This window comes from Ochlerotatus camptorhynchus, unplaced genomic scaffold, assembly GCF_037179485.1.
Source record: "Ochlerotatus camptorhynchus isolate MF236.1 unplaced genomic scaffold, CSIRO-AGI_Acam_v1.1 ptg000303l, whole genome shotgun sequence".
Classification (NCBI taxonomy): domain Eukaryota; kingdom Metazoa; phylum Arthropoda; class Insecta; order Diptera; family Culicidae; genus Ochlerotatus; species Ochlerotatus camptorhynchus.
The window spans coordinates 452,356-589,327 of NW_027040791.1; the positions used below are offsets into that span (position 1 = coordinate 452,356).

At 38.2% G+C, this 136,972-nt stretch overlaps 3 protein-coding genes and 1 long non-coding RNA gene across 13 annotated transcripts; 2 read left to right on the top strand and 2 right to left on the bottom strand.

The window, feature by feature from the left end:
• Positions 1–23,606: 23,606 nt before the first annotated feature.
• Positions 23,607–108,763, bottom strand: LOC135707064 (uncharacterized). 10 transcript variants are annotated; one of them, XM_065228791.1, is made up of 11 exons: positions 108,564–108,763; positions 107,767–108,025; positions 48,632–48,756; positions 43,234–43,779; positions 42,755–43,176; positions 42,494–42,696; positions 39,333–39,564; positions 39,083–39,261; positions 38,799–39,021; positions 38,501–38,732; positions 23,607–25,159 (listed from the first exon to the last, which is right to left on the bottom strand). In XM_065228791.1, the coding sequence occupies exons 2-11, from the start codon at positions 107,851–107,853 to the stop codon at positions 24,907–24,909; spliced, it is 2,502 nt and encodes an 833-aa protein (XP_065084863.1). In that variant the 5' UTR covers positions 107,854–108,025; positions 108,564–108,763; the 3' UTR covers positions 23,607–24,906. The 10 variants fall into 10 exon arrangements, with proteins under 10 accessions (XP_065084863.1, XP_065084862.1, XP_065084872.1 ...); XM_065228790.1 differs by having other exon boundaries at positions 107,767–108,101; XM_065228800.1 differs by having other exon boundaries at positions 42,569–42,696; positions 107,767–108,101; positions 108,564–108,762.
• Positions 108,764–119,958: 11,195 nt separating this feature from the next.
• NdufA3 (NADH:ubiquinone oxidoreductase subunit A3) lies at positions 119,959–120,311 on the top strand. Its single transcript, XM_065228825.1, has one exon. It carries the CDS (start codon positions 120,014–120,016, stop codon positions 120,242–120,244), a length of 231 nt encoding a protein of 76 aa, XP_065084897.1. The 5' UTR covers positions 119,959–120,013; the 3' UTR covers positions 120,245–120,311.
• Positions 120,312–120,329: 18 nt separating this feature from the next.
• Positions 120,330–120,747, bottom strand: LOC135707087 (uncharacterized). Its single transcript, XR_010518208.1, has 2 exons — positions 120,515–120,747; positions 120,330–120,460 (listed from the first exon to the last, which is right to left on the bottom strand). It is a non-coding gene; the product is annotated as an uncharacterized LOC135707087 (long non-coding RNA).
• Positions 120,748–125,176: 4,429 nt separating this feature from the next.
• On the top strand, positions 125,177–126,494 carry MED28 (mediator complex subunit 28). The gene is made up of 4 exons (XM_065228817.1): positions 125,177–125,342; positions 125,406–125,795; positions 125,853–126,078; positions 126,187–126,494. Exons 1-4 carry the CDS (start codon positions 125,283–125,285, stop codon positions 126,216–126,218), a joined length of 708 nt encoding a protein of 235 aa, XP_065084889.1. The 5' UTR covers positions 125,177–125,282; the 3' UTR covers positions 126,219–126,494.
• Positions 126,495–136,972: the final 10,478 nt, after the last annotated feature.

Here is a 136,972-nt window from a genome sequence, read left to right on the forward strand (position 1 = left end):
CCTATCAGGCCTGTTTAGGGACTTACCACCTTAGTGGAATTGGTTTGGTTTGAATTTGAAAACATACAAAAAAAAACAAAAAAAACCACTATTTACAGCTTACAATTAATCTACAACTACTATTTCTAGATAGAGCTGGAATTAGGGCCTAACAGCTTTTATAAACAATTATTTCTAGAAAATCAAGGCTTGCCCACGCAAACCAACATCCTCATCGGGTAGGAAAAGACTTCCACTATCCGATGGTAATGTTGGTCTGCGTGGGCGTGCCTTGAGTACCCAAAAATCATCGATAGAAGTCATTGTTTACAAAAGCTGTTTCGCCCTAATTCCAGCTCTATCTAGATTTTTACTTAACATACTATATACAAATGTTTACCAGTTCTTTCCCTTTCTCTATATTTATCTGAAACGCGCTCTGTCGGAGTCGGTGAACCATTGTAAGCAATCGGTATCTGATGCACTCTCTCAACAAAGCCGAATCAATTTTCTCCCGCTCAATGGCATCGTTCGTTGCCTCTGGCTGTGTAGAGGCAAGTGGCATCCTCCATCGATAGTACACCTCGCTCTCGTATTTGCTTTCGCTGAGTTTACCGTATCGCTACAACGATGAGTCCCGCTTGTAATTCGTTTCCAATCATACACCCGATCTTTCTTTACCTTTACGCTCTTTTTCGATGGACTTCCTCTTTTTCGCAGAACCGAAAAGCAACCATTCAGTTTTCACTTCGTTCTCTTAATCGATTCTTTGCATTGCTACAGCTTAGGAAAACAATTTTCTAGAATTTGTTCAATGCATAGTTGTAACAGGTTGTACTGGCTATCAAAAGCAACAGCAAACGCACCGAGAAACGTTACATCTAGCGAGTTATTAACAAAAGAGAAAATCGACAAAGAGAATCGATTATCGCGTTTACGCCCTTATGCATCCTCACTGTCGAACTATTCCTTTCTCTGTTCATCAGGACAAATCCCATTTCTTGTATCCATGTGGTTACCTTTTTCATGGTCTCACGTTACAGATGGTATTGTGAATAATTATAACCGTGTAGTGCTAGCGAAAATTTACTCTAGGTTTAAAATATAATCTATCAATGGCTTTTGCAATGACATGTGAACTAGACTGTGTTAACAGGCACACTGATAATATAAGACGTCATCTATGCAGAACAACAGCCTAAGCGTTAAATTACTCAACATGCTTTGGAAGAAAGGAGATAAGACTTGCCGGTCAACTGGTAACAATAGTTATCAGAATGGTCATTCTTCTTTTGTTTCATATAACAGACGGATGATTGAGAATTTTAGAAATCGTTAATCTGCATTGATTTGAGATACATTGAAAAAATACCGCTCTTTAGACTGTTACTACGTAAATTGAGTTGTTTTGCACGTTAGCAAACAAAAAATAAGGTTTGTTGCAGTGCTCTCAATCTGAGACAAGCACAAATAAGAAGACTCCTTGGTTCAGTAGACAGATTTATTTATTGAATCAGACTGGGGCTGATTGTGCTTTCGCCGTACTTTATTTATTTTGTCGAGATAACCGCTTATTTGGTAGGATTTGAAGACATACATCGTACGTAAAATAATGTCTATAGTGACCGAAAATCAAATGAGTGATAATACAAGTTCATATTTACGGAAGTGGTACATAAGTGCATTGGAAGTTTTACTCGTTCTATTTGGAATGATCCCTCAACAATAGTTTTACGAAGCACTTATTTTTGTGCATTAAGAATACGGATTCGTAGAGGAGAAGATTGGTGTTTACTAGGGTGCTTCATTTCGAAAAAAAAGTGATAGTGATCCTATCGTATACGCCACTCTTCAGTTTGATTAATAGCCCCAAAATATGAGTCTGTGCAAAAATGGTACATATTGATGAGGGTTTAGAGGTCGCGTAAATATTTTAAGATTTTATGGGGATTACTATGGAATATATTTATATTTCACAAATTAATTGTTATACTCTTTGTTCCCGTACGGAAACCAATTTTTTTTGTAGTAGTCGACTGTTTTTCGGCAACGCTCAAGCTTTTAATATTTTTATTAATAGATAGAATTTATGCTTAACATTAATCACCTACTTACAATAAAGTGGGGTCTCATAGCCTAATCAGTAAAGGTACCGTATCACCAACCGGTGGAAACTAACGATTGTAAATTGGCTCACTACTTGACTAGCCTATTGGTCCCAAGCAAATCGATAAACGTATCCCATTCTAGTCGAAATGCTAGTACTACACTATGTTTAGGGGTAGGGGTTCGTGGATTTTCCTATGTTTCGAGGGGTGCATCGATTAGCTTCGGACCGAAGAGAGTACCAGAGCTGAGCCAAAAAGTTGAGCACGTTTCTTCGGGACCTACTAGTCTTAGAGTTACCTCTATGGTATTACCAAGTCGGAGGCGGCGGGTTCGATTCCCGGTCCGGTCGAGAGAATCTATCGGGTTGGAAATTTTCTCAATATACAAATTCATGTATTGGTATTGGCATCGAAAGCTCTCACTGACGAAGTGCATTTAAAACACTAAGTTTGAGAATATGCAATATGCATATTAGCGCACAAAGCAATAAGCTTGAAATGCGAATAATAAGAAGAAGACAATAAAGTGGCTGGACGCATCTTAGAAATCTGAAACCCCTGCCTCATTCCGTTGAACGTCGTCTCCGAATTTGCGTGTCCGAACTCTTCGTGATAGGGCAGGATCTGTATCTGCATGATTTCGTGGGATCGGGTCAAGATGATCGGGTGCTTCTTGTCGAAGGAACTTTTCCTAGATTTCGCCAGTCTACCACTTTCACCTTAAATGTGAATGACAAACAATTATGCAAAGTTTCATGTAAATTGGAGAAGGTCGCGTCAGATCGATTTGTTATTCGGTGTGGAATTGCACCATTAGTAGTTTGCCAAAATCTCTATACAAACTTCATACCACATGCGCGAAGATGCTCATCAAACTTTACCATTTTTTGCATAGACTCATATTTTTTAATCATGAATCAGATTGGACTGCAAGGCTTGTTAGGGTTCCTTCCACTTACATCGCAATTAAATTCGTATTAAATACGTTTATGATAGTGGTTAACCCCGTGTTACAACCTCTTCTTGTAATTTACGATTACAGAATAGCATCATATCGTCTTATGATTTCATAATTTAAAAAACAAACATTTTTTATAGAGAGGTGTATGGAAGCAACCCTGATGCTTGTAATATATATATACACTGGAGTCGCTTTTTACGCGGTTTTTTTACACGGTTTTTTTTACGCGGATTTCGGAATTTACGCGGTTTTTTTACGTGGATTCCGGAATTTACGCGGTTTTTTTTTACGCGGATTTTGGTTTTTTTTACGCGGATTTCAGAATTTACGCGGTATATCGCTTTTTACGCGGTTTTTTTTTACGCGGATTTCGGAATTTACGCGGTTTTTTTTACGCGGATTCCGGAATTTACGCGGTTTTTTTTTACGCGGGACGTATCACCCGCGTAAAAAGCGACTCCAGTGTATATTTTTTAATTAAGCACCCTAATACCCCGGACAGACTACAGCTTATATCATGTAATATAGGCTGTCTTGCAATGAGCACTCATACATGGGATTTCCAATGAAAACTAGATGTATGAGTGCTCATTGCAAGACAGCCTATATTACGTGATATAGGCTGTAATGTGAACGGGGTATAAGGTTTACTCAAGACTACGTACGATTTCGAATGTCTGGTGTAAGGGCTAGCGGTTTATTTATCAAAAATTCAAATGCAGTTTATTCGTTAGTACCATTTTTTGGCTTAAGGAAGAAAAAAACGTTCATTGTGTTCCACTAGGTAGGTAAGTAGAACACAGTGAATACAGTGAATCATAGCGGAAAGATTGCAATTTAAGTATACAAATACAATGATTTATATGGTATTAATCACAAAATTGTTCTCAAAAATATGAATTTATGAATTATCATAAATATACTTAATGATACGTTCAAACCTTATTTAAAAAAAATGTTTGGAAAAACGGTTCGAACAAAATCGAGAGTATGGGTGAATATCATCATCATCATTCAAACAAACGATTATAGGACTGCAACGACTGATGTGATGAGCTTGTGAGTGAATAAAGGATTAAACGTAGTCCACTGAAGTCAAAGTATTTAAAATATTATTAAAAAAAAGTTACCAATGCCATGAAATAAGAGGATATTCTTCAAATTTCTAACAATTGCTTTTTTCCAAATTTGAGGTTTCTAAAATTTCCTAAAATAAGCGCAAACATCCAATACGATAAGTAATCGTGAAGGGCAATATAGTCCTTACTCTTCATAGCTACTGATGTAAATACAGTTAGTTGGTCAATGTCATTTTTTTTTTGTAGAAATAAATAAAACCATACATTTTGTGTATTTATATTTTTTATTTTCCATAAGTTTTATGGTGTTAACAATTCGTTGTTTTATATTAAAGTATCTTCTGTTAAACACATTCATATAAGAAGGTTGAATTGAAATAAAGAGATGACACATCAAAATTGGAACAGAGCAATCGATTAGGTACCGTAAATTGATCACTGGGATGAAATTGTTCGAACAAACTGTTGAAAATAAGTTCGTTTTTTTGAAGATTTATTATTAAGGCACGTTTTACCAGTATTTCTCACTAAGTTTTATTTAAAATCATTGATAATTCTACTTTAATCTGAGCTTCTTTTTGTTTCATATATGAATTCTATTTATGAGCTGTACTCACATCAGGTCACATTCTGTAGTAATAAAATAGTTGCAATAACTATTGGAACAAGGCATACAAATCAATGAAAAAACTCTTGATCAATTTCACCCCAAAGCAGAATTTAAAAAATTTCGATTAATAATTATTAAATCTAATACTTACGTGAATAATTTAACAAAGCAATCTACCAGGTTCCGTTAGTACTAGTTTAAAAATAAATGAATTATAAATAAACTACAAGCAAAGAAAATATTCACATCTTACTAAAAATCGTGATCAATTTGTCCCCGGATTACGGTACTTATGAAAGTCTTGGAAAAATTATTCCAAACAAGCATACAGCATACAAGCATCTTATAGCTAATTAATGTCCAAATGCTGCTTTTACTCAGTGTATTATAAGCTATACACTGTAACCGCAAAATACCCAATAATGACTACAAAGTGAGCATTTTCGAGAGAGACTGGGACTACCCATTAAATGAGTAAAAATATTACCCATTTATGAGTATTTTTTATACAAAAATTAATACTTACTACTTGTTTTTGTAGTTGTAATTACTCATTTAATGGGTAGTCCCAGTTTCCCTCGAAAAAGGTTACTTTGTAGTCATTATTGGGTATTTTGCGGTTACCGTGTATAGAAATACCAATTTGCCTCATCGACCAAACACCAACCAGAACTTTGTTGTCTACCTTTAGGCAAGTAAACCAGTATGGTAGGAAATTCGACATAGAAGCACTGTTCCCGAACATCAAATTCTTTACCTGGCCGGAACAAAACATAATATTTACCTATATTTATTTTATGTCGTTTTCATTTTTGCTTACACCGGTGTAGTGTGAGCAACAATAAGCGCGAGTTATTGACAGCTCATCATCAATTGTTTGTAGGCGAAGGTGCAACCGATAGCTACACCCTGAATTTATCCGGTGTACGGCTTTGAAACACCGATGTACACTCATAAAATTCGACACATTTTTATTGACGAATTTCCATGTAAAATTTCACATGATTATCATGTTTCACACATAAACTTAATCCGCTCAGAAGTACATATGAAATTTATGAGTCTAATGAATAGTATGTGCCTAACACATATATAATTTGTTTATCACATTGCAAAAAATCATGTGTGGGACACATAAAAATAATCATTGATTTTTTATTATTTTTTACGGTACGCAAAATGTATAATTTTATTTCTACAAAAAAGGACATTAACCAACTGTATCAGCACCAGTAGCTATGAGCAGTAAGGTTCTATTGTCCTACACGGTTACTTATCATATTGTATGTTTTGTTTATTTTTAGGAAATTTTAGAAACCTCAAATTTGGAAAAGTCAATTGTTAGAGATTTGAAGAATATCCTTTAATTTCTTGGCATTGGTATAATATTTTTTTAAATACTTTAACTTCAGTGGCATTACGTTTAATCCTTTATCCTCTCACAAGCTAATTACAACAGTCCTTGCAGTCCTATAATCACTTATTTGAATGATGATGATGATATTCACCCATATTCTCGTTTTCGTTCGAACCGTTATTCTCGTGAGGGGGGTAAACAAAGTCGTGGAGCACTCAAATTTGGCCAATAGTTGCTCTGAAACACAATTTATCCACATGCCAAAATTGAGCTCTCAAGGACGTTGTTTACCCCCTGACGATAATAGGTTAAAGTTTTGCCGAAGCCAACTTTTCCCCTATTCGAACAAAACCTAGAATATGGGTGATTGCAAGCTATCGAAGACCAGTGATTATGATTGTGTAGTATAGAAGGGGGTCAAAGGCCAGGTTTCCGATACTTTTATGCACCGTACATGCTATACCAGTAGACAGGGGGTGCACACAGCATCTTTACCAGCAGGTTAAATAAGTTCTGTGAAATCCACGAATGTGAAACAGGGCGAGTCATAGTAACATCACCGGTAGGGTAACGTATCGGCAATACCCCATCTCAACATTAATGTATTAGCTGCCATAAGATAAGAGACAAGGGAGGGGTGGGGGGAGTTTGTGTCAATTCATAGATAACTGTAACTTAAGGTGGTTAATTTGAGTATACATAAAATATAGGTAAAATTAGTAAAAAATTACCTAATTGTTTATGATGCCTGACTTTACCGTTTTTTTTACTCTCTATTTGTTCCAAATTCATAATAAATTACATTTCATTCTAACCTAGGTGCCCCAGTTACTACAGTAACTTACCAGCTTTAATTGTTATGATATATATCTAAGTGTTTTACATTGTTCATGCATTGGCAATTCAGTATTTTAAACAGGTTTTTTAAACCTGCATGTCTGTATAACAATTTAAATTTTAAAACTAAAAACTAAAACTAAATCTTATCTAAGTATAAAGGGAATTAATCGTTGCAATTGAGGATTGCAACGATTTTTGCCTGAAATTATTAATTATTTTGTTGGACATTAGTTCTAAAGTCACAACATTCGAAATTCTATGTACTTCGGTAGTACCAACAATCAATACGAAACTAACGATTTTAAATTGGCTCACCACTTTAGTAGCCTATTGGTCCCAAGCAAACGATTAACGTACCCTATTCTAGTCGAAATTCTAGTACTACGCAATGTTTGTTTTGATTCGCTATGAAAGTTTGACAGATAAAATGAGGGGTTATTGGTTTTTCCTATGTTTCGAGGGGTGAATCGTTTAGCTTGGGACCGAAGAGAGTACCAGAGCTGAGCCAAAAAGTTGAGCACGTTATTTCGGGACCTTCTAGTCTTAGAGTTACCTCTATGGTAGTACTGTACCAGGGAGGCAACTTTAAAATCATCTTCAGAACAAAGTTCTGAATCCTTTGAAGTGCTTTTTTCCTGGTAGTGCAACAACTAGACCATATTGGCACAGCGTAGGAATGGCCGGTCTAAACACAGTTTGGACACAAACGAAGTGACAGACGGAGCGGCTCGAAAACTTTGATGACTAACCTGCTATTTCAATTTTTCAGTGTACCACATGGCAACACCACTACTACTAGACTGTACCACATGGCAACACTACTACTGGATTGTACTAGCATTTTCACCAAATGTATTAGAATGTTTTGGTTCTATTTCTTTCACTCTACTCAAAACTGAAATGCATAAAAAAATGACAAAATGATACACTCTTTGCACACTGTCAAAGAATCATTTTACATAAAATCAACTTTGTTCTAATCAAAACAAAAAAACTAACCCATCTGGTGGATGATGGCACAAGCTTCCAAGAAAATTCTATTACAGTGAACCACATTATTTTAATGGATTTCTTCGCCAGTTAGTCGTCTGTCCCTTCGTTTGTGGTTTGGATTTCCTGTTTATAAGAGGATACAAACATTTTATATATTTGTTACATTTGGCTTGAATGCCCTCAATGTGATCTTTAAAAGTTAATTTTTGGTCAAGTACTAATCCAAGATATTTCACTTGGTTTGACCAGGAAATTGGAACTCCGTTCATAGCGACTATGTGACTACTACTAGGTTTCAAAAAGGAAGCTCTACCCAAGTAACAATTTCCAGTTGAAGAAACGCTTTCGTTTTGATTTTGTTCAGCTGCAAGCTGAATAATAATTGCACAATGTGTTAACCACAACTTTTATAAAACCCTTGTTTACACTGGTTTGGAGAACCTATACAACTGCAACACAAAGGTGTTGTCTAACGTATTCAGTAAAACGTTTATCCAAAATCAATTTCTTGTTGAAGAAACGCTTCCATTGTGATTTTATTCAACTGCATGCTGAATAATAACTGTACAATTTGTTTATTACAACTTCTGTAAAACTCTTGTTTATACTGGTTTGGAGAACCTGTTCAACTACAGCATTATATGTATACGCGGTATAGGAGTAGAAGCAACTTTTATACAACGTTTATAGATACATATTAAACTCAAGCTTTATTATTTTGGTGAAAGCTCTTATACAACGTTTGTAGACACTTCTTGACAGCTGCTTTGAAATTTAGTAGAGAGTAAACCTGAGAGGCGTTTGTTACACTCTTTTATGACTCCTAAATAATCATTGTACAGCAAGCGGTGAAAAGCGTTTATAGCACTTTTCAATGACTCCTTAACAACCGGATAGAAGCAACTTTTATACAACGTTTATAGACACATATTTAAACTCAAGCTCTATTGTTTTGGTGAAAGCTCTAATATAACGTTTGTAGACACCTCCTAACAGCTGCTTCGAAATGTATTAGAGATTGAACCTGAGAGGAGTTTGTTACACTATTTTATGACTCCTAAATAATCACTATACAGCAAGCGGTGAAAAGCGTTTATAGCACTTTTCAATGACTGCTTAATAACCGGATAGAAGCAACTTTTATACAACGTTTATAGATGCATATTTTAACTCAAGCTTTAATATTTTGTTGAAAGCTCTTATACAACGTTTGTAGACACTTCTTGAGAGCTGCTTTGAAATTTAGTAGAGAGTAAACCTGAGAGGCGTTTGTTGCACTCTTTTATGACTCCTAAATAATCATTGTACAGCAAACGGTGAAAAGCGTTAATAGCACTTTTTAATGACTCCTTAATAACCGTTGTGTAAGAACTCACAATATTCACAGATTAAAATTAGTTTAAAAATTGTCGGGGTACGCCAAAAAAAATTGCTTGTACAGTTTTTATTAATTTAATTTATTTGTGCACATTGAAAAAATATGTAATTATGCCATAATTCACATTCTGTGATCATGGAGGAAGTAGTAACAAGCATCTGTTTAATCTTTGATTGATATTCTTTCAATTAATCTCTCTAATCATTAATTGAGAGAATTTATCTAGAAATGTTATCGTTAATTATATTATATATGTCTTAAATTAATGTTTGCATTTATTAATAACACCTATATATAATTTACCTCTACTCCACCGAGGGTTTCTCGAAGCAAGATTCGAACTCATGATCCCCGGATTGCCAGCCGCTTCTGTTTCCATCTGCTCTATTCTTGAATACATATTTTGATCATATGAGAGAAGTATATGAAGCTCATCTTGAGTGACTTCTCTTGCAGTCGAATAATCATTGCCTTATGGTCATATAAACGTGCCTATCACTTGTGCTATTTTTAGCAACAAAATTGTGGTTGGTGGTTGGTCGAACGTAAACAATCATTTAAGAGTGCTCCAAGCAGCTTTTGAAGCTTTTAACCAAATGGCAATACAACTACATTCTTGTTCAACTCTGGAAGCTGTTATTCAACGTTTGATCAACTCAGGTGTTGTATAAGAGCTCCCAATGGTTTGTTTTGATGCGTTTATTTCACGTTCTATATAGCTCTTGTCAATCAGTTTAACTAAGGTGCTATAAAAGTTATCGTAGGTCTTATAAAGCATATAGTTAAACCGAACGTACACAATCATTTAAGAGTGCTCCAACAGCTTTTAAAACTTTTAATCAAATGGCAATACAACTACATTCTTATTCAACTCTGGAAGCTATTATTCAACGTTTGATCAACTCAGGTGTTTTATAAGAGCTCTCAATTGTTTGTTGGGTAGGCTTACGTTGGAATATTATAAGTTGAGTTTTGGAAGCGTTGGGAGAAATCTTCCATTTTTGTAAGTAAGAAGAGAAAATATCTAAACTTTTCTGCAGTCTGCTGCAAATAACACGAAGACTTCTTCCTTTAGGGGAAATGCCTGTGTCATCAGCGAACAAAGATTTGTGACAACCCTGAGGCAAATCAGGGAGGTCCGAAGTGAAAATGTTATACAATATAGGCCCAAGAATGCTGCCCTGAGGAACTCCTGCTCTAACAGGTAGTCGATTAGATTTGGAATTTTGATAATTTACCTGCAGAGTTCTGTCAGTTAAATAATTTTGAACTAATTTCATAATATAGAGTGGGAAATTAAACTTTTCAATTTAGCAATCAAACCTCCATATCAAACACTGTCGAATGCGTATTCTATGTCTAGAAGAGCAACTCCAGTTGAGTGGCCTTCAGATTTGTTTGAAAGAATTAAATTGGTAACTCTTAAGAGTTGATGAGTAGTGGAATGCCCATGGCGAAATCCAAACTGCTCATCTGCAAAAATTGAGTTCGTATTGATGTGAAGCATCATTCTATTTAAAATTATCTTTTCAAAAAGTTTACTTATTGATGAAAGCAAACTTATTGGACGGTAGCTAGAAGCTTCAGCTGGATTTTTATCCGGCTTCAAAATTTGAACAACTTTTGCATTTTTCCATTTATCAGGAAAGTATGTCAAATGGAAACATATGTTAAATAATTTTACCAAGAAAGACAAGGTACTCTCTGGGAGTTTTTTGATGAGGATTGTTGGAGCCGACTAGGCCCTTTGTGAAACAACAGAGATAGATAGGAAAACCTAGCAACACTGGACGAGCAGAAATAGTTAGTTAAGAACGAGAGTCGGTCGTGACGACACCATGTGCGCGTGTGCAGAGCGAGGTTCGGAAATAAAGCGTGGTTGTGTGGAGAGCAATTCTGTGCGTACTTATTTCGTGGATCCGACATATTTGGCGACGAGGATGGGATAAACCGTAAAGACCGCTTGAAGTGAATTTCTGCTTTTTTTGGTGGAAATAGACGTTGTAAAGTGAATCAGTTTGTATATTACGGCACTGATGCTAAATGCTAGACTGAACAAAAGGTGGTCGCCATTTTGAACGGGCGGAAAAAAATCGCGAATAGCAACAGGCTGAGCTGAAATTTGGGGCTCGGGCTGCGAGCGTAAGTGAAAAAAAAGAGAAACAGGTTGGTTCAAAAAAATGAAAGGTTTTTGGTGTGCATTCCCAGTGTCGATAATAATATTGAAAAAAAATAAGTGCGGGCCATTTTTTTTATCTAAAAGCCAATGAAAAAGGGAAGAAACGGGGAAAACAAAAATGAAATGCGGACGCCGGAAAAAAAAAATCGTCCTTTGAGAGGTTATGATGCTGATAGATTGTGGCTGAATTGTGAAAAGCAGAAGGGTGATTTTGTAGCATGGAAAAAAACAAAATGGCAGTATACCTGAGAAAATTCTGATTACTGAGAGTGTATAGGTGAATTTTCGAGTAACAAAAAGGAAAGAGAGAGAGAGAGGAAAAAAACATGGTTTTGTACCGTATGAAAACAAAATGGATGTGTTCCTGGGAAGTTTTCGATTACTATGAGTGTGGTGGTGTTGATGGAGGTCGAAAAGGATGTGTATCTAGAATAGAATAGAAGTAAAGAGAGTGAGAAACAGGATCGTGGTTTTCGTGCCTTTTGAAAACAAATTGGATGTGTTTCAACATAAAAAGAAGATTTTCTGTGGAGGAAATGATAAGTAGCAAAACGGCTGACGCATCAGCCGAGCAAATGAGAAGAGAGATGCACGCCTTATTACGAGGTAATTGGAATGGTTGGTTGTGTACCAAGGAGATTTAAATAAAATAATAAGGAGATGGTTGTGTACCACAGTGAAATGGAAGATGGTTATGTACCACTACTATGTGAATGGAGATGGTTTTGTACCACAGTGAAAAGGAAGACGGTTATGTACCGAATATTATGTGAATAAAGAGAAGGTTGTGTACCACTACCTATAGTAGAAGGGCTGTGTGCCAAAGAGAAAAAAAAATAATAGCATTGGTTGAGTACCAAAATGAGGAATAGTTATGTACTAAGGCAAATGAAATGGTTTCGTGACAATATGGAATTATGATCAGTAAGTATACTTTTGAGTGTAAAAGGCATATTCTTGAATGGATTTTGGATCTGGTGCCACAGAGTACATCATTATTATGGTACCGATCCATGAAAGATGACAGGAACTACCGGGGTAAGTCAAGCGAAAAAAAACTATTATATGACATGTTGTGTGGGTTCTAAAAGTATAATCAATTGTTCTGCTTATTTAAAATGGTATTGAAATTTACTATATGGCACTTGGAAATGCACCCCAAAAAGTTTTATTCAAAAAAAAAATCACACTGTGTGATGATTAACATGCAATAATTTCACAGGATGGCTTTACCAAGCAGAATCAAACCATTCGAGGTTACCATAGAAACCAGCCGTTTACCGGGCGAGTGGGAAACTTGGAAACTTGACTTGGAGTCGTTTTTCTTAGCACAAGGTGTAGAAAGACAATCTGACAAACGGGCCCAGTTGGCCTACCTTGGAGGACCAGGTCTCCAGGGGTTACTTCGCCATCTTCCGGGTGTTGACAAGGTACCCCACGTAACAAATGATCCCCCATACTATGACGTGGCGGTAAAATGTCTGGATGAATACTTCGAGCCTTTTCGCCGCAAGACATATGAACGGCATCTGTTTCACCAGATCGTTCAACAACCAGGAGAGCGATTCACGGATTTTGTCATCCGGATGCGAAAACAGATTGCAAGATGCAATTATGAGTCAAGTGTGGTGGATGAACTGATCGCGGATCGGATTGCCCAGGGTTGTATTTCTGAGGAGCTACGGACAAAACTGCTGCAGAAGGATCGCACCCTGGAAGAAATGATTACGTTGGGTACAAGTATGGCGGAGTCACAGCAACAGTCTAAGAAGCTTAACAGGCCTGTTGGTCGCCAAGAACAGGATGTTTATGCGGTAACAAATAAACCGTACAGAAGTGATCGACAGACAATCAGACGACCATCTGTATACCCACCCAGAAACCAGCCAAACAACCGGTTCATCTGCTATGGATGTGGACGTCAAGGGCATACACACGGTAGCAACGAATGCCCAGCCAAGCATACGAAATGCGCTGCTTGTGGAAGGATCGGACACTGGGCAAAGCGTTGTTACAGCACCGGTGGACGGAAGCGCCTTTTGGACAATCCAACCCCGTATCCTAAGGCTAAGCGAATCCGCGCTGTGTCTGAAGAAATCGACCAGACGAAGGACTATGTATTCTATGCGATGGGGGGAAACATTTTTACATTCAAAATTGGAGGAGTTCAGGTACCCATGATCATCGATTCCGGATCAGACGCAAACATTATTACTGAGAACGTATGGCAACAAATGAAAGAAGCTAATGTAAATGTACTGGAGATGACAGCAAAAGCAGACCGGTCGCTTATTGGATATGCTAGCAAGGAACCTATGAAAATTACCGGGACATTCAGTGCTGAGATAGAGGCAGGAGAGAATAAGACAATTGCAAAGTTCTACGTGGTTGTGGAGGGCCAACGCTGTTTGCTGGGCGACCACACTGCAAAAAACTTGAGTGTACTCAAGGTTGGATTTGATGTTGGTGCAGTGGAATCGAACCCAAAGCCACCATTTCCAAAAATTCGGGGAGTGGTAATCGAGATACCAATCGACCCAGATGTCCAGCCAGTGCAGCAGGCGTACAGAAGACCTCCCATCGCATGGGAATCAAAGATAGAAGAAAAACTGCAGTCTCTTTTGGAAATGGATATTATTGAACCGGCACCAGGCCCCTCCTCTTGGGTGTCACCAGTGGTTCCAGTAATGAAAGATTCTGGTGAGATTCGTTTGTGCATTGATATGCGTAGAGCCAACCAAGCGGTGCTACGCGAATCACATCCTCTGCCTCTGGTCGATGAGCTGCTTGGGTCTGTTTGCGGAGCCGTACGATTTTCCAAAATTGATATCAAAGACGCCTACCATCAGGTCGAGATCTCGGAACGGTCAAGACCAATAACAACGTTCATTACCAAACAGGGTCTCTTCAGGTAGACATATTGATTGAATAAAGTGGTGTTCGCAGTTGCGAACAATTAATTATGTGCTTTCTTATTTATTTATATTTTTAAATATTTTATCATTTAGGTACAAACGGCTCATGTTCGGAGTAAGTTGTGCACCCGAACTTTTTCAAAAGGTAATGGAGTCAATTGTTGCGGGTTTGGACGGCGTCATCGTGTATTTGGATGATGTCTTCATTCACGGCACATCCGTTGAAGAACATGATCGAAGGCTGGCTGCAGTTCTTAAGAGATTTTCTGATTATGACATCCTGCTTAATGAAAAGAAGTGCGTATACGGTGCTGATAGTTTAGAATTTCTGGGTCACCATCTGTTAGTCCAAGGTGTTAGGCCGACCGAAAGTAGAATTACGGCTATACAAAGTTTCAGGGAACCACGCAATTTATCTGAGTTGAGGAGTTTTCTGGGATTGGTTTGTTATGTGGGTAGGTTTGTTCCAAACCTGGCTTCGCTAACTGATCCTCTGCGACTGCTCCTTCGATCAAAAGGACAGTTTGAGTGGACATCAAAGCAAACTTCGGCTTTTCAGCGGATTAAAGATGAAATCTGTAAAATTCATCATCTGGGTTTTTTCAATCCAAAGGATCAGACAAAATTAATAACCGATGCTAGCCCAACCGGGCTTGGTGCAGTACTTCTGCAGGAAGATTCCCAAGGTAGATGCAGAGTAATCGCCTATGCCAGCAAGGCACTAACAGAATTGGAAAGAAAATATTTTCAGACAGAACGAGAAGCTTTATCGCTAGTATGGGGAGTGGAAAAATTCCGCCTGTATCTTTTGGGAATCAAATTCACTCTGCTAACCGACTGTAAAGCCCTGAAGTTTCTGTTCAATCCAAGGTCTAGACCATGTGCTCGGATTGAACGATGGGTTCTCAGGCTTCAAGGGTACACATTCAAAGTAGAACACATTCCTGGACCTGACAACATAGCTGATGCACTATCGAGGTTGAGTATACCAGATTCTGAAATGTTTGATGAATCATCCGAAGGCTACATTCGGAGCATCGTTGCAGAAGCAGTACCAGTAGCAATAACGATAGAAAAGGTTATTGAAGAGTCCAAGAATGACGAAGAAATTCAAGAAGCTCTTGTGGCATTACAAGCGGGAACTTTGGAGAAAATTCCGAAAGCATTCAAACCCTATGTGAATGAGTTATGCTCAATGGACGGAGTACTCTTGAGAGGCAATAGGCTGATCATCCCGGCGCAGCTTCAAGAACGAGTAATAACGGTGGCACATGAAGCGCATCCAGGCATGGCAGCGATGAAACGACGTTTGCGACAGAAAGTTTGGTGGCCACTAATGGACAAACAGGTGGAAGCTTGTGTAAAGCGATGCAAAGAGTGTACCCTGGTTTCCCGTCTAGGAGCTCCTGAACCCCTGAAGCGTATTAAAATGCCCGAAAAACCATGGGCGAGTATAGCTGTTGATTTTATGGGTCCTCTACCTTCGGGTCATTCACTGTTGGTGATAGTCGACTACTTTAGTAGATTCACTGAAGCAATAGTAATGAGAACAACACAGCCAGGCGCACAATTCAGGCACTGCATGAAACATTCAGTAGATTTGGTGTTCCTGAAAGCATTAGAGCGGACAACGGGCCACAGTTTATCAGCGAAGAGTTCAAAACATACTGTGAAGAATATGGAATTACATTGGTGAGGACAACCCCGTATTGGCCGCAAGCAAACGGGGAGGTGGAACGTGCAAATAAAACAATATTGAAGCACCTCAAGATAAGCCAAGAAGCGGATAGCACTGACTGGGTTTGGGATCTAAGATCATTCTTATTAATGTATAATTCAACTCCTCATGCATCAACCGGAGTAGCCCCGTCGGCACTCATGTTTGGGCGCATATTTCGTGACAAGCTTCCTGCTTTCGGCGAGACAACTAACCGTTTGGAGCAAGAAGAGGTACGTGATCGAGATTGGGAAAAAAAGCATAAGGACGCGGAATATACGGATACACGCCGCCAGGCAAAGCCATCTGAACTGAGGGAGGGAGATATAGTTGTTTGTAAGCGAATGATGAAGGAAAACAAACTTTCAACAACGTTTGCTCCAGAAGAATATGAACTCATGAAACTAAAAGGTTCAGAAGCTACATTGAGGTCAGTCAACACGAATCGCGAAGTACATCGAAATGTGGCACATCTAAAGCGATTGCCTAGAACCGAACCAACCGAAAATAAGACAACGGACTCGACAACAGTACAAGAGGACCGAAGCTCATCTATCCATGACGATACCGTCGGCGTTTCATCGGGCAGTAATGTCACACGACCGTTGCGAACACAGCGTAGGCCAGCATATCTTAATGAATATCATACGGATGCAGTTTGGGACTTTTAAGTGAAGGGGGGATGTTGGAGCCGACTAGGCCCTTTGTGAAACAACAGAGATAGATAGGAAAACCTAGCAACACTGGACGAGCAGAAATAGTTAGTTAAGAACGAGAGTCGGTCGTGACGACACCATGTGCGCGTGTGCAGAGCGAGGTTCGGAAATAAAGCGTGGTTGTGTGGAGAGCAATTCTGTGCGTACTTATTTCGTGGATCCGACAAGGATATAGAAAATTCCATCATCACTTGGAGCTTTCATATTATGAAAATATTTAGTTATAGGCCTTACTTCGTCCAAATCAGTCCCCCAGGAATCATCAAAAATATTTTCCCGGGAGAAAATATTCAGATAATCCCGAGCAACCTGATTCTCAATAGGACTAGTAAAACCCAAACTGAAATTATGGGAACCCTCGAATTGCTAAGTAAGTTTCTGAGCTTTATCCAAATTTGTGATCAAAATTTTACCACCTTCTTTAAGCGCTGGAATAGGCTTTTGAGGTTTTTTTAAAAAAATTTGTGAGTTTCCAAAAGGGTTTGGAACTTGGGTCTAATTAAGAAACATTATTTTCAAAAGTTTTGTTCCTCAAGGCAGAGAATCGCTTTTTAATTTGTTTTTGCAAATCCCTCCAGATAACTTTCATGGCAGGATCGCGTGTTCTTTGATATTGTCGCCTACGGACTTTTTTAAGACGGATCAAGAGCTGAAGATCGTCGTCTATTATAATTGAATCGAATTTAACCTCGCCTTTTTTTACTGAGGCAGCTCATGCTTCAACTATAGAAGTAGTCAGAGATTCAAGAGCATAATTAATTTCATCTTTGGTTTGCAAAGGAATGTTTGGATCGAAGTTATATTCCATAAATGTTCGATATTTCTCCCAATCAGCTCTATGGTAATTGAAAGTAGAGCTGTTGGGATTACAAATTATTTCTTGGGATATTTCAAAAGTTACTGGAAGGTGATCAGAACCGAAGTCAGCATGGGTAACCAATTGGCTACAAAGTTGACATGAATCAGTTAAGACCAAATCAATAGTTGAGGGATTTCTTGCTGAAGAAAAGCATGTTAGGCTGTTTGGATATTGAATAGTGTAATAACCTGCAGAACAATCATCAAACAGAATATTACCATAGAGGTAACTCTAAGACTAGAAGGTCCCGAAATAACGTGCTCAACTTTTTGGCTCAGCTCTGGTACTCTCTTCGGTCCCAAGCTAATCGATTCACCCCTCGAAACATAGGAAAAACCAATCACCCCTCATTTTATCAGTCAAACTTTCATAGCGAATCAAAACAAACATTGCGTAGTACTAGACTTTCGACTAGAATGGGATACGTTAATCGTTTACTTGGGACCAATAGGCTAGCCAATTTAAAATCGATAGTTTCGTATTGATTGTTGATATTACCATTGGAATTGCTTTGAGCAATATTCCATGAGCGGTGTTTTGGATTAAAATCATCAATAATAAAGATTTTAGACCTATGACGGGTAAGTTTCTGAAGGTCACCCTTGAGAAAATTCTTTTGTTGGCCTACGCATTGAAATGGCAAATAGGCAGCTATAAGCGTAAGTTGTCCAAATTTTGTTTCAACAGAAACTCCCAAAGTTTCAAAAACTTTGGTTTCGAATTAAGAAAGAATTTTATATTTGATTCGTCTATGAACAATGATGGCAACGCCAGCACAGGGTCCATCAAGACGATCATTTCTATAAATGAAATAATTTGCGTCCTTCTTAACCTTATGGTCAGGTTTAAGGAACATTTCAGTTATAACGGCAATATGCACGTTATGAACTCTCAAAAAGTTAAATAGCTCGTCTTCATTATCTTTAAGGGATCGAGCATTCAAATTTAAAATATTTAGTGCTTTAAATTGGCAATAAAAATGCTTTAAATTGGCAACACGAATCCATTGCTGAATTTTAAAGTCATGACAATATTGCGAAGAGCATGGAAATCGGAAGTTGTTATCACAATAGGGGGAATCTTTTCCTTCTTGGCATTAAGCCGGGAAAGTTTACTAGAATTTTTCTTGGATGATGGATCATTCTCATCATCCGTGAGCAAATCAAATTGATTACTCAAATCAATTTCATCAGAAGGGGGATCAAGAGTTTGCCCCTTTCTTTTGCGTTTAGGCGCCATGACGGCAGTAAATTTTTATCCAAATCGACTTCCAAGCAGATTACTATAAGAATCTGAAGGATCCAAATCCAAGAAGGAGTACCTCGGGTAGGGTCCAAACAAGGATCGAAGAGGAATAAGAGTAGAACAAGGTAGAAATTTTACAGGTTGAGCTCTGAAAAGTGCTGTTTAAATTTGTTGTAGCTTTAGGTAGTACTTCCTTCAGCAAAAAGCAAATAGATCCGCACGGTAAGAGAACACGATGCGGACTTGCCTGACTTTACCGTGATGTTGTTGTTGGCCTAATGACGCTGGCCTCTATAGGTCTGACGATGAGTCCGATGAAAATCCCAGCATGGCGTTTATTTCCTCATCAGGGAATCCCTCGAATTTCGTTGGATAAAGGTCATTGCTGCTGCTATCGTCTGATACAGTTCCATCGCTCGCTTCGTACACAGATTTAACCATTGTAGTAGGGTTGTAGGTGGCGTTTTGAAATTGTTTATGTTTTTGACCAGCTATTTCCAGAAATTCAAGGAATGGCCCGATCTCTTGATATCCTGTTTCACACTAGTTTTCCAGGTGTAATACGGCGACCAACTTTTTTCTTCCCTGTGATTTATGATCGTTGTCTTCTTCAATACTTCATCGTCTTGATCTAAAGAAAAGAAAATCGCCACTCGCCAAATTCAAATGTATTACCTGTGTGATGTCGGATTCCAAAAGTGTTAAACCAAATGATTCTAAGATTCAATTATTTAGAAAAAAAAAAACAATTCATTGTTAAAATCATAATTCTAAACCACACAATTATTTAATTTTAATTTGTAATTAAATTCCAACAAACTTTTGGTCCGCTACATCACAACTGGCATCGCTAGTGTGCATCTTTCAAAATGTAAAGATACAGACAAGCCCTGGGACCTGGTTGCAGTTAAGCAATACTCAAGGTTATGCCAATGCCCAGGGTGATTGCAAGCTATAGAACACCAGTTTGTGTTGAGAAAAACTCATCGATTAGAGTCTTTACTGTCGGAAAACGCAAGGTATTTTGATCAATTTAACCCCGGTGATCAATTTGCCCCCGGATTACGGTAAGAAAGGGTTTTAAATTATATGTATCATTAGGTATATTTATGATAATTCAATCATATTTTTGAGAACAATTTTGTAAACTAAAATTTAATTCTTTGCCACTATGATTCAATACAATCACTGTGTTCCACTTTCATACCTAGTGGAACACAATGAACTTTTTTTTTCATATGCCAAAAATGGCTTCTAACGAATAAACTGCATTTGAATTTTTTTTAAATGATCAACTAGTCCTTACATCTTTTTTTTTCTCCTTGATTTATTTTCCGTCGATCTTGTTTTCCCTGCTGAGCACTAATACTACCGACGCCAGGGAGGCAGCTCCCACACCTGGACCCATCAACTCATGAACCGGGGACCAACGGCTTTACTTCCCTGATCTGAGATGTTATGCCTCAGAACATCCCGGCGGCGCCGACTGGGATTAAATCCAGGCCTGCTGGGGTGAGAGATAATCACGCTTACCACTACACCCCCGGCGCCGCTAGTCCTTACACCTTCAAGACAATCGGAATTGTAGGTAGGCTTGAGTAAACCTTAGGGTGCTTAATTTAAACAAAAATAGTTTACAAGCATCAAGATTGCTTCCACACACCTCTCAATAAAAAGGTTTTTTTTTTTTTAATTATGAAATCAAAAGACGATATGATGCTATTTTGTAATCGTAAATTACAAGAAGACGTTATAACTGATGGCAGATTGGGTGGAAAGAGGACACAGCGTGAGGACTTTTGTGATCAGGTTGAATTAATCACACGCGTAGAAAATACTCTACAGCAAGAAAAGGTTTTTATTCGCACAAAGTTACATTTGTTACCGCGACGACTACTCGGTCGATAATATTTCAGTTCGGTTGGGTTTCACTTTCACAACGTTTTCTTCACTTACGTATCTTGAGCTCACGGAGGTATGGTAATCGATGAGGGGTGTGCCAATGTTCATTTATATATCAATTGTGCTAATTGTCACTCCACACACCTCCTCAATTAGATACAACTTCACTCACTGTTCATCAGTCCGAACATTTGACAAAAACGCTCATGCTTCTGCGGACTAAGGGGTTTAGTAAATAAAGGGTGATACGGTCAAAATTTGGTCAAGGGAAAACGCGTGTAAATCGGTGAAATCGTTTATTTAAAAAATCAAATTAAATTTCTTTTTCAAGTTCAATTAGTATAAAATTCAGGAAAAATATTCAGTTAGGCTTCCGCTTTTCCAAATCCGAATTGCCGGGCCTTACGCTTGACCCCTGCCATCAAATTTGTACAGCCACCTTGTCCACCTTCTTCGCCGCAGAAAGCCAGTTTGCCTTGAACTGCTGCTCGCCCTTAGCAGTTTTTTTGGTCTTCTTTAGGTTCCGCTTGACAATAGCCCAGTATTTCTCAATTGGGCGGAGCTCTGGCGTGTTGGGAGGGTTCTTGTCCTTGGGAACCACCTGCACGTTGTTGGCGGCGTACCACTCCATGGCCTTTTTACCGTAATGGCAAGATGCCAAATCCGGCCAAAACAGTACGGAACAACCGTGTTTCTTCAGGAAAGGCAACAGACGTTTATTCAAACACTCTTTCACGTAAATTTCTTGGTTGACAGTCCCGGAAGCTATGAAAATGCTGCTTTTCAAGCCACAGGTACAGATGGCTTGCCAAACCAGATATTTCTTTGCGAACTTTGACAGTTTCATGTGCTTGAAAACATCTGCTACCTTTCCCCTTCCTTTTGCCGTATAAAACTCCTGTCCCGGAAGCTGCTTGTAGTCGGCTTTGACGTAGGTTTCGTCGTCCATTACCACGCAGTCAAACTTCGTCAGCATCGTCGTGTACAGCCTCCGGGATCGCGCTTTGGCCGTCGTATTTTGTTTATCATCGCGATTTGGAGTCACTACCTTCTTGTAAGTCGATAGCCCGGCTCGTTTTTTGGCTCGATGCACGGTTGTAGACGATACACCCAGCTTATTTGCGGCATCTCGGAGAGAGAGGTTAGGGTTTCGCTTGAAACTACCGGCAACTCTCTTTGTCGTCTCAGCGGCTTCCGGTTTTCGATTTCCCCCCGATCCAGACTTCCTGGCTGTCGACAAACGTTCCCCAAACACTTTAATTACATTTGTAACGGTTGATTTGGCAACTTTTAGCGATTTTGCCAACTTTGCGTGCGAGTAGCTCGGATTTTCGCGATGCGCGAGCAAAATTTTGATACGCTGCTCTTCTTGCTTGGACGGCATTTTGACAACTGAAGAGTGAATTCCAACATCAAAATAGGAGCAACATTCTACACACACACACCTTCAAAATGAGGGGTGTTCAGGTTTTTTAAATGCAAAATTGAAAGAAATACGTCAAGTTGATATTGACCAAATTTTGACCGTATCACCCTTTATGTCCGCTAACATCAGCTCCGTCGGACAGTACTTCAGCTCAACCTGCTCGCTTTCACACAATTCATGCACGAACCGCTCACGAGTATCGATATGCTTCGATCTACGGTTGCACCACTCTGTTCGTACGAAGGATAGACAGCCTTGGTTGTCCTCGTTCAATAACGTAGGTTGCACCTGTTCCTCTCCGAAGTCGCTGAGCAACTGCCTCAGCCAGATGGCCTCTTGGAAGACTTCCTTCAGAGCAACGAACTCAGCCTCCATACATTACACAGGACTGACGAAGACTCGCCCATGAGATGACTCCTCCTCCAAATACGAACATGAATCCATGGCTTGACCTTTGTTTTTTTTTCCTTGATGTTTTCTGTCGCTCTTGTTTTCCATGCTGAGCACCAATACAACCGACGCCAGGGAGGCAGCTCCCACATCTGGACCCTACCTATCGACCCATCAACTCATGGACCGGGACCGAGGACACTTTGTTAATTGAAAAAAATATATGATCATGCAGGAAGATTGTTTGATTGGTAGCTTTCAAAATCTCCTTTCGTTTGAAACAATTGAAGCACTCCTCATCAAAAACAATTTCAAACACAACACAACATAACACAACACTGTCACAGCAAGGTATAAAAAAATTAAGAGCATTTCATGTAAGTTCATGCTAAGAATATTCATGGACTTCAGTCCTGCACATGTCACCAATATCTTGATATATTAATTTAAGAACCATGTTCAGGGAAATTAAATCAAATTAAGACAGTTTCTATACAGAGCTTGCCAGCTCTTCATCATTTTAAACCTTGCCAAAAATTATATGGAGAGTTGGTATATTCATAAAATATGATCAGAAGCATTTTTGCAGAGGACGATACCTATGTATTTGCAAAGGTATAGTCAGCTTTCTAAATAGAGAGCAAATGTTTGGACCCTATTAATTCTCTTCCAATTTTTCGTATTACTCGTACAATTCTCTTTGAATTCTCTATTATTCTGATAGGAAGTCGCTTAAATTTTTCTCCATAATTCTGGTCCATCTAAATTTATCATTTTTATGAAAATGAAACACAAGAAGTGAAGAATAAATAAACACGAACGATACGAAGAATAAATACCTACATAAAACAATAACAAATTTACCATTTGTTTTCGATGATGTTCAGCCAGGCAGCCGGGATCAGATCAGTTGATTTCAAGGGGTTTCTTTCGGGAAGTTAGGTGTATTAAATAGCTTTGTGTTTCGTTTACTCATTCGCTTTTTCAACAAACGTTTTACATTCGATATTCTCAGCATTTTTTCATCCGATTGATGTTATAAGCGTTTGTTCAAGAAGTATTGGCTTCTACGAAGCCTTGTTCATCAGATCGTTCGCCGTGCATAGTTTTGGAAAATCTCAGGGAGGAAACTACGTTTACGATATATTTTTCTCCAATTTTGGATTGATAGCATCATTTATTGGGTAGAATAATAGTTTTAAACGGGCTTAAATCACAAAATAATATTCAATTATATTTTGATATGTATCAACAAGCGTTACGTTGGTAAATTTTAAAAATTGAAGGAGTTTTTATTTTATTCTTTCAATTAAATAAAGTGAGTAGAAATAGAGTTTCGATTGTAAAATATGTCTTTCACAATTTATATTAATTTAATCTTATGCACGACGAACAAAGCTGGCTACAGTTTTCATTGGCGCTTTATACTGGTAGCAATACTATAGCTATGTGTTTGTTTTTTCAGAATTCGTTACAGCGGCTACTGGTAAAGTGAATTGGCTTTGTTCTCCAATAAACTTGTTAATCTAATATCAAAACAATTTTGCAATAGTTCATATATCCTACAGGAAAAAAAGAAGAATGCTCGCTCATTTTGCATTAGCTTTCTAGTACATCTTGCCATTTAAATGACACTGTTCTTTGTCGACTCTTTTGTGTAGAATCCTAAAACAGCTATATAACTTTAGTTTTTGATACACCCTATCATTTAGTAAACTTAATTCGCATCCACCGCATCCACGTTTCATTTATACACACACTCTTTCTATATACACCTAGAACCAATTAATACTCTTGTTTTACATTTTTATCAGTTTTTCTCTATCAAATTGTTTTTAGTGTAAACATTGGCTTCAGATTTGGATGTTTCGCGTTAACTAGCTTTGCATAACTACGTCCTTAATAATTCGGTCATTATTTAGCAGCTGTGTCAAAACTGAACAATCATAAAAATATATAACGCATACAAAAGTTACACACAGTAGAATCACACCTCGCTCTTAGTTTAGCTAGCAATTTGTTTTACTTGATCCTAATATACTCTGATTGGTATCCTCACAGACAACTTTTTTCCACTGTATGACACTGTTTTATTTTGTTTGCTCTGTTTCAATTAAATATAACATAATCAAAACACGTTCGTCCTAAACCTTAAATGTACAATTCTAAGCACAAGCGCGCATAAACTCGTGTTTCGTTTGTGTTGTGTGAGATGATCACGTGTACAGTACACCTACAAGGGGACGCAACGGTTACAGCACAGATTCCATCTGACTGATTTCCTTGCTGTTACCATTGGTGGCTGCCTGTTTCTGCTTCCGCTGATCATTGTTGATTGTATTGGAAGTTATTGGTGGTTGTTCCGTGGATGGACTCGGTGCAGTTTGGACAATCTTTGGTACCATTGTGATGGGCTGGTCGTCGTCGGCTAGGTCTTCTGATGGCTCCTCATCGATCGGTGTGAGCACCTCAACGTGGACGGGTGCTTCCTCTTGCTTGCGGAATCTACGGAGAGATAGATATGGTATGAAAGGGTGAAGCCCATTTAGAATAAAGTCGTTGGGCCTAAGGTCACACAAATAATTTTTTTTTTTTAATTTGACATAATCTCCGAAAACATCAAAATGGAAAAGTGGATCGTTTGGCATAATTGCCATTTTGACATAATCGTCAAAAATATCATTGCAAATAGATTTTAAACATATGGATGGCTCGAGTAACATTGCCTTTGACAAAAAAAATTCCTCTAAGGACTCATATTTCTAAAAAATATCATCTATCAATGAAACAGTCATCGGTCATCATTGAAAAGCAATGCAACTATGTTCCGTCAATCTATTTGAAACTTTTATTGGCTCTGTTGTCTTGTGAAATGTAGCTATAACGGCCTCTTTTCTGATTTTTATCTCTCAATCTATGGAATCTACACGAAAACTATGTTTGAACGAAATTGCTAAAACAGTATAAGGAACATTATTCCGTAGACTACACATTTTTATATCATATGGGTGGAAAGTTCGTAGAACAAATACTTTAAAATTCTGCACTTTGTAAGATATCTTCGAGCATGAAACTAAGTCAAACTTCAGTAAAATCACTTTGAATAGTCAACCTCTAGTCACAAAGTTGGTAGAAAACACATTAAGCTTCGCTTTTAAAGTTGTTTTCGTTGTTTCAGTCTTGAGATACAAATATTATAAACCGTAAATTACCTAAAAAACATAAAATGAACTTGAAGCACCTCTAAATCATCACCGATTTTGCTGAAAATTTGCACAGAAGTTCAAATTAACATGACGAACAGTAATCACGGTTGACCCGGTGCATCCCGAACATTTCTGTTAAAATGAACAGGTCTAATATACATACAAAATAAAAATAGTTTGAAATTATTAAATAATATGAAATGTTATTACCACCAAGTATATGTCAATTACAATTGCTAACACTGCTGCCCTAACTCGATGGAAGTCCAGGTTACTTAAATCAATGTTCTCATACAAATTTCCGAAAATCACCTTCGTAACTCGATGGTCCTTTCGATATTAACTTTGGTAGTGTTGACTGAATAAGTTACTACGATTGTAGTAAATCATAATTGAATTTAGTCTATTACTCTTCCACCTAATTGGCATTGCTACTTATAAATAGTTGCCCATCAGTAAATCAACACTCATGGTCATTATTTTCCTATTTTAATCACGTTCCTCAGACCTTCGTTTATAGCAACACTTTGAAATGCTAATTCAAGTGCTATATTTACCAAGTGCTCAAGTGCTGATACCATGATCTTGAAAACCTACAAACTTGACCTTACAAACTGAGTTAAGCGAGGCTTCTGTTAGAATTACTAGAATTATTAGAATTCTTTAGGAATTTAAGGTTCCTCTCAACGTAGTGTATTTTAAACCAGTTCTGCTTTATTGGCTTTATTATGTCCCTACTGGGGCTTTACGCCGGTCTTGAACTTGGTGTTGTTGCTCTTCCAAAATGGTCATTTGAGTGCTTTCTAAACCTGTAGGGGTTGACGGGGCGAGATGGCCACCCTAAGGTTGACATCATTTTTATATGTAACAATTGTAATTAATACATTCAATTGTTGTATACCCAAGATCTTTCACATCTGTTATAACACCTAAGCATTGATACAACATAAATTAAAAATTCCCTTCCTCAAAATTATCCTTTGCTTGCTTTCTACTTTCTTCACACTGCCGTACTATAACGAAACTATCAATTCTATACTTTCATCTCCTCATCTCATTCCGTCTCGCACGCTGAGCCGATCAAGTCGCATCGGTCTCGTTGTACGACACTATCATTTGAGTTTTGAGTTTTTCCCCACGCGAGGGTTTTTTCTCGCCAAAGTTAATTGGCATAGTGTTTAGACGACTAGTGCGCGAGTGAGGAAGCCGTTAATGATATGCCGAGTGCTTTCATTACGGTCCAGCTTTAACCCCGCATCATCCCAACATCATCAGCAAAATCATCACCACTATCGGTACATCACCCCATCGATAGCAACAACGAAAGAGCGTCATATTGCCTACCGAGTCGACCGAGGCACACCAGCATCGAGGTTATTGACTCTGCAGCCGTTGGATCAAACAATTATATCTCTCCAGTCTGCTGCCGCCTCAGTGCGTTAGGTATAAATCGTGTCGTTTGTATTGTTCTCGCCAGTATAGCATCTTCCTTGTTTCCCTGGTCCAATATTAGATTGGTGTTAAATTAGGGTGATCCAAAAATCCAATTTTTTTTTTCGCTTGATTTTTTTTTCTTGATTTTTTTTTTATTATTATTTTTGTATTACTTAGGGTGATCCAAAACTCTGTAAATAGTATATAATCATTTTTTTTTTTTTTTTTTTTGATTTTTTTTTTCTTTGCATGTATTACTCGTTAGTAGAGTGAAACTATATATATATATTTTTTTTTTCTATTTTTGATATTATTTGAAATTACTGCAATTATTTGTAAAAAATTTTACAAAAAACACCATTGCGGCGATATTTAACCGCAATGGATGAAAATGATAAAGGCGGGGGATGGTCGCTTTCCATCTCAGACGACGAAACTCTTAATTCCACCTCACACGAAAGTCTCGAGGAAGTTGTGGAAATGGAAACCCTTGACGTTCCAGTTGACTCGCTCTCCAGCAAAAATACTGGAGCATATCCCAAGAAAAGGTATCGCCCACAACCCTCTCCCCCAGCATCTCCTCCTCGTCCACCTGCACCCCCCACACCATTGCCCCCAAAAACCTCTGCGCTCCCCCGCCTAAAGGCTTACCCAGAAGCCTCGAAAGGCCCATGGGTTGTTTTTTTCCGGCCCAAACAAAAACCTTTGAACATTCCGAGGATCTCTAAGGATCTAACAACACATTTTTCGGCCGTTACCGATATTTTCAAGGTAACACCAATAAAACTGCGCGTTACCGTTGATGACCGGAAGCAGGCTAACCAAATTGTTGCGTGCGAGCTTTTTTCATTGGAATACCGAGTCTACATACCCAGTAGTGAGGTAGAAATTGAAGGAGTGGTCACCGAAGCGAGTTTGACTAGTGATGATTTCTTGGGTCCCGATTCCTTCGGAATCTTTAAAACCGTGCTCTGCCGAAGGTGAAGATATTGGACTGCCTTCAAATGCAGTCAGTATCCGTAGCAGGCTCCAAAAAAACTTATTCCTTGTCAAACTCGTTTCGTGTGACGTTTTCGGGTTCAGCGTTACCTCACTACGTCGCTATTGGCAAGGTTCGGCTGCCTGTACGCCTGTTTGTACCTCGGGTAATGAACTGCTCGAAATGTAAACAACTTGGTCATACATCGGACTACTGCTCGAACAAACCACGCTGCGATCAGTGTGGCGAGCAACATCAAGAGGGCCCTTGCGGTGCTCCACCAAAATGCGTGTACTGCAAGGAGAGCCTGCATACCCTGACTAACTGCCCGAGGTATAAACAGCAGGGAGAAAAACTTAAGCGGTCTCTGCAAGCTCGCTCCAAGAGAACACTAGCAGAACTCTTGAAGAATACCGCTTCATCTTCTCAGACCACACCAAAAACAGTAACACGTTCTCCATTTTGCCAGTTGATGATCTAGACTCTGACTCAGAGGGCGGTGAGGGTAGTCCGTTTGTCTTTAAAGGCAATACGAGAAAACGAGCAAAACAACACACCACCGAAAAGCCTCGTAAGGCCACTCGTACGGACCACCCTTCCACCTTGGAAAATTCAAGAGGTAACGGAAATACACCGAAACCCATTCCACCGGGTTTTAAACCTTGTAATTATGACAAGAACTTTCCGTCACTTCCAGGATCATCTAAAACCCCAGATGTCCCAGTTTTTCGGCCAGAAAAGCAGCTGAATAATCAGCAAGAACATGCCCCCATGTTCACGTTTTCTGGTATTGTGGATAGCTTCTTCAGTATATTCAATGTCTCTGACTCAACGAGGAGCATTATTAATTTAGTGCTGCCAATGGTGAAAACTCTTTTGAAGCAACTAGCTTCTAGGTGGTCCTTCCTTGCATCGATCATATCTTTCGATGGATAATTCTCCGAATGAGGTCGGGGATATGATCTCTGTTCTTCAGTGGAACTGTAGAAGTCTTATGCCAAAACTTGACACATTTAAATTTTTAGTTAACAACTCACTTTCTGATGCATTTGCCCTTTGTGAAACATGGCTCTCTTCAGACAACGATCTTGCTTTCCACGATTTCAACATTATTCGCCTTGACCGCGCAGATTCGTATGGAGGGGTGCTTCTGGGGATCAACAAGCTCCATTCCTTCTACAGAATCGATCTGCCTTCGGTGACAGGCATTGAAGTTGTTGCATGTCAGGTTAATATTCGAGGTAAATGCCTCAGTATTGCCTCAGTATATCTTCCACCGCGAACTGCGATTTCTCGTCAAAGTTTCTCGGATATCTGCACGGCTATGCCGGAGCCACGGTTGATCTTGGGAGATTTTAACTCTCACGGTACAGGCTGGGGGGAACTGTACGACGACAACCGCTCAACCTTGATATACGACATGTGCGACTTCTTCAAAATGACAATTCTGAACACCGGGGAAGCAACACGAGTTGCCAAACCTCCAGCAAAAATAAGCAGATTAGACCTCTCACTTTGTTCGAGTTCACTATCGTTGGATTGCTCGTGGAAAGTAATTCAAGATCCCTACGGTAGTGACCATTTGCCAATCAAAATTTCTATTACCAATGGTTCATCTTCTACTCGCTCGGTCGACATCGCGTACGATCTTACGAAAAACATTGACTGGCGAAAATTCGCGTCCGCGGTTCTTGATGCCAGTCAATCGGTTGACGTACTTCCTCCGCTGGACGAGTACTCCTTTCTCGCGCGTGTCATCATCGATTGTGCGCTGCGAGCACAGACGAAACGTGTTCCGGGTGTTTCCGTCCGCAAGCGACCTCCCACCCCGTGGTGGGATAAGGATTGCACCGACGCGAACAGCGAGAAGTCCGCCGCGTTTAAACGCTTCCGCAAACACGGTAAGGTCGGGGATTTCGAGCGGTACACCGACCTCGAGAAAACCTTTAAGGACTTAATTAAAGCAAAAAAACGCGGATACTGGCGTCGGTTCGTCGATGGTTTGTCGCGAGAGACTTCCATGAGAACACTCTGGAATGTCGGCAGGAGAATGCGAAACGCGTCATCACCGATTAATGAAGACAAGGAGTACTCGGACAGATGGATTTTCAGCTTCGCGCGGAAAGTTTGCCCGGATTCGGTACCGGTTCAAACCAACGTTCGTGATCGTCCGTCGGGTAATAACGAAATAGATTCCCCGTTTTCGATGGTGGAATTCTCACTTGCTCTCCTTTCATGTAACAACTCAGCTCCAGGAATGGATAGAATCAAGTTCAACTTGCTTAAAAATCTCCCAGATGTCGCGAAGAGACGCTTGTTGAACTTATTCAATCAATTTCTGGAGCACAACATTGTTCCGGATGACTGGAGGCAAGTAAGAGTTATCGCCATTCGAAAACCCGGTAAACCCGCGTCGGATTATAACTCGTACCGTCCCATCGCGATGCTGTCCTGTATACGGAAATTGTTGGAGAAAATGATTCTTTTTCGTCTAGACAAATGGGTCGAGTCGAATGGTTTACTTTCAGATACGCAATTTGGATTTCGGAGAGGCAAGGGAACGAGCGACTGTCTTGCGTTGCTTTCAACTGAAATTCAACTGGCCTATGCGCAAAAACAGCAAATGGGTTCAGTTTTCTTGGACATTAAGGGGGCTTTTGATTCTGTTTGTATCGATGTCCTTTCGGATAAACTCCACGATAGTGGGCTTTCACCAATTATGAACAACTATTTGAGCAACTTGTTGTCTGAGAAATATATGAGCTTTTCTCATGGAAACTCGACAACTTCACGAATTAGTTACATGGGTCTCCCCCAGGGTTCATGTTTAAGCCCCCTTCTTTATAATTTTTATGTAAAAGACATTGATGGTTGTCTTGATGAAAATTGCTCGCTAAGGCAGCTTGCAGATGACGGCGTTGTATCCGTTATAGGGCCAAGTGCACCGGACCTGCAAGGACCATTGCAAGATACCTTAGACAATTTGTCTACTTGGGCTATGAAGCTGGGTATCGAATTCTCTCCGGAGAAAACTGAGTTGGTTGTTTTTTCTAGGAAGCATCATCCTGCACAGTTACAGCTTCAACTAAAGGGTAGAACAATCACTCAAAGTATATCTTTCAAGTATTTAGGTGTCTGGTTCGATTCCAAAAGCACATGGGGAAAACATATTGCGTATGTGAAACAAAAATGCCAACAAAGAATCAATTTTCTTCGTACAATCACTGGAACTTGGTGGGGAGCACACCCGGAAGATCTGATCAGGTTGTACCGAACAACCATCTTGTCGGTTCTAGAGTACGGAAGCTTCTGCTTTCAATCCGCGGCGAAAACACATATCCTGAAGCTGCAACGGGTTCAATACCGTTGCCTCCGAATCGCGCTTGGCTGTATGCACTCGACGCATACGATGAGCCTCGAAGTACTCGCGGGTGTTCTCCCACTGACAGATCGTTTCGCGGAACTGTCCTTCCGGTTTCTTATCCGTTGTGAAGTAATGAACCCATTGGTAATAGAAAACTTTGAGAAGCTGCTCGACAGAAATCCTCAAACAAGATTCATGAGTCTCTATTACGAGTACATGACGCTGGAGATTGGCCCTTCTTCATTCAATTCCTCTCGTGTTTGCCTCCAAGACTTTTATAGTTCCTCTGTAAATTTTGATCTGACCATGTTGCAAGAAATCCGTGGAATACCAGATCACCATCGATCGATGGTTGTTCCCTTAATTTTTGCAAACAAGTACCACCATGTTAGTAACAATAAGAGTTTTTTCACAGATGGGTCAACTATAAACGCTTCCACTGGATTTGGAGTATTCAACGAATTTCATAGCGCCTCATATCAACTGCAAAAACCCTGTTCCGTATACGTTGCGGAACTAGCAGCCATATTTTACGCAGTAGAGCAAATTGCCTCACTACCATCTGATCACTATTTTATTTTTACTGATAGCCTTAGCTCGTTGGAGGCTATTCGATCAATGAGGCCGATGAAGCACTCCTCGTATTTCCTGACCGAAATCCGAGCAAAATTGAGTACTTTATCTAACTGCTCCTATACTATCACCTTAGCTTGGGTCCCATCTCATTGCTCAATTCCGGGTAATGAGAAAGCGGACTCGCTAGCTAAGGTGGGCGCTATGGAAGGCGATATTTTTGATCGACAAATCGCCTTTGCGGAATTTTTCTCAATTACCCGTCAGCACGTCCTCACCAACTGGCAACAAAAATGGAATGAGAGTGATCTGGGAAGATGGTTACATTCTATTCTCCCACAGGTGTCGAACAAGCCATGGTTCAAAGGATTGGACATGAGCCGTGACTTTATACGTGTCATATCAAGGCTCATGTCCAATCACTACTCGTTAGACTCGCATTTCTTCCGAATCGGGCTCGCAGGCAGCAATTTGTGCGCTTGTGGTAGTGGCTATCACGATATCGACCACGTGCTTTGGTCATGCACCCTACATTGTGTTGCTAGATCCGAGTTATCCGCATCCCTTAGGGCCCGAGGAAAACAACCTATGCGGCCCGTTAGAGACATCTTGGCGAGCCGAGATCTCGAATATTTTAATTTAATTTATGTGTTTTTAAAACGGATCGATCTGAGGATTTAGTAGTTAGTGTCATCTTGTGTTCCCCCAAGTTGTTAGCTGCCCATCGGTGTACCCCCATGTTTGTCTTTTTCGTCAGTTGGTCGCTTAGTTCGAGATAAAAAGCACATTGCTCTCCAAACCTTGCGTTCTCAATCCCTACCCTGCCATCCATTTGTTACAATTTGTTACCCCTAACCTCGAGATAGCCGCGAGTAATCGGCCCCCGCTTTACTAACGTTAGTTTTAAGAAATTTTGTCATCCAAACAATGAATATCGGCTCCGCAAAGCTACGGCAAATGAGCCTGGAAAAATAAACGCAATTAAAAAAAAAAAAAAATCTCCTCATCTATCGTATAAAATGTTTACTTTAAGTCTGATATTGACGTTAAGCATCTCCATCTATCCAAAATATGTTAAAAACCTAAATATCTCAAAATGTACATGTCGGTTTCTGATACTTTATGATTTTTCCAGAAAGCCTCAAAGTTCAACTTGAATCGAGGTACTGAATTAAAGCACTACAGAAGTAGTATCATCATAGAGGTAACCCTTAGACCAGAAGGTCCCGAAGAAACGAGCTCAAATTTTTTAAATCAGCTCTGGTACTATCTTCGGTCCTAAGTTAATCCATGCACCCCTCGAAACATATGCAAATCCACGACCCCCTTATTTTATCTGTCAAAACAAACATAGTGTAGTACTGGAATTTATACTAGAATGGGGTACGTTAATCGATTTGCTTGGGACCAATAGGCTAGTCAAGTAGTGAGCCAATTTAAAATCGTTAGTTTCGTATTGATTGTTGGTATCATTATGTTTGCCATAGTTGAAGAAAACATGTTGCGGCAGTCTCTTGTTGAATCAATCGACTTATATCTGTCATATTACTGAGAAGTTTACATGGGATGCGTCTTCTACCCCTTCATTTGTTTACATTTAAAAAAATATGAATTCTCTATTTAAAATATCAAGTGTGCATTTGACCTGCTGTGTTTATTTTACCCGCATTCCCCCTAGACAATTTATTAAAACAAAATTTGATTTGCCTCAATACGCGGAAATTTGTGAAGAATTTTACTCAGTCTTCGAATAAAATTCATATATTAACATTTCAAAAGGTCCTATCTGCATTGATCGATTCTCTTTGGTGACTTTTTCTTTCGTTAATAACTCAGCTGCATAACCTTTCCCTGTTGTATTTAACGTTTTGGACACTAGATAAGAACATCTTTTAACAAAATATGAGGTAAAAATAACGCAAAACCTGTTTGCATAGCAGTGGTTATCAAAAGAGAAAGTCGATGAAGAGAATCGTTCAAAGCAGATAGGACCATTTGAAATGTTCATCGAGAATTGTCATCGATTTTTGTCATACTAGAGCAGATTTTTGAGAAAAATCGTGAAAAACTTCCTCAGTCTATGAGTGATCTGCGTTTTTGAGAATGTAACCCAACAAACAATTTGAAACTATAATTTTCAGTGTGATTTTTAAAAGTACAATAAAAATAAACACCATTCCTGTGGTTAACTGTGATGATGATAAACAGAATGGGACTGTTATGCGAGTACCTGCACTATTATGGAACTAATATCTCTCAATTGCAAAACTTTGCTGGTTATGTTTATTATATCCAGCTTGAAACTCCAAGCTTTAATGTCGTTTGTTAACCCATTCTTCTCAGAAAGGTTTTGGTTGTTTCGCGATGCAAAAAAGCGTTTTTGAAAATAGTGCTTGAAAATTCTATACAGCCTAACATTATCGAATCCATAAAAAAGGTTTTTATTTAAAATCAATAGTATGCTAATTGTTTTTCAATAGAAACTCAGTTGAATCTTCAAGAATACAAATGTTCGAGAATAATGAACATACGGAGAAGCTTAAATAAGTACTGACTATTGAATGCATAGCTTGACAAATATGAGATGGGCCGAAAAGTTATGGATCACCTGTGCTGCAAAAGCCTCAAATTCCAATATCAATCTGAATAAGAAATTAACCAGTAATAGACCCCCATACGGTACGAGAAAATACACAACTTATCAGCAGCAGTGACAATGTCACACATTTCCAGGGTCAGTTGTTTATAAACAGTTGCTACCGCGTCGTTAGCGATGCGCGCTGGCTTAACTAGGTGCTTCGCGAAAGGTCAAAGTAAACATTGATGAGTAAGCATCCTACATAGCCGTTCCTACCGCGAGGAGCATTAATTCTTGTTAAAAAAACAGACACCGACTTTCCAAGAGAAAAGCTATCTGTCTCGCTTTATATGTACATACTGGAGAAAAACTATTGTGTAGAGTTTAAGTAACAAATTCATGTATAAAAGGTTTCGAAGAATAAAGAATCGGGGCAGTTGTTCTGATGAGTTTATTATCCGAGGTTTGCTAGGTGCGGACGAGCACAGTTCCAACCTCAGGATAACTGATTCATCAAGCTTTTTCCATACAGTAGAAATGGAATTGCACTATCTTTCATTTTACGGAGAAAGAAAGACCACGCGAGTTGTTGCTCTACGTTGGGCACTTCAACACGGGAGTGAAACATGGATGCGCAACGGAGTATGGGGACTTCATCTGGGAACTTCATCGCAGACTCAACAAGGAATAACCCTGATCCTGCTCCTGATAGGGTGAGTACACAGTTTAAAAAAAATGGTAAGGTTCTATTCTAGATACACATAAATGGAGCGTCTCATATCATACAAGTGAACATTATAAATTGATTAAAGTTCTGATACGTTTCAAGCAATGTTTCAAATATTGTACATTTAATCTTTGTAAGCAATATTTCTTGCAAGATGCTGGATTGCGTGATATGAAATATAAGTTTCCACTCATCAATGTCTACATCATAAGTAAAATTCAGAATTTTTGCGGTGTAATTATTATCCTTTTTTTTCAACCACTTTAAGGGAACGTTAAATTAATTTCAACAAATTTAAAAGGCCAGCAGGCAAATTTAATTAACAAAGCACAAAACATGAAAAAAATAATTTTGTCTTGAATTTACGCTGAAAGCGTTTTTGATCCAAATAAATTCGCAAAAACGGAAGATAATAGCAATACCCATAATTTAATAAGAGACTGAGAAACAGTCGCATTTTTTCTCGTTTGCTTCGAAAAACAAACAAAAAAATGGCAGAGTTCCCAACTGAAAGAGCTATTCAATGCATTCCAGAGTTCAGAGGCGCGGCCTCAGAATTACGATCGTTTTTATACCAATGCGATTTCTTCGCTAAGAAATTGCCAGTAGAAGAATCGCATGAACCTTTAATTCAGGTAATTTTGATGAAATTGAAAGATCCGGCATCAGGGTATTTCAAACGCATTTATGCGGAAACATGGCCCGAAGTGAGAACCAATCTCGAAAGAGAATTTGGGACAAATGTTAAGCTGGAAGAAATTTTTCAGAAAATCGAAACTTTGGAACAAGGACCAAACGAATCCTTTCAAGATTACAAAGATAGGGCATTAACATTAAAAGAACACGTGGATGAATATGAAGAAAATAATGCCAAAGGCAGAGAGTCATATGCACTACGGAATTTGAGGATACATTTTTTGGGAGGTTTGAAAAATAGGAACTTGAAAAATATGGCAAAATCACAGAAAAATAACACCTTCAATGAACTAGTCAAATGTTTACAGGAAGAGTGTATCTACGAAAAACAAATTGAGGATATCGAAAAAAGACTTCAGTGTATTCACATCGCTGAAAAATCAAAATCACAAAGGAACCGAAATAATTGGGATAATCATGTTAATCAACCCAAATATTTTAACCGGTATCAACGAAAACATCAACAAAACAATTCGTTCGATAGAAAATTCAGACCTCATAGAGATTTTCCGAATAATTTCGTTAGGTCTAATCAAAGGCCGTTCAATGGAAATCAAAATGGTTACAGGAGCACGGAAAAGTAAACGTGTTTCAGTTACCGTAAAACGGGTTAACATTGATAGTTTTTTTTTAAGTATATTCTAAATAATTTTTAAAGCAATGAATGCTTTTCAAATTTTATATCTTTAGAAGAAGTACTGAGTATCCAAGAGTCAATTCGTTAGTAATATGTAAAAAACTATAAACGATATCAACGGAAATACCCTAAGCTATACTATGGAACCAATGTTTCTAATTTGGAAAAAGCCCAGCGAGTAAATTTAATCTTTATAATATACTATCAAAGTTACCCGCATTATCAAAGATTCCCCGTTTTACGGTACCTATAATTGGGTGTACCGTAAGACGAAGTAGTCATTGAATTTTAGCTAACCTAATGGCGTTCGTTATAGGGAAATTCACCCCAATGACCCACGTAAGTTCAGGAAACTTTTTAAGTTTTAGAAAATCAACGAGAAACGTAGAAGCGCAATAAACTTTGTAGCGAGAAACGTAGCAAATGCAGGAAACGTAGGAAATTTCATAGAAGCTCAAAAAATATTGTAAAAGTTCAACAAACTTCTAAGATATCAGATATCTTCGTATCAGTTTCAGGAACTTCGTAACAGCTTGTTAATGATATTACATTTAAAAAAAAATAAAGTTTAGGGAACTACGTTCAATTTCAGGGAACTGCCCAAATGTTTAGGAATATTCGTCGAAAATGTGAGGAACTTCCCGGAAGTTCAGAGCAGTTCACAGAAGAACTGACATCTTGGTATAATTAAGAGGGCTTGATAAATAGTAACTTCGTAGAAATTAAGGACATTTTTCTTATTCGTAAAGCATAGTCAAGTGATATCACATATTGAATATAGCGTTCACTGAATTAAAAAAAAAACCAAAATCACGGAAAACTTGTACTTCCTACGAATCTTTATTTATTTTTTATTAAAAAAAAAAGACGTGCACATCATAGTTACTACAATGTTACTACTGATCTGGACCAGTAAATTGCACAGAGAACCAACATTGATGAAGCTTCTGATAAGATTTCCATTTTCAATGTACAAGTTCACAGATTCATTCTATTTATAGATCAGTATCGACGCCGGCCAAGTCCTCACGGTCTTTGGGGAGATGGAAGGATGATTAGTTAAATCGTAGTATACTAGAGACCGAGAGTATACCCCTGCATCTCCACAATTGCCATGGGGATGGATATAATTGTTGTGTTAGTGAGAGTTGGGTTATTTTTAGATCAGGATTCACTATTGTAAAGTGATGTATTGTGAAAATTGCAAGGAAGGGGACGGGCCTGGGATTGAACTTCCGGGCCTTCTCCTCAGTAAGTAGAAACGATACCACTAAGCTACCGAGCATCATCTGGGAATCCTTAAGATGAAGAAAAGGACAGTGTTCATTGCCTCCTAGACTCCGATTGTAAAACACTCCATCGACAAGGTTTATAAAGTGATATTAAAAAAAACCGCTTTTGATTACAATCAACATTATCACGAAGGAACTCAAAATGTGAAGTCAAAATCTTAATTTCTATAGTAAATCTTCAATTGTTTGCCTAAAATTAACAAAAAAAAAAAAAAAACTTTGAAAATCTCAAGTTCAACATTTTTTCAAAAAATTTCACAAATCAAGAAATGTCTTCAACATGTCTTCGATAAACAATGTCTTAAGTTAGAATTGTATGACGGTAAATGATACTGAGATATGATAAATAATTAAACTTACCTTTTCATTGCCGGTGCAGCAAAACTGAATATGGCCGACAGGCCAAATAAGCCACCCGCAACGAAGAACGGAATCGAATACGTCTTTGTCGCATCGTAGAGTGCTCCAGCCAAGGGTGAGCCAACGATTGTGGCAGCCCCTCTGAAAAGGATCAGCAAACCAAAGGCATTTGTAAGCTTATCTAGCCCCAGCAAGTCTACCAGAATAATTGACGTCAACGAGATGTAACCAGCTGTGGGGATGGAAAATAATTGTATGAATTCACACTGTGGAAGGACAAAAAGCAATGTTCATTTACCAACTGCAATTCCAAAGGCAATCGCCATCGCTACGTACGCAGGATAAGTATGACAGAACGGCGTCAAAGACACGGCAAACGTAGAAATTACAAGGCAAACATTGTTCATGAACAAGGCGTCTACACTAGGGAAATCAGCAACGTAACCACAAACAATCCTACCAACGGTATTAGTAATACCGATTATGGAAATAAGGAACGAGGCGGAATTTTGTTCAATTCCCTGCAATCAAACAATATAGGATATTAGATTTTGTGGAAAGATCCATGTGTCAATAACTTACATCGAGCACAGCCGCATCTACTAAGTACACGAAGGGGACGTACAGTCCAGCCATGCCGAAAATGTTCGAAATGGCAATCATCATGAATACCGGATCCTTGAGTAAGCTCATATCCATCATTGCTCCGATGGCATTCTTGAAGGATTCGGGAAGCACAAAACACGGACAGAGGGAGTACTCTACAATGGAAACCAATTATATAGTGAGCCAAAATCACGAGTCTTTAGAAGAAAAAAAAAAAGTAACTCACGTTCAGATCCTTTCTCCAAATCATCACGGGCAACATCACTTCTGTGATCACGCTCGAACTTGGTCAACGAAATCACAGAGTTGCGATAGTTGGTGAGTGACTTTTGCGACTGGAACTCCTTCAGGTTGGTGACGGATCCCGAGTAGAAGATATCCTTACGGGACAGCGGACGAACCATTACCGGGCGATCACCTTTCAGAGAGGCCTTGGACGTATACATTACACTATCATCCTAAAAAGCGTTTTCGAGTAAACAGAGTACGGATAAAAAAAAGGGTATTTCGTCAAAATATTGCCATTTTTCTACGGGAAACACTTACACACAACAAACACTACAAACTACAAACTAGTGCAAAGTTAGCAATAATGGATACAGCAAATGAGATGCGATGCGATGCAAGTAATTTTATGTGATATGTTTGATGAACTTAACATTTAACCTACGTAATATTAACAAGATTGGTTTATTTGATGAACAACAATTTATTCAGTTGTTTTGAACAGGATAATCGTAATTCTAATAAAGGTACCAGTTATAATTGTACACAATATTTTAACAATTTATGGTGCAACTCTCAAAGTTACTTAAAATTATTTCTGCGAAATGTTTATTCTAAAAACAAGTAAAATCATATTAGAAATCTGTTTTTTGTTTAATATTTGGGCGATTTTTGGATTTCAAGACGATTTTTACGTTTTTAAACGTATTCAATACAATCACCCAGTATTATGGGCCACCCACAATTATGGGCCATTTCTATTTGATTAACACGCAGAACTGATTGACCCATAATAGTTACTAGCTGGCCCATAATACTGGGGTGACTGTATATATTGGCTACCAAGATGGTCCGTTTTTTTAAACTATTGAAGTTTTTTTTTACCATGGTGACATTTTGGTGACATGTCAGACTTTTTCAAGCTATTTAGATGTTTTAAGACCATTTTTGTGAGTATCAAAAAAAGTATGTGCTAGAAGGGTTATGGGGATATTTACGGTATTTTTTTTCCTCAATATCAATAGTGGGTCGCTGTCAACAAAAGTTTGACAGCAATTGACTTAACCCAGTCCAAAAGCTTCTTCATGGTCTTAAATTTAAATGTTTTCTTTCAATTTGTATAAAACTTTGTTCTGCTTTCAGTCACTTATTAACCCTTTTCTTCCCATAAGGTTTTTCATTGATTTGAGATGCAAAAATGTGCTTTTGAAATAAGTGCTAGAACAAAAATGTTCCTTAAAGTCTAAAATTATCGAATCTATAAAAAAAGTGTTTGTTCGAAATCAATAGTTATTTAAATGTTTTTCAATAGTTGCTCGGTTGAATTCTCAAGAATACATATGAACCAAAATAATGAGCACACGGAGAAGGTTAAATATGAACTGACTATTTAATGGTAATAATGCATGCAGATTGACAAACATCAGACGGCTGATAAGTCGAATGTGAGGTCCTAATACTAAGAAATCCAAGCCGTTTTTGATAAAAACTAAAAACAATTGGTTTCGAACTTTCTCAATTTTTGTTATCTCAATAATCTTTAAATTAAATTTCTTTTCAAATTCCTTAAAAAGCCTTAAATGTTATGATGTTTCTAGCCATTTAAGAGTTACAATGCCATTTTTGCGAATTATGGGTTATTTTGGTGTTTTTAGGAATGTTTGATTATTTGAGATCCTGGCATCAGCAAAATGGACCTTATGCCAGAATATGAAAGAAATAAATCAAATGCAGCTGGAAACATATCCATCGAACATTGCAGCCAGTGGAAAAAAAAGTTTTGTAAGGTTGGACACGCTTGCCTAGAGTTAGTACAGCATAGCAAAGCATAAACTATTGCACGCTTCGTATTTCATATTAGAATCCATGATATCCTTCTGCAAATATTTTCTTCGCACACGGTCATGCTCTTAAAACTTTGGGACTGTCTATAAAAAACATGGAATGTTTAGAGATTTTAGAGAGGGAGTTCAGAAGTTATTGTTCTGCAAGTCGATGGTCACTTCAATATCGAGTAAAGATGAGATGACTGTATTTAAGTTTTTAACACTTGTTTGGATAGGAGTACCTATTTTAAAATAATGCTGTTTGGCATAACGCCGTTTGGCATAAGGCCCATTTGTCATAACTGACGGTTGTCATAAATGCGGAAAACACTACTCACATTACCCGTTATAAGTATGAAATCGTTTGAAAAAGTATCATATTGAATACTGCATCATCCAAAGAGAATGTGAATAATTGGGGTGATGCTAAAATTTTCAATATGAGTGTTGCAATACTTTTGTAAGCAATCCCATACTTATGAAGGGTAGTAAATACCAATAAACAGACCTTTAGCCTTCTTTTTTAATCATGCAATGTACCCGGAATACGACAGAACAGCTCATGATCATTCATTACCATTCATTCGATCATGAGCTGCTCAAACAATTTCGAAAAGTAAAGAGTAAACTCTAACTAACAAAAACTATAATATAGTATGTATATAATGAATCAGTGTATGATTTGACTAGTCTATGTGAAAAAGCGATGATCACTATTTGATAGATAATAACAGCGCTGAACACCTATTAGATCGCTAAAACTACTTTTTTTTTCACTCGAGCCTAATAAAAACGATACACACGGAATTACCGGAATATACTGAACCAAAAATGATGTACCTACAAAAGATACTTATTTATACTAGCATCTGCAAGACTATGCTTATGCACCATACATTTATGTCGATTTAAACTCTCTTGCATATGCTAATTGGAATTAATTGTGCATCTAATTGTATAAACGATAAGTATAAGACAGGGCCAATTAGGAAGTTTATGCTCAGGTTCCAACGGGTGCCTACGGAAATAGTCAAGTGTTAATTGAAGCGGAAAGCAAGCGGGAGCAGAGCGGTAAATCTGAGGGAAAAACACTAACATAGGACCGGGGAAATATGCGGTATCCAATTTCAACCGAAGAAAGGCAGGGTCATTTAATCCACGGTCCATAGAAGAAAAATAAATCATTGAAGCTCAATCTACCGATATTAAAAATGCAACCGAAAGGGTTATTAATCTATTAATTTTGAACACACTATCAACCAATATCGAAAGAACACATTTACAATATAGCAAATATTTCAAATTCAGTAAATGATAAAAAGTGGCTGCTACTAACAAAATCTTCAGCGTTATTATTTTTGCTGCCGATGACATAGCCGCGTGACAGTTTTAAATGCATAGATTTACGTACATCTCCGTTACTACCAACATCACCTCTAGAGCTTGCTTTAATGGCAGCTAAGGATGGCTTGAATCTTTCACCTGTCGAATGCTTACGGACACGATCAAACGTTGGAACGGATCCGTTCTTTGGAATACCTGTTCAAGAATATCAATTAAGCTTGTAAACTTGTGTAACTATTTGGGACAGACTCACCCGACTGATTACTGGTGAATGCAGGTTGTGATGCGTTGCGCGGCATATTGTTTATACTGTAATCGTTAGCATCCGACTCGGAGTTGGTAGTGCGTTTCCTTTGCAATGGTTTCTTCATTTCTATATGCTCGGACTCGGATGAAGAATTACTGGAGCCATTTTGTTCCTGGACCTTGGCTTCGGTGATAGTAGGCAGAGTGGCTACATTAGTCATTCCCTGTTGTGCGGCTAGCTGATCGAGAGCCAAACTCGAATGTACGCCCGGATCGGCATTTAAAGGAGCTTTCAGTCTTTTTTCCATCGTACCGTCTGGTAACTGCACCATGAAGTAGGAACCACCGATTGAGCCACGCTCCATTTGCATTCGTTTTTCCTCATACATGCGCTGCATTAACGGTTTAACCTTATCTTCCTTTGGATAGCTACGGAAAAGGATGCTTATAAGTACCTGTGGGCACTATGTGGACAGAGGAACTTACGTGAGAGGTTTCATCATAGCACCGAAAATTGCGCAGTTCAATATTAGACCAGCTAATATTAGTGTGGAACTCTTCCAGTCGAAATGCTCTAGTAACATGTTAGCCAGCGGAGCAAAGGCAAAGGTACCGAAACCGGAACCACAAACGGCGATGCCGGTTGCCAAGGAACGTTTCGTTTCAAAGTAATACCCGACGGCTACGACTGCGGGTAGATAGATAAAGCCAAATCCGATACCTCCCATCACACCGTAGGTCAGCATCATCACGGTCACATTCGGGCTTAAGGTACTGAGAGCAAATGCCACGCTGGAGATTATACTACCAGCTATACAGACTGCCCGGCAGCCATATTTGTTCGCCAGTGCCGACACCACGGGACCAGCACTTAAGTACATTCCACTAAGTAAACTACCCACCCACGCTACCGTACCCTTGCCTTCGCCAAAGTACTGCACGAATTCATTCAGGAACACACCAAAGGTATACGCAATACCGTCCACTATCATGTTACACATAAACGACGCAAACACAATCACCCACCCGTAGCTGGAATGAAAAAATAGAACGAGAAAAAAAAATGCGTCAAGGGAAATTGGTAACAGTAGTTGAGGAATACGTTTATGCATTAACATTCAATATCCGCAGTTTTATGTATGGAAAGCTTGCACCTTATGGACCCTCTACCTTTAGTGGCGCCACTTACGGATGAATGAAATTTTATTGAAAATTAGGAGACATTTACCGGTAAATTCCATACCGTTTCCAATTCATCTGCATTGGACTAATGGAATTATTAGACAGCTGAGCCCACTCCAACTTCAATGCAAATCGACGAGGCTTGGAATTTTCTCAAAATGCTGTATTCGAAATTATTCAAAACAAAATACACCATGAAAACGTCACCATGCTTGGCATGCACAGTTGTACACACCAACTGCTCATTTGTTAATAACTTTTCACTCAGATGTTGAAATTTGTTTTTCTTTAAAGTAATTGATAGATTAGGATCATAGCTTACTACAGAAATGCAAAGAACAGGTAAATCTTAACATTTGAATAAACTCCAATGATTTCTTAGACTTTAAGTCCGAGATATGCAGTGAGCATTTCTCACTTGATTTTTACAACGCAAAAACAAGTACTGTAAAACGAGGTATCTTTGATAATGCGGGTAACATTGATAGTATAATGTAAAGATTAAATTTACTCGCTGCGCTTTCTCTAAATTAGAAATATTGGTTCCATATTGTAGCTTAGGGTATTTCCGTTGATATCGTATATAGTTTTTATATAGTGTGTGTACATATTTTACAAACAGATTAAAAAACCATTTTTGTATTTTTCGCCTGTTTGAAAAAGCACTCAAACCATCATTTATGAAATGTATTTCCGATATAGCCATCACAAATTCAATGTTGTATTATTATTGCCTATGATGTTTTCTCAGATATACTCATTCAAAGTTTCATATTTAAAGAACTGAAAAGTTTGAGTTTCACGATTTTTTTCTACATTCATCGATCATTATCAAAGTAACCCCAAATCAAAATACTGATGTTCGGTCAAACAACTTAACAAAAAATGCATATGCTTTAATTTCCGTTGAACTAATAACTAACGAATTAACTCCTGGATCCTCAGTACTTGTTTTAAAAATATTAAATTTAAAAAATATTCATTGCTGTAAAAAATATTTAGAATATACTTTAAAAAATTATCAATGTTACCCCGTTTTACGGTACAGTTTATTGGTAGAATTAAAATATACTTTTTCGTACTTACTTATTCGGGGCTGTTCATTAACTACGTAGACAGTTTTTTGGGATTATTGACCCCCCCCCCCCTCCCCCTGCGTAGACAATTGTACATACAAAAAATAATAAATTTGTATGGGCCGTGAATGATTGCCCCCCCTGTCTACGTTGTTTATGAATAGCCCCTTACAAGCTTAAACTTTATTCTATCTACTGCTTCAAACAGAACTATGTTTTGTCAACTGTGTGCAAAGTTATTAGCAAATGAGCAGTTCGTGACCAAAACTGTGTATGCCAAGCATTAACGTCACTACTAATCAAAATAACGTGTGAGATAATTATGTTCCATTAGGAAAATTTTCACTTAAATTTGACATTACAAAATAAATTAAGATGTTCGAAAATCTGTCAGAAATATGTCTGCTGGAATAGCAGGTTTATTTGAAAAAAAATCATCGAAAATGCACAAAATGGAATGTTATAAATGTTAATGTAAAAAATACATTTCCAGAAAAAAAGATTCCAAGTAAATGCGTTTAAGAAACTTTAGTCAATAAATAAAAAAAGCTTATATCTAAATCTAAATCTAACATGATACCAGTACCTTAAAGAATATCTTTTGGTTTGTTTTATATTATCAAAATTTAAAAAAAGAATGACACGACAGAACTTTCATTTATTTAAAAATAATTATGTATTGATGTGGAAGCAAACATTTGTTTACAACTTATTTTCGATACAGTCCTTAATAGTGGATGCTACTGGTTTCTACTGGATTCCATTAATTACTATAGGATCACTACTGCAAGTATATGTAGGTGCAAATGAGTTAAATCTTTAGGAAAATTAATAGTTTTCCGTGAATTTTAAGCTGATTTGAGGATGCAAATATGTGAATATACCTTAATTAAAGGGAGTTGAAAATAAATTGCAAATTCAGAAACACTATTGTTATTGGAACACTTGCGAAAATATGGCACAATATTCAGACGTTATCAGGGAGATTCAACATTTCACGGAAATACGTTAAAGAATTTCTCATTTCTTCAAAGTGCTGCGTGCTGTCAACAATGTCAATTGACGTAAGATATTGCTCCAGCACTGAATTTCGCTTTCGACACTGATATTCGTAACATGCATGATATCGGGGGTTATGGTTTTGACATAGGAATTCATATGAATATCACTAGTTGACAGATGAAAATCTAACAGTTTTCTCAATTAATAAAGTATTTAGTAAAACTAGTGCATTGTTCTGAGTTTTCTAAAGATCTGTTCTCGATCAGCTAGCGTAAATCAGAAATATCTGCTACAGAACTTTGAATATCAGTAGGTCTCATTACGATGTCAATGTAATTTGCGCACTGAAATTGAGGAGAGTGATATTGATATAGGAACTATGTGAGCTGATACTGACATCAGGTGGCTAGTGGAAATCAGCATTTTGTGAGAATTGATATTGATATTTTGCAGCACTGATTTCTCGCTTGGGCACAGAGACGGCGCCTGCTCCAATTTTTTGTGTAACTAATTAGCAAAATTGATTTAATTAGGTGTTTCGTACTGCTTCTGAAAGTATTCACCACCAGAGAGAACACCGCCTTCGATTGTATGGGCTGGTGGAAAACCAACTTTATAATGTATGAAGAAATACACTTTTAAGCAAATATATCGATAATGGAACACTTTCTTCGATAAATTATTTCTTCATAACATCGCTATTACTACAAGAAAGAAAATGTAGAAAAAATTTCATCAAAAGAATTAACATTTGAAAAGAAATCGCCGAGTTACTAAAAATATCCATACACAAAAACTGGTTTATCTACCACTACTGGTTGGTCACATCTGTTTCAGGTTTTCCCATACTAATTTCCATACAAATTTCAAACGTCATGCAGAAAGCCGGGTTACAACCAATCGTCCCCAAATTTTGCACAGTTGTTTGAGACCCCAAATGGAACCAAAAAAAAGAGTTGTTCTCACTTAATGAGGTCAATTTCTACATATAGTCACCCTACAAACATAGATCAGTCAATTCCACGTGTTAATTGAACGATAGTGGTTCTTAATTTTGACATCGTATAAAAATTTGCTCCGAAACATACCCTAAGAATGATCAATGCGTTCCAATGCACTTATAATATGTAATTTTGTTTAAAAAAAAATTCAATACTAAAGCATGCAACACTGCTAAAGGAAGTCCTGTTTTAATGCTGTATTACACAGTTGCATAATTAGCGATGTAATGATGTTCCAAATGCGAGAGTATTGCTCCAAACATGTAGTAAAGGGCCTAAGAGTCCAGTCAGTAACGTAACTCAAAATTCAAGGAAAGAAGCCAACGTAGAAAACACAGATTGCTTTTGGATCCCTTATACTTCTACCATGCCTGAAGTGGAGGGTTTGTTTCATGATTCGGTCAAATTTCTCGACATCCCTGGGTATAGAATATCATTCTGTTTGCCACACGATGTAAAGGCAAAAATAGTATACGGTTAGAAAGCTCTCAATTATCAACTGCGAAAGTGTGCTCGAAAAAATTTTAGTTGAGGGTAGCCGTAAAACTTCAGGTGATACATAGACGATGAAGAACAGTCCGACCAAGAAACATTCGAAAATAAGGATAACCATTACCATAAAATAAATTTATTTTACAGGGTGACTGGTGATTCGTGTTACACCCGAAAGGAGGTGCAGGAAAAAAATGTTTGGCAAGGAAGGTTGAAAAATCATTTCTTAACGAGTTATTGATCTATTTATTTTACACTCACGAATATTACCAAAGCCCACCAGAGAGTAAGCATTGCTTGGCATCTATGATTAATCTTTGTTTACTAACCAGTCTATTCGATTGGCGCCACAGGCTTACTTTCGGATGGATTTAATCATAGTACCCTAGCAATGCTTACTTCCTGGTGGACTTTGGTAATATTCACAAGTGCCCGAGCAAAAAGTGGTAGTGTTGTTCGGCAATGTAAAATAAATAGATCAATAAATCGGTAAGAAATGATTTTTCGACCTACCTTGCTATACAATTTTTTGCTGCAAATGTGGTCTACACAAATTACCAGTCACCCTGTATATATTTATCTCTCAATTTACGGATACATTTCTTATAATAATGCATTAACATGTTGATACACCAATTCTAAATTACGCATGGCAATCTAAAAATTTCTCGAAAATAGTTGAGCTTATCAATGATGCCATCTATCCTGATTTTTGCACTCGAAAAAAATTAGGGGCCCCTTGTCAAAAAATAGTTAATTATTGAAATTAATTTTTGAGTTAACAAACCTATTAGAGTATCTTACCGTATCAAAATAAACAAGGGGATACCATTTTTTTTCTTCGAGTGCAAAAATCAGGATAATTTTTAACGAACTTTCAACAGCTGTACGTTTGGTAAAACTTTGACCCTTATTTCAAAAGATGTTTCACTTAATTTAAATTTCAGAACACTCGATCGAGTCTTGGCATTCGGAGAAGTTTTCCTTGTTTTGAAGATTTTAAACTAACGAATTTTTACCGAACAGTTCAGCTGTTGACAGTTCGGTAAAAATTACCGACGTCGGTAATCATTTCTAAGTGTGTATCCTTGTAAACACAATTCGTAAACTAGCTGAATGATTGTAACTTACCCGCCATCCGGTGGAGGCGGCATATCATGGTATTCACACATTCCATCGTCATCTTCAGGTGACACCTCATCCTGTAGATCGGCCGTTAACCTGGATGCTTCCTCGCATGCTATATCACTATCAGTCTGCAAAAGAAACATACAATTTAACATAATTAGTTAAAATGGTCAGCAGTTATGATGATTGAATATTCTGTTTACAGCAGCTTCTTAAATGATGAAAAATATGTTCAGGGATTCACTACGAGTCAGCTCGATTGAGTGACAATGACTTGGGGCAATATGTTGACCGAATATATCAAATTACCGAAAACAACAGCCACAAGTCGGGTTCTGTTGCAGCCGACTCATGAATAACAAAACAGCTGAACCACCGGCAAGCAAATTGATATAATCAACATTAATAAATGTGTATGTCAACAAGTCATAGCGCCATAAAAGTGAGACAATTTCATATGATGCCAAACGCTTTATCTGACTAGCAGTGCAGTGTAGTTGCTACGCAGCTCCATAGAATATATTTCAGCATTGGACTTAGCTGCACGGCACTAAAAAATTAACCCATCATCGCGTAGGTGGTTTTCGACTTGATTGTTTACTATGATGTTAGTCATCGTCGTCATCGTGGGTTTTACTCTGAGCTGTAGATCAGGTCAGTTTTTTTCAAACAAAAATATTCAACATGTTAAAAACCAGCGGAACGTAAAAACAGCTTAGTTCGCTACTCGGCAAGGAGATTGCACAACTCAATTAGCTTTAATCAATATTGTAGATTTTTTAATTGATGAACATCATCCTTAATCAAGACCACCACCATCATTGAAAATACACCAACACAGAACAATCATCTCGAACGTTGCTATTTTAAAGTACAAGAGAGTAACTGTTCATATTCGTCACTTTGGCACCCGCGAACGTTCCGCCAAAGTGAACGGCAACGTCACCGATGCTGTTGCCACTGTGTCTATCGTCTGTATCCATACGCCATCTTTCGTGACCACCCTTGGCACGCGATCCCAATACCTGATACTCTGACACAGAGCACAGCTGAGTTATGGTTGTTTATGTAGAACGACTTGTAACACTGACCTATTTTTAGTTTCTCAATCCGGCGGGAACAGAATGAGGAACTCAATCGCTCTAAAGACACCTTCCAAAATATTACATCTATTTGCGATTTGTATTTATTCAACGTTTATTTTTGGAACCTTTGGATAAACAACACGAATGTTCGGTTATTGTAAAAAAATTAAAATTGTACATCTTGATAATGATGGTATACCATTGCCATGGGTAAATACACTGAATCAAAATAAAGACTTTTACTAAGATTATTTCATCTTCTTCTTTGACTATAACGCCCCAACTTACGCCTTTCCTAAGCTTAGTACTTTTTCTCGACTTGATAGTGCAGAGCCTGTACTATGTGTGCATTGGTTGATTGTGTAACAAGAACAACGGTTCATCATGATTTCAACGGGGTGAAACGCTCTTGTAAAACCTGGTTAAAAGTAAATTTGAACGCAGGTTTCAAGGCACCATTGCGTTCCTAGCGATCAGAATTAGAAACCTTTTGGTATCATTATGTTTATTGTACTTTGATGCGTAGCTGGTGAAAAGTTATAGACTATGGAACTTCTTTCCTTGGGGTCTCCCTTAGCTTAGTCGGTAAAGGTGCCGCTATAAAGCATGACCATGCTGGAGGTGGCTGGGTTCGATTTCCGGTACGGTCTAGGAATATTTCGGGTTGGAAAAATTCTTAACTTCCCTGGGCATAGAGTATGATTGTACTTGCCACACAATTATACTAATGCAAAAATTGTAGCATGCATCAAAAGCTCTCAATAAATAACTGTGGCAGTGCATCTTCTAGAACACTAAGTTGAGAGCACGCAATAAGCTAATATGCGATAAGCAATAAGCTTGAAAAGCGAAAAAAGAAGAAGAATGACCTTCTTTCTTTTTTTGCTTTATAATAGAGACTTTCAGCCCTTAGCTGGTTCGTCTCTTACTATGGAACTTGAAATAAGAAAATTTATTCTGCACAAGGAGAATCCCTAGTGGTCTGTTTCAGGATAACCAAAATGTTTTACAGATTCCTCTGTGTCATTTGAAAGCTGAATAAAAACCCTTCAATTTGAGGTGTAATTCATCTGTTAGTAGGCTGTCCCGAAAAAAAATCAATGTTTTGTAAGTCATAGTGCTCAACCCTAGAATGAAAGATATACATATTTTAAGCATGTTTGTAAAACAAAAAGACTTTCTAAAAATAGGCGTTTTTGAACAAAATTGTCTCATAATAGCGTTTTTTGAGAATTTTTTAGAGAACTTATTTTTTTCCAATATTTTATTATTTTTCAATGATTCCCTGAGAATTGTTTATGTGTGCAAGTTTTTGAAAAAAAGCATTTATGTCCATACAATTTCTTAAATATCGCGTTTATTTCGTTCGCGAATGAAAAACGCGTTTTAATAAGTTTGTGGTAAATTCAAGCTAAGTTTCCATGAAGAGATTAACGCATAAGGAAAAACCACTATCGGACAGTTGTAACTTGTAACATGACGGAAGAAGCAAACAAAGATAAGTTTAGTTCTTTTCGAGGGATCTATCATTTGATGTTCTGTTTATTGTCATGAGTGCGTGTGTGTGTGTGTGTGTGTGTGTGTGTGTGTGTGTGTGTGTGTGTGTGTGTGTGTGTGTGTGTGTGTGTGTGTCTCTGTGTGTGTGTGTGTGTGTGTGTGTGTGTGTGTGTGTGTGTGTGTGTGTGTGTGTGTGTGTGTGTGTGTGTGTGTGTGTGTGTGTGTGTGTGTGTCTGCACGTGTGAGATTATGCATTTGTGTACCTATTATAAATCGCTACAATCTGCATTAGTTTACCAAAACGATCCCTGCTGCAAATCATTCCCCACATCCAACATCCCAGTGATTTCTCGTGGAAGCGCAGAGGACTTCTCGGTTTCCTGCACAGCGAGTATCACGTCAACACATTCCTTCCCATTTGAACTGCATTCGGACATGGCCGGCACTGTTATTGCTAAATATTAGCTCTCCAGTTTTTTCACATTGAGGATGAATGTTACTCCCAAACATCATCTGTGGGTTCTCTGTGTACATGCAGCTGATCTGACAATAACAGAGTAGCAACCGCGGGCGGTCAATCATGCTCATGCTCATAAAACCTCTTAATATCGCAAAAAAAATGATTTTTTAAGAAAACTTGTCCAACAAATATATACAAGATTTTTTTGTAACCTAAGAAAACTATTCGAAAGCACTTTTCATGGGAAAAAATTTTCTACGAGGATCTCGATTTTAACTCGTTTTTTTTAACGTGAATTTCGGAATTTACGCGGTTTCTTTTACGTAGATTTCGTAAATAACATGGTTTCTTTTACGCGGATTTCAGATTTTACGTGGTTTTTTTTTCACGCGGATTCTGGAATTTACACGGATTCCGAAATTTCCACGGTTTTTTTACATGTTTTTTACGCGTAAAAGCGACTTCAGTGTATTAGTGAATGGTCAAAAACTGTACATATTTGCTAAATTTTCTTTATAGCTCAAGATCTCAGCAGTGAGTATACCATTTTTGGTTACTTAGCGTCAAATACAAGGCAATATTCTCAAGTTGACAAATCATTTCTTTGATCTTACATTGATCACCTGGTTTTGGTGTAGTGGCCGAAGCAGAAACGCGACACTAAGCTAATAATAAGCACTGAGCTAATTTATGAGTTTCTGTATACCGTGATGATGATGAAGAAGTTTCTGACAGGATTCGCCAGTACCGTCCATAAGGCGGCGTTATGGGCTGAAGTAGTGAGATATAGACCACTCCACGCAAAAACTAACCTCGCATTTGCTTTTCTTCAATTTCCTTGAGAATAAAAGAAATAGCAACGAATAGAAGACAAAGCGAACCCGGTATAAATGTCAAAGTTTGTGGGCAATATAAATATTGTGTGAAAAAAGTTTAAAAATTATAAAATAGTGAATAATTATGCGAAGTTTCATGGAATTCTTACAGGTAAAATCGAAAATTCTTTTATTTTTCGCTATTTTGCGTGGATTTGCTCATTTGAGATCGCATAATTAAAAAAAAAAAACGGACGCAAAAAAATCTCATGCAAACAGAATTTAAACCGTAGAAAAAAAGGTTCTTCTACAAAATTATTAACTGTAAGTTGTTGTTAGCTGGTGTCTCTAAAGAAACAGTTTTTTGCTCTACTTTTTTATTTCAAATTTCTTAGCCGTAATTTTTGCTGTGCATCTTTTGCCGTTCAAGAATTATTGAAGATTTGCTTATAACAACATGCTCTTTTCAAAGGTTAATATCTGGTTAGAAAATTTAAAGATATGATATTTTTTAACTTCTATAGAATCAATTGTACTTTGTTTATTGTTCAAAATAATACTGGGTACAACTTATTTATAAAAAGAGATACAAGCATTATTTTATAACAAAAAGCTTCAAAAGTCTCTCGAAGATAACTGTCATGAGAAATTTGAATTAAAAAAGTTACACACTAAAAATGGTTTTTTATAGAGGGTGACTCCGATTAAGTTTTTGTGCTAAAAAAATATCTTCTTTTGGTACTTGTCAACACTAGGGTGGCCCAAGGGGCAAGATAACTTTAATATATTTGAAAATATCATCAAATATTTGTAAATATTAACGAACATATTTAAGTATTTTCAAACACCAAGACATGTAAAAGATAGAGTTTTTTTGCGCTGAACAATAGTTGTTCTACTGATACTTTTGTTTAATGAATGTCTAATGTCTAAAGTTTAATAAAAATAAAAATATCAAAAACTTGATCTATTCAGCCTGGGGTGGTCCTCAAATTATTTAAAAACAAACTTTCTTATCTTTGAAAAAAAGAGACCTACGTTTCTCAGGAAAATTGAAGTTAACCCTAACAAACAAATACCATAAACAAACGGTAACCCGGATGGTAGCAATATCCCACGTATAGTTCGGATGACACGTCATTACCCAAGTAACATTTTTAGATTTATTGTAGTCGATTACCGGCTTTTGAGATAAATTTTATAAAACTGTTGATATAACTAAGAGATCCACCACAACCTCCTGATAACCACCATAAGATTGTCTTCCAGCTTCCAGCCACTCTTGATAAGGTTTTTAAAGCATGCTTGAGAATAACAATAAAGCTGTTTTAAAACACTACGGAAACATACTCTACAAGAGGTTCTCATAACCTTTTTAAGAGTAATATTAAATTCTTGCAGTTTCATTATGCGTTGCTGAAAATCAGCTATAAATCCAATTTGATTTTTTATTGCTTGACAGCAACTGCCATAAATTAGATTTTTAATGTTCTGGTCTACTATAACAGCAGTGAGCCACATTGTTTTTTTTTTTATTATTTTAAAATCTATAGCCGCGACAAAAAGTTCTAGCGCTAATGATAGATCTAAAATAACTAATTTTTAGTTCTAATGCATATGCGCATTAAATTATATCGTGCATGAACCTAAAATCAAAACGCCACCAAAATAGTGCATATTTTCATAAAAAAAAGTGAAATGAAACAAAATTGGACTCGATTGTCCCTGAAAATCGATCTTACTACATTGAATAATTTGGAAGCACACCAACATTAGTACACGCAAACCAAAAATGTATTACAATGAATGTTAGTTCCATTTCCTATCATCCTCTGTTCATGAACATCGCAGCGAATGGTAGAAGTTGACCTTGCAGGCGATGTAATGGTTTTTTGTCTTTTTTATTTCGTGTTCTATCTACGCTTTCGACTATACCAGTAAGCTTTTTATTTGTAACATTGTAGAACGACGCACACACTTGCCTCGAATCTCTCCAGCAGAAAAAGCATACAAAGTTGAGTATGAGAGGAAATGAGCGCTTCATGTTTGCTTTTAGGCTATCCACATTCAGAAGCATGGAGAGAGCAGTGGAGAAAGCTCATGTCTGTAATCGCAACGTTCGTGGTTCAAGTCCAGTCGTCAATCTGTTTCCTATTTTTTTCGACATAACTAATTTACCTCACTAATACACTCTACATTTTTCGGTCTCCAATTTTCTTGCATTGAACCGCAGCTAGGTATATCGCATCCTCGGTTCATGCGGTCTCCACTAACATCCTCTGATGATGAATCCCACATAATTGTTAGCGAATCTTACATCCCCCGGTTGGGTGTATCAGTGAGTGAGTATTTATCTATTATTTTACAGAAAATCCGAGATTTTTTTTAATGGCTCAAAAATTACATAACGCCTATATGGTTAAAATTGAGTTGTTGGTAGTAGTTACGGAAAGGAATGATGTTTTCAACAATAAATCTAGTTTCTCTTTATCATGCCAGCAATGAATCTACTAGGTCGAGATATTACCGGTTCAAATCCACTATAAAACTAATATTTTTCAATAATGTTCTCAGATGGCATTTTCTGGAATAAATGCTGTTCATTAAACAATGTGGAGTGTGCAACAATTGGATGGAATTGACAAATTACCCTAAAAGGCTATTAATTATGTCATGCGAATTGAGGAAAAATTAAACCGTCTACCCCCTTCGTTTCGATTTTCCTATACATACTTGTCAAAGAATCTTACACTCTCTTTCCTCTTTGAGCGTGAGATAATATATGCATCACCCGGGGCGACCCCGGCGTACTGGTTAACATCCTTACCTCTCACGCCAAAGTCACGAGTTCAAATCTCACCCCCGGACAAGTCACGAATGACCCAAGAGTGTTAAAGTGACTATAATAAAAAAACAAAAACAAAATATGCATCACCCCCAATTAATTAACTGTGGCCTATCTTACCTTTCTCATACATGTTATGTAGAAAAAAGTGTAGGAATTAAATTTAATGTTTAGTCTTATCTCCGAGTCCAAATGTCCGTTTGAGATAAATTCAATATAGGATTCAATGAGAATGTTTTAGTTCACAACTCCTTACAGACTTCATGTGGTGTAGAGGAGAGCTTAATTCTCGCATAGATACTTTAAAAAATATCACACAATTTGAGCAGAAAACGGATATCCGAACAAGTGGTAAAGGCTTCGTGAAACACTAAATTTGAACATTTACCAACTTGTAGAGATACATCGTATACAAACATAAAAAAGAACCATCAGCAAAATTCGAATGGTGCTACCTACAATTTATCTTACTTGAAAAGCTATTGTCATGAACCTTGCCAAAAGCCTACATTATTAGTACTGTGTTATCATCCTATCAACCCAGGCCAAAGCAATAAAGCGGAATATGTATACTATTTTGCTTCCACATTAAAGCTGAACACAAATATCTGGTGTCAACATAATATACAACACCGTCAATGGGCATCGATCAAAGCTACGATAGGTACGTCAAGATGTCGATGAATGATAATTTAATAAGTTAGCAATAAGGCATCCACGCAATCTGTCCTCGAGTACGCAGGGAAGAGGAGAGCTATATTTGTGCCGTGATTGTTGCTTAGTTCGTTCAACGATCAATAATGCTGTTATCATATAATCTGATGACAACAATTGAAGCCCATTGTCTTATCAATGACTTACTCAGACCACATGTATTCACGGAAAGCTATGCCCATCCTTCTCTAAAGCAGATCTTGAAGCAGGTTAACCCGAACGGTTAGGAGTACAAGGGTTTATTTTTCGATTGGATTCCACGCAAAGCTGCAATCGATGATTGTCTGAGTACTTCAAAACTGATAAGATATACCTGATCTACTCGGTCTGGTTGACAACACGGTATGTTCAAATTCACATGTGGTTGTATTGGTATTGATGGGAGAAACAACCCCGAAAATCTCCTCCTATTTTTCAATGAAGATAATGAGGATAAGTGCGATTTTCTTTTCCGGTTGGTTTATTCAAAAGGTAGCTATCAGATATTGCCAATATGAAGTAAAAAACAGAACGGGAATCCCCCAAAGGTGTCGGTTGACACTAATTACATTAAAAAAGCACGATTGATTGGAGGAAGGCCAAAAAATAGCTCTTCGGCGAATTCATGTCGAACGCCGTTTAATATTTTTTTAAATCATATTAGAAAAAAAAGATTATCATAAAGATTATCATAAAATTTACGTTGCATTAAGAGCATATTTGACCTTTAATATTAACTTATATTAATATATATTTTGATATTTTTGTCACTATTGAAAATTTAGTCGTTTGCTGAATTTATGTCTGGGCCCAAATTAGGGGCATTTAGGCCGACATAACATCCATTCCCACTATATTTTTTTTTATTCAAATGACAATGGGAGATTTTTAAATTTCCCTAACATTCATGATTTAAATTAACCAAATGAAACGTAACATTGAACATGTGGTTTCTATGACAATAGCCAACATCAACACATAGGTCACGACCAGGGTTGTTAAGGGGAAGTTTATCACCCCTAAAATAATTTGTTTTCGGCGTGTTTTCATTTTTATAAAAATATTGGGAAAAAAATCAAATATCCAAGAAAATCAGTTTTTTCTTAGATCTCTTTATGGAAAAAAGGACTCAACAAAACAGAAAGGTCGTTGTTCTGTGGTTTTTTTAGTCCAACTTTATTTTCATGATGACTAACAAAAAAAAAATTTGCCCGTGAATTTTCTTTAGAATGCTATTTTTGTTTACATTTTTGATATCTTCCAATATTTTTAGAAAAATGGAAACGTAACGTTTCCGGGGCAGTGAAATTTCCCTTAATGACGTTTAAGTCTTAAAATACCCAACGTTTTCAACTCGTCGGTGCTGTCACAAGCTTGTTTAATATGACCTTAAATAAAGTTGATATTGTTGACTGCAAATTTTTATCCATCAATTTGACATATTTCTACATTTAAACATCTCAATTTAAAGATTCTTGAATTCCCTAATAAACGGTACCATACACGGACGGTATGATAATTAGTAGGAGTGGAATGGTATTCTAACCCAGGTCCCCGAATAGGTGGTTAGATACTTATCACGAATATTTTTAATGCGAGTTGCTAGTAAACTAACCGTAACAGGGATAAGCTTAAGAGCCACGTACAATCTGTCCCGTTGTGGCAAATCTGACAACAATAGATTTAGCTGCCACTTTTCCGGAACGGTTCAGATCAGGATGCATTTTGCTCTGATCTTTATTGACCATTGCCATGTAGCAACAACATATTCAATTTTGACAGCATTTGGGTTACTTAATTAAGGTAAGAGCGATATTAGTGAAAATCCCCCACATTAATGCACCAAAATGTTCATACAATTTGTATATTTCTTTAACGACCCCTAAACCCTCATAAACCTGAACCATGTTTTGCTCAGCCTTATATTTTAGAGTTTTAAAATCTAACTAGGGGCGACTGCCATATCGTCAAGTCAAAACCGGCCATTAATGGAAATTATTACGATAACCAATCTCTGAATGTTTAGTTCTTTTTGACATAACACGAGCTAGCGCTATTGGTTTAATGTTCATATAGGAGATTTGGATGAAATTTTCATATACAAAATGCTCATATACATTCAAAAGCGAATATCTCAATCAAACTAGCTGGATTCATGATTGAACTACAAGTTTTGAAAATCTGAATCAAATCGAGAATAAGGAAACTTTTTTATGATCGATACAATATAGGAGTGTCATTTTTCATGTATTTTATCCAAATTCCCCATACAAAATTCAAACTAAAAGCGCCAGCTTTTTTTATTATTATTGGCAATTCTGTAGAAAGGGTTGTAAAACCATTCCATTGAATCCCTTGTGAGCGCCAACTGCATTCGTTTTGCACTTTGAACGCATGTTAAAATATATTGCTCTTACCGTTCTATTCTTATCTGTCATTTTAACGATCTAGTATTTTCCAAAAACACTTAATTCACACCATAAACCAACTAAACACGATTCATAGTATTGAAAACATTTAACTAGCACATATTCCAGTAGTGTTTCCTCACAGATGTTTTTTTCCACTCACTGCACAAACTAGTGGCAACTGTCCGCACGAGCCACGGCCAATCAACTGATGGGCTCCATCTCGAAAGAATCTTTGAGAAATATTATTCAACTGCCAATTAAATTACTCGGGAGTATTGGGAGAATCAAATGCTCATTCCCGTCTGTATGCTGCGGCCGTCTTTAACATGTGTTAAAGATCCAGAATAAAACACATACTCGCGCCTAGCATCTTGGTATTGTGAGGGAAATAATCAGCAAAATACACTAAATATGTGCGAATGCAATACATTCCAATACGGTATATCAGTTGCCGATGATAACGCAAAGGGTGTTGTTCTGCCCTGAATCAATGAGGCATATGAGTATTGGAGAAGATTACGTTTATCATTATTATTTCACTCTGGTGCAAACAATCTTAAGCACACTCTTAATCATCAATCAAAACAACCCATAGAAAAGTAAACGGAAGGGTTAAGGGTATATCGTCAGTTTAATAGTCAGCTACATTTTCATAGAGACTATCGAAAACCATTATGTTCTAACCTGAATTAGTAAATATGTGTATTTTTTCAAATTTCGGAAATGCCGGAGATTTCTAAAAAAATTAAAAATGTGTTCGAATTTACTTAGTACCCTAAAAAAAGCTGTTTACGTTTCTCATTTATCATGTTTTATTTTCAACGTTTAAAATATTTTGATTCAGCGGCTTTTTAAACAACTTTTAAAAATTATTTTGTTTACTGAAATCTGAACTTCACAGTCATATTTATTGTTTTACTTAGTATAAGTGAGATTCTGGGAGTGCACACTGGTGACAAACACATAAAAATGTCTCAAAATTCAACAACTGCCGTTCTCGCTGTAGAAACTTGTTCAAATTATTCCTGCAAGTTGAGAATCGGGCAGTTTTGTTCAAAAATCCCTTATTTTGAAAAAAAAATAGCTCTCAATTTTCTTAATTGTTATTCTTAGTACGGGTCTTTTCAATGAATTTCTGAGAATTATTCCCAAGAATAACTTTATTTGATAAAATTCTTTCATTGGAAACAAGACTATTCTTTTTTATTTTTCGAAAATACAGAAATTGGGGCAAAATAGGTCAAAATGGCAGCTTGCACATATCTGCGCTAGTTGAAACCATTTTTATTCGATTCTTGAGATGTTTTTCTATTGAAAATCAAATAAGAATTATTTCTATCATCACAATTAAAAGATTTGAGATTTCAACCAAATTTTAGGTTTCAATGCGAACATCGTCTAAAACCCCAACTTGCACTATTCTGCGCAAAATGAAACCAGTTCCGCTCGATTCATAATATTTTTTTTTTCTTCAAGAAGAAACAATTTACTGATATTCCTCCAGTGAGAACTGGAGTTGTTGAATTTAGAGACATATTTTATCCCAAGTGTGCATAATCGAAAATGTCAATGTTCCATTCTGTATGTCTTCATCTGGGTGGAGTTGGGGTTTTTTATTTCCAAATTGACTATGGATGTAACACCGATAGAGATGATTATTGTCATACAATAGATTGTTGCATATTGTCATACAATTGAATAGTTTACACATTGTCCTTACCCTTGTAACTTTCCGTCCTTTCTTGTTCGACATTCTGTACGACTTTATATCCAACTATCTTACACTTAACACTAGTTTGGCACTATGGTGTTACGATGCACTTATAACAAAGAAAAATACTATTTCTTGATCTCACTTTTAATGATAACACTTTTAATGTTTTCTATAGGCACTCATGGTTGCTTCTCGGGATGCAATGTAAAACACAGTTCTCAGCAGACTGATGCTGCTTCCAACGCCTAGTGCTTCAGAACTGTTTCTCGGACAACACTGGAATGAACAGATCGACACAATGTAGAATGAAAAGAAGCAGATTCTTGTTGATGTATTCGACGTTGTCGTTTCAGTAACTATATCACCAGAACATTTCGCATAACATGCACCGTGAGCTAGCACATACATAGGAGCATATCTACCATGTTCTATTTAATCACCGTCTGGCACTTTGAAGATCGGCGGCGCTGGCTATGGAATGAACTTCGTCATTTTATACGGAGTGGGGACCCGTCATATGATTCACATTTCAGACGTAATCATGTGTCTAGCAACAGCCTCTTTGTTGTGATAATAAACTCAATCAATACTGCATACTTATTTCAGCAGATATCGTGCTAATACGATTCGATGGCTAAACCAAGCTATTTTATAATCACTACCAATGACCAACTGCGTTGCGTAACACCTTATCCCTAACGAAGAGAAGAATTGAAATGGAACATGCGCATACTGCAAAAAAACTCTCATTGAAGCGAGCTGGACAACAACTGATGATGGAAAAATCCGCACTTTACTTATCTTATCACGTAGTAGACTCATCTCTCTAGTGCTTCCTCAAGAATTAACACAGTATTCTAGGTAAAGTTGGCAGCACGGTCATAATCAGTATAGTCCAAGATGGTAACATTGCGCTACGTGAACTATGATGCGATGTAAGTACAAGTGAGGGAACGTTAAACTCGCAGTTGAGTTATGAAAGAGCTTTCTTAATTACAGTCTGACTGTTTGATGAATGATTATCGTGTTGGTTATTGTATTCAAGGCTGAAGAGTCTGATGGTGCAGAGGTCGGCCACAAATGTAGATAAGTTCATGATGTAATATGTGCTAGTGTATTATGATACATATTGGTTCTGAATCGGTACTGCTACTGCCACATTTTCTAGAAAACCCACGTGAATTCTTTCAGTTAAAAGGCCGCAGCATACCTAAAAAACATTGACAACTGCATTAAAGCTTAATCAGGCAAAAATATGCTTCTTCACATAATAATTGGCTTCTTCCACTTTAGTTCAGTTCAAATTGTTTGTTGGGTATTGCGCATCCCGAATTCATTGACGTTCATGTAATAAATTTATCACACGTGAGCACAGCCATTTATTATAGCAGACAAACACGGTTATAATTTGGGCAAACACTCACCGCGGCGTTTCCTTAAACGATTCTAGATTTTGATAAATTCAGTCCTCTATATCCGTAGCACGCGCGAGAGGCTTAAACCTTTGTAGACTACACACAATTACAATAAATTGAACATTTTGCCAATCCATCTCAAATAACTAAAAAGTTGATGTTTAGGGCTTCCTAGCCTTAGGGTTCACCATAACTTTACTCGCATCAAAATATTGACTAAAATATATGGAAGAACTTTCGCAAAGACACTATTTACCTCAAACTAATGGTAATGTGTGCCCTTTGCAGAGAGAGAGAGAGAGGCAATCACGCTTACAACTACACCTCCGGCACCGCTAGGATGTTAGATTAACAGCTAACGGATTCTGTTGAAATGACGTGATGAGCACCACTTGTTCAATTTATTTTTGTTTTGTTCTTTACAATTTACAAAAATCTGCATATAATTATCAGTTTCCTAGAACATACATAAGGTTACGTCCGTGTTAGAGCTTACTTTCGGCTCGTTTGTCTATACTCTATAGTCATGGCAAGCTAGTCCGTGATTGGTTGATTTGGGCCATAAAATTTTATCACATTTCAATAGTATACTACTGATTTACAATAAAAATTGCAATACCAAACAAATCTTTCATCAAATCTGAATCAAATGGTGTAATAAGAATTGAAATCCATTTATAAATAACCAAGTTAAAAGTTAGCAAAAATGGCAAGGTTTTAGCACAACTTTCATGATGCGGCTTTTTTACGATCAATCCGAATTATCCGTAGAACAAAGATATCCCCACAATAATAATACCTTTGTTGGTGAATACGCATTGATTCTAGTGATTCTGAACAATATCGGAAAAAGCAAATCAAAAGGTTCTAGGCAGTGCTGAGATTTGTCATTGTTAATGACAGGCTTTTGGGCGATATTGACAAATCCTCAGAAAAACCTTTGTCAAAATCTCATTCATTTTTTGTCAATTACAAAGATTCACCTGGCAACAAAACGTTTAGTTTTGTGCATTCTGTGTCACATTATTGTTATCCAAGCAGGTCAGGCCGTAGATGCTTGTTTACTTTAACAGATCTATGTATGTAATTGTTTCGCTCCAGTAATTTAATTTCGTTACAAATTAAGCTAATATAAAAATCTCCACATGTTCGTCACTGACAATTGACAGGGTTTGCCTTGACGATGACTGTTAGCTGAGTGACCAAAGCAACATTTTGAATATCGCCGTGTATTGTCGAGATTATGCAGCACTGGTTCTAGGACAACTCTTATGATTTGACCACTTTCCTGTCCTTCCGGATACTCCATTAGGCCAATAGAGGTTCCTTGTGGTCATACATGGTGTACTTTTGCTGTATATACTTATGAAGTATTATATATTTTCTGTAATGTACTTGTAGTTGTATGAAAGATAATAATAATTTGGTTGACAAGGGCTTACCCTATTTTACAGGAAACACGGGATGTTTCCGGCCCTATATGGTGGCAGGAAAAAGTCTCCGGACAATCGATTCAACAGACTTTTTCCAGCAAGAAAAGGTATAGCATCCCGAGCAGGAATGAATATCTCGAAACCAAAAATTGGTATGGATTAGCCTGACATAAAATACAAAAAATCGCACAATACCATTCCAATGCTAAATTATACAAGTACAATACCAATACAATACCCTACATGTATTTTTTAGTTTTCAAATATATTTATTAGTTATTAACAATTTGCACGCAATTTGTTGGTATTATTCTTAGGTATTTTACCTCTTATGTTAAGGCTGATCAACACCAAATTTTGGTATCAGATCAGATCTTTGGATATTTTTTTGCAGTGAGGTGGCACCATACCAAAAACGTTTTTTATCTGTTTTCCGTCGATCTTGTTTTCCGTATTGAGTACCAATGCTACCGACGCCAGGAATGCAGCTCCTACATCTGGACTCTACCTCTCGACCCATCAACTCATGGCCTGAAGACCAACGGCTTTTACTTCCCTCGTGATCAGAGATTTTATGCCTCAGAAAATCCCGACGGCACCGACTGGGATAGTACCCATGCCCTTTGAAGTGAACAATTTTCTGTTAACAATTCCAGAAACTCTCTTCGAAATCCTTATTTTATAGCGAATCAAAGTTAAAGAGGCAATTATGTTTCCTTATCTTACAAAAACATATATTTATTTATTTATTTGAATCAAATATTTCCGGATTATTCGATAATAATGAGGTAACAATAGAAATCACCAAAATAATCCAATATTTTGAGCAAAATGCTATTGGTGTAATTTGAACAAAAGGAAAACATCCTATGAAATGAACATATATTCATTACTTTAACTATTTGTCTTATATTACTTCTGCGTGAAGTCAACGATTTACATAGTTGAAGATGCTAATTTCAAATAACAAAAACTTTTTTTGACTTTAAATGATCTTTATTTCTTGTGTTTGTGTGGTTTACATGTATGAAAATTTTCAAGTGACACAGATGCGTCTTTTCAACTATAGTACATTTGAGATTTTAATTATTATTTACATTTCCTAGTCCTATCAGGCCTACCTTGGTGGGATTGGTTTGATAATTTCAAATAACAGACTAAAGTGGTAATTTTATACGATAAATGAGGAGATGAAAAACAGTCCGCATCGTGCTCTCTTGCCGTGCGGAACTATTTGCTTTTTGCTGAAGGAAGTGTTACTACTACCTAAAGCTACAACAAATTTAAATAGCACATTTCAGTGCTCAACCTGTAAAATTTCTACCTTGTTCAACTTTATTCCTCTTCGATCCTTGTTTGGACCCTACCCGAGGTAATCCTTCTTGGATATCGATTTGGAAAATTCCTCTTCGATCCTTCAGATTCTTATAGTAATCTGCTTGGAAGTCGATTTGGATAATGAGAATGATCCATCATCCAAGAAAAATTCTAGTAAACTTTCCCGGCTTAATGCCAAGAAGGAAAAGATTCCCCCTATTGTGATAACCACTTCCGATTTCCATGCTCTTCGCATGGAACTTTTGAACTTCGTGAAAGTTAAGTTTTCTCTACAAATTGGACGTCGGGGTGAATGCCGTGTATTGGCTGAAACCTTGGACGGATTTAAATGTCTTCTCAAGTATCTTACTGAGAAGAAGCACAAATTTTTTACTTACGACACCAAAACTGAACGTGTGTTCAAGGTTGTCATGAAAGGACTGCCCAGTGGTGAATCCCTGGATCAGATCAAAGATGAACTGGCAAAATTACTTGGAGTTGTGCCACTCCAAGTAATCAAAATGAAAACGAAATCCCGTCCTGGCGATTCGCGCAACGGGATTTCTAATGATTTCATTTCAGTGCTCAACCTGTAAAATTTCTACCTTGTTCAACTTTATTCCTCTTCGATCCTTGTTTGGACCCTACCCGAGGTAATCCTTCTTGGATATCGATTTGGAAAATTCCTCTTCGATCCTTCAGATTCTTATAGTAATCTGCTTGGAAGTCGATTTGGATAATGAGAATGATCCATCATCCAAGAAAAATTCTAGTAAACTTTCCCGGCTTAATGCCAAGAAGGAAAAGATTCCCCCTATTGTGATAACCACTTCCGATTTCCATGCTCTTCGCATGGAACTTTTGAACTTCGTGAAAGTTAAGTTTTCTCTACAAATTGGACGTCGGGGTGAATGCCGTGTATTGGCTGAAACCTTGGACGGATTTAAATGTCTTCTCAAGTATCTTACTGAGAAGAAGCACAAATTTTTTACTTACGACACCAAAACTGAACGTGTGTTCAAGGTTGTCATGAAAGGACTGCCCAGTGGTGAATCCCTGGATCAGATCAAAGATGAACTGGCAAAATTACTTGGAGTTGTGCCACTCCAAGTAATCAAAATGAAAACGAAATCCCGTCCTGGCGATTCGCGCAACGGGATTTCTAATGATTTCATTTCAGTGCTCAACCTGTAAAATTTCTACCTTGTTCAACTTTATTCCTCTTCGATCCTTGTTTGGACCCTACCCGAGGTAATCCTTCTTGGATATCGATTTGGAAAATTCCTCTTCGATCCTTCAGATTCTTATAGTAATCTGCTTGGAAGTCGATTTGGATAATGAGAATGATCCATCATCCAAGAAAAATTCTAGTAAACTTTCCCGGCTTAATGCCAAGAAGGAAAAGATTCCCCCTATTGTGATAACCACTTCCGATTTCCATGCTCTTCGCATGGAACTTTTGAACTTCGTGAAAGTTAAGTTTTCTCTACAAATTGGACGTCGGGGTGAATGCCGTGTATTGGCTGAAACCTTGGACGGATTTAAATGTCTTCTCAAGTATCTTACTGAGAAGAAGCACAAATTTTTTACTTACGACACCAAAACTGAACGTGTGTTCAAGGTTGTCATGAAAGGACTGCCCAGTGGTGAATCCCTGGATCAGATCAAAGATGAACTGGCAAAATTACTTGGAGTTGTGCCACTCCAAGTAATCAAAATGAAAATGAAATCCCGTCCTGGCGATTCGCGCAACGGGATTTCTAATGATTTTTATTTAGTTCACTTCAAGTCTAGTGAACTAAACAACCTTAAGGCCTTAGAAAAAGCTAGCCTTATGCTCCATGTCCGAGTGAAGTGGGAACACTTCAGGAAGACTGGAGAAAATTTCCAAAACCTCACTCAGTGCCGTAAGTGCCAGGGATGGGGTCACGGAACTAAAAATTGCTACATGCCAGCTAAATGCATGAATTGTGGTGATTCCTCTCACGCAAAGGACGACTGTCCTGTGAAGGAAGATCCTAAGAAATTTAAATGTTCAAATTGTGGTGAAAACCACAAATCCAATTTTTGGGAATGTAAGACTCGCAAAGCGATCCTACAATCTCGTTCTAACCGACAGGTAAGAAACGCTCCACGTTTCCGACCAGGTACAAATTCCTCTGCTGTTAACAACGGTCAGCGAGGAACAAATTCTACATTCGTACCCGCAGGTACAAATATCACCCCTGCTTCAAATTTTTCATCTGTACCTACTCCCCTCGCTGCTAACAATGTTCAACGAGTTAATGGAGCTACCTATGCTGCTATTGCAGCGGGTAGAAATCAAAATACTAACCAAAGTAATTCTAACGGAAATTTTGACAATTTTGACTTAGGAAGCATTACTGCCCCTAAAATGGAATTTTTACAGAAATCATTAATTGACATGATTTCTGATATGCTTAAATCTAACTCCATGTTTGATGCTATTCAAACTGGAGTAAAATTTGCAAATAATATTGTCATGACTTTAAAATTCAGTAATGGATTTTAAAGCATTAAACATTTTAAATTGGAATGCTCGATCTCTTAAAGATAATGAAGACGAGCTATTCAACTTTTTGAGAGTTCATAACGTGCATATTGCCGTTATAACTGAAACGTTCCTTAAACCTGACCATAAGGTTAAGAAGGACAGAAATTACTTGATTTATAGAAATGATCGTCTTGATGGACCCTGTGGTGGCGTTGCCATCATTATTCAAAGACGAATCAAACATAAAATTCTTTCTTCATTTGAAACCAAAGTTTTTGAAACTTTGGGAGTTTCTGTTGAAACAAAATTTGGACAACTTACGTTTATAGCTGCCTATTTGCCATTCCAATGCGTAGGCCAGAAAAAGAATTTTCTCAAGGGTGACCTCCAGAAACTTACCCGTCATAGGTCTAAATTCTTCATTATTGGTGATTTTAATGCAAAACACCGCTCATGGAATAATGCTCAAAGCAATTCCAATGGTAATATTCTGTTTGATGATTGTTCTGCAGGTTATTACACTATTCAATATCTAAACAGCCCAACATGCTTTTCTTCTGCAAGAAATCCCTCCACTATTGATTTGGTCTTAACTGATTCATGTCAACTTTGTAGCCAACTGGTTACCCATGCTGACTTCGGTTCTGATCACCTTCCAGTAACTTTTGAAATATCCCAAGAAATAATTTGTAATCCCAACAGCTCTACTTTCAATTACCATAGAGCTGATTGGGAGCAGTATCGAACATTTATGGAATATAACTTCGATCCAAACATTCCTTTGCAAACCAAAGATGAAATTAATTATGCTCTTGAATCTCTGACTACTTCTATAGTTGAAGCAAGAGCTGCCTCAGTACCAAAATGCGAGGTTAAATTCGATTCAATTATAATAGACGATGATCTTCAGCTCTTGATCCGTCTTAAAAATGTCCGTAGGAGACAATATCAAAGAACACGCGATCCTGCCATGAAGGTTATCTGGAGGGATTTGCAAAAACAAATTAAAAAGCGATTCTCTGCCCTGAGGAACAAAACTTTTGAAAATAATATTTCTAAATTAGACCCGAGTTCCAAACCCTTTTGGAAACTCACAAAAATTTTGAAAAAACCTCAAAAGCCTATTCCAGCGCTTAAAGAAGGTGGTAAAATTTTGATCACAAATTTGGAAAAAGCTCAGAAACTTGCGAAGCAATTCGAGAGTTCCCATAATTTCAGTTTGGGTCTTACTAGTCCTATTGAGAATCAGGTTGCTCGGGATTTTCTGAATATTTTCTCTCGGGAAAATATTTTTGATGATTCCTGGGGGACTGATTTGGACGAAGTAAGGTCTATAACTAAAAAGTTTCAAAATATGAAAGCTCCAGGTGATGATGGAATTTTCTATATCCTCATCAAAAAACTCCCAGAGAGTACCTTGTCTTTCTTGGTAAAATTATTTAACAGATGTTTCCATTTGGCATACTTTCCTGATAAATGAAAAAATGCAAAAGTTGTTCCAATTTTGAAGCCGGATAAAAATCCAGCTGAAGCTTCTAGCTACCGTCCAATAAGTTTGCTTTCATCAATAAGTAAACTTTTTGAAAAGATAATTTTGAATAGAATGATGCTTCACATCAATACGAACTCAATTTTTGCAGATGAGCAGTTTGGATTTCGCCATGGGCATTCAACTGCTCATCAACTCTTAAGAGTTACCAATTTAATTCGTTCAAACAAATCGGAAGGCCACTCAACTGGAGTTGCTCTTCTAGACATAGAAAAAGCATTCGACAGTGTTTGGCATGAAGGTTTGATTGCTAAATTGAAAAAGTTTAATTTTCCACTTTATATTATGAAATTAGTTCAAAATTATTTAACTGACAGAACTCTGCAGGTAAATTATCAAAATTCCAAATCTAATCGACTACCTGTTAGAGCAGGAGTTCCTCAGGGTAGCATTCTTGGGCCTATATTGTATAACATTTTCACTTCGGACCTCCCTGATTTGCCTCAGGGTTGCCACAAATCTTTGTTCGCTGATGACACAGGCATTTCCGCTAAAGGAAGAAGTCTTCGTGTTATTTGCAGCAGACTGCAGAAAAGTTTAGATATTTTCTCTTCTTATTTACAAAAATGGAAGATTTCTCCCAACGCTTCCAAAACTCAACTTATAATGTTTCCACACAAGCCTAGAGCTTCGTTTTTGAAACCTAGTAGTAGTCACATAGTCACTATGAACGGAGTTCCAATTTCCTGGTCAAACCAAGTGAAATATCTTGGATTAATACTTGACCAAAAATTAACTTTTAAAGATCACATTGAGGGCATTCAAGCTAAATGTAACAAATATATTAAATGTTTGTATCCTCTTATAAACAGGAAGTCCAAACTTTGCCTGACGAATAAACTTCTAATATTTAAACAAGTTTTTAGACCGGCCATGCTTTACGCTGTGCCAATATGGTCTTGTTGTTGCACTACCAGGAAAAAAGCACTTCAAAGGATTCAGAACAAAGTTCTGAAAATGATTTTGAAGTTGCCTCCCTGGTACAGTACTACCGAAGTACATAGAATTTCGAATGTTGAGACTTTAGCACAAATGTCCAACAAAATAATTAATAATTTCCGGCAAAAATCGTTGCAATCCTCAATTGCAACGATTAATTCCCTTTATACTTAGGTCCAACGGGAGAGTTTGGTAAAGAGAGATGATCAAACAGATTTGTACCTTCATAAAAGTTGTCCTTGCTCACTTTCTACTCTATCGCATAAAAATTACCACTCTAGTCTGTTATTTGAAATTAGCATCTTCAACTATATATTCATTGATCAGTGCTGCGTGCTGTCAACAATGTCAGTTGGCGTAAGATATTGGTCTAGCACTGAATTTCACTTCTGACGCTGATATTCGTAGTAAGCATGATATTAGGCGGTAAGGCTTTGATATTACTATCCATATGAATGTCACAAGAGAATAGTTAAAAATCTTACTTTTATCTCAATAATCAATTTTTTTTTGTATAAAAGTTGCATTGTTTTAACATTACTGATGAGTTTTCTAACGATTGGTACTCGATTAGCTGGCATAGAAATATTTACAACAGAACTCTGAATATCAGTGGTACATTTACAATGTCAATGTGATTTGCGCACTGACTTTGAAGCGAATGATATTGATATTCTAACTGTGTGAACTGATACTGACATCAGGTGGTGGTATTGATATTGATATTTTGGAGCACTGTCATTGATACACCATGATATACATTCAAGTTATAGTACGTTTAACTCATGAAATGGTTTTCGTAATATATAAAACTAAACGAAATATGCTGAATTAGGAAAAGTAAAATTAATTAAGAGTCTTCCTTAAGTTACTGATGTTCACTGTAGGTTCTTATCTTTGAAGTAACCACGTCAATATAACATAAAACAACAATGTGTCTGAGTTATAATAAAATGAAGTTGTGTGCATACAACAAAAACTATTTTTTTGAGCTCTAATTTAAATTTACCTCTGAATTATCAGTGCACTTCCATCGATAGTAATGGAACTTTGGAAAACGTTTCCATGGGGAATATACATTCCAAATTTGCAGTATATCATGGAAAAAAAAAGTCACCTAACAACCTTATTTCGATCGAGCTGTACCCCACTTAAGCATAAAACTTATTTTGCTTTGTAATTTAATTAAGAACAAAAAATAGGTGGAACTAACAAACATTCGCCTATGCAGAGAATGCCTGTGCTCTGACATAATTTAGCTTATTTCATTTTTCAATGCAAACTATCAAAGTGTAGGAGGACATCCACTTAATTTATACGGATGACGCTCAACAGTCTTTGAGTTGGCAATACTTATAGATTTATTATTAAAATATCCACAAACAGATATCATTGACAATCGGCAACTCGCTGACCCTGACCTTTTTATTCAGCGATTAACGCATTTGCAGGCGCCAATATGAAAACAGCATTATGCCAGTTTATTGCACTCTCTTTGTGGGGTTTACCCGGTTCACCCTTCCATGATTTGCATGTAGTGAAACGTGTAGCATCATATACCTACTTATTGCACTCGGACTTCTCGCGACTCACTATGTGTTCCATTACTTCTGTCTGAAGTACACCAGTCACTTTTCTGTTTTGTTCATATAGGTGTGTATGTAGATGATTTGCATTTTTAAAACATGTAGCAATTTGTTTTTGTTCTGCACCGAAAACTGTTATCTGTTAGTGGAATCTTGGCTGTCAAATTCCTAGCATTTTTCCTAAATCGATGAAAATTCAAGTTATTTCGACTAAATATACTATTATTTTGAAGTTCAGGTGGTAGTATAATTGATGCAGAATCAAAAAAGTTTGATTTCGTGTTCCAATATTTCCCCAAATTTTCTCTTATTGACATCAGCAGACGATCATATAGGGGAAATTGCTCTAATATTGGCTTATGGATCTAAGATTGGGCCCATCGCTCAAAATCTGCTATTTATCAATTTTATCTAGACGAACGCGTCATTGGGACGGTACTAATGGATATTTTTGGTCGTAATTGAAAATTCCGTCGATTGCTAAATTTATGTATGGGCCCAAATTAGGGGCAGTTAGGCCGACATTACATTCATTTCCCCTACATCTTAAGTTGTCAGTTGTCATGGAATAGTCCATCTAATATAACAAATTGAGCGAGGAGCAGTTCTGTATCGATGACCAACCAGAAACTATTGTTGATAATATTGACTTGAAAAAATTGATGGAAATATTAGCGAAACTTTTATCGTGTGGGGTTCACTTATGGAAAAAAAAATCCAACCATAAACATGTGTTGAAGGTGATTGAATGGATAAATGCTGCTTTGCGTTCGGGGAGCTGCTGCGTAGAATAATTGAATCAAAACAAAATACACAAAAGTGGTCAGACAACAAAATGACGTCACGAGCCCATCGATAGTGTATATGGCAGGCCACCTTGACACTGTTTTCGATTTAAGCGTTCCTGTGCCAAATATGTCGTCCGAAAATGAAATCAGAGAAGTCCTTTGCAATTTTGGATATCGATTACCTTAGTCGCAACGAAATAGTGGTTAAAGCTTAAATTTTTAGCAGGTATATGACTAGAAGTGTATAAGTAACACTTGGAAACGTAGTGCTCTCGTCGGTGCGATTATTTTGAATTTTTATTCTAATAGTTTGTAATAGTTATGCTACCAGAGACGAATGTATTGGTGGAGAGCAAATGTTTGAAGATATGCAAAGCAGATTGCATGGAAAATTCCGATAGGAATTTTTGATATCAAACTTGGTGTAAAGACGTTAAACAAAATATGGAAAAGAAGAATTCTCTAAAAAAAAAAACTTTCGCGTAATAATCTTTATTATATCGTGTGGAAAAGTCAATTGAACATAGATTCATAATCCCACTTCCATTGCCTGTCAAAAATCCCACATTATTCAATATTGCCCATACTTGATGCTAAGGTTACGGAAACTATGGTAAACAATGTTATCAAAAACCGCAGATCGACTTCTGTGCAAAAAGTGATTAACCATTAACTTTTTGCCAAGTGCTCCACGTGCACCTACCTGGCGCATTTGAGATCAGCGAGCTTGCACTTGAAATGCTCAGCATGTATGCAAGCATAGCATTGCAAGCATATCATTGCAAGCATAGCATGAGAATTTCTATACATTTCTTATATAGGGTAAATGGATTTAATGTCGGCCTAAATGCCCATAATTTGGGCCCATACATCAATTTAGCAATCGACTAAATTCAATAGCGACCAAAAATATTCATTAGTGCCGTCCTAATGACGCATTCATCTAGATAAAATTGATAAATAGCAGATTTTTAGCGATGAGCCCAATCTTAGATCCATAGGCCAACATTAGAGCTAATTCCCCTATATTTCCTGCACAAACTTTTAAATTCTTCAGTAAATTCAGATGGCAACTAAATTCATTCAAATTTGACACAGTTGGTGGGGACCTCAATACAAATGGAAAGAGCAGTGGGGAACAGGGTTTTATAATGTAGGGTAAGTGCTCAACAGGCGCTAAAGGGTGATACGGTCAAAATTTGGTCAATATCAACTTGACGTATTTCTTTCAATTTTGCATTTAAAAAACCTGAACACCCCTCATTTTGAAGGTGTGTGTGTCTAGAATGTTGCTCCTATTTTGATTTTGGAATTCACTCTTCAGTTGTCAAAATGCCGTCCAAGCAAGAAGAGCAGCGTATCAAAATTTTGCTCGCGCATCGCGAAAATCCGAGCTACTCGCACGCAAAGTTGGCAAAATCGCTAAAAGTTGCCAAATCAACCGTTACAAATGTAATTAAAGTGTTTGGGGAACGTTTGTCGACAGCCAGGAAGTCTGGATCGGGGAGAAATCGAAAACCGGAAGCCTCTGAGACGACAAAGAGAGTTGCCGGTAGTTTCAAGCGAAACCCTAACCTCTCTCTCCGAGATGCCGCAAATAAGCTGGGTGTATCGTCTACAACCGTGCATCGAGCCAAAAAACGAGCCGGACTATCGACTTACAAGAAGGTAGTGACTCCAAATCGCGATGATAAACAAAATACGACGGCCAAAGCGCGATCCCGGAGGCTGTACACGACGATGCTGACGAAGTTTGACTGCGCGGTAATGGACGACGAAACCTACGTCAAAGCCGACTACAAGCAGCTTCCGGGACAGGAGTTTTATACGGCAAAAGGAAGGGGAAAGGTAGCAGATGTTTTCAAGCACATGAAACTGTCAAAGTTCGCAAAGAAATATCTGGTTTGGCAAGCCATCTGTACCTGTGGCTTGAAAAGCAGCATTTTCATAGCTTCCGGGACTGTCAACCAAGAAATTTACGTGAAAGAGTGTTTGAATAAACGTCTGCTGCCTTTCCTGAAGAAACACGGTTGTTCCGTACTGTTTTGGCCGGATTTGGCATCTTGCCATTACGGTAAAAAGGCCATGGAGTGGTACGCCGCCAACAACGTGCAGGTGGTTCCCAAGGACAAGAACCCTCCCAACACGCCAGAGCTCCGCCCAATTGAGAAATACTGGGCTATTGTCAAGCGGAACCTAAAGAAGACCAAAAAAACTGCTAAGGGCGAGCAGCAGTTCAAGGCAAACTGGCTTTCTGCGGCGAAGAAGGTGGACAAGGTGGCTGTACAAAATCTGATGGCAGGGGTCAAGCGTAAGGCCCGGCAATTCGGATTTGGAAAAGCGGAAGCCTAACTGAATATTTTTCCTGAATTTTATACTAATTGAACTTGAAAAAGAAATTTAATTTGATTTTTTAAATAAACGATTTCACCGATTTACACGCGTTTTCCCTTGACCAAATTTTGACCGTATCACCCTTTATCAAGCTGGAAAAGCTCTGCGAAAGACACCACCGAAAGACACACCCCACCGTTCGAACCGAGAATCGAACGCGCCACCTCCGCCTTAGTAAACAGGTGTCTTTACTGACTAGGTTATGAGGCCACGAATCCGAACTAATGTGTCTATCATTTGTAGGGTCTTGGTCAGCTTAACAACTTTCACAATGACGAAAAATTCTTAGATGGTCAAGATATAGCTTATACAGGAAATTGACATGCACATTAGCTCCACGTAGTGAGTCAATTCTGAACTGATGTCCTCTATCCAAAAGGCGTTGAACCACTGTAAAACTTTGCCAAAGATAATAACCTTCTATATGGCCTACAGCATGAGATATTCCATAAGACCGTCTTAACCCTAGAGGTGACAACGAGAATGATGCAAATTTGTAATTTACTCCATAATGCTCAAACGGTTTCAAATCGGATCCCGATCATCCCCTTAAAATTTGGTTAAAAACTGACAAAACTGCACAAAACGTTTGAAATTTATAAGGGATCTACTGTAGGAAAATCATACTTTTTGTTAATATCTTTCTCACAATTCACCATATTTATCGTTAACAAATAATTTACTCAGCTACAACTTGCTCAAGGCCGCTTTTCAATGAAATGTAAGGAACAAAAGATCATGCTCAATCAACAAAAACACAAAAATCATGTGTTGCCCAGAATGCAGCTGCTTTATTTTGGCATACATAAAATGACCAATCTTTTAAATAATTAAGATCTATTTAATTTGACGTTTGACTAAAAAACAATATTTAGAAAAGTTGTAGCAGAGAAAATTGCACCCAAGAATTGCTATAGAACTTTCTCTCATGGCAATACAGAAAAGGGGTTGACGGCAATGAACGAAAAGTTTGGATTTCCCATAGTTAATCCCACTCAAACTTCAAATGGTTTGTTCATGATTAGTTTCTAACTAAACTAGATCAAATTTAGAAAAGCCAATCAGGAACCGATTTAGAACCGTTTAAGCACTGAGAAACGAAAATTAATTAATTTAGTGACCACCCTCCATTCCATTCTTGCATTATTTAAACTGTTTTTTATTCATAATAAAACATCATCAAATGAAAATAAAATTTTCTGAAAATCAATTGAGTCATCAAAAATACTCTTAAAATCAATATTGATTCATGTTATTGCTGAAATTTTGTTTAGATTTTGTTAAATTGTGTTTTAAGCTTGGGGTGACCATCTTACTCCGCCCCCCCCCCCCCCCCACCTAATTTATGAATTCTTATGAGATTCAGTCTTAGATGGTGAGTTAAATAAGACCAAAAATTTTGGTATTAAAATGAGTTTTCTTCATCTTCCGCAGTTGATCGTAAAGAGAGCTCTCTCAGCCTATACAACATTTTTGCATTTGTATAACATTGTAGAAGATAGGAGGAAATTTACCCTACCTGATGATGATGTTTGTTTGCGTGGGCGACAAATGTATATGTATGTATGATAAAGTATACAACAGTAGATGCGTCGATTTGAAAAGTTGCACTTGATTTGTATATTGTGTGGTAAGAACAAACAATGATAGTCCTGTGCCCAGGAAAGTAGTGAGAATTTCCAACACGAAAAGTTCCTAGACTGAGCTGGAAATCAAACTTATGTTGAACCGTTTGTCTAAAATAACTGGAAAGGTCTTAACATGATCGTGGGGAGAAAGACGGCTAAGAGATGCCATCATTAAATCAAGAGCCACATGTGAAAAGGGCATACAAGCTTTTTGTAAACAAACCTTTGTAGGCCCTTTTCTCACCAACCGAGAGTTGCTTACGCAAACCAACAACATCATCGGGAAGGGTAAACATTCCCCTACCCGATGATGATAATGGTTTGCGTTGGTGTCATATGGGTGGCGAGAAAAGGGCATAAGAAGGTTTGTTTACAAAAAGCTTGTATGCCCCTTTCACATGTTGTTCTTGAAATGCAATCTTGCTGGGGCCAAATTAGTAACTCCTCGGGGTGACGTCGTAGCAATGTTGGTTAAATATCAAAAAACTTGTAAGAAAATTAAAACGTCATACTTGAATCGCCGCCATCCAATTCGATTCATAACCTTAAAATATGAGGCTATGCAAAAATCGTAAAGATTGATGATGGTTTAGGGGTCGTGCAAACGGTTTCAAGGGAGGTTTATGGGTTTCATGGGATATTTTGATATTTCACTAACATCGCTCTATCGTAGGTTCTAGTTGCCCAACTGATGTTAAAATGTAATAGGGTGTGGCACTACTTCGTCATACTCCACTTCACTTTGGCATACCCCTTTTAAATCGATAATTCGTCATCACCATAGTTTTTATTCAACTGTAGTCGTAACTTAACTCGTGAGCAAAGAATTTAATGCATAAATGTTGGATATAGCTGATTATCTTCATTGTTTTTCGGCGTATAACGGAAGTGTTTCTCCACCCTATGTAAAGACTATGATACTGTGTTATTTGTCGTTGCTACGTTTAGTTTGGTACCATTTAAAGAAAAATATAAATTTAAAAAAAAATGCCCAATGCGGTGATGATGATTATTTCAATCGTATTTTTTAGCGTATTGCAACCAAATTTAGTGCAACTTGTTTCAAAAAAGCAGAACACAATCAAAGAAAAATATGGTGGTATTGAAAATGCTGTAATGATAATTGTGTACAAACATCCCAAAGGGCCTTGGTTCATTCCCAGTCGGCGTCGCCGGGATTTTCGGAGGCATAAAATCTCTAATCTGGCCTTTCTTCAGAAGGGAAATAAATTAGTAGGGTCCAGGTGTGGGAGCTGTCTCCCTGGCGTCGGTAGCATTGGTACTCAGTACGGAAAAGAAGATCAACGGAAAACAAATCATGGAAAAAAAATCGTGTAAAAACAGAATTGACTGTGACAGGCTTGTTACTTGTTGTAATAGCAACAGCATATTCAATTTTGACAAAATTTTGGCTACTAGAACCAAAGCTAGTGTGAAGCAACCTAATGTTACCTGGGTCCTTTTTCATTTTGCGGGTTGAATATAAAAATAGTGCTTTAACAGGTTGTATTACCTATCAAAAGTATCAACAAACGCACAGAGAAATGTTTATCTAGTCACTCGACTAGGCGATTATTAACAAAAGAGAAACGAGAAAGAGTTAGGCCCTATTCTAAGCGCTACATATATGTTTTATGACAAGTGCCCTTAGCAATTCAAGCCCCTAAATTCAGCTTGACAATGCCATTGATTGAAATGTATAAGCAAACTTTAACACTTTGTTTACATAACACAGAATAAATCCCTATAGGATCAACGACAATACTTAAACTACTCTACACGCGTCATGGAGAAAATTTAGTTTCCCGTACAACCGTTGTTCACAGTGGAGTTAAAAAACGTGATCATTTGAAATTCAACCAAAACCTTTAATGCAAAGGTTGATAAATCCCCTTAAAAGTTAGATTCAAAATTATATTTATAGTAAATTGCGATACAGAGTTGGTGTGTTCTGCTAAGTTGCAGTAAATGACAATACAAACAACTTTGCTGAAGACACTAACTCTATATCTATTTTCACAAAAGAGCTATGAAGAAGTGTTCTTTAGCTTGTTAAAACACATTTTTTTGTAGAAGACAGTCATTCACTGTTCTTTGTATCTCCAGCTAATTTATGGCGGCAGACTAGTCAACTAATATTCGAAAGTTTAATGAGAACACTGCAAAACACTGCTGTTTTAAGGAGAGAACACAAATATGATCCTATTAAATAATCGCCTTGATATATTATGGGGATTAATCAAACAATGGGTACAGTCAAAAGATGAGGATTTGCATGTCTACAAACTTTTCCCAAGACACTATGTACCTAAAATGAAAGGTTTTAGTGTAATTCCACACGATCACGTCTTTCACTGCTTGGACCACCTTGAACATCCGCTGTTGGTGTTACTATGCGCGTTTGAATGGTTGTTTGCAAGAAATCAACGATGCAAGTGAAAAGTGACAGTTACGTTATATCGAGTTATATATGTAACTGTTTTGTTTGTACAGCGTTTTGCGCTAGATAAACTCTGTATAATACAATAAAAGGGCCTATCTGTGATTTTATTTTTTTTCTCTTTAGAGTAGCTGCAAATGCAGTTTATGTCGAGTTTGTTGTTTCAGATGCAAGCTAAACATATCTCTATTCGGCCAGAGTAGCCAAACATAGTCAGGATAGTGGATTGTATTACCATAAATTCAAATATTCCCAATTTAAAAAAAAAACATCACAATTGTAAAAGTCATTTTCTCGTGCAACCTTCCCAGTTATTTCGTTTCATCGATAACCACAAACACTCGACTGTTTTGAGCTGTACCCGGTATTCCAATACCATCGTAAATCGAACGAAGGGAATATAGACGGTTGAGCTCATTCACTCATTCACCACACCTTGCACCAACCTAGGTACTGATTAATTGTCTGTATCAAAATGAACCCGCAGTACAACCACAACGGTAACGAGTGGCCTTATCATACTATTTTTTTTTTCTGCAGTTTTATAGGCCGGTGAGCAACGATAATGCGGACAGGCACGTATTAAAAGCTAAATGCAAAACGCGCAAAAGTTACGCTTGTCTTTTTTAAGGTCATTCATTTTAAATTCAAGGCCTTAATGCCTGTCACAGAAAAAGCGTAGTATCACCTTAGTTTATTTCAATTTTGTATGACAGTTTGTTTGAATTTTCCTCGATACGTTCTCCGATGTGCATAGTTTGGCAAAGTTAAACAGCTGTTTTAGATTTTCGTGTGAGTGATGCTATTATGTGACGAAGTTTGTCGAAGATAGAACCAGCACGTAACCAATCCCGAAGTATACCACCGTGAACTGCGTTTCGTAATGAATATACTATATGGCTTCGTGCTCCAATGTTTTGCCGCACTACATGTAAAATTGTTTTCTCTGTGTACAGTAACAGTAACAACAACACAGTCTAGGCGGCAGAGATAATTAGAGCAAACTAAAATTAATATGTTCTTCCTTCCGCCGCACAACTCTTATTAACAACAATTTTCTGTTTTTAACAACGTTACTAGTGGAAAAATCTCGCACACACCAAACACTTTTCACTAGATTTTTCCTCCTCTCAATGTGTGTTTTCCCGAATCTTTTTCTCACTAAAATCAACCGCAACTGAGCAGACTTCGCTCCCCTACACGTTAGGAAACCTCTCACATCAGCACAAAGAAGCTCCTCAAATAAAAACTTTTATTTTCATTTTCAAAGTCGTATTTAGGTCCTTTTCCTTCACTTTGCACAAGCAATGAGTAATTCGTTTGTTCTAATTATTGCGTGCTGCTTCCGTGCAACACAAAGAGACGTTCAACGCGATCTTGTGCTCATTTCAGTCGATAATTATGCAAAAATATGCACTTGATATTGGAAACTTGATACTAGTTCGAACGGAGTGCACATACGCGTGGTTGGCCAAAGACTATATGAAACACTGTCTGCTGGTTCTACGTACACTCTTGACTTCACAGCCTTTACTAATAGGCCGATCGCTTTCGACCTGCTTGATAGAACTGCTCGAATCAAACTGAAGCTTTTGACGTGACGAAGATTAACTTCAAGTACACCGCTACCACTGCTGCTAGCGGATACGATACGATCGGCGGATCGCTGAGAGAGTGAGAATACCACATGCAAATCTATCTACATATGATCTATCTTACGGCGAAAACGGGAGAGATTCAGTGCACAGAAACTCTGGTTTCGGTAAAACAACACTCAACTCGTGTGTCCGCCAAACTGCCCATGTAACACTAACAAACAGCTGATATCACATAAATGTCTATCGAACTGCTCATGCTCGAAGTTGACTCCCACCAAAGTAACTTAAACAAAACACACAAAGAGCGGGCAAAATTCGCTGTGGGCTGATGCGGACTTCACTTCTCCAAACTAAAGGTTCAGTGATTCGCATTTCGGAATTACATTTTATACGTATAATTCAATTTGGCCAACCGCCAAAACCGAGGATTGAAGCAACTTATCTATAATTTTCCTGTGCCAACGAGATAAGTTCTTCATGCAGTCTCATAAATGGAGAATTCAATCTAAAGCTGCTCTTATCCTGACAACCCATCTGAGGAAAGATCCGATGATTCATGTTTTATTTTATATAGCCATCTATTTCAACAACATTTTTTTTTATTTTGAATTCATTAACCAATCTAAATCATTCATGAAGTTAACACCAATAAACTCATTTACAACCATACTAATATCAGCAATTCTATGGCACCTGAAGGTAACTTCAAGCCACAATAAATGTGCCACAACAAAACAGTATTGCAGCGCTCGTATGACTTGATTAATTGCTGACCACATACAATAGCGGTATGAAGTACATTCGGCAAAATTTACTTACCTACGAGTTCGATTACTGACCTGCTCAATACAATTCCAGTTCAATACGATGACTACCATCAAATACATCTGCGCATATGATGCATTGCGATGAACTTTGCTTTGATATGTAGTCATAAAAATACAACTAGTTAAACAAAGTGTTTATCCATATCCTTGACGTCTTTTGTTGCTAGGAGTGATTTTACGGAACTGAAAGGTCGTCCACAAATAAATTAAGAGAGAGCTACGTTCATTTGCATTGAGGGGAGAAGTGACCTACATCATGTGCTCTGCGTTCACCTTTACCAGAAGTGAAAGTACCACAAAATCAATGGCTAGTCAAACTTTTTTCTATCATGTCGAACTTGCGCTATTTCTGTTCTTAAAATTGGTACTAGTAAGACGAAACCAAACTAAAAATAATTAATAGCATTGGGCAAAATCAAAGTTCCGTGAATAATAAACCGCTTTCAATGTACCTGGAAGCAATAGACGGGGACATTATTTAAGTTTTAATATGTTGGCCCGAAAATTTGCATTAGTTATCGGACACCGGAAATGTTCCAGATGTTTCAAGATTATGTCAATTGTGCAATTTTCTGCCGCTGATAATTTTAGGGTTTAAGGTTGAAAACATGAAATGATATGTTTTTCATAAAAACTAGGTTTCATTACTACAGGTACTACTACAGGTTGAAGATCTTAAATCGGTCCATATACAACCGAGGTATGAGCATTTCAGTGGAATTTGTTCTGGAAAAGCAGTCAGTATGTGGAGATCAAACTGCATTGGTGGTGTTAACTGAAACATTTTGAGCAAATATACCAGATTTGAAGACATGCCTTGATTTTGTGAAGACATTTTTTATTGCAAACATTGTGAAGACATTTCATGTTTTGTGAAGATTTTTAAAGACAAGTTGAAACTGAAGAAGACTTCCGAAGACATGGGTGTTGCATCCTGGACAAATGGTAAGTTACAACTTGGCTGTTGCCGTCGTCGTAGTCGCTGTCGTAATCGCCGTCGTAATCACCGTCATAGTCGCCGTAGGCAGTACCGTTAGTATATTTAAGGTTAACCATCAGCCGCTGAAACTATATGAATTGTCGCGTATTTCTGTTGTTCATTACATATCAAGTGAGGGCTTAATCATGTTTTTCCGTGGAGTGTTGTGTTTTTGAGATGCTCGGTAACCCTAGAGGGAGGTTTTGCTTAATGAGCAGAATATCATGGGTTTAATCCCAAGCTCTTCCACAACATAACACATCACAAAAATATCAAGTATCATGCGAGCTAAAAATATTTATTTGTATAATATAACATGGAAATATCAGGGTTACATCTTCTTTATATTGGGAGCTGAGGAGACATATAGCTGCATCATATTGTATGTAAAATAATCATTATTTTCATTGCAGAATACCAGTTTTTTTTTATCTATATAAATGTACTTTCATTATTACGTATTTTAATGTTCTGATATATTTCATTTCTTCATTACATATATTTCCTACAAATAAATAAATACTGGGTTGGGAGGGAGCATCATTTGACCTGGAACTGGACGATTGGAGTGGTATGACAACCGGAGTCTAGGAGGGAATAAACACTATCATTTTCTTTATCCTACCGATTCGATTGTGATGGTGTGAATTCTTCTTCAACAGTTTCAGGGAGATTGACGCACCCTTCTTAACAAACCATCCAGTAGGAAGCTTAATAAGTATTGCGAATTGCGTTATTCGATTTGTTGGATCGTATCGTTGGAAGGAGATTCTTAAATTCCCGTGGATTTCGCGTAAGTGGCCCTGCTTACGGGTCCACCACTCCGTTTTTGGCCCTTCATACAGCGATATTGTGAATTCAGTTACCGATCAGAAATTGATCTTGATATTAAGTGGAGCTGCATACAAGACAAAATCTTTGAAGGGATGGTGGCTACCTTACATACATACGTACATTATGAAACGAGAGGTCCCAAACTATGATCGCTCGGAATTAAATTTTAGGTACCTTCACTTTATATAAAAGTCGCCTTTGGACATAATGTGGTTGCAGTATTGACAAAATATCCAGAAGACATTATTGAAATCTTCAATCAGCTGAAGATCACTTAAGTACTGCTTGACTTAAGATCTTTATATCTTCATCTTTATCAAACTGAATTCATGAAAAATTAACCAGAGGATTTCATTGAAATGTTCGATCAGCTGATGATCTTGTGAATAATTCACAAGATAATATCTGATGAACCAGCCTTATTGTGACAATATCTTAGAGACGTTATTTTTTTAACAGTTGAAGATCTTCAGAATAATAATTGATCAAAGTGAAGTTTTTAACGTGAAGCTTAATGCCATCTTCCCTCATTACATTGATTTTCAGGAAATTTCCTTTTCATTTGATGAAAAAAAAGTCTAAATGCAAGACAAAAATCATGTTGGGCAAAGTTGTACAGTGGATCGAGATCGATTGTTTAGAGAACAGTAGTATGCGGCGCAAATGTGCAAGTCGATATCCTATATAAAATATATCTCCAGATCTTGATAAATATTAGAAGTTTCCGTCTTGGGGAAAGTTGTTCAGCTGATCCAGGTCTTCAAAACTATAGACAGATTAGTTTTGAATTCTCTCACTACGTTGCGCTAGTGTACATGTGAATTTCACGTTGATGTCCTGATCATCTAACAAGTTGTCCGAGGCTGAAAATCTCTTGATAAAAACAAAAGATCTAAGAAGTTGTTATCTTCGGAAAAATCGTTCAGGTGTTTGAAACCTTCTGGATGGGAGCCAGATTAGTAGTGACCGCGTTGTGAGAAAATTGTGAACTAATTTGTGTACCATCCAAAAAGCGTTGATAACTTGAACAAGTTTGCCGAAAACAGCAACTTCCTAGATGTTAGATGATCAGGATATCAAGATATTACTTATAGGTACAGGAAATTCACATGTACACTAGCGCGGCATAGTGAGAGAACTTCAAATTTAGCTGCTCACACGGAGAAAAAATACTACCCAAAATTTGAGTTCTTTTTACTTAATTTTGAGTTGAATCTCTCACTTACCCTCGTTATTGTTGTCAAAAATGGAACGAGAGATTCGATCCAACGATATAGTTCAGCCCAATAAGTTACTTTTGAGTAAATTGCATATTCTCAAATTTACGTGAATTAAACTTCATTTTGGGTAGAATATACTTAAAAGTAAGTTATTTTGTTTGCTGGTGTTAAATGGAAACTACTTTATGCCATTTACTCAAATTTGGATTATTGGGCTGAACCCGGGAATTGAGGGAAAAGTACTTAATTTTGGGTAGTTTTTTATCTCCGTGTAGGCTTCGATCAGCTTGCCAAAATTGCCAGAAACAGAAAATTCATCGTACAGAAGTCAGAACCTAGTTTCATGAATTGACTACTTTTACGGATATTCCGGAACTTACAGTGGACTTCCCGAGGACCCGTATACTGAGTTCATTCTGATAACAGATCTACGAATGTGTTCGAAAAAACCTAATGTTTTTCAGAAACAAGATATTGTTATTTATTGCATTCAGTTCCAACATTGCCCGATAAAAGTCAAGCCTTAAGGGAAAGCTTCCCACTACGAAAAAATAATTACGTTTCGATTTTTTCTAAAAAAAAATTTTGAAAAAGATTTCTTATTTTCTAAAGAAAATTCATGTGCAAACAATTTTTTTGTAAGTCATGGCGTAAAGTTGGTCTCAAAAAACCACAAAACATCGACTTTTCGGTTTTGCTGAGAGTCCATTTTTTTCATGATGAGATAGAAAAAAATATTTGTACATGTAATTTTTGTCAAGAATCTAAGGAAGAAACTAATTTTCTTGGATTTTTGATAATTTTTCCCAATATGTTTAGAAAAAATAAAAACGAGCAGATTTTTTTTTTCGGGGCGGTAAACTTCCTCTCAACAGCCTCTGTAATGCCTCATAATTTAAGGTAAACTGTCAATTTTTCACTGTAAGTACATAGAACAGGCCTATGTTTTCCTAATAATAACATTACTTTTACATGATAAATTATATAATAGCCCTAAAACATTAAACACAACGTAAACACAAAAAAACTGTTCATTTTGAAGTTTCACCTGTTATCAAGCTACAATGTATTTTACAACATGAATTATACTATAACAAAGAACTCTACATCATTTATTATTGTCAAGAGTTGATTGTTTCAATAATCCAAACAGTGGCCGTCTTAGACCATCGTTCCCTAAATCTATTTTATGGATCATGCTAAGTTTTTATAAGCAAAAGTACGATTGACAAATTTGTACTATCAGTCACATGAACATTCGATAACAAACACATTGGCCCAATATGAGTGTTCGCGACAAAAATCAAACAGTGCACTCGCGACGTTGGACAGGCAATCGAAACGGTGATATTGCCACACGTAACAATACCGACGGAGGAAAACCGAAGTGGCCAGGTGCAACTGATAAAACTTTCGAACTTTCGGATTGACCGACGGGAAGGAAAAACGACGTGTATCCTTTCGACTTCACTGCTTTATTTCAACTGGTTTGTGTTGTGTATTGTTTTTAATAGAATGCGATCAAAACAATCTGTAGGTAGAGTTTCCGTTTTCTGTCTCTTTTCGTGTTTGGGTTGTGTGTGTTCGTGAGTGGCTGAGTGACGTCTAATTCAAGGTAGGTGTATAGGGTAAGGTAAGTACAATTTCGATTTCAATGTGTATAATTTTAATTTCATATATTTTTTTTCTAATTTCAGGTTCACCGTTAACATGCTGGCCGCCGTTGAAACCGTCCGTTTCAACCATCATCAGCACATTCTTCGATGCGAAGTTGAGCTAGGCATGAGCTAGCTCCTGCGTTGTCTTCGTCGGGATCTATCGGAAGGATAGCGATCTCGGTAATCGCCCGTTTGTACTGCCCGGAACCGGTCTTGACCACGACCACCCGGACTCTTCCATCCTTCCCTGCCACGGTTTCGATGATCCGCCCCAACGGCCATTGGAGTGGTGGTGCGGTCGCCTGCTTGATCAGTACCAGTTGGCCGGTGCGGATGTCGGATTGGGACTGCTTCCACTTCGTTCGCTGCTGGAGTTGACTGACATAATCCAGCTGCCAGCAACGCCAAAGGTCTTGGACCGACCGCTTCATCTCTTGGAGGCGTGACAACCGATTCGGGTTTACGTCGATCAAGTTGGGCTCCGGGATTGCCACGAGAGGTTCACCGACGAGGAAGTGACCAGGAGTCAGAGCGGAACAATCGTCAGGCGAATCTGTAAGCGGAGAAAGAGGACGGGAATTGAGCACCGATTCAATCTGGGCAACGACGGTCTGGAGCTGGTCTACGGAGAAGGAGCGGTTGCCCATGATGCGCCGGAAGTGGTGCTTGAAGGATTTTATTCCGGCTTCCCAGATACCGCCGAAATGCGGTGAACGGGCCGGGATGAAGCGAAACTTGATTCCGCTTTCCAGGCAAAAGTTCTCCCAGTCCTCGGATTTGAATTGACGACGGAACTCCTCTCGCATCGTACGAAGTTCTCGGTCTGCCCCGACGAAGGCAGTCGCGTTGTCGCAGTGTAATTCAAGCACTCGCCCGCGACGAGCTACGAATCGCTTGACGGCGTTTATGCAGGCGACGGACGACAGATCGGCGACGACTTCGAGATGCACGGCCTTCACCACAAGACACACGAATAGCCCGACGTACACTTTAACCGACGCGCCCCGACCACTTAACGGACGTACGAGAAACGGCCCACAGTAATCCATCCCAGAGTGTATGAACGGTCTGGCAGGTGATACGCGAACGGACGGTAGCGGAGCCATGATCTGCTGTGCTACCCGTGGTTTACATCGGAAACAGGTTACGCATCGGCGTACCACCTTGCGTACTAGTTGCCGACCCCGGACTGGCCAAAATCGCTGTCGAACAGTAGCGAGTGTGAGTGTAGGACCACCGTGAAGTGTTCGGACGTGGCTGGACCTTGCGATGAGCCAACTGAGTTGATGGTCAGCTGGAAGTAATATCGGGAAACGAGTGTCGTACGGTGCTCTCATGTTGGCTAGTCTTCCGTTGAGCCTGAGCAAGCCGAAGTGGTCCATGAACAGCTTCATGTCCTTGAGTGGTGATTTCGACGGGGATATTGCTGCAGCGAATGGTGCATCTTGCAGGCGACGAAAGTTACAAAATTCAGCCGGGAAGGACGCTAGTTGAACTTCTCGCACTAGAATCTTGAGCGCATGTTCACCGTCCTCTGGTGTTAGTGAACCGATAGTGCGTTCGCTCCGGGGGAGCCTTGCGTTACTGAAAAATCGGTAGCATCGTGCTACGACGCGTACTAGCTTGGCTAGGTCCGAGAATCGTTCGAACAGTGATGAATCGACGGTTGTGCTATGCAGAACGATGTTTGGGCAGGCTTCTTGTTGCAAATCGGAAGTGTCCGGCGTCGAAAACGCACACTCGGGCCAATTGTCAACGGGGGTTTTGAGAAAACTCGGTCCATGCCACCACAAATCGTCCTTCGAGATCTGGCTTGCCATCATTCCTCGAGAAATCCGGTCGGCTGAATTCAATTCCGACGGCACATGCCTCCACGTGCAATCCTTCGAGAGACGCTGTATTTCAGCGATGCGGTTCGAGACGAAAACCTTCCAGACATTCGACTGTGACTTGATCCAATGTAGAACGATCGTAGAGTCCACCCAGAATGTTGGAGGTTCCACGAATTCGGTGTTTCGACGTAGATTGTCGACAAGCTGGCTACCGAGCAGCGCAGCGCAGAGTTCCAGTCGAGGAATAGACTGTCCACGCAGTGGAGCAACGCGTGATTTGGCAGTCAGTAGATGGCTGTGGAGCTGTCCGGAATCGTCACGAGAGACGACGTAGATGCAACAGCCGTATGCTGTTTTCGAAGCATCGCAGAAGCAGTGTAAGCTGTATTGGCGACTCTGCATGGCTCTGCGTGGCACGGAGAGAGCTTGTAGTTGGCTGAGCTCCGAGCGGTAGACTGCCCACCAGGCGGCGTATTCTTCGGACAGCCCTTCATCCCAGTTCAAGTGTTCTGCCCACAGAACTTGCACAAACATCTTGGCTTTAATCACCACTGGTCCCAGGAGGCCTAGAGGATCGAATAGCTGTGACATTTCGGACACGACGAGGCGTTTTGTTGCGGCGTTCAGCGGTGGCAGAGCTGGTATCTTAAATTTGAATGTGTCCGATTGTGGAAACCAGAGAAGTCCCAAGGTCTTCACAGTAGGAAAGCGATCGATTTCAAGCTCCCGCGAGGTTTCCCACAGCTGACGAGGAATGCTTGCGAGGACGGCGGCATCGTTGGTCGCCCACTTCCTGAGCACGAGGCCGGCTTGCTGCAGCATCTCCATCAACTGACGACAAGTTTCAGCGAGCGTATCTAGGTCGTCGTGGCCGGTGAGTACGTCGTCGACGTACGTTCCTTTCTTGATCACGGGGACCGCCAACGGAAAGCGTTCTCCTTCGTCAGTGGCCAACTGGTAGAGCACACGAGTAGCATGGAAAGGCGAGCTAGCGAGACCATAAGTCACGGTTTTTAGTTGATACACGCGCACTGATTCTGACGGATCTTTCCTAAACAGGATCTCCTGATATTTCCGGTCATCTGGATGTGTCCAAATCTGCCGGAACATCTTCTCGGCGTCAGCAGTGACGGCGAAGCGAGGCATGCGGATGTTGATAACGGTTGAGTACAGAGCTGGCTGTATTGTCGGACCGGACAATAGGACCTCGTTGATCGATAAGCCGCGAGAACCTCGGCAGGATCCGTCGAACACTACTCGTATCTTCGTGGTTGTACTCTCAGGACGGTGGATGGCATGGTGGGGTAGGAAAAACTGAGGGCTACGCGACGCGGACGGATTCACCTCCTCCATATGTCCCAGTCTTTCATATTCCTCCATGAATCCGTGGTAAGCTTCACGAAGACCTTCATCGACAGCAAACTTTTTCTCCATGGATTGGAGCCGACGTAGTGCGACTGGGTAGGAATCTCCAAGCATTGGTAGTATTTCCTCCCGTAGAGGTAGACGGACGATGTATCTGCCGTCTTCAGCTCGACTAACGGTTTGTTGGAAGTGTTCTTCACAACGCTGCTCATCGGGAGTGTAGGCTTTCCCGACGTCAAAATTTTCAATTTCCCAGAACCGTTCGAGCTGCTTGTCAAGCGTGTCGTTCATGCAGACGTGACTAGTCTGAACTGCCGGTGGATAGGGAGCTGGATCCACTACCTTTCCGCAAACGATGTAACCCAGAACTGTCTTCTGTAGTAGCGGATACCCAGTAGCGACAGAGATTTGCTGGTGTTCCAGGAGCGAATAGAACAATTCAGCGCCGATAATGATATCAATCTTCTGGCTGATGTTAAACTGGGGATCAGCCAGCGGGAGGTTACGTGGAATCCTCCACCGCGTAACGTCGATATGGTGGCTGGGTAACGATACGGTAAGCTTCGGCAGCACTAGGCAGTCCAGACTGAAGCGATGATCTCCGTAGCGTGAAGCGAACGAGAGTGTAACTCCGAAGTGGACGTTCACAGTAGATTGACCAATTCCACTGACCGGCGAGTTGAGCTTGACACGCTTCAAACGGAGCTTTTGGCAGAGTGATTCGGTGATGAAGCTGGGCTGTGAGCCACTATCCAGCAAGGCTCTGGCGAAATGTTCGTTGTTGTCAGCGTCCTTCACCTTGATCACTGCTGTGGAGAGCACAACAGTACTTTGCCGAAAACCTTGAGTCACTTCAGCACTTTGACAGGACGTGGAGGACGGTGAATGATTACCGAGAACGATTGGATCAACCGGCGATGTGGAAGGGGCGATACCGACCGAAAACGATTGCGGAAACGATCGAGACGAGTTCGCGAGTGGTGAGGTACCGGCTTCTACCGGCGGCGAACGTGCGACTGTGGTCGCATTGCTTTGCGACATTTGAGACGATTGCGAACTGATTGCTGCAGTGGGTTGACCAACCAAAGCTGATGTTGCTACGGATGTACCAGGAACCGACGACGACGAAATCGGTGGTAGATGTAGCAGAGAATGGTGCTTCTTGGAGCACTGTTTGCACGAACCACTGGAGCAATCCTTCGCTAGGTGGGTACCCTTCAAGCAGTTGATGCAAAGCCCGTGCTTCTTCACGAATTCGAATCGTTGCTGCGGTGTAAGACATTGGAAACCGCTACACTGAAACAAAAGATGTGCTTGCTTGCAGTGAGGGCACTTCTTCACGTTCTCCGAAGCAACATAGGCTGCGAAGCGGGACTTTTGCGATTTTGGCTCAGATTGGGTATTATTATGGTGGGAGAGCGTTAGTGTTTTAATGATTCGCGATCTTTTGTGGATAAACTCGAGTAACTCCTTGTACATGGGTCGCTCGCCATCATCAATATGGGTTTCCCACTCCCGCAGTGTACCGTGGTCCAGGTAACTGCTCAATCGCTCGACGAGGAAGGAGTTCCAATGATCTTCCGCCGTCTCGAGTTTATCCAACAACTGAACATGGCGATCAAAGCTGTCGGCCAACTCCAATAGTCCAACGGCGGACTCCTTCTTCAATGGTGTTATCGACAGTAAAGCTGACATATGCCGCTTAATGAGTAGATTCGGATTCTCATATCGATCCTTCAAGATATTCCACGCTACTTGGTAATCATCGGCAGAAACGTCAAGAGCGGAAATAATACGCGCTGCCTCGTCCGACAATGATGCTCGCAAATAATGCATCTTCTGTACGGCTGTCAAAAGTTGATTTGAATGAATCAACGAGACATAAAGATCGCGAAACGATACCCATTCCTCCATTTTGCCACTAAACACCGGAATCTTAATCTCCGGGAGCCGCACGTTGGAAACCGGTTGAGCAGGCTGGGCACACACGGACGATGGTGCACGAGGTGGAGGAGGAGGGACAGCGGGCAATTTGCTCTGCAGCGAACCCTTCAGCTGGAGATACATAAGCTGAAATTCGCGCCTCTGCTCCGAAAAGTGTTCATCGCTGTCCTCCAAAACCTCAATCTCCTCTTGTGCGGAGAGAAAGTCATGCCACAACTCATCCAGGTACGCAATTTGAGTGGCTAATTGCTCCTGTTGAGTGGGCTCAAACGTCCGATTAAATTCTTTAATTAACATCGCCGAACCCAAAATGTTCGAACGCCGGCGATGCAAAAGTTTTAATTTTGCCGCCGAGCTAGCGGACTTGCTTGCCTTTTTTACTGGCATAGTAATTATATAATCACCACCACCAAAATGGAGACGTACCTGCTCTCGGTGACTGTTTTACCTCACCGATTACTGTTGCTGTTGACTGCTGTGGCTGGGAAGGGTACCACGACGATGCTGCTGCTAATGTTGTTTTCCTCCGGTTGCTGCTGGTTCCAACGACGAGATGCTGATGCTGCGGCTGCTGCTGGAGCTACCACGGGGACTGCAAATACACTGCACTTTCGACGGACTACGTTGTGAACGTGATTCCGTGCTTCACAGCGATGGCGATTTTCTGGAATCACCTATCGACACGATACTACAATGGCGACAACGAAACTGCAACTCACTGTCCCGGGTTTCGGCACCAAAATGTTCGCGACAAAAATCAAACAGTGCACTCGCGACGTTGGACAGGCAATCGAAACGGTGATATTGCCACACGTAACAATACCGACGGAGGAAAACCGAAGTGGCCAGGTGCAACTGATAAAACTTTCGAACTTTCGGATTGACCGACGGGAAGGAAAAACGACGTGTATCCTTTCGACTTCACTGCTTTATTTCAACTGGTTTGTGTTGTGTATTGTTTTTAATAGAATGCGATCAAAACAATCTGTAGGTAGAGTTTCCGTTTTCTGTCTCTTTTCGTGTTTGGGTTGTGTGTGTTCGTGAGTGGCTGAGTGACGTCTAATTCAAGGTAGGTGTATAGGGTAAGGTAAGTACAATTTCGATTTCAATGTGTATAATTTTAATTTCATATATTTTTTTTCTAATTTCAGGTTCACCGTTAACAATGAGTTTCAAGAGTTCAACCGTCTCATTTGAAACTGATCTGAAACTTCTTCATGAAGACCATCTCATTTTTAAAATTTTGAATTTGGGTCAGATCACATAAAATTGGATGAACTCACGTAAGTGAAAATTGGTTCGTGGGACACACTGGTTTCAGAATGTTGGGCCATTTAGAGCATATTTAACTTTGAAGATTCACGTCTAAATTGCATGCGATCCTAAGGCCGTTCGCAACTGTTGTATTTAATATGAACTGTTTCAATTTGAAACTAGAACAGAAACGCACCCCTCGCAATGCTGACTTTCAGTTTCTTTATTCGAGCACTATTTTGCACGAGATTTTCATCTGCTCGACTATTTGGGTTTTATTTCTGAACGGGTTTGAAACGCGAATAGAACTATATTTCGAATTTATTCAGGTGTATTTATTGATGTTTTTCGTAAATGTTCAGAGAGCTTCTTAGAAGTTGAGAAGTTTCAATATAAATTTAGGAATTTTACAGAAATTTTGGGAACTTCTGAGAAATTTGAGAATATTGTATAGAAGTTTGGAGAACTTCATTTAAATAACGAAGAGCTTCACACAAAATCGGACTGGACTGTATGGAAACTGTATTTTTAAAAAGTTCCAGGGGGTATTATTTAACTTTAGGTAATTTCGGTTAATGTTTTAGGTAAAGCAGGTGTACATAAAATAAGCTGTAGTCATTGTAACAAAGTATACGTAGGACAAACCAAGAGAACTTTAGCAACTAGATTTAAAGAACATATAGCGGAGGTTCATAAGGCCAAAAAGCAAGAGGAACAAGGCCTAACATATGATTTCAAATCAAAGGTTGCAGAACACATCTTCACAGAGGACCACAAACTATCGACGGAGGACATCACGATTTTACAAACCGTATCTACACCATGGAAATTGGATGTTGCAGAGAGCCTCGAGATCAACAAACAACGGAATTCAACTTTACTCAACAGGGATCAAGGAAACGGACACACATGGCTTTTCAAGTTACTACCTAGGACATATCAACGAGTAAGCAGCGGAATACCTGTTCCTACAGGAAATTAAATTTAAGTTTACCTAGCTTCTAAGTGTAAATGTACCTAGGTTAATATATATTCAGTAAAATGCGATGTTTTCTTCAGTCGAGTATTAGTACAAGACAATGAAAAAGTCTGCACATTGTAGACGAAATACCCGTATCTGTCAAGGATAAGCAAATAAGGTAGTGGAATTAAATGGAAATGACTAATTCTTCTATAGATAAGAAGAATATAAAAGAAGATAAAAGAAGAGAGACTTTTTGAGGTTTTCGCCACCTGTTCAAAATAAAACTCATTGTTTTGCCACTAGTCTGGAAGGTCTTTTAGAGTTAGTGTTTTTTGTGTTTTCGAAGAATTATAGGCAAAAGTGTGTTTCGGGATGTTACATTATAACTTTTATTCCAAATTTGGGGGCGTACAACAAGAAACATTCAATAGGGAGGGATAATTATATTTCAGGGCATGATTGCATTTTTTCTAGAAGTTGAAGTTGGAGTATCAGACTTTTGCTATGTCATCAGGAAGCTGGAATTGCATATAGTGGGGAAAAATTTCGAGTCAGCGGTGCAAAAGTTCGAGTCGTGTTCCAAACCCATGTAATCATTCACAAATATCTAAAACGCATTTATTTACTCTGAATAATCATACATAAAGCAGAATGTGACAAAAACTTCGAAAAAAAATTGATTGGATTACATCATCATGGGGAATTTATAGATTTGTAGTGACAAAACTTCTAAAAAACTGCCATTAAGTTTGTGAACTTTTGCCCCATTGCTGAAACGAACCCACCACAGTGGTTTAAAAGTCCATTTTCACGATCTTTATTAATAGCACAGTGGAGAGTAAATTTAGAGTAATGACGCCTTGAGCAAAGTTGATGGGTATGACATGTTGCATCTTTGGAAGATATGAATTTTGTGATTAATCCCCCTAAAAGTGAGATGAAAAATTCATTTTTTCACAATGTCGAGATAGAGGGTTAACGTCTTTTCCGAAAAAAATCGTTCTAGCTGCAAATTGACTGAAAACTCATCAAAGCTCTGCAGAAGAAAGTTTGGAATGAGGGATCCTGTGCATAGAATTAGTTTGATTCCAAATGCTTGGAGTGTTAAAAAAAATATTTTTTTCAACAAATGTCGAACTTTTGTCCGCCATGCTGTCAGAACAATTACTTTCCATTACTATAAAATCGCAGAAAGGGCTGTCCATAAACCACGTACACATTTGATGGGGTGGTCCAAGCAGAGGGAGGGGAGTTTAAAATCGCTCAAAACATGTCCACGTGCTATGTGGACAGGAAAATCACGTTTGTCAGTGCTATTAAATTAATCTACGATGACCATTCATTCATTATTCATTTCGACCTGTTGACCCACAGTCAGTACTCATAGAGCAAAATCCCAATACCAAGATGTATAGTATACTATGAGTCTCATACCGAGATTTTCTGCACTGTTACTATCGGCTCACGAGAGAGATTTATATTAACTCAACTGAAGACCGTGTATCGTGTGATGGTTAAAAATAAAAGGAGATGATTTCTTTTAACTGTCGATTCAATGGCATGTAGTAGAAAACGCAAACAGGCGTGATCAGGAATGTTTATGCACGATGACCACCAACACCTATAATGGTTTTCAGTTGTGCTTACATTGTGTTTTCGAATATGGAAGAATATAGTTACCCACAAGAACCAAAATCCAGTGGATGATTCGAAGCATAAATATAAATGTTTGTCACTTGTCTGTTTAACACTTATCTATTTTACACAGATTCGGTGATCTACAATCGGCTGATTATACAACAGGTAAGTTTTACGTCGACTGTTACATATAAAATATCATTAACAATTAAATGCAAAAAATCTGAATGAAAAACATTTCATGCAAAACTTATAACTAATATCAATTGCTTTTCGCGGATTTCTATTCACACTGTGCCCGAAACTATCCACGGAATACAAAAATATTTACCTGTGTGACGTTAATCGACGAATAATCGAGGAAAAGCTCATAAATCCCAAACGCTGTATAAAATGAATTAACAGGTTTCTTCTAAAAAGGGGTATAAATAAGCCTTTATAAAAGAGCAGTCCTCGTCATGAACCCCATGGTTCGATCCGCCATACTCAAATATTGACCGAGATATGAAGATGGACGTATGAATTTCAATCCAAACAAAATCTTTCATGTCCCTAGTTTACATCACATCGTTCTAATTAGCCCTGAAAACGTATCAAATATCAGCTATTTGCGTCCAATCAGTGGCGCAATCAGAGATTTTCTCCTGTGAGGGTTAAGGTTCTGGGGTTTCCATAATTTTTAGGAATACAGTTGAAAAAAAAAGATTAAAGAAAATTAATTTCCCTGGGGAACTGTTGAAACCCTATAACCCCCCTTCGATGTGCCACTGCCTTAAATCTGGCAATGCATGCCAGGCCTTCCCGGTTGGTCAAAACAAGTTATAATGTGGTAGATCGGTGGCGGATTGATGTCACCACCCACCTCACTAGTAAAAAAAAGGCGTGTTACTTACCGGAGCGCCGTGTAGCAATGTAACAACAGGTTTCGCAAATAGCGACTGCAAAACGGCTGTTAAAGGTACGTACTCATTTTTAGCGGGACAATATTTAATGATCCCATTGGCAGCTACTCAAGCGTCAAAAGCAATCAGGCTAGTTGAACTGATTTCTATCCATCATGATAGAAAACAGTCTGAAATGGCTTCAACATCTCCTGTTGTGTCCGACTAGTATATGGGTCAGTCCAGCTCAATTGTATACAATGTTGTGACCAATGCCACCGATTTCAACCAATCTTTGTCTAAAAGCTTATTTTTATATTTTAGGAAAATGACTTTTTTGTATTTAGCTCTAACATTATTTGTTCCCTCTGGGCTACAACCCCGGATTTTTAAGATTTTTAGAAATTTTATCTTTGAATAGAGATTATATTCTCCTGTTTTTTCTTCATCTGCATCGCTTCGTATAGATCATTCCATTACTTCTACCGTTGCTGGGACAAGGTCAGTTGAGGTTCGGTTTCGTTTTCGGTAACCGGTGTCGCCACGTCATCCACCAACTCTTTATGCAGCATCTCTATCTCTTCCCCTGATCCTGGCTGCTGCTGTCCGGCGATGCACTTCCAGCCACTACATCAGCGTACCAACTGCTGCCTCTTTCGTCAGGTTTCTCTTAATTCGGCTTTTTATCCACATCCAGGTGCTTTTCAAGCAGCTGCTGCTTACAGTCTTTCCGCTTGGGACAGAATTCATCCCCTTTGCCTTACTTAGGAAGCATTTTTTCCTTATTCTCCAAATAGAATATAGGGGAATTTACGTATTCTCGGCAACCTAAGCAGCGACCTTCTTTCTATAGCCTTTTTCTCTATGGAACGCACACATATGCAGTATTGGTTTGTTTACAATCTTTTGCTGCCAGCTGCTCTAACAATTTCAGTCGAAAGAATTGTCGAAAACTGTTTTGAAACGCTTTTACAAAGCTCCAATCTTCTCTAGTGAGAGCGAGTATTGTCGGCAACCAGTTTTTCTTCGGCAACCGTTCCATTTGAACTGCATGTAAATCTGCTGTTCTATTATCGGCAACTCAAAATCAGCTACAATTTGTAGTGCGTGTGTTTCATTTCAAGAAAACCCTGCTAGATTGCTTTTTCTCAGTGGTAAAAATATAGTCAAATTGAAGATGAAAGCATAAATAATCGTTTGCATGCATTCAGTGAAGTGTTTTCGTAAGAAAATCCAGTGAAAATAGTGTTTCAATTTGGGTTGCCGAAAATAGTCTGTCATGCCGAAGCCGTCATTTCCCCTATTCCGCTTCCGATCGAGGAAATTAAGCGAGGAGAGGGAATTTCCTTCTCCACGTACATGAATACACCTCACACACCTGTGTAAATGTCGAGGCTCAACTCCACAGGGGATTTCTCCCGGATGATACGCTTCATTTTTCCGTATTTTGCTAGCACCAACGTTAGATCATCATCTGGTACTTCTGGTAGATCGTATACTCGCACTTATTGCATGCTGCACCCTGCAAGCGGCATTTGTACCTCCACTGCCTTTCGATTAGCATATTAAAAAGTTAGTTACTTCGGGTTATTTTGCATACTTGCTTCAGATTTAAATTTGATAAACATCTCCTACTCTTCACCAATTGATTATGTGGCGTATATGTCAGCAGGTCTTGAACTCCCACCTGGATAGGCAAAACACAAAATTTGCTTTATTTCTACCAAACCGAACCAACCAATCAAGTTATTTGTCATCGTCAGCCCACCATTTTAAAGAGTTATTAATTTAAAATTGAAAGATTAAAAAAAATGATTTTTGAGATTTAAACCACAGTATGGAAAAATATTATTGGAAGGAATCCAAATTATCAAAGAAGGGCCCTATTTCATACCGCGCGGGTTTTGTTTTCCAAGAACACATTTTGGAAAACCTATCTATGGCTTAGATCTAATTTTTCGGCCTACTATGCACAACCCGCCCTCGCGTCTATTTTTCGAGCGGCTATTTCACAAAATAGATGGTTTTCACTGCAGATGCCTTTTAAATGTATTTAGCTTTCCGCACGTACCGTAAGATTTGATAAAGAGTAATGGTTGAAATATTGAATTACCTTCCGCCTAACGGATAAAGGCAACCCTGAGGCAAATCAGGGAGGTCCGAAGTGAAAATGTTATACAATATAGGCCCAAGAATGCTACCCTGTGGAACTCCTGCTCTAACAGGTTGTCGTTCAGATTTGGAATTTTGATAATTTACCTGCAGAGTTCTGTTAAATAATTTTGAACTAATTTTATAATATATAGTGGAAAATTAAACTCTTTCAATTTAGCAATCAAACCTTCCTGCCAAACACTGTCGAATGCTTTTTCTATGTCTAGAAGAGCAGCCTTCAGATTTGTTTGAACAAATTAAATTGGTAACTCTTAAGAGTTGATGGGTAGTTGAATGGACATATGGCGAAATCCAAACTGCCTTCAAAAACCGAGTTCGTATTGATGTGAAGTATCATTCTATTTAAAATTACCTTTTCAAAAAGTTTACTTATTGTAGAAAGCAAACTTATTGGACGGTAGCAAGAAGCTTCAGCTGGATTTTTATCCACCTTGAAAATTGCAACAACTTTTGCATTTTTTCATTTATCAGGGAATTCATCTCACGCGTTCTTACCCGAACAGGAACAAATATACTCGATACCTTAAATTGGTATGGATGAGCCTAACATAAGCGGTAAAATACCAAAAAAATGTTCCCACAATACTATTCCAATACCAAATTATGATAATGTAATACCAAAACAATACCACATAGGTATTCTTTTGGTATCCAAATATCAAATTTTTTTAATAAGAAAATTTTAACATACTAAGAGGTAAGCACATTAGATTTTCTTCGTCCTACGGATAAACGTAGAAAAGGGGGTTCACTGGGAGCGCTTCTCTTGTTGTGAGCACAATGAGCAAAAATATTCACACAATGCGCTCTAATAGGATTTATGTTGTAGCTAATGAACTAACGCTTCGGAACAAACCTATTATTTATTTGTACACGGTAAAATCATTGATATTATTGATTTTTTCTGATCGATAGAACGGAAATGGGCTATTACGGCGAAACAGCGCTCTACCCTATAAGGATAAGATTCAACGACGCCTCATCTGCATCATCATTTCGCATTTACAGGCAAATAAATCTCATCATCCAAAAGATAACTTTCCGCTTGCTTCTCTGTAACTGCAGTACACACAGAGTATTATTTTATTTATTAACGACACTTGATCATAATCGTGATGGTAAACACTACGTAGCATTTTCAACTTCGCACATTAAGTAGAAGTCAGTTGTGTGCCCAAGAAAAAACGAAGTGGTGAAATAAATAGTATGAGAAAAGGCATACACGATTCATGTCCTTAATGGTGCGAAAACAATAATTCATATAATACCTACTTTAAATATTTAGTGCCCTAGTTTTCGGAAACTTCATATCTAGGTATTCTGGTCCAGAGCTCTTCTTGTTGACGGTTATGCTACTTGTTTATTTTAATGAATGTTCCGGTTGACTGAGATAGGAAACAAGAACAGTATTGGACTAAAATATGCATTCAAAATATGCTCCACCCCACTCAATCAATTCTAATAATTCTCCCAAAATTAGAGTTCAGTTAGTTGCGATCTCATACTGCAGTTTAAATGGGAATTACTATGGGAAAAGTGAACTTTTTGTTCACCTCTTCCTGATATTTCACCATTATGATTTACGGGTAAGCTTGCGATAAGTTCTAATGTAAAACTATAACTTTGCTGAAGGTCACTTTTTGATTGAATTTCACGATAATTAACGAGACACCTCGGCTGAATATATCATTTTTTTTTAATTTTTGTTTTTTTGACTAAGACTTAAAAACAAAAAGATTTCAGCATAAAATGCTCTATCTGCTACTTCTATTAGTTTTTGAAAATACTCAAACATGTTCTTGATTAGAACTAGTTGATGATATTTTCAAAAATATCTAGGTTGTCTTGCCTCTTTTTCCGAAGCCGATAATTTTCTGGTGTGGTTCATCACCTACTTTCAGGGCAACACTCAAGGGAGAATCAACTCTGCACACTGTGCCGCAATACAGTATGACACTCTGTTCGGCACGTTAAGGTACACGCTGATACGTATGACACGAACAATATTATATAAAACGGCAACACTGTTAATCGCTGAAGTTTTTCTAATCGATTTACCATACACTAGTAAGGTTTGTTTACTCCAAATGAAAATATCCGTCAATACTGGTGTAACATTGATTAATCCTAGAATTGAGTTTATTGAGATGTACTCAATTTGGTGCCGTTTAAAAAATGGAAGAGGTATGGGATGAGGTAAGTATTGTCAAAAGTTCTGCTCGATTGAAAAACTATAAAATATAATATACAAACTCAACTTGGAAACAGTTGAAGCTGGAGTATGGCCATAAAAATCTCCACATCAAGCATATTAAGACCACAAACATTAAAGTCTTAATAAGACAGAGCTCTACACCGGGGGAACCGGGAGGGCCCCCTTCAGACAGATGTCCTAACAGAAAAAAGGAATTTAAAAAAAGATTAAACTTTAAAATACAATGCAGCATCCTTTAAAAAACGCATTACTGCTGCCAGTGTGGAGGAATCATCACCCAGCATGTCACGTATGCTATTTGGTAGCCCGTGGAGTTCCCGCAGGTTCTGATACTGAGGGCATACGCATAGAACGTGCTCGATTGAGGCTGGGGTTCTAGAACCGACGGAAGTCCTGTGGAACGGCGTTCCATCGCAATTGTGCGAGATCTAGCTGTGACCGGTCCTCAAATGCGACGCTATCTTCTGACCCCACTGACTGGTTCAACGGTTCTGTCCACTTTCTTGTCGTCCCTTTGATCCGTCTGATGAAGAGGGAGCGGTTACTTTGCTCACGATCCAGCGCTTGACATTGTGTAACGGTACTTCGTTGGTATACCCGAGCAAAGTCGGTTAACAAAATGAAAGCAAATCGATATTAAAGTGTGCAGTTCCTATCATAATGAAAACTCATTTTGATTTCAAATGTTGCGACATAAGTCTGATATCATATTGTGCTTTCATTATGCAGTCAAGACGTTTTAAATGAAAGCAACTTAACTTGAAGTTCTGCTGTTTACGTCTTGTTTAAAATTTAATTGAAATTCATCTGTCGTTGAACTAATGATTATCGTTTATCTGATTTGTTTAACACATTTTAGGTCATTCGTGACTTGCCCGCGGTGAGATTGGAGCCTTAGTCTTTCAGCTTGAGAAACATGAATGGTAACCATTTACTCCAGGCCCGTATTCAGTTGAACATTATGAATGCAAAATCAGTAATCAAATTGATTTCATTGAAAGCAGGATTAGTTTTCCGTTTGCTTCAACAGTGTAAAATTTTGCTCTCATTTTTGCTGTGTTAACCGTTAAGTCAACCAAAATGAGATCAACTGGAGTATTCAAAATAAGTTACATCATAACAGCAAATTTTGATTTCAATTTGATCTTCAGCTTTGCTCGGGTAGCGTGGGGCAGATGATCCTGCCCCAGCCAGAAAGTCAGCTTCAGAGTTGCCCAGGAACACAGAAGAATACCGTGTTTGGTGGCGCGTACTTCATCGTCGCCTGTACCTAGGGATGAGTTGGGGCCTCGGATTTCAGGGCTTGTTTGACGCTGTGCGAATCCGTGAGAACCGATATCAACTCCAGCTTGTTGCAAATGAAGTTTAAAGGAGATATTAATATCATAAACTATAATAATTATAATCTACAGGTCAATTAAAAACCTTGTTCCCTCACATCTGTTCCTTTACTATGCCCTGAAGACACAAACCCTAGAGGCATCATTCCCAAGTAACCAACAAGCCCGCTAATTCGCCATTTTGCAATATAAGGCTAATATGCGGCTAATATAAACCTTAGCATGCCCTATGTTAGCTGCGTATCAGCCTTATATTGCAAAAAGGCGAATTAGCTGGTTTGTTGGTTACTTGGGTTGTTTTGGGTAACTTTTACACCATTGCTTCAACTGGAGAACTAACCTTATCGAATAACATATTCATCGCCAAGCAAACATTTGTGCTTATATTTCACTTATAGAGTCGCCGAAAAAAGATTTATTTTTGTCAAGCAATGCCCTAGTCTATTTACAAACATTATTTATTGAAGATAAATCTTAAACACAGCTGCTAATGTAATTGTTTCTTGTTCAGAAATATATTTCAATAGCAACAAACCACCATCATCAGCATTATCAACATGATTGATAATTTAGGAAAAAATAACATTCGTTTCCGTTTTTCAATGAACCATCCATGAGAGCTTCAAGTTGTAAACAAACAATCTCAACAGTTATAACTGAAATTTCCCGTCATCGACATGCTCTACAAACTTTTTTTTTTATTATAAAGATACACCATTTTGTCTTTAGATGTGAGTTTCTATCTTTTATATTTTATGAGTTATGCATGGTTAACTGAGAAATTGTTTTGATTTCAATGGCCTTTAGTCAAAACTTTCCGAAAAAGCCGTTCACAGAGACTGATAGCCTTTACCGCATAATTGACTAGACTTAAAGCCGAGCAGATAATGAAAAAAAAAATATTATGATATAATCGTTCATGATAACAAAATTTTACAACCGTGTGGTCGAGTTAACAGTAATCATAGCAAAAATGAGATCTAAATGGTATATGAAGATTATCAAAATGATAAAAAAATATTGCTCTGCTGATAACAAATTGACGTAGACATTTTGATATTTGCATTTTCGTTAGTATTTTCATTTTCATTTTCATTTTGCAGCGTTTGGTGGGGAAATGGGAGCGCAAGTCAATCCAAAGCCGAGGATAAGGAAAGGGTAATGGCTAAATAGTCTATGCGGACCACTTGAACGCCATGGGAAAAGGAAGGGATTGAAGAGGTTGGTTATTGTGGGGTTTTGAGGAAATGACACATAGTACTAGATTTGTGCTGCAAAATGTAAAGAAACCGAAAATCCATCTCCCACTGATTCATCCTTTCACATATATACCAAATTTATATTTTAAAGTAATCATCAAAATAAACAGGTAAGCGTGATTACCTCTAACCCCAGCAGGCCTGGGTTCAATCCCAGTCGGCGCCGCCGGGATGTTCTGAGGCATAACATCTCTGATCACGCCTCCGGATGGGAAGTAAAGCCGTTGGTCCCCGGTTCATGAGTTTGATGGGTCGATAGGTAGGGTTCAGGTGTGGGAGCTGCCTTCCTGGCACGTCGGTAGCATTGGTGCTCAGCACGGAAAACAAGATCGACGGAAAAAAACAAACCAAAGGAAAAAAAAGAAAAAATCAAAATAAACAGATAATATATGAAAATGCTATTTGCCAGTTGCTTTAAAGGCTAGTTGCCTCCCTAAGCGGACCCCCCCCCCCACATCCAAACTCTTTTGTTAATCTTCTTAATGTTATTAGGCTGTCGAAATTTTCTTATTTAAGTTCGTTTAATGATTATGATATCTCATTAGCCTAATTTAATAAATAATTGAAATCTCTAATCTACCGAATCAATTATAATCCTGGGTTATTAACCCATGCTTTATTAAGCACATACTTCCACTATGTCGCACCACAAAAATGCGTATAGGTATGTCACAATAGAAGCACGCCACAGTGGAAATCTCGAGCCATAGTTCAAACACTTATCCCAAATCAAAATGAAGCACAACGCGGCTCTTAAAAAATCACTAATCACTTCAGACTAGAACTTTGGTTCTCTCTCATGCAATGGTTCATCAGAGAGGCTCAGTAATCCTTATCGCATGCTTGCCGGAGACGAACCAGCGTTCGGTTGAAAGTCTCCTTAATAAAGATAACTAACTAACTAACTCATCGCATGCTCATGACGCTATTCTGCCACGGCATGAACCAACGAAGCCGGACCTAAACTAACCGTCTCCAACGTACCACTATGAACCATAAGATTAGGCCCGCCCACCAACGTCCAGGTTAAAACTAGCCAAGGGGAGGGTATATGCATTTTCGTTAATAAAAATAATAATAATGATTACACTAGTTTACAAACAAAAAAAAATGAACATGAATCTTTGACCAATGATTCTTATGTAAAATCGTAGTAGTTGTGTATGTAGTCAAAAAAATCTCAGTAGATAGTCTTGGAGATACAGCTAAAAATTAAAATTTTCTTGAAAAAAGTTTGTTAAAATAATTAATGTAACTTCCTTACAATCGGAGATATTTTAGTGAACACATTTTTTCAAAGTGAAATTTCATTGTTTAGCTCTATCTCGAAAACTATCTTGAGATTTTTTGGACTTCATTTTTGGATTCAGCGCATGATTTTACATGGGAAATGACGATCAGCGTGCAAAATTCAAATATGCTGAAAACTAGTGTTATGTCACACGCAAACCAAAAATTTATTACATTCAATGTTAGTGGATTTCCTATCATCCTCAGCCAATCCCCATTGGCGTAGCTAGAAAATTTATCTGGAGGGGGCCTAGGGGGGGGGGCACCTGTTGCATTTTTTTTGCTAAACTACGGTTAAATAAAAACTCGCGAAGATGTTATTCAATCAAGTTGCGTCAAGGCAACTTGATGTTGTTCTGTGACGAATAATATGACATTGAGGCTTAGTATTATTTTAATGGTGAACCAATTTGATTATATTTATTTCATGACAACGATTGGGACCCCAATTGGGGGAGTCTTAAAAGCTTACTGATTTTGAATGATCGTTTGTTCATAATTTTTGTAATGAAATCACATAGCGTTCGGATCTCTTAAATTTAAGCATCTCAAACTTACGAAAATTGTAAAAGTTAGGTAATTTCATGGATTTTGAAACCAGTTTTTTTAAGGTGTTGAAAATTTCATCATTCCTTAAATCTCAGACATAGGAACCAAAATGAAATTCCAGGAGTTTACATTTTATAATTTTATAAAATTCTGACTTTGAAACAGAGAATGCACACAGAATGAATTTCATATATTTAGGACTTAGGAAAATGTGCGGGACATATGTCACTGCACAATCCGTTAAATTCTGAATGTTAAAAGAAAAATATTTTTGAGATCTCAAAATGTTTTAAAGATTTTGTAACTAAAAAATAGATATCTCTGATATAGATGGTAAGTATAAATTCTTCGAATACAAATGTAAATAAAAGTCAACGAAATTAGATCAATTGTCTAGACAGTCATTTCATAAAAAATCTAGTACAATAATATTACAAACAAATTAAATAAGAATTTTAATAATAAGAATATGTATATCAAAAGTTTCACATAAACTTCACAAAATAGATATGTCTGAAAAAATCCGACGAAATTTTGTTCAAATTTTTTTTTTGGGATTATGGTTAAAAATGGTTTTTATATCATAGGCTTGGACAAGCTTTGAATCTCCAGGACTTCATAATTCGTAATTTTAGATCTTGGTAAACTTTCCTAGAATTACAGCATTTTTCGATAGGAAAATTCTTCAAGAAAATAAAGTAAGGAAAAATTAAGATTTAAAAATTTCGAAAAATCTTGACTTCCGACAAAAAGTTATGACACATAAGGTTATAATATAATTTCATCAGGTTTTTATGAAACCGGATTTCAAATGTCATGATTTTCATATTTGAAGAGAAAAGAAAGCAATAAAGCATTTTCCAGAAAAAAAAATTATACGATACACTGGACTAACTAACATTCGGAGATTTTTTTCCTCGATGTTTTCCGTCGATCTTATTTTCCGTGCTGAGCACCAATGCTACCGACGCCTATCGACCCAGCAACTCATGAACCGGGGACCAACGGCTTTAGTTCCCTTCCGAACGAAGGCGTGATCAGAGATGTTATGCCTCAGAACATCCCGGCGGCGCGGACTGGGATCGAACCCAGGCCTGCTGGGATGAGAGGTAATTACGCTTACCACTACACCACCGGCGACGCTAATATTCGGAGATATCAAGCGTAACTATTCAAATCGACGTATCTGATTTTGTAAAAAATCACTTCAATCGACGATTTGTCTTAACTGATAACTTACTCACGCAAACAAACACCATCATCAGGTAGGGTAATCTTTCCCGTACTAGCTGGTGTTGTTATTTTCTGTGAGTGAGCTAGCAGTTGCCACAAATCGTTGCTTGAAGTGATTGTTTACGTCGATTTGAATAGTTATGCATTGAAAAATTTTATAAAAGTATTACGATTTTTTTAAATGGTGTTACTTTTGGTTAAACCCATTCGGAGCCAATTTACTATTTACACGACTTATTGATTTAATTAATAAAAAAAATACGTACAAAAAGCACGAATTTTTTATGTGCTAAGCCATAAAATCTATCCTGCAGTCCTTTTCCTAATTTGGGCCCATACATAAATTCAGCAATCGGTTCAATTTTCAATAGCAATCAAAAATATCGTTTAGTACCGTCCTAATGACGCTTTCATCTAGATACAATTGATAAATAGCAGATTTTTAGCGATGGGCCCAATCTTACATCTATAGGCCAACATTAGAGCCATTTCCGCTATATAGAAATGTACATCTCTTCGTTGAAATATGTGCCCGGAATTCAGCTACTGGAGTGCAAATTCTTGACAATATAACTAAATCACCCAGGCACGGGCCTTCCTAGCCTAGCCTTCTAGATTCATCATTCAAGATTCCATCAGATTCAATTAGCTGGAAAACTTTTGAATCCTTCCTGAACAACCTACAGTCTTGAAAAAACAATCAATTTTTAAACAATTGGAGATCCTTAGAACTTGCTCAACCTGAAGACTTGAAAAAATTCCTAGAGAACTTTACTAATATCTTCGTCTATAGAATACTTTCTGCTGTCTCGGAAGAATATCATGTAGCTTATGTAATGTATCATAAACATCTACAAAACTCCCTTAAGTTTTACAAAATTTCCTAAACTTCTACGAAGATCCCTGAATTTATTCCAAATTCCATATTTTTTCAATCCCTCTTAATTCTACGAATATCTCTAAATATCGCCTAATATAATTTTGAAGTAAGATCTCTGACAAACTTCAACAAAGCTCCCTAAACTGAAGCGAGGATCCCTGTAGTTCTTATAAGTTTATTGAACTATTGTTAGATCTTCTGCAAAATTCCCTGAACTTTTTCAAAACTCCTTACTCTTATATGGAATTTTACGCAGTTCATCAAAATGCTACGGAATTCTCAAAACTTCTACAAAGTTTGTTGCACTTCTATGTTTCTCGTTGATTTTCCGTGAAGTTCCACGAACGAAATTTCATGAATTTGTAGGTAATTTCCGCAACTATTCTAAGTCCACGAGGCTTCAAAAACACGTGCCCTGAAATTATATAACGGCTCCCGATCAATAATGAGCTTCCCTGAAATATAATAATGTTCTACGACGCTCATCAAACTTAAATAAATTTTCCACTTCTATGCAGTTTCCAGAACTTTCCCAAGTTCCTTGTTTTTAAGATTTTTTTCTAAAGATCTGAATTCCTCAATTTCTACGATGTTCCCTGAACTTTTTTGAAGTTCTTGAAGTTAGAGAAAAATCCCTGTAACCGGATGCTAAGCTCAAGTCGCCTCCAAGAAAGAATACGAAGAACTCATAATCAATATCCTTTTTAATACTTTAATGTATCTCATGATAAATTTATCGTTTAGCGGTCATCGAAGCTAATACTTTCAATTTAAAAGACCAGTGAGGAGTCGAGGGCTAAAAAGTTGACCCACCCAATTAGTGTCCATAGTGAATCTTCTCTCTTTATTTATACTCCACTATAGACACCCACATTCATCATGTTACATTTATTCCTTTTTTAGACAACTTAATTAATAATGAAATATTCCATTCGCGGTATTATTTTCTTTTTTTTTTCGAACTTAAATAGGAGCCCTATCCTATCGAAACTAGCTTTCTGAAGCAAATGACTATCGAGTTTCGTAATCGTAGAAACTGATATTAGTGCACTTAAAGTTTCAAAGTGGTTACGAGGTGTAAGGATCTCACAGCGAAACACATTAAAGAGGTTTCAAAAAGAATAATATTTTTTCGAGAACAAATGATAGCGTAGGTTAACAGGTTTAGTCAAGCGTTGCAAATTTGAATTGAAAGGGATTATCTATATGTTAAAAAACTGGGGATTCTCGATTGCTATCGTATCAATATGCACATCGTGCCACAGTTGCTCGGCTAACCACATCATGATGGTTATCGTGACTCGACAGTGAAGCATGCAATCCCTATCGATTTGTTCAGAATTCAATAACACATTACATTAAAGGAAACAGCTATAGGATAGTCTAACTCCGCAATTTTATTCCTATGAATAAATTATTAATCATAAGCAAAAGATTGTAATTGGTATGGCACTTTAAAAATCAATAACTTGATTCATTGTAGCGGTTAATCATCGCTAGTTTGACAAAAAGCCAATGCTTTCCTGTCGGCTGTTACTCGTATAACACTCGGTTCAATCAGAGATATCTACCTATAGGTATATATATATATATATATATATATATATATATATATCTAAGAAGAAAGTTTGTCTATAGTGCCACAACACGAATAGAGAAAAATATGAATGAAAGCTTACCAGAAAGCGATCTCCACGCATGGGTATGATTTCTTCGTCCTCCTGGTCGGGATCGGCATCATCGTTTTGGCTCGCTGCTTGTCCCATTTTCCCCTTTTGTAGCTGCTCGTGTACTCACACCCTTTCGCTTTTAGTGAAGCGCACTTATCACTTTTCCAACACTTCAAAACCGCACCTGACTAGCAGAATATGCTCATTTTCTTCATTGTCTAGCTAGCAATCTATTGAAGCAGCAGATAAACGATCCACCTTGAATAAACTTTTTTCACTTTTATATAAAAACCGAACAGCACAAACTGGAAAATCCTGTCAATTGCTGACAGGAGCGAAAAACACTGGGAAAATCATTGCAAGGATAACCACTCACATACACACACCAACACATCAACGTGGGTCTCTCATTTTCTAAACTTCAACACAAACTAAAATCGATATAGCCGAAGCGAGCCGAGCAAAGCGCTCACTTGCATCAGCACACGATTTCGTTGATCGAAGAAAGCTTTCGATTTGTTGAATGATGCCTACATTTAGGATACTTTTCTTGCTCGTAATATTTTAGGATTTGTACAACCACATTTCCCATTTTCTTACACTCAAGCTAATCCAACGATAGTTATCTTCTAATACGAATTCAATTTAGCGCAAAAACTTCTTCAATAAAGAATTCATTACCACAGGTTTTAAACACCTTTCCTGCACCTACAATATCTATTCAGAAATCATCACTAGTTTCTCCAAATGGAAAACCAAACGAATTCAGCCAGACTCATTTGCGAATGGAAACACGAACAACTCACATTAAACTTTGAACCAAACAGCAGACTATGTATATTTTACACTTCTCATTCACCTTGTTTTGTGTCTTTCACACTATACTGCAGAAACAAAACTATACTGCATCATAAATACACGAACCATATCAACCAACATTATTATTTGCCCTACTCGCCAGCTGCTCATTCACTTTAATGTTGTAGCGTGCGAATCATCGAACCAGTTTTCCCTGATGCCAATGTTTTTGCACCTCTTTTGACGTTTCCAGTCGCACAACAAAACACCCTCTCTCTCTCTGGAGAGCATAGAAAAGGGGAGAAAAGAGAGAAGAGCAACAAAAAGGAAGAGCTTTTGCGCATAAAAACGATCGCCCGAAAGCTCAAATGGTCGTTCAGACTAATTCAAAATTGAGTCGAGTCGACTCAATTTCGGCAAAAGTGGATTTACTCAAAATTGAGTTGAATTTTCCGGGTAAAAGCCGTGGAAAACCAGGAAAACCTTTGTGAATATGAGGAAAATCCATGAATTTTTTACTCAGTCTAGGAGTACAGTAATCCCTCCATATATGCGGTGAGAGGTAACGTCAGTCTACTAGTCTTAGAGTTACCTCTATGGTATTAGCAACAATCAATACGAAACTAACGATTTTAAATTGGCTCACTACTTGACTAGCCTATTGGTCCCAAGCAAACGATTAACGTATCCCATTCTAGTCGAAATTCTAGTACTACGCAATGTTTGTTTTGATTCGCTATGAAAGTTTGACAGATGAAATGAGGGGTTATTCGTTTTTCCTATGTTTCGAGGGGTGAATCGATTAGCTTGGGACCGAAGAGAGTACCAGAGCTGAGCCAAAAAGTTGAGCACGTTATTTCGGGACCTTCTAGTCTTAGAGTTACCTCTATGGTATTAGCATAGAGGTAACTCTAAGACTAGAAGGTCCCGAAATAACGTGCTCAACTTTTTGGCTCAGCTCTGGTACTATCTTCGGTCCCAAGCTAATCGATTCACCCTCGAAACATAGGAAAAACCCGAGGAAAAACCACTAACCCCTCATTTTATCTGTCAAACTTTCATAGCGAATCAAAACAAACATTGCGTAGTACTAGAATTTCAACTAGAATGGGGTACGTTAATTCGTTGCTTGGGACCAATAGGCTAGTCAAGTAGTGAGCCAATTTAAAATCGTTAGTTAATATTTATTGATTGTTGGTATTAGGATGAAAGGGGCCGTGAAACTAAGTAGGAGGACTAGAGGACACTAAAATAGAAAGTTTTTCTTCCAACTGTTTCATCTTAGTATTCTTCTTTGGTACTACTTCAAAACGCATTAATTACTTTAAGTACTTTTAATCACATTTTAACTTCAACGCACCGGTTCTTTGTATTGCGTGCACCTCGAGTTGACACCAGTGCTGAGATTTGTCATTGTCATTGACATACTTTAGATAATATTTAGATATTGCCAAAATTGTCACTGACAGACTTGATCTTCAAAAAAACCTTTGTCAATTTCTCATTAATTTTTCGTCAATGACAAAGATTCACAAAGATTTTTACTAAAAACACTTCTTCAATTAAATACACCAGGACCAGCTTTCTTCCGAGGTACACTAATAAAAATTCAATGATTAATTTTATGTGTCCCACACATGCATTTTTGCAATGTGATAAACATATGATATATATGTGTCGGACACATAGTTTTTATGTGTACACATAAAATTCATGTGTAGCCACACATACTATTCATTTGACTCAAAAGTGTCATGTGTAGTTCTGAGTGGATTCTGTTTATGTGTGGACACATGAAAATCATGTGGAATTTTACATGGATATTCGCCAATAAAAATGAGTCGATTTTTATGAGTGTACGCTCTTCGGTCCCAAGCTAATCGATTCACCTCTTGAAACTTAGGAAAATCCACTAACCCCTCATTTTATCTGTCAAACTTTCATAGCGAATCAAAACAAACATTGTGTAGTACTAGAATTTCGACTAGAATGGGGTATGTTAATCGATTTGCTTGGGACCAATAGAATAGTCAAGTAGTGAGCCAATTTAAAATCGATAATTTCGTATTGATTGGTGATTGTACTAGCATTTTCAACAAATGTACTAGAATGTTTTGGTTCTATCTCTTACACTCTACTCAAAAAAACGGACAAAAGTATACACTCTTTTAAAACACTGTCAAAGATAATACACAAAACTCAACACAAAAATCCTAGCCCACCTGGTGGATGATGGCACAAGCTTCTAAGAAAATTCTAATACATTGAAACACATTATTTTAATTGAATTCTTTACCAGTTAGTCGTCTGTCACTTCATTTGTGCTACCACAACGGCTTTAAAAATCGGGTAATCATAACGGTTTGGTATTGCTATTTATGTCGAGTAATAAAAATATGTATGGATCAGGCCAGTGACAAGGCCTATTCCAACAGCAGCGTTTGACAGTAGGCAGGATGTCCTGGGCTCAAAACGTTCATTTTGCTGTGCTGGGCCCGCTGTCATGGTATATATTTATTGGATGGGAGGCAACAATTGCCGAACCCCCAAACGGTCGAACCCAGCAGCGCAAAGCTTGTTTGCGTGCTGTCATAGAGAAAGCGCAACTATAAATGAGAGACGCTTTTCTATGCGTCGCCCATTTTGCTGATTATCGTTTCTTATCTCGAACACATGTGTACAGTGTTTAATAAATCAGTTTACTTTTATTATCAAACCAATTAATTCCGGTGTTATTATTTAACCTGCTAGCTCAGCCCAATAATATTGTCGCTAGACTTGGAAACCGAAATGACCCACTCGCGACAATCGATTTTACTCTCGTTCTGTACGTTAAACATAACCCCAACAAACAATTCAAAGTCACAAATAAGCATACACATTGAATAAATGCTGTATAATAGTGTACAATGCTGAATAAAACAGGATGTCGAATTATGTGCTGAAAAAAGCTCATTGAGATCGATAGATGCGCCTTTATTCCGCCGTTTGCACTGATATGATTAATTTCCTTATTAAAAGCTTTATAAACGTTGACTGTCTTTCTGATTCAGGACCAGAAGTTTGATCTAATAAGAAACTGAATAAGTGTAATTTGCACATACATTGTCGCTTTAATTCGACTGTTTTCAATTGATTTAATAAAATAAATGTTTTCTAGCTCCATTATTAGATTTCATTGCATTGCTTTACAATATTCCTGTATAAAGGTGAATACAGTTAGCAAAACAGCTCCTATACCCAACAAACAATTCAGAGTGACAAATAAGCATATATATTGAATAAATGCTGTATAACAGTGTACAATTCTGAATAAAAAGAGTTGTCGAATTATGTGCTGAAAAAGCTCATTGAGATCGATAGATGCATATTTATTCCACTGTTTCCTTTGATCTGATTAATTTACTTATTAAAAGCTGTAAAAGTGTTAAATGTCTTTCCAATTCAACGCCAGAAGTTTGATCTAATAACAAACTGAATAATTATAATTTGTACATTCATTGACACTTTAATTCGACTGTTTTCTATTGATTTAATAAGATGCTTTATTAGACGTCTAATAAATGTTCTCCAGCTCCATTATTAGATTTCATTACATTACTTAACAATATTGCTGAATAAAGGTGAATACAGTCAGCATGATTTGTAAATGCTTTCACACTTAGAAATTATCGCCGACTTCGGTAATTTTTACCGAAATCTGAACAGCTGAACTGTTCGGTAAAATTTATGCAATTCAGTTCAAATGCTTTTCAGCTACTTTGAAACTAAATCTCCACTAAAATGACTAGATTTGATCATTTAAACAAGGTTGAACATGTTTTAAATATTATTTTCAAATTCAATAGCCTTTAAAATGAAGGTCAAAGTTTTACCGAACATTCAGCTGTTCTGATTTCGGTAAAATTTACCGAACACGGAACCAAAATCTTAGTGTATATAAACGACGTATTAGATCTAGGGGCATCCCACTCTAAACTTTGTATTTTTCCTAATATACATATAAAAATCTTAGTGATATCTAAGATACCCAAAAATACTTAAAAATACTCAAGAAATATCTAGCGTTAGTTTATTTGCTTGGTTGCTATGTCAATTTAATTTGCTTGTTTATCCAATGTCAGGCGTTTTGTGTGGATATTGGTTAATTTGTTAAGCAATTAGCATTCATTTGATTAGGAGCGTGATTAGGTGTCCCGGACCATTTTCGGTGTAATCTGTTCACCATGTACCAGAAAGAATTAATTCTGATAGGCATTGGAACCTTTTGTTGTTACTCGTTCGAGTTCCATCATTTGTATAACCAATCTAATAGTGAGTTTTGTGTTGTTCTTTTTCCGCTCGGTTCTTGGCTGTGTGACTATGACAATGCCTGATAAGAACATAATTGGATGTACGAAACCATGTGACCATACTATCACCCATATTCTCGCTTACGTCCGGATAGCATTTTAAACGAGAATATGGGGGTATTGCGGAAACGCAGATCTCTTAGCTTTCCACCTTCCAAACGCAAAACATGCTTATTACAGTAGATTATAAACCATAAAGGCCATTGGACACAGTATAAGCAACATAGTCAGAATTAATTAAATGAACGGATTTAGTTTTCTTTATTTTCCTACGTATAATTTAAACAAGTAAAACGTTGAGTTCAATGTGATTTAATAATAACATTATTTTTTCAAACAAATCAATATAGTAGTTTATTCAAAAGGAGAGTCAAAAGGGCCAAAAGCTTCCGGTCAGAAACGAATCACGATCATTCCCATTCAACACCCGGTATATCGACAAACTTTTCTTCCTGCATTTCCTCAGGTCTGCAACACGTTTTCACGGCTTCAGATCCTCGATACTGCGAAAACAAAATCGTAGTCAGATGATTCACTGCTAGGTAGGTCAACGGTAATTAAAATGTTTAAAAATAAGGTGAATTCCGTCCTGAGCGATGTTTCACGCGCAAGGCGAGATTTTGCGAAGGTACGCGACGGAGAGAGAGAGAAAAGTACTAGTTGTCTCTCTCATGCCATCGCAAATTTTGCTCCGGTCAACTAATGCACGCTCATATCTGAATATACCAATACTCATCATCGCAGGATCTTTGTGCACCGAGCCAATACACACTTTGAGTTCAGTCGATCGGTAAACACCGTTAAACTTGTACTGAAAACATCATTCTTTGTAAGTAGTCCTTGAAGCTTTTTTACATGCTGAATCGCTGAAAAATATAAATTAAATAATACTAATTTATACTCATAATAAAAATACTTAACACTCCTATTTTTATAAATACAAGACGACCGACAACAACAAGTCAACAACAAACACATGCACTAGCAACCGGTCATTAAAAAATAAGTGTTACTTCGATGGAAATTCATAGCAATGGTATAAAATACTTAAAAATACTTAAGAATACTTACGCGGGATTTACAAATATTTTATTGATATTAGATATGAAGTTTAGAGTGGGATGCCCCTAGTATTAGATTCATTATTCGACAACACTGATTCAGTCTAACAACACGGTGGAATCAGTAGAGTAGTGGTTACCGTTTCCGCTTTCCAATTAGAAGGTCGTGAGTTCAATCCCAAGCTTTTTTTATTTGTGTTCTACGTCTAATTAATTTAAATAGTAATCATCGATCACATGACTCACGACAATGAATGCATTGATCTAGTTTAAAATATAACCGAGCATCCTTTCTTTCGACAAGGAGAGGTGAAGAGACAACATTGGTCTCATTTAAAACAACAATGAATGAATTAATCATTTCCACCCACAGGGCCTTGAAGCAGCTAGAGTTGCGATCGGGAGTGCTGATAGGTATTTACTTTTAAGAGAGCTTTTATTGATTATTGAGTTGGAATTCAAAATGACAAGGCAAGCGGCTGGTGATCGGAAGGTACATGGTTTCGAATCCCATGCAACGACATGTATATGTATTTAACCAATTTTCTAGTATCTGTGTGGTGCGAGCCACGTCAGAAATAATGAACACACCGTCTCTCTTATTTCCGGGTTAATTTTCCCACCGTTGAATAATCATTTAATAAATGTATAATAATGTCTAATTAAACGTTACTTCACATGAGAATCAAGCGTATACTGAGCATCACTGTTTTAAGGAAGCAGTGATGTCTAATAAACGCTGAATAATCAAAAAATTTATCGTATAATCTCTGTTACAACTCATATGAGTCGAATAAAAGCTTATCGACATACCTTATACAACACCAAGTAGTTCAATGTTGTGGTTGAATAAATTCTCCAGATTTGTGTGAACAAAGCCTGAACAGAAGTTATTATTAAAAATAGTACAAGTACTATTAAGCATGCAGTTGAATAAAATGGCCAAGAAGTAGTTTCTTCAATAGACAATTGTTTGTTGGGAACGTCGCATCTAGGGCATCATTTAACGCATCATTATAGCGCATCATTTAACGAATACAGCGCAATAGATGCGACGTTATGTTTAACGTACAGAACGAGAGTAAAATCGATTGTCGCGAGTGGGTCATTTCGGTTTCCAAGTCTACCGACAATAACATGGTGCCTACGCGCCTGCCGCTGGTATGGATCGAATAAAAAAAATGCTATAATTTATAACGTGATTAAGCTGGAAACGCTGGTTTTTTAACTAAAAATATTCAATTTTTCGATTGAAAATACTATACTGATAGAATTTCATAGATTGTTTTTATGTGTCCCACACATGGATTTTTGCAATGTGATCCACAAATTATATCTACACACAAAAAATATTCGTTTATGAAATTAAAAAAAAAAACATTAGTAGAATTGAAAGTTTGCATTGGTTCTTTTTGGTAGAAAGTCATTAGCATTCAAAACAAAAGTCTGTCAACTCTCAATTCAAAAGTTGCTCGATCTCTAGTTTTAAAAGTTTAAACTTTCAAAACGAATTGTAGTTAAATGAAAAATGTTGCAGTGTTAAAATTAAAAGTGAATTATTCTAATTTCAAAACAAACTTTTACCAGGAAAGTGGGGTGTAGTTAAAATAACATGGGCTATTTTTAATCTGAAATAAAATATTTTCATTTTTAGAGCAAGCGTTTCTTAATTTGAATTTTAAAAAACGTTAAAAAAAAGCAGACACATACTTAATATGTGTATACATAAAAGCCATGTGTAACCACACATATTATTCATTTGACTCATAAATTTCATGTGTGCTTCTTGGTGGATTCTGTTTATGTGTGGTCAAATAAAAATCATTTGGAATTTAACATGGAAATTCGTCAATAAAAATGTGTGGAATTCTATGAGTATACACTAGAGTATACATGTCATTTCAACAGTTTGAATTGAATTAGCTTTTAATTTGGCAGTAGTTCATCGTTTTGAAAGTTTCGACTTTTAAAAGTAATGGCCGACAAACTTTTGATTTGACAGTTGATTGACTTTCGTTTTGAAAGCTAACCGTGAAGCTAACCGCTTTCTACCCAAAAGAGCCAATGCAAACTTTTAATTCTACCAATGTTTTTTTTTTAGCTACGATTTTTCTTTGTGCATGCTGCATTTTATCGGACATTTCGTTTCATTCATTTTGTTATTTTAGTTTGCTTATTTGTCAAGACTCATTCGCAATAGAGAGGGTCTAGTATAAGAGAGGAGTGGACTGGCTGGTTCTGAACCAAACGAACTGTCAAAGCTATAACCAATCGAGCAGCGCCTATCTTGATTCATTGTCAGTGTTGCTAAAAATCACCTAGGCATAGGTCGCCAAGGAAGTTTGTGTTGAATCCGCTCTTCTCTTATACTAGAATCTCTCTAATTTGCAATAGCATAACGGAACCGAAAAATAATTAAATCCTCCCTCCCCCCTAAATGTGTGACATAATTAATGGATGACCCCTTAGTTACTAAGTAACGTTGACAGATTCTTTTCATCGACTTTCTATTTGTATCCCCATGGCCATGTAAAGACATTCCCAGGAATTTTCATCACACATATCGATAAAAGAAGCTTTTATCTAGCATCTAATACAACAAACACACCAAGAAACGGTTTGCTCAAGTTATTAATGAAAGAAAAAATCGACGATGAGAATCCATCAATGTTACTTAGGACCTAATGCAATGTTCAGCTTGATATGTATAATTCGACAGTGAGCCTCGCAGTGAGCATGCATAAGGACGTAAACGCGATGATCGATTATCTTCGTCGATTTTCTCTTTTGTTAATAACTCGATTTAACGTTTCTCGATGCGTTTGCTTTTGATAGCTAAAGCCTAGTATAGGCCTGTATAGAGATCGAAGCGAAGCGAAAATCTCATACAAAATACTGCATTTTTCACCTGCGTGAAAAACGCAATTGGCAAATATTTCGCTTCGCTTTGAACTGTAAACAGATACGATCCAGCGAAATCTAATGTTGTGGATCGCATCTTTTTCGCTTACGTTTATTTTTTTTCGCGCATGCAGCGTTCCACAAACATTTTTTCACAACCTTTTTCGCTAGCGAAATTTCATGATTTTTCGCGTGCTTCAAATTTCGTTTCGCTTCGATCTGTATACTAGGCTTATACAGATCGAAGCGAAACGAAAATTGAAGCACGCGAAAAATCATGAAATTTCGCTAGCGAAAAAGGTTGTGAAAAAATGTTTGTGGAACATTTTCCAGTTTCCTTTTTTCGCAGTTTATAGTTCATGTGAAACGAAATCGATCAGTTTACACCTCCGGTGAAGTGAAAATCTGACAGATACGCTCTCCCGAAACGTCAACTTTTCGCTTAGCTGCTGCTCTTTTCGCGAGCGCTGCATGCGCGAAAAAGATGCGATCCACAAAATTAGATTTCGCATGGATCGTATCTGTTTACAGTTCAAAGCGAAGTGAAATATTTGCACATTGCGTTTTTCACGCAGGTGAAAAATTTAGTATTTTGTATGAGATTTTCGCTTCACTATGATCTCTATACCGGCCTTAATACAAACTGTAACAACTCTGCACCGGTGGTGTAGTGGTAACCGTGATTACCTCTCAGCCCAGCAGGCCTGGGTTCAATCCCAGTCAGCGCCGCCGGGATGTTCTGAGGCATAACATCTCTGATCATCACGCCTTCCTTCGGAAGGGAAGTAAAGCCGTTGGTCCCCGGTTCATTAGATGATGGATCGATAGGTACAAAAGTATACATTTTCGATAATTGAGCTATTTAGAAATTAATTTTAATTTGATTTTTCGCATATTTCATTGAAATGGCGGAAACATTCGAGGGGGGCGACACATCTAAATCTCAATTCTAGATGCTCAAAAAATCTAACACTAGCGAATCAATCTTCGAAAAATCTTCCTTCATTTCTCGCATCTACTTGCATCGTGTTCCATCTTTTTGCAGGAAATCTTCAAAATCGACATAATTCTTCTTTCTATCTACTCAGCGTGTGTGCAGCTAGCCACAGCAAAACACAATCTTTTCTGCATCGTAGATAGGGGCCCTCGGAAACATTAGCATTAATAATTTGTTTTTTATTTATTTCGATAATAATAACTTGGCATCCACTGTCCCTGCTGTGCAATGTGTTGCTTTTGCCGAACGTTTCTTCTTGTCATCCCTTCCTGAAACACTTTGTTCACGGCCACTTCCTTGTGGATCTGAAATTAAGCAAATGAAAATTATTAAATTTTATCTGAATTTCATAATGTACACCACCTAGATATATTTCAAATAAATACTTACATTTCAATACTCATTTTATTAGGCATAGATGGCATAGAAAATCAATTTCTAAGGCCTCGTAATATGCTTTGTGTTAGACAATATTCACTATTGACAAATCCATGTTTCAATCGACCACAGTGACGCTGCAATCGCAGCGGTGATAAGTCCGAAATAATGTGTCAAACTGAATACATTTTTGAAATTTCAACAAAAAAACTATTATTTTCTATTTATTCTAGCGAGTTTCTGTGGAAGTCAAAACATCATCCGAGCAAAAAAGTAGTACTCGTAATAATGGTATATAATGCTGAATTATATCGTGCTTTGTTTCGAAAATATCTTCCAAATAAACAAACATCATCCAAATCACCCGATTCGTCCACCGACTAAATCTATTGCCACCCTAAAAGTTAATTTCAGCCGGTGTATTAATCAGCAGATTAAATCGTTTTTCGTCTGGTGCTACACCCAGCAATCGGCATATTTAATAGTTTTTCGTCGATTGATTTAGTCGGCCAACTTTGTCTGCTGTTTAATCGGTAGATGATTTCAAACCTTGACATGTTTTCAGTAATTTATAAGTCTTGAAGTAGCTTTTTATTTAAGAACAATGCATTACAAAATAGTTTTATGCATTTTGTACAAGATTCATCCATGCTGACAAGAAATTTTCATGAAATTACATTGAAATTAAATAATTTTGCAAACAATCAATGAAATTTTCAAGGGCTGTCACAGACTTATCACCGTCGGTTAATGCTTATTCCTGCCACCAGGCGCACAGGAGTTTAAGTTGGATTTCTCAATTGATTAAGATAATTTTCACCCAATTGGCAAATCAAAGTTGGCACTCGTGGAGAATAGACGAACTATAAAAGTGATGATGGTTTTAAAAATTTTCCACGGAGAGCTATACGAGTGCAATCTTAAAATGCTTTTATTTTAAAAATGGAGCATTGTATTTAAATCTGGTTGTTGCTACAGTTGTAGAAAAGCTGAAATCTATGCATACACCTAAAAATCTGAAAAGAAATTATTTTTTCTATTTTATATATCTATTGAGTAGTCCTTAAGTTTTCTCCTAACGTAGCATTAACCAGATTTAAATAAAATGCTCCATTTGCAAAATAAAGGCATTTTAAGATTGAACTCGTATACCTCACCGTGTAAAATTTTGAAACCATCATCACTTTCATAGTTCATCTATTCTCCACGAGTGCCAACTTTGATTTGCCAATAATGGGTAAAATAATACTCATTTTTCTTCCCCGAAGAGGTACTTGCATGTTACCGTGTAGGGTCCAGGCGCGTCGGTAGCATTGGTGCTCAGCACGGAAAACAAGATCGACGAAAAACAAAACCAAAGGAAAAAAAAACTCTGCTTTGAACAAATTCTAGAATATTGTTTCGCTTAGCTGTAACAATGCAAAGAGAAAATCGATGAAGAGAATCGATCATCGCGTATACGCCCTTATGCATACTAACTGTCGAATTTACGTTTGAATCGACCGCATAAAAATCTTATCGGATACCAAAATTTTCTTTCTAGTGTATGACAGCAGCTGGTGCTTATGCCCTTTTCGTGAGCGATTTTTTTCTCATTCGATGCTGACAGCTGAACCCATTCACTGTCAATTTCAGATTCAGAATTCAGACAAGGAGGTACAGTGGAGTGATTGTTCTGTGATTACGTGAGTTTTGTAAATATTCCTATGAAAAAAGGTTTTTATTTAACTTTTTTTTTACTATTTTAGTCAATTTTCGAAACGTTTAACATGGCAGCCAGTGCTCAAGCCAGCCGTGGCCTAACAGCCTTGTTCAAGAGAGGCTGGAATGAAATTCCGGAAGTTATCGGCTCATCGGTTGTGGCTCTGGTCGGAATTGGCCTCACTTTTGTTGGCCTGAGCAACTACTACCGGAAAGATTGCGATAATCGACGTTACAAAATGGACTATGTCGTTATGCGCCCAGAAGATCCACGTGCTGCCAGTATTCGCAAGGATTAAGAAGTTTCGGATTGTTGATGCTTTCCTTTTTAGTGGGATAATAAATTGAAAATTATTTTAAATAAAAGGTGACATTTTTTTGGGCATTCGCATTATTGTTTAACAGTGCGAGTTTTATTTACGGAATCCATCGAATCTAGTAGCATCTGTTTGGAAGCTTCATCCGTTCGGTCCAGCCTCTTCCGTTCATCTTCCAAATCGGTCATAAATTTGTCTCTGAAAAAATGCGTATTTTGTTTTTGTCAGAACCAATAATGTATCGAGTTATACCTGTTCATAAATGCAAACGTAAATCCTGCCACTATTCCACCAAACACGAGTGGATATCGTATTAACGTTCCTACTGAATATCTCATTTTAACCGTATTCATCGAATCCTTCAAGAACTGGAAAATTTCTACTTCACAAAGTATGCGCCCGGTATCCAAACAACATTACTGGCGAACGAATTGCATAAGCTGCCGAGTAAACTGCGCTGCCGTAACCGTAAACAGGTGAGGCCCAGATTTTGCTGTCTTTTTTATTCCTCCGCTGTTTAAATTGATGTTGGAGTTTGACGTCATACTCCGTCAGCCATTTAAACAGCGGAGGAACAAAAGAGACAACAAATTTGCTGGACCTCATCTGTTTACACTCATTGCTGCCGAACCGTACACGCTAAGATGCATATACCTTAAAGTCGGTAAGGAATTGGCAAATCAAAGTTGACACTACACAGAAAAAAAAATTGTTGAATATTACATCCAAACTGCTGCAACCAGGTCAATCCATCGGTAATATTTATAACGTTGTACGATGTACATCGATTTTGCGAACAAAATTACATCCATTGATGTAATATTGTATCTGATTTTTGCTATTACATCATTATTTCATACATCAGCTTGAATTACATTGATCGATATTACATTTTTTGCTGTGTAATGGAGAATAGAAGAACTATGAGAGATGATGATGATTTCAAAATTTTACACGGTGAGGTATACGAGTGCAATCTTAAAACGCTTTTATTAAGTAGAAAACTTAAGGAAAAAAATTCAGATTTTTAGGTGTATTCATAGATACCAGCTCTTCTACCACTGAAGTACAAACCAGATTTAAATAAAATGTTCAATTTGCAAAATAACCTTGAAAATAAAAGCATTTTAAAATTGCACTCGTATACCTCCCCGAGGAAAATTTTGAAACCATCATAACTTTCATAGTTCTCCTATTCTCTACGAGCGCCATCTTTGATTTGCCAATACCTATAGCTAAAATTGACAGACAGTTCGGAAGTCAGTCAAAAAAATTGAGAGCTTAAAAAGCTGTACACTCAAAAGAAATGCTTAAGTTAATTAGGTTTTGCACAGTCGGGGTTAACCCACCGACAAACCGACATGAATGACCATACAAAGTACCATAAAATTTCTGATCAAAGCACAAAACTGACATCTGCCGCCGTGTTCGTGAAAAACGTGTATCCTAGTCACGAACACGCATACAAAATGTATAAGTTGGTTCGTGTCTAATCTATTCCGGGCAAATTATTTTTATCTAGATAACAAATTTCTAAGGTTTTGACCGATGAGATCGCTGCACATTTGAATCTGCGGTTATGGATTCTCAATCAAGAGTTAAGTTTAAGTTTCATGTCGGATTTTTTCTTCGGTAGATTTTCTCGATAATTTTTTTGACTGCAGTGAGATGTAAACCACATGTCTGCATTGTCCACGAGCAACATCCTTTCCTCGATAATTTGTAATTGTAAGTTAAAATTAGGAAATTTTAGAATATTTTTTTTCGAAAAAACGTTTAAGTACTTGTAAACAGTACCACTGAACTGATGTCAAGGTGCAGAACCTAATTCCAAATCCTAGAGGTATGGAGCAGGGGTATTGCCATTTCAGGAAAATAAGCAACGGACAACCAAAGCATTCTATTAAAGCCAGGGGAACTCTATCCCTGTCAACTAAAGAGACTGAATTGGGTAAAGAGGCAACATCTTATCCATTTGACAGGTCTTCTGCTCGATTGGAATTACTTTTCCTATGACTTTGGCAGATAATCGATTGTTCCAATTTTACATGTCGTCTCTTTATAAACTCAGGCTCTCAACTGTCAACCACATATAGAGTTTTTTGACATTTAATCGGCGCACACTAATGCACCTTTTGAATTGAAGGAGTGCAAGCAAGCGGACAACAGATTAGTGGTAAAATAAACCATCAATTTATCCCTGTATGCTAGATAGAGAAAGACGATTAAACGTCAAAAAGGTCTATAGATGCATCACAGCTCACATAATTTTGACATTTTTGGGCAATCTGACACTTTTGGGCAAACTGACAGTGATAAAACTGACGGAGGTATGACAGAACAAAACTTCTTACTCATTCACACTTACATCGCAGTGCTGAATGCTAGAAAGAGTAGTCTGTTGCCTAACCCGTAAATTCATCACATATGACATATGACGAAATTCCTGATTGTTGCAGAGGGTGGATGTGGCTGTCAAATACGAACAATCGTCGTCTACCTCGTATAACTGGTTCCAAACGTAAACAAGCTATAATAAACCTACAGGTTTGTTTACGTTTGGAACCAATTTCATACAAGAATGATCAGTAGGCTGATTAGACAGCTTGTCCCCCTGCAGGATTGTTGCCCCGTGTTTAAAGCTGGCCCTCAAAGATAAATTAAATCAATAAAGCTTAAAAAGTATGCAGATTCCCACTTCACCTTATTGAGTCCGGCAGTAGTCATGCATGATTAAACTCTAAATAATATTTCCAGTATTAAATTTAATTCTTTTTAAATATTAAAATATAATCAAAAAAGATTAAAATTCAATCAAAAATTATTGAATATATAGATAATTTTCAATCTAATCAACCATGATTAAACTGGCTTTAATATCAAGTGTCTATTTTTTATAAAGAGAGTACATATTAATATATTGATTAAATTTCAAGCAAAATGGGAATAGTTTAATTTATCAGTGGATAATCTGACGCAAAATTTGAGGCTAAATGCTACACAGAGAAAAAAATTACCCTAAATTTAAGTTCTTTTCACTTAATTTTGGGTAATTTTGAGTTTTGCATCCCACTCTCATTTTTTGTTGTTGTCAATGACGGAACGAGGGATTCGACTTTGGGTTTATGCATATATTATGTCACGCTCTAAGGGGGGGGGGGAGTCTAAGATTTTGTGACAAGCAATGCATTAGGTATAGGAAAAACGTCACGATAGGGGGGGAGGGGGTAATTTTTTGCTCGATTTAGCGTGACATAAATTAATGCATGGGCCCTTTCTCATGACTATCGTTCAATAAGCTACTAGTGAGTATATGAGATATTCTCAAATTTCAGTCAATTGAACTTAGTTTTGGGTAGAAAATACTCACGAGTAAATAATTATTTTTGCCGTAGTCAAATGTATACTACTATAAAGGGCCACCCACATTAGATCCGTTTGCGTTGCGTTGACGAAAATTTGACAGTTAGACAATAGATTTAGCTGTCACTTTGCCGCAACGCGTCCTATCCGGATCTAATGTGCGTGGCCGGGCCTTAAGCGGTTTACTGAAAATTAGCTTATTGAACGGAATATAGGAGATGATTGAAAAGATCTTAATTTTGGGTAATTTTTCGGTTCGCTTCCAAAGATTGTTTTTATGTGTCCCACACATGAATTTTTGCAATGTGATCAACAAATGATATTTATGTGTCGGACACATACTTAATATGTGTACACATAAAAGCCATGTGTAACCACACATACTATTCATTTGACTCATAAATTTCATGTGTGCTTCTGGATGGATTCTGTTTATGTGTGGTCACATGAAAATCATGTGGAATTTCACATGGAAATGCGTCCATAATAATATGTGGAATTTTATTGGCGTCTTGCAGTGAAACTTTTCCAAGCTTTCGCCACCTACATTTCGAAGTGAGAACTACTAGAAGGAGGATAGTTTCCAAATTCTCCAAGTAAAACAGACGATTTTGGGGGCAAATCGGTACATAAATAAAAAACTAATAATTTCCGGTGGAAACTTTTGCTTGAATCGTGTAAGAAAACGTGTCTGCAAACTAACTGTTATTATTTCGGTATGGATCGGAGATGTTTTCATGGAAAATTAGGCACAACAAGTTTACACCCACATGTAGAGGTTACCTCCTGTGCAGCTGCATTTTTCGGAAAATGGTGAATTTGTGCGATTTCCACTAGGATGAAAGTGGAAATTAAGTGAATTTACTTAGGAAAGATTGTATCATGCTGGTGATAATGTAGAAATGGTTGTATAGGACGCCAATTTTCAATAAATGTTCATTTTGACCTTTTTTAGGTAAACATATTGATACTCACAATTTTCGACGGAAAACGCAATGGAACTTGATTTACTCAACACGCATCATACTATAAAATGGTGCTCGATGGTTTATAAAGTGTTAACAAGATGACAAATCATCTTTATTTTGAGTAATTTAGCAATTTACTTCTGTTTACATCATACGTACGATGCAGCATTGATGGAGCCGTGAAATGAAATGAATATATCTTATGAAAGTTCATCTGGAAAAGTCAAAGATGCGCATCAGTCTGATCGTAAAAACATTTTCTTCTTCAATTCGAATGTTATATTGGAAGGATTTCACGCAGGCTTGATGAAAATTATGATTTAATGCAAATTTTCACGAATTTTATATGCAGTCTGTCAACATTATCATCATCATGCAGTGGCGACATCTGCGTCGAGCTTTTACGGCAATCTTCCAATTAGTGTGTAGTTTTCTCTCGGCGACAACCGTCAACTTATTTTTTAATCGATAGCTTTTGCTAACCAACATGAACATAAAAAGTACTGCGATGATTTAGGCAGTCGATCAAAAGGGTGTTTCCTTTTGAGCGTTTCTATTTTGACGTTATACAGTGACAGAACAGAATAATGGGGTTGATTAGTGCTTTTTAGCGTTCTTGTGAAATTTTTTGGTAAAAACTCAAGAATTTCGTATTAGTTTTAGGTTGAAATATCCTCCATATAGTTATTATGGCATCATCTTCAAACGTAAATGGAAATTTAGTGGATGAACTAGAGGAAGCTTTCCAGGTGAGCATGCTTTTAGAATATATTCGTTTGACTCAAATCACCAGTAACGTTTCTGATCGATAGTCCTGCATTCATGCCCTCACGAAAGAAGAGTCTGCCACCGGCGTCGATAAGGATGAAATCAAACTGGAGGTTGACCAAACGACGCTCAAGTTCATCGATCTTGCCCGGCAAATGGAGGCATTTTTCTTACAGAAACGTTTTCTTTTGTCAGCTTTGAAGCCGGATTTGCTACTCAAAGAGGAAAATTTTGATCTCAAGCAGGAGATAGCTCGCAAGGATGAACTGATCCGGAAACATTATGACAAGATTGAGTCGTGGAAGAATTTGCTGTCCGATCAACAGAATTACAACAAACCGATTCAATCTTTGCCACCGGAAATGCGTGGAAATCTAGCGGGAGGAGGTCCCGGAGGTCCGGGAATGGGAATCGGAATGGGCATGCCGATGCAGGTATCCAATTGTTTCATAGGTGGAATTGGTTGATGTTTCAAAGCTTATGTCTTTTAGAATTCGATGCAAGTTCAACAAATGCAACAAGCCCAGCAACAGCAAATGCAAATGCTCCAAGTCCAGCAAATGCAACAACAGATGTCAATGCCAATAGGAGCAAACCCACAACTGTTTCCGCAGCCTGGCGGAGGACGTGGAGTTGGCGCTGGTGGGCCCGGTTTTCAACAAAGTCCCAATCTCCAAGGGCCTTTGGCTTACCTGGAGAAGACAGCCAGCAATATAGGTGAGCCGCCAGCTGTCCGTGATTCGATCCACCGGAATGGAATTTCGTTTGCAGTCCCCTCTCAATGATTAATCGTATTTCTTCTTCTTTCTTTTCTCCTACTTGCAGACCTAGTAGGGATGGGGGATGGTCGAAGGTGACGCGGGCGGGGCAGGGGGCGAGGTAGAGGACGCGGGCGAGGCCGAGGCCGCGGACGTGGAAACGCTCCCGAGTTTCATAGCGGTGCGTTATCTTGAAAGAGGATCATTATCTAGCCACGTTTAGACGGCGTCATTAGTTTATATTACAATATACAAACAACATTTACTCTCTCACACACATACTAAAAGCAGCAAAACACAAAATTAATCTATTTCTGCAACCTGCTAGAAAAAAAATACCTGTATATTGTTTTGGCCTATCTAATATTCCTTCAAAATTGAAACGAAGAACACAGTTAAACCAAGCATCCAACCAAGCGCAGGGGACAAGAGAAAACAGAAGAACTAATCAAAAGCTTGAGGAAAGGAATCCATCTGAAAAATTGCCGAATAATCACCGAATCGGTTGTGTGTGTTGTAATGTAAGTCTAGTACCTTGTCCTGATCAATTTCAAAACAAAAAGATAATCAAACGTAACGCTGTGAGGCGATCAGAACCCGATTGCAGATATTTTTTCCACAAATTAATCAACTAAAAGATCATCGATCCACTCTCAGAAGGAAATGTATTGGTAGTCCCATTATTGAAGAGATGGTTAACTTGTTTTAGGGCGAATTTTAGTTTTTTTTTGTAACATTTCGGTTTTGTAATATTGTTAGAGTGAGAAGTTTTCTTCGTTTTTCGTCTATTGTATTGGTTTCCATCTCACTGTTTTCAGGCCAATTTTTTTTCTTGATTTAAATCCTTGGACAGATCTGTATTTATGGCCACGCTGCAGGAGAGTACAATTTGACTTTCTTGAAAACCATTCGTATAAATAAAGCATTATGGTATTGGAAAAGTTTAATGGATTGCAACTCTTGAGAAAGCCATGAGGGGGAGAAGTTTTGAAAATAAATTGCTTTCGGTTTCTAGCACGAAATAACCTAGATGGCCTATTTTCAAACTCAGTCAAGATTTTAAGGATTTCGCATAATCATAATCATCATAGTAAAACCGAACACATTCGTAAACATTTGGCTTAGTAATGTTATTTGGATGTTTCATATTCCGTGGACCACCGGTAATCTGAAAACTTTTTAATTTGAATCCCTTTAATCTGAACGCTGTGTAATCTAAAAATTGCTCAAACGTCATTTAACACATGGAATGAAGCAGTTGGTTTTCTTTATTGAATGTACTTTGGGGGTTATTCCGAGAGTCGAAGTGTGCATTTGAATTGCACAGTGAGTCACAACACCACCACGTGATTTTTGACACCTCACTAGTGACAAAAGTCACTTCGACTCTCGAAATAATTCCCTTTCAGCCCTTTGGAGCCACTGGTCTAATCACCGTCTTGTAGATAGTCAATTTCGTTTGGCGGCGACCTGAGTGTCCTCCGGACTCCAAAGTAGGCACGATTACCTGCCATAATGCGTCTTTGAATTTCTCTGCTGGTATCATTTTCGGAGGTCACCAGCTAGCCCAAATACACGAACTCGTCAACCACCTCGATTTCGTCACCGTCAATCTGACGGTGGGAGGCTAAAATCGTCTTCCCTAGAACTTCTTCCTCTCATGTATTTCGTCTTCGATGCGGTGATGACAAGGCCAATCCGTTTACTGTGTAACATGACTTATAACGAATATACGTTATATACGAGTACCCCGAATACAACGTACCTAGCATTTGCTCGTATACAACCGTATACAACCGTTCGCTATAAGTCAGGTAACACAGTAGCTTTCCGCCATCGTCTCAAAGTTCCGTACACTGATGTCGATGTCATCGGCGCAACCAAGAAGCTAGATGGACTTCCTGAAGATCTTGCCACTCAGCTCTTTTTATCACACCTTATATGTTATATGCTGGCTACGAAATATTTCGCTGCGATCGAAACACGAATAATAGTAGGAAAACTACTGGGGGAGGCGTCCTTATCGCAGTTAATTCCAAGCTGAAAGCAGAAGTTATCGAGGACGATTCCTGGAACAGGGTTGAACAAATGTGGGTGGCGATTCAACTTGGTGATCGTCAATTGCTTCTCTGTGCAGTGTACATTCCTCCAGATCGAACCCGTGACTTGGAGCTTATTAACGCACATTGTCGATCCGTCTTGGCCGCTTCAGACAAAGCAGGCCCTTCCGACGAAGTTATTCTTCTTGGCGATTTTAACCTACCGGACATTGCATGGACTCCAACCCATAGTGGTTTCTTTTGTCCTGATCACGAGCGTTCATCTTTCCACGTAGGAACCATCCAGCTCCTGGACAGTTATAGTACCGCAATTCTGTCACAAATCAATGGCCTGTTGAATGAAAACAACCGCACCCTGGATCTCTGCTTTGTGAGTGCTCGTGATACAGCTCCTTTCCTCTCCACGGCACCCGAACCTTTAGTCAAGGTAGTGCATCATCACCCTGCTTTAGTTATCGTGATCGAAAATAATATTGTCCATGATTTCACCAGCACTCCAAACGCTGTGTCATATGACTTCCGTAGAGCTGACCATTGCAGTATCGTCCATGTGCTGTCTAATCTAGATTGGGAGCATATTCTAGATCCTGTAGACGTCAACATTGCTGCACAAACCTTTTCTCACATCTTGGCATATGTCATTGACAGACACGTTTCCAAAAAGATCATCCATATCGACTCTCGCGTCCCGTGGATGACGAAAGATCTTCGCTCGTTGAAAAGAACTAAGAAGGCTGCTCTCAGAAGATTTACTAAACTCCGCACACTGCCACTGAAATGCTACTATGTCAGACTCAACCACGAGTATAAGCGGTTAAGTCGTCTCTGTTTTCAACGCTATCAAAGGAGGATTCAACGGCGGCTAAAATCACACCCGAAATCCTTCTGGAACTTCGTAAATGAGCAACGCAGGGAAGTCGGCTAACCCTATTCCATGATTTTTAATGGTGAAACCAACCGGTGAACACTCGTGTTTATTTCAGTTACCGTGGGGACGTAATTTATGATTAGCTCCGGTCCCTTTCAAGTTGTATCATTATTTATGTACGGTCCTTATATTTGAAATGACGTTTCACATTCATCTAGTGATGGCCGATTTTCATTCGAATAATTGATTAATCGATTAACGAACCGAAAAGTAAAATATTTGTAATCGGTTATATCATGCCGATATAAGCATTAACATATCCAGAGGATCATCACCGATCGTTTCAAACATGTGCTGCACTCTCATTGGTGGAAAAATGGCAGCACAGCGAACAAAAAAAAAAGTCGATTAGTTGTTAATCGAGTAATTAAAAAATGAGACATCTCTGATTTTGGTGTGTTTGTTTTGATAAAAAAGAGCGCACAATTTCATCTCTACCGAGGGGGCAGCAAAACCACAAAATTACCTTGAATACGGGGGGTATTCATTGGATGAAAGGGACCGTGAAAGAGGACACTAAAATAGAAAGTTTTTCTTCCGACAGTTTCATCTTAGTATTCATCTTTGGTGAAACTGCTGGAAATCAACAAGACATTTGCAACCTGTTCTCAGCCAAATTTGCTAGTGTGTTTGTAGCCGAGCAACTCTCCGCTAATATCATTACTTCCGCGGCCAGTAATGTTCCTTTGATCAACCAAACGCTCAGCATGGTCGAAGCCACTACAGATACGATTTCTAGAGCAGCATCTAAACTTAAGACTTCAACTAAGGCTGGACCCGATGGTGTTCCGTCGATTATTCTTAAAAAGAACATCACTTGTCTTTTAGATCCACTGCGCCGCATATTCCAGCTCTCTCTTTCCAGCGGCATCTTTCCGTCTTGCTGGAAGACTGCGGATATGTTTCCTGTTCATAAAAAGGGAAGCAAACGCGACGTAAACAACTACCGGGGAATCACATCGCTGAGTGCTGTATCAAAACTTTTTGAATTGGTTGTCATAGAGTCCCTAAATGCGCATTGCAGGCAATATCTAAGTACAGATCAACACGGATTCATAACTGGGCGTTCCACAACTACGAACCTTCTGTGCCTAACGTCTTACATCACAGACAGTTTGATTGCTCGGACCCAAACGGACGTTATCTACACAGATCTTACGGCAGCCTTCGATAAGCTGAACCACGAAATTGCGATCGCTAAGCTTGATAGGCTAGGGATCGGTGGAAATCTTTTGAGATGGTTTCGTTCATACCTCACGGAGCGCCAATTGACAGTAACTTTGGGTACTTGTCGCTCAGCAAGCTTCTGCGCAAAGTCCGGTATACCTCAGGGCAGCCATCTGGGACCATTGGTATTTCTCCTCTACTTCGACGACGTTCACCATGTTATCACAGAGCCACGATTATCGTTTGCAGACGATCTGAAAGTTTTTCTGCGCATCCGCTCACTCGCCGACTGCCGTTCTCTCCAAAATCAGATTGACATCTTTGCTGACTGGTGTAGTCTAAACCGACTGGTGGTCAACCCAGCTAAGTGTACAGTTATTACTTTCTCACGCAAGAAACAACCGATTATTTTCAACTACAAACTACTAGGCACGACTATCGAACGGGTGCACTGCGTGAAAGACTTAGGCGTTTTTCTAGACTCAAAGCTGACATACTCACACCATATATCGTATGTCGTCGACAAAGCGTCCAGAACGCTTGGATTTGTCTTTAAGATTACTAAGAACTTCACGGACATTTACTGCTTGAAATCGCTCTATTGCTCTCTCGTACGATCTACGTTGGAATACTGCACTGTACTGTACAAAGCTGAAGTAACTAGTCGAGAAAAGTGATTCATGTGCACTATTATAAAGCCTCTACTCAGCGATTTTGTTGTAGAAGGGAACGTTGATTTGTTTACATAAGTTCAAAGTGTTGGCGTAGCACAGTTGGTAGTGTCAAGGTTTGCCAATGAGGTCGTCTCGAGTTCGATTCCAGGTTCCGGTGCAGGGTAAATAATTTGGTGATGATTTGTAACTAATTTCGATTAATTTAATTCACAGCAAAATAAACTCAATAAATTCCTTCATAAAAAAGCGTAAACAGTATTTAACCCGGCTTCAAGAGAAAGCTGTGTAGTGATTATTGGACAACCGGGAAAAGGTTGAATTAAGCGCCTTTCAAGTTCACACACAACTAAACAGCAGGATAACAGATGTATAGAAGCGTTAATGGATGTGAAATAAGAGCTTCTCCCGACTGTTCCAACAGCCATAAGTAGCTGACTAAGTTCGCCAAATTTGCTTGTATAGAGGTTGAGTAAAGGTTTCCTCATATCTTATAACGTTTGAATACAGCTTGAGACTGTATAAATGAAATGAGTAAAGCGTTTACATTGTTAAAATTGTTAGTTGGGTAGTGTTGCTGGTGTGCGGGTGCGTATGGTGAATCACGGAACTTCCGGAAATGTTCCCACAGATTCCCTCACGGGGCATGCAGTTTTCGCCGGGCCAGTTGGCCAATCCGGACAGGTAGTGGTAACCAGAATTCTCCCAAAATGGTCGAGCCTTGATTCAATTTTATCGCCGAGGAATGCAATGGCGCCGATTCCCGGACAATAGCTGTCGATGAAACAAAAGAAAAAGGCCCTTACTGGACCTAACCACCTGGATTAGTTACACACGCCATATGCTGTTTTGCCCTGCCCCAAATCACCAATTAAACTGCAAGCTTACAAACTCACCCAGATCTTTCACAATATAACAAAAGTTTACAATAAATTACCTTTTTCTTACAGACGAAAATGTTCCGAACAATGAACATTTAATGTGGGGTGACAATAGGTCACACTACCCTAGGTTGTGAACAAAGGAACACAATTAGCGTCTAAACGTTTTTATCTCTAACAATACTAACCACTTTTTTATTTTTATGTTCACTAACTTTACTAACCCTGACACTAACTTTTCAGGTACACGCACTAGACCCTACAATTAAAGAAACAAATCACATTAATTAAAAACTTCACTACCGACACATCGCCCTTTCGGCGGACTTACGGGAAAACTTAGCACGGCGCGCACTGAGACTATTCCCGAGTGCGGTCAAGAAGGAAATTAATTTACTCCTGCTAACACGCCAAGCAATGACCGAAAAACCATGAACTACGAGCGAACCCGAATTTCACTGTTTTTATGTTTTCAATTTATCTGCATTACCTCTCCCCTTGCCCCATCTATGGACAACCTTTTCGGCAGTGCGCCTGCTGTCAACCGGTTTCATGAGAGTGAGTGATGCCGCAGGCGAATGGAACGGTATGGGAAGTGAGCGACCAAAAGCAGAGTTGGATTTAGGACGACCATGCTACAACACTGTTATACAGTCGATTATGAGTCTGCTTGTGATAGAGCCCACATTCTGGAACCATCGGTTACAGATGCAACTCTGTTGAATGTTCTCTGCAGTCCGCAAATTGCACCGAATGCTCCATAATTTGTGCGACGTAGAGGCAGTCTTAGCATAAGGTTATTACGAAGCGGTCGGGGTTGAACATTCAGGTCAATTTGCCTCAGGATAGCCTCGCAATCTGTCCTTCCTTGCAGGATATCGACCACGGTTAGGGCTCTGCTTGTGTCTCTTCTAGTCCGGAGAAGTTCTAGGTCGATAAGTTGACAACGGCTTTCGTAACAGGGTAATCGAAACGGATCATTCCAAGGCAATCTACGCAACGCAAAACGAAGAAAGCGACGTTGAACAGATTCAATTCTCTCGGCACCGTTGTTGTAGTTTGGGTTCCAAACCGCTGAACAATACTCAAGCGTCGATCGACCAAGCGAACAATAGAGAGATTTTAGACAATAGATATCAGTGAAGGTTTAGCTATCCTAAAAATGAACCCTAAAGTTCTTGACGCCTTATCAACAACATATGCAATGTGTTGCTTGAATGAAAGCTACGAATCCAAGATCACACCCAAGTCTTTTACCTGATTCACGCGTTCGATTGTCGAGCCAAGCAGGTCATAGCTAAATATTATCGGTTGTTGTTTTCGTGAGAACGTAAAAGCGGAGCATTTGGCTGGGTTCACTACCATTAACTCTAAGACTAAAAGGTCCCGAAATAACGTGCTCAACTTTTTGGCTCAGCTCTGGTGCTCTCTTCGGTCCCAAGCTAATCGATTCACCCCTCGAAACATAGGAAAAACCAATAACCCCTCATTTTATCTGTCAAACTTTCATAGCGAATCAAAACAAACATTGCGTAGTACTAGAATTTTGACTAGAATAGGGTACGTTAATCGTTTGCTTGGGACCAATAGGCTACTAAAGTGGTGAGCCAATTTAAAATCGTTACTTTCGTATTGATTGTTGGTAATACTAAGCATATAGTCAAAGGTCCCATGTGGCTTCCCTGATGTATACCTGATGTGGCGAAGAAGCTGGCTGATCTGCAATCTCCTATGGCAACCTTTAGTTGCCGACCGGTAAGATATGATCGAAACCAACTCAGAAGATTTCTGCATACACCGAGCCTGCCGAGTTTAGCAATCACAATAGCATCAACAATCAATACGAAACTAACGATTTTAAATTGGCTCACTACTTGACTAGCCTATTGGTCCCAAGCAAACGATTAACGTATCCCATTCTAGTCGAAATTCTAGTACTTAACAATGTTTGTTTTGATTCGCTATGAAAGTTTGACAGATAAAATGAGGGGTTATTGGTTTTTCCTATGTTTCGAGGGGTGAATCGATTAGCTTGGGACCGAAGAGAGTACCAGAGCTGAGCCAAAAAGTTGAGCACATTATATCGGGACCTTCTAGTCTTAGAGTTACCTCTATGATTCCATGGTTCAACTTGTCGAATGCTGCGGATAAGTCTGAATAAATAACGTCCGTTTGAACCCGATCCGACATGCTTTCGGTTTTATACGATGTGAGACACAGCAGATTGGTGGTTGTTGAGATGCCGACAGTAAACCCGTAAACCCATGTTGATCAGCACTCAAATATTGCTTGCAATGGGACAGCACTAGCTCGAATAGCTTCGAAACGGCACTTAACGATGTAATTTCTCGATAGTTATCCACAGCTCGTTTCCTTCCTTTTTTGTGGACGGGAAACATGTGCGCAAATTTCCAGCAAGATGGAAATATGCCACCTGAGAGAGACATTCGGAACAGGCGAAGAAGTGGAATTAACAAGCTAGCAATATTTCTCTTCAAAAATACAGATGGAACTCCATCAGGTCCAGGATTGAAGGATGACTTGAGCAGAGTTGCGGCCTTGGAAATCATTTCTGCATTAACATCAATTGCACCCAGCGTTTGATCGTTTACTGGAACGTTCCTGGCAGCCAGGTTAATATGGTCTCATTAGTGAATACACTGGCAAACTTTTCGGAAAAAAAGGTGGCATATATCCTGAACGGTGACAGCAGCTTCTCCGTTGAATTCCATAGACGATGGGAGGCTGGATTCCCTGCGTTGCTCGTTCACGTAGTTCCAAAAAGATTTCGGGTGTAGCTTAAGTTTGCGCTGGATGCCTCGTTGGAAACTTGAAAAGCATTCACGACTGACTCGCTGGTACATGTGATTCAGCCTCACATAATGTAGTTTCAGAGGAAGCGTGAGATATGTACTTCGTAAATCTTCTCAATGCTGCTCTCTTGATTGACTTCAACCTACGTAGCTCTCTCGTCTGCCAGGGAGGGTGAGACACTTTGTGGTGAGTTCTTTTCGGGACGTGTCTGTCAATGACATATGCCAAGACATGTGAAAAGGTTTGCGCTGCAGCCTCAACGTCATCTGGATCAAGGATGTTCTCCCATACCATGCTAGACAATACATCTATGATGCTACGGTCACAGACAAACAGACATAACACTCGCAAGATGTTCATCGAACAAGCATTTAACGGTCAATTTAAACGTATCGTAGTTGGTAGTACCGCCACCTGTGGCGCGCATAGTCATTTCCCTTGAGTTTGACGTTTACACACTACCGCCACCTGTTCAGCGTACTACCCACCACAGTGTACTCAACAGATGGCGGTAATGTTTTAGCGACGATGTTTTACAGTGAGAAATATTCAATGTGTTATGTCTGTTTGTCTGTGCTACGGTGGTCAGCTTTACGGAAGTCATAAGAAACCGTAGCAGGATAGTCGCCGAAATCACGCACGAGTTTGTCCTCAACAGTGACAATTAGAGGAGGGTGATGTGGAACTAGCTTAGTTAGTGCACAAGGAGCCAAGGAAATTGATGGAGCCATGTCCTGTGTGCTCACGAAGCAGAGGTCCAAACTACAACCATTTTTGTTAACTACATGGTTAATTTGAGAAAGCGTCGCTGCGCTGTAGTTGTCGAGAAGGCTAATAGCTCATGCGTGAAATGTAGAGCTATCAGGATCTGGGTACAGGAATCCGCTATGAGATGGACTCCACGAAACGCCTGGCAGATTGAAGTCACCAAAAATGAATATCTCATCAACTGGAGTGGCACTTTCGATAACTGTGAAAACTGACCGACAGTGAGTATCGATGAGTTCATTGTCGCGGACTCGATCAGGTGGAATGTACAGAGCGCATAGAAATAATGTGCGATCACCCAGATTGATGGCTGTCCAAACCTGCTTCACATAGTTCCATGATTCGTTCTCGATGGCCTTTGCCTCCAACCCGCTACGGACAACTACAAGGACACCTCCACCAGTAGATTTACGGCTGTTGTTAGGATTCCGATCGCAACGCTTTATCAAGCGCTTTTTCTATAACTTTCAAGACCCATACACAATTAAAACACTATCAAGGACTTCCTGACCGAGTTCCTGACCAACTTTGCCGAAGACATCATTCTTCTAAATAATCAGGATCTGGAGATATAGCAATACAGAATATTTGCATGGAGTGGGGTACATACGCACTCCAGGTTTCCAACTACGTAAAGTCCGACTTTAAGACTCAAAATAACTCAACCGACATGTTACTTTTAATGCTTATGACAACGCTTCAAAGTGGCCTGGCCCCAGGTTTCCATAACATTCACGCAGAAAAAAATATCGAAATAAAAATATTTCAGGTAAATATAAACGTAAACTCAGTTTGTTCTGGCCACAATAATAAATTAGATTTATTTCAAATGTATTTTTTGTTTAAAGTCATGTGACATCAATGTTTAAAATAAAAGTCATGACTGGAACTTTGACAGCAAATACACTTTTTCAAACTCTGTAAAAGATACACCCTGTATTAAGGAGACCGGGATTCCCTACATCAAACTTTGTAATTTGGGTGGTTCCAGAAGGTAACACGCAACCTTTCTAACTAGGGAAACCTCTTTCTGGGGTTTTCAGAGACGAACCAGCCCACGGTCGAAAGGCTCTTTTAAAGAAATATAATCTAGAATATTACGAACGAGATTACGAACAACACTCCGTGTAGCATGGTCTCAAAGCCTTCCAGCTAATATTTAAAACTTATGAATCCAGAAAATTTGAATGGGTATGTATAAGATAGGTGTTCTGTGGATGGGATGGGATGGAGCTGCAGTATGGGAATTTTGCTCGAATTTTCATATGTACCTATTCAATTAAGGTGTGATATTTGCTCGGAAACGAATATATTTTATTGCACCTATAATTGCGATAGTGTTATTCAAATAGTATAGAATCCATATGAAACAATGGTTTCCTCTGTTATAGGAACCAACAATATAAGGAACTCCATAACTGGTGACTATTTATGAATTTTAGCTGCAGACTAGCTTATACATCCAAATTTTGCCTTATGCAGCTTATTTTTGCGGGTATAAGCTGATCAGCAACTAAAATTGTTAGTTGGGGAGCTTAATAATTTAGTTTGTAATTGAACCATG

Coding starts and splice junctions, on each gene's coding strand:
- LOC135707064 (XM_065228791.1), bottom strand. CDS start 107,853: ATGGGACAAGCAGCGAGCCAAAACGATGATGCCGATCCCGACCAGGAG. Junction 42,697..42,754: donor ATTCACCAGTAATCAGTCGG/GTGAGTCTGTCC, acceptor ATTCTTGAACAG/GTATTCCAAAGAACGGATCC. Junction 39,022..39,082: donor TAGATGCGGCTGTGCTCGAT/GTAAGTTATTGA, acceptor GTTTGATTGCAG/GGAATTGAACAAAATTCCGC.
- NdufA3 (XM_065228825.1), top strand. CDS start 120,014: ATGGCAGCCAGTGCTCAAGCCAGCCGTGGCCTAACAGCCTTGTTCAAG.
- MED28 (XM_065228817.1), top strand. CDS start 125,283: ATGGCATCATCTTCAAACGTAAATGGAAATTTAGTGGATGAACTAGAG. Junction 125,796..125,852: donor GAATGGGCATGCCGATGCAG/GTATCCAATTGT, acceptor TATGTCTTTTAG/AATTCGATGCAAGTTCAACA. Junction 126,079..126,186: donor GAAGACAGCCAGCAATATAG/GTGAGCCGCCAG, acceptor TCCTACTTGCAG/ACCTAGTAGGGATGGGGGAT.